The sequence below is a fragment of the Lissotriton helveticus genome, chromosome 5_1, assembly GCF_964261635.1.
Source record: "Lissotriton helveticus chromosome 5_1, aLisHel1.1, whole genome shotgun sequence".
Taxonomy (NCBI): domain Eukaryota; kingdom Metazoa; phylum Chordata; class Amphibia; order Caudata; family Salamandridae; genus Lissotriton; species Lissotriton helveticus.
Genome location: NC_136065.1, coordinates 1,641,931,058 through 1,642,075,236, shown reverse-complemented (window position 1 = coordinate 1,642,075,236; position 144,179 = coordinate 1,641,931,058). Strand labels below are relative to the sequence as shown.

Genomic DNA, 144,179 nt, shown 5'->3' with positions numbered 1-144,179 from the left:
GGGAGAGGCCTCCAGAGACAGCTTTACATCTCTAACCTCATGTTAGCACAACACACACCTTGTTTGTCATGCTCCCCAGCCCCACACGAGCTCACCTGACCGATCTCGCCGCCTCCAGTCTGTGGTCCCAAAGCGATCGCCGAATCGTTCCAGTTTGGACGGGCTACTGGGTGTCTCTTGCCCTTTCTCAATCAGCCTCTGGGCTCAGCACAGGTCCAGGCCCGTCCTCACGGCCCACCCAACACGGTGCAACCGGGCTCGTTTCCTTTTCCGTGGGCCAATCTACCCTCGTGGGCAGTCAAGCAATGCAGGAGCCCCTCCGTATTTCTGGGTCTCCGCTGGCAGTTCTCTTGTTGGAGCCGGCGGCTCTCCCAGTTTACAGCCTCCGCAACAGTGCAGCCGAGGACGCGGGGTGCTGAACGATCCGGTCCCAGAGTGTCCAGAACGGTCCCCGGTCCTGCTGGCGGCGAGAGAGGCTCTGGGGCCTGGTGTAGCGAGGCACGCCGGGGCCTCAAGTTTCGCGGCTGCCCAGGGGGCCCCTGGGTGGTGAGCGAGCCGAATGAAAGGAGAGGCGTGGGGCGGCTGGCGGTCTATACCCGCCCCAACGCTGACTCTGCCGGACTGCCCATATTTGTCATCGGTGGCCCGTGAGAGCTCAGCGGTGCAGGTGGCGGCCGCCGGGGTGATTCTGTCCGCGACGAGGAGACGCAGAGACGCCCAAACAGACAGCGAAAATACATGGAGAGCGGGAGGGGGGCGGGAAACAGACAGGGGGAGACGCAGAGACGCCCACCGAAACAGACAGGGGAAAGAAGGCACAAACGGACAGCGAAAATACACGGAGAGCGGGAGGGGGGCGGGAAACAGACAGGGAGAGACGCCCACCGAAACAGAAGGCACAAACGAACAGCAAAAATACACGGAGGGCGGGAAACAGACAGGGGGAGACGCAGAGACGCCCACCGAAACAGACAGGGGAAAGAAGGCACAAACGAACAGCAAAAATACACGGAGAGCGGGAGGGGGGCGGGAAACAGACAGGGGGAAGAAGGCACGGAGGGAAACAGACACGATCTTACCTTCACTGCGAAGGATCCAAAATGGCGGACACAAGCTTCCGGATTTTTAGGATTTGTGGGCGTGGTTTTGATGTTCTGAGTGACAGACAACGTCACTGTCTAAAGAACATCAAAAATTACGCCCCCAAATCCGAAAAGGACGTGGCTACATCGGAGTGACGGATCTCTCCTCCAATGGCTGGCCTCCGTTTAGGAAGCCAGCCAATGAAGGAGAGACAGGGCAGGGAGGCGGGACCTTCTGCGCTACTAAGAGTCATTAAATCTCTGGCCTAAGACTGCGCAAGCGCAGCCTTTTAGGCCTTCGACCTAACAAGTGCCTCAATGCAAGTCAACATCACTATAACATTCTGTGTGGGCTGCATCACTAGAGTATTGAACAGTCTGAAGAATCTGCATCAGGGGCACTTTGGGGCACATGCATCATTGGTTTTTGCATTCGCAAACGGTGCGAATCGTAAAATTCGGCCGTTTGCGAATGCAAAAACCTTTTTTGGGATGCATCATTTTTTTTCATTTTTCGCAATTTAAGAATTCTCATTTTTTGCGATTTCTTAAATTGCTATAGCATTTAAGAAATCGCAAATGTTGCAATTTCTTAAATGCTATGCATGATTTTTTTTAAATTGTGAATTCGCAATTAGGAAGGGGAAAATTACCATGAAGTAAACCTTCATGGTAATTTGCGAAAAGTTTCAAAAATGCACAAAAGTGCATTTTTGAAACATATATTTTACACACACACATACCCTTGGGACATGTGTGTGAGTAAAATGTACTTACGTGACATTTCAGGGGTGCGGGGGGGGTCCTTTGGACCCCCCCTGCACCCTTGAAATTGCATTCTCATTTTGCGATTCCTTAATTGCAAATTCGCAAAATGAGAATGCCTTCCCATTGATTCCTATGGGCCTCTAGGCCCATAGGAATCAATGTAATGCGATTCTTTAATTGCGATTCGCAATTAAGGAATCGTAAATAAAGAAAATTAAGGAATCGCAAAAACATTTGCAATTTCTTGATGCATAGGATTTTGCAATTCCTAAATTGCGATTCCTTAATTTTCACAATTTAGGAATCGCAAATTCCTACAATGATGCATGTTGGCCTTAGAAACATATTAGATGGTGAAGTAATATATCTCAATGAATGGGCGAGGATAAGGCCAAAGCTGCAGACTTGAGAAACATTTTTTTAGGCCTTGTGCTGCTTGCTTACCTCACCTTGTGAAGGTGACCCTCATCTACTTTTGCAATAATCGCACAGCTCAAGATAATTTATTTCCAATGAAAAAACATGTACACACCTATAACTCTATAGAAACCCTCCTTTGAAGGGCACTGATCTTACACTTATTTTTATCCAAAACAGCTATTTTCCTGATGTGACCACCCCAAATATTCAGTCTAATACATTTCATTTGAAAGAAAAATGTGATCAGCATTCTGATGCCTGAACACACTCATTGCTACTTCGACAGGATGAGTTTTGTATCAAAAACCTCTATCCGCCTCTTACATGACACAAATCATCTGAATAAAGATTTGAGAAAAATTAGCATTGGACCCGGCTTACAACATGATACCAGAGGTTAGAGAACAACAGGTATGCTGTGGCATCACACAGATATTACAGAAAATATTTTCAACCTTACATCATTCAAAGGGCCTTTTGAATGATGTGACAAGGTATGGTCAATTATGTGGCAAGAAAAAAAGGCAAATGATGTGGTATAATGCAAATGTTGCAAACGCATGATCTATTATGTTGTTTCTACGGATGTATGACATTACAACGCATGCTTTTACATCGCATGCTTTTACAAGGTGGTTTTTACAACGCATACCATTACAACGCATAGTGCTTTGGGGCGCTGGATAGTGAATAGTTTAATTTACTATTCCAACTCCAGTCCCCGTGGATAGTAGGGAAGGTGTTGGACAGTAAATTAAACCTATTCCCTATCCTAGAGCGCCCCCCAGCGCAATGCGTTGTAATGGTTTGCGTTGTAAAAGTTGCGTCGTAAAGGCACTGCGTGGTAAAAGTTGCGTTGTAAAGGATGTTTCCCTGTTTCTACACATAACAAACTCACTGGAAAAAGGATTTCACCTGATTAGTACCAGTTTAGCTCCCAAATACAGAAATAAGCAACTAGAAAGTGACCAGTTCATCTTTGCCAAGGGCCTTCCACCATGTGACAACACATTTTGTCATGTTTTAGTAAAGTTTGATCCTAGCTGGAGATAAAATAAAGCATTTTATGTTGTTAAAACCAGCAAATTAGGAAGCAGATAATGGATTATGTGGCAAATCCATATCTATGCAGAAAACACCAAAGCCGCAGAATCTCACAATTTGGGTGGATGGAAAAATAAAAAAAATATATATATAAAAAAAAAATATATATATATATATATATATATATTCTCGCTCCAAGATTCCTGCGGTCCTCCCCGCAAAGAAGACAAGCACTCAGGGTGGCGAGCTCAAAGATTTATTGTAGAGCTCACAGTGTCCAGACGCGTTTCGGCATTCGCCTTTGTCGATGGTAACATGGCGGTGCCGAAACGGCCGTTTTTTATGTTTACTTTTTTCATAGACATTGTTAACGGACAACAAATTAATTCATCATCGCCATCTTGGAACATGCAAGTAATCACATTTCATTCAAAACATGAAGACAGATGAATAAATTGGCATATAATTTACATTTGTACAGTATTTGGTCTCTCAATATATATCGTATTGCTCTTTTATGAGATCAAAACCAAAATCACAATCACAATCTCGCCCACAAATGGGCCCTCCGGAAGTATTCACTTTCGATGTTATCATTATATCGCCCTGAATGGGCATATGACATGTAAACCTCTGTCCAATCCTGTCCCTCAGTGGTCGCACAATGTCCGTAATCAATAGTCTATGTCACAACCATCTCTTCTGAGTTCATTATTCACATCTCCTTTTCACAGCTAACTAGTCTCCCAGATGTACAGCCAATTCCTCATGTGTATTGAGACCTCCCGGGGTCTTAGTTTGGAGGTCGATTATGTACCTCGATTCCAACCTCCTGAGGGTCATAAGCCTGTCCCCACCCCTGGGGTTGATGGGTATATGATCTAAACAGAAATAAGTCAACAGGTCCCTGTCCCCTTTGTGTAGATTCTTAAAGTGTCGTGCCACGGGATACGTCATATCGCCGTTAGCTATCGCCCTGGCATGTTCCAACACCCTAATCTTCGCTTGATGGATGGTACTTCCTACGTACTTCAACCCACACGGGCACTGCAAGCAGTACACCGTATAGGGAGTAGTACAGGTTAGGAATTTGCTTATCATTTTCGGTTTTTCTATCCCTGGTATCTTATAGGTAGCAACTTTCTTGCTTCTTTCACAGGCTTTGCATTTATTGCAGGGATGAAAACCCTTCATCCATCAAGCGAAGATTAGGGTGTTGGAACATGCCTTTATCTGGTGAGCAAGGCGACAGGATCGCCGAAACGCGTCGGAATGCGGCACCCTTGACACTGCATTTATGAAAAAATAAAAAGAAATTCTGCTGCAGAACTTACCGGAGCTGTGTCCGTTTTTCTGCCTGGTAGTGCTGTTTTTTACGGTGCATCCGGGGAGCGTTATACGTATATATATATATATATATATATATATATATATATATATATATATATATATATATATATATATATATATATATAAAAATAATATTTAAAAAAAAAAAAGGAAATACTCACTGTTTTGCAATGTCATATGCTTAACCTAATTACATTAATAATATTAAAAACACTAAATGGAAAAATAACAACTATTATCATCAGCATCAATTACATTGTTGTTGATACTTCCAGTACTTACATATTTACACCACAAAATCGACGATGGGAGATGGTTTCATAACGCAAAGTACAGGGGAAAGTCCCCAAAGTGAGTTCAGTTTCACTGGCATGAATATGGCTTAGTGGGTCCAGCATGTACTTCATAAATCTGTGAAGTTTTGAATATTCTCCTGGCTGTTGTGTGCTAAAATAAAACATACAGTCAGTGTAGTACTCTGCTATGTGGCTGACCGTGCAACTGATGCTGTTGGTCGTGTTTCGCGTTCCTCGTCAGACGCTCAACTTTCTTACTTCCTGGATCGTCGAAACGCTGTACCGCTGTGAATGCGGCAAACACTGCAACATCGCGGAAAGAGCTCCTAAAGTAACACGTGACCCAGCATCCGTAATGAGCCCCAACACGCCGGTGTTCGGCTGGCGGTCGGTGATCGCCGGACGTGAAGGGAGTACGTGCAAGTGCTTGGGTGCCCAAGTGAGTGTAGCCAGCCCCTTAAACTAAAGGAAACCGGGTTGGCGTGAAGAGGCCCAAGGAAAGGGGGGGGGCGTAGGGTGAGCAATTAGGAAAGGGTGGTATAAGCCCCTGGCTCGCGGTAGCAGCCCCCTGGAGTCCACCACTATCAGCATAACTTTAGCAGGGGGCTAAACTGCAATCTAGGCGCTGTTACAGACAGGAGGTTGATAGCATTGAAGCCAATCTGGCGATTGAAATGATTGAAAAGCAAAAGCAAAAGAAAAAGACTTGAGGAAAGAGGTATATTCAGCTCTCCAGTAGGAGTCACGGTCATCCAACCATTGCACAGCGGAGGTAAGCGCTTTTTGAATCCAATGATAGGATTCCTTTGAAATATAAAAAGTACATTTGATTAATTATTTCTATAGAAATACTTACGCCAGGTACTAGTCCGAAAGCCTGTAAAGGATGGTGGAGGCAAAACAGTGGAGTAACACTTTGGTAGGAAGGAAGGGGAGTTCAACACCCCAAACCCAATTTACCTGTTAAACAGAATTTTAAAAAATGAAATGTAATGGGGATGGGGTGGTGAGGAGGTTTTAATTAATATGTATTTTTTAGAATGTTTTATGGACAATTGTCTACATAAACTTGTTTTGAACCTTCAACCAATTTAACTGATAAACAATCATATAAATACACAGGATACGGAAGGGGGTTCTGGAGGATGGCACCAGGAAAGCCAAAATCATGCAAAGCGCAAAAAGACCCCCCCCGCCCCAAATTGATCAATGAGTCTTCAATGGAAAACAGGACTCTAGTAAAGTATGGGAAGCCCTGAGTAAAATGAAAAGAGGTCATCAAAGGGATCTACAAGGAAGAAAACTGTAATTGAGAATACGCAACCGGGAGTGAAAGGGGGGGCGCTAGAGTCAAAATCAATAAAGGATTTTGTGGGAAAGCACTTTAAGAGGATGCCTTACCCAATGAGAACCCCTGACACTAACAAAGAACAGTTAAATGAACATGAGGTTACTGGGTACTGTTCCCCAAATTCAGATGCATCATGTTTTAATCAAATTACCTTACGCCAAATTTAACCCAAATTTGAACTTAGATTGTCTTCATCTCCACAAATCTTCTCTATGATCGGTGACGAAGAACTGGAGCATTAGGGGAATAGCTCAAATGGAACAAGGAGTGAGCAGAGAGATGATTCTGATCCAGCTATAAAGTCTAAGTCTGGGCAGTCTGTAAATCAAGGAACTGATCCCATAGAAGTGTCGGCGGACAAATTTACAGTGGGAATCGATATATCAGTTACACCCTCGGCCTCAATGTTGGACATAATGTTGATGTTGCAAAAAAACTTGTCAGGGTTGTTAGAAGTAACCATCTTAAAAAATAACATACTAAAAAGTCACGAAATTCAATTTCAGAAAATTGTGGGGGAATTTCAAGGAATTAGCGGTCTAAGGCCGTCAGTTGTAGGACGGTTCCCGATACCCCAATTCAGGGTTGTGCTGGGGACTCTGAGCAAGCGAATGAATTGCAGGAGGTTTATATCTCTAGATGCCCGATGTTGATTAGGAAGTGGGGAGATTACACTTGGTATAGGCACTATAACCCACAGAGAAAAATAAGAAGGTCGGTGCAACAACAGGAGAAGGCAAAGGTCTTAAAGAAAGGAATGGGTAAAGATGGTTTACAGTGAGCAACCCCTCAAGAGGGTAGAACACCACCAAGGAGTTGTGGGACAATGGGGGACTTAAAGAACTTATTAAAAGTGGCGAATGTTGAAGTAGAACCATACCTTTAGGATTGGTAGGGAGGATAAAACGGTTAAAATACGTGAAAAACCCCAGGGGCGAAGGAATAATATCAGGAATTTAGCTGAAGGTGGAACATTACCTAAAATAATAGGCAGCAAACGGAATAAGCAGGGAAAAGAGAATTTTGGTACCACAGTATCAGAAACCAGTGGCAATATGTGGGTATACTTTGAACCATCCGAAATAGTGAAGGGGAGGAAAAAAACTAGGAAGATCATACCCCTAAATCAATCCCAGCTTTTATTCTCTTTCTCAAAATGTCCAAGTTTGAGAGAAATTGGGATAAAGGATCAGAGACAGGTAGGCTTCAGCTACAATGACAAAGGGAAAGAAATTACAACGGTCCTACTTTACTCAGGGCCGGTATAGGCAGCTATGGTAAAAGCTGAAAAGGTAGTATTGAAATAAGGGATAAGGTTAATTTCAGAAGTGGAACTGGAGGGAGTAACCAACAAGGTAGTACCTTTCTGAAATGTCATGCAGGGTTAGGGAAAAGGCAGGTAAGGCTGATAGCCGGGGAGTGCGGGGTAATAGAAAACATTAAAATAGCCGTTGAGAACCCAGAGCCTAGTAAACCTTGGGGTAACTGGAGTCTAGAAAATAGTTATCTATGCCCACCCCAGTGGGATCAGAATGAGTTGGATTGTCTCAGCGAAATTGATTAAAAAAATGGGTTGTCACATAGCTTCAAAATTATATCATGGAACATAAATGGGCTAGGCGGTCAGAAAAAATGTGACTGTATAAAACAACTAGCCCAGTGTGTTGAGATCATTTGTTTACAGGAAACTTGGCTACGCGATAATACCCCCGTAATTGAAGGCGTTGCCCACCTTCACAGGCCAGCTAGAAAAAAAAGGTTTGGCCGTCACTCCGGGGGGATTATGACACTCACTTCAACCATGATTGCGAAACAGGTGATGTTATTAAATGTAACATGGAAATGGTTGCTGGTCTGAATGTATCCTTACTGGTTACAGATAGGAAGTGTGAAAACGTAGTACTTGTGAATGTCTACATACAATGGGGTTCCACGAAGAGAATGAGGTGGAAATAGGACATTTCAAGGAAGATATGGATGTATTGTGTGAAAAGAATGGGAATGATTTGATTATTGTAATGGGAGATTTTAATATTAAACCAAAACCAAGAAAACTAGATCCCTGGTTCAAAGAAATATTGTTCTCATATAATATAGTGCCAGGAGACTTCCCCAATTGTAATTCTACTAGACAAGATTTAACACTAGGGAAGTATTTGGGGTTAAATGTGTTGTTTAGTTTAAATGGTAAGTTGGAAACCGATCGCCCAGCCAAACAGACCTATAGGATAGGCATCCAGCACTGCCCCATTGATTCTGTGTTCATTCACACATGGAATTTAGCAACAGTAAAAGGGTTCCGGGTAACCCAAAGAGAAGGTAAAGATCATAATGCCCTTTACTTTGAATTATCTAGGGGGTCAACAAGCCACTGTGAAATAGTACTTCCCCAGCAAATGGAGTATCCTAAAAGCCTGACAACAAGACTAACAGAAGAGTATGTAGAACCAGCATTTGCAATGCAATGGGTCTCGCCTTTGGGACCTTATATGTAGTTAGCTCTGCAGCCCATTAGCCTGGGTGCTGAAACAGCTACTGTTCTTTAACATGGAGGAAAAGTAAGCACCAAACTGCGTGACACGGCAGGTATGGAACACATGGAGAGAAATATTGCCTTTCAGCGGGCAATGGTAAAGTCCAAGCTCTGTTTTTAATATAAAATAAAAGCCTTCGGTGGTCATATCACTGAATATACAATATTTGAAAAAAACAATATTGTCTACGGGTGCTCGTGGAAGACAATTTCTATGGACTGGAATATAGAGAATGCTAAAGTGATTCTGGTATTTTACTGACCTCTGCTGGTTGTTTTCTATCAGGAAAGTTAAATAGATGCAGAAGCCAGCAACATTTTTAAAAAAAGAAAGTCCCTCAGCAGAAAGCAATTCTGGTGTTTTACTGACCTCTGCTGGTCGTTTTCTATCAAGACAGTTAAATAGAGTTAGTTGAACAGAAAAAAAGTCCCAAAGTGGAAGCCGAAAAGTCCTAGGTCTTATCTCCAAAGCCCACAAAGTACATACACATATAAGTATATACTAAAGTGTATAAGTATATACTAAAGTATATACAGGAGGTCTTGAATGCTCAACCTAAAAACTGGCTAGCTTCCAACACAAATGAAATATGGAATTCGCAAGTGATCAAAATGTGGCCTGGTTCGAGGAAGCAATAGAACATGTTGTACAATGCCTCAGAGTGAAGTAAAAAGTAAGAAAGTTTTCCCCATTGACAAGCAATCAACACAAGGAAGACAATCAAGGTGGTTCAATCTGGAATGTGAAAAAGAAAAGGTCAATAAGGAGAGAAGAGAGATGCCTAAGAATAAGGTATGACCAGGGCAGACAGTTAAACCTGATTCAACTGAGAAAGGAATATAAAACGCTACTTAGGAACCAGAGGAGGATCTTTAAAGAGGAATGTTGGGAAAACCTGCTGGAAACAATCAAAGCAAAAAATGTATGAAATGTTTCGAAGCTGGTACAGGAAGCCTCTGGACAAACCCCCGGGGCTTTGAGCTGTGTAGTGGAAGAAGCAGCATGGGAAGAGTACGTAGGCGAACTGTATGGGACAAGTGAAGCATCCGTAGTAAGCAAAAAACGCACTGGGGAGGGGCTGTTGGAGATTTAAAAACGTTCTTTACAGTAGAGAAGGCAAAGGATATTATAATAAAGTTAACATTAACCTGGGCAGCTGGCCCGCGCAAAATACCCGCAAGCATAATAAAGACTCAGTTAAACTGGTGGGCTGAATTCCTATCCAATATGTTTTTAGCATATTAGACTCTGGTCTTATCCCCAAAAATTGGAGGAGGGCAGTAATTAGACCAATACATAAGAAGGGAGATCGGAAATCCCCAAAGGATAACAGATTGATTAATCTGTTGGATGTCAGTGAGAAGGTTTTCACCAAAATAGTCCTGGGTAGATTGAAGGATTGGGTGAAACAGTGGTAGATCGTGCCGGTGGAACAAATAGGCTTTAAGGAGGGACACTCTACGACTGACTACTATTTTGCCCTATGGACGGTGGCGCAATAGTCTATGGAGCAGCGAGGCACGTTGTATTGCTGCTTTGTAGACTTCCTTGCAGCATTCATCTGGTTGATAGGAAATGTCTTTGGGAGAAAAATATAATATCCCAGAATGGCTACTGGCTGTAATACGGGAGTTACATAGTCAGAACTGGGCCCAGATTATTAAGGATAGGACGGAGGCTTTGACACCGAAAATAGTGATTAATAATGGCGTAAGATAGGGCTGTGTATTGGCCCCCCTACTTTTCACCATATTATTAGCAGATCTGCCAACCATCTTGGGGGTAGATAGAAGTTTCTAGTCCAAAAATGAATGGGAAACAACTATCCAGTTTACTGTATGCCGATGATTTAGTATCCTTGACCAGACAGAGATGGGCCTACAGAGGAAGTTAAATGCATTTTGTGAATATTTAGCATTTAACTGTAAATATGGATCAAACCAAAATCCTGTGTTTTGGAAAGAAGGACTAGAGGTTTAATTGGTACCTGGGCCCAACCAGACTGGAAATTGTGAATGAGTATCAATACCTTGGTGTATGGTTTGACAAGTCTCTAAAGTGGTAAATGCAACTGGAGGCCCAGAAAGTCAAAGTCCATATATCAGTGTGGGGGCTGAAAAAATATAACCGGATTTATGGGAATATGTCCCACAGACCACTGATTAACGCCTATAACGCTATGATAGCCCCCCATCTACAATATGGAGCAGAAGTACTCTGCTTAAGTGGAAAAAGCAGCTGGGACATTAAGGAAGGGAAATGCATAAAACCCCTAATGTCATTACCAGACTCATCCATTATCCAGGCGCGGACGCGCTTGAGGAAGGCAGATACTATTTTCCTTCGGTTAGAGGAACGCCTGGGAAAGGGCTCCGGTCTTGCCTGCTAGAAGAATTTCACCAGTCTAGTGGCATACCTGTACTTTGCACATCGTCACGATTCACTTGCTCTGTTTTTAAAAGTCTGCTCTTAAAATCATTTAACATGTTTTAATTTATTATTTGCACTGTCCTACCTGTCCCGAGCTCTCCGGTCCACTTCCAATTGTTTGGTTTGTGTGGAGGGACGCGGGACGAAATCCAGGCTCCAGGAAGTGATTTGCGTCTTCCGGGCCAGACGACCAATCAGCTGCTTGCAGATGTCAGTCCAGACGCTTTAAAAACTGATGCCTATCAAGATGCGCAGCGGACGCATGCAGTGGGCACACCGTTGGCACGCTGAAGGCGTGCTAAAGGCAAGCCCGTCAGCGCCCGTCCATGGCCGACCGGGTCCAGGGGCCAGGGGCCACGACCCCTGCTCGTTTGCCCACCCAGATCAGGAGATACAGCCCCATCTCTTTACTTAACCGAAGAGGAAAAGTACCACCCCATGCCTTTCCATATGTAACCCATTAGAACAAGACTTAATCTGCCCACACTGCGGATTTCAGCCTCTCCCTGACCCCTTAACAAAATACACACAGCGAAGTATGTATCTCCTAAACTGCAGATCTCTCTCCAAACACACTACCGAGATCTCTCTGCTTTTAGATAAACTAAACCCAGATGCCCTGTTTCTAACCGAAACCTGACTCTGAATCAGAACCTGATATTATCCAGGCCCTACCTAGAGGATACCAAATTGTACGCGAAGACCGCTCAACGGGAGGAGGAGGTGACTTACCAATTATTTTCAGAGAATGCTATGGCTGCCGCTGCTCCCCTAATCCAATATCCAATTGCGAAAGTCTCTCCTTCTCCCTTGACTTCTCCCCCACTAGCACCTTGCTCACTGCTCCATCAGGATTCAAGCAAGCCGGGCCGACGATGGCTGAAATGCCAGAAACCAGTCCCCGGAAGCGTGTCTCCTTTCTGGTGAAGAATTGGCTTGGTAGTTTGGTCTGCCCTGTTCCCATGATGCACTGGGCCAGGGACAGACTAATTTGCATATAGCCAGGTTCTGAGCTGGGATGGGGCAGTGAGCTAAATAACGGTGATGGATCAAGCCCTGATCTTTGGACTGGGTAAGAGTGGTCTGCTTAATTCAGACACTCTGTTCATCACCACCCCCTTTCTGAATCGTTTTTGGCCACTATAGGTGTGGCAGGGTATACTCAGACATGAGTCCCTTGCTCACTGCTACATCAGGATGCAAGCAAGCCGGGCCGACGACGGCTGATATGCCAGAAACCGGTCCCCGGAATCTTGTCTCCTTTCTGGTGAAGAATTGGCTTGGTAGTTTGGTCTGCCCTGTTCCCATGATGCACTGGGCCAGGGACAGACTAATTTGCATATAGCCAGGATCTGAGCTGGGATGGGGCAGTGAGCTAAATAACGGTGATGGATCTAGCCCTGATCTTTGGACTGGGTAAGAGTGGTCTGCTTAATTCAGACACTCTGTTCATCACCACCCCCTTTCTGAATCGTTTTTGGCCACTATAGGTGTGGCAGGGTATACTCAGACATGAGTCCCTTGCTCACTGCTCCATCAGGATTCAAGCAAGCCGGGCCGACGACGGCTGAAATGCCAGAAACCGGTCCCCGGAAGCTTGTCTCCTTTCTGGTGAAGAATTGGCTTGGTAGTTTGGTCTGCCCTGTTCCCATGATGCACTGGGACAGGGACAGACTAATTTGCATATAGCCAGGTTCTGAGCTGGGATGGGGCAGTGAGCTAAATAACGGTGATGGATCAAGCCCTGATCTTTGGACTGGGTAAGAGTGGTCTGCTTAATTCAGACACTCTGTTCATCACCACCCCCTTTCTGAATCGTTTTTGGCCACTATAGGTGTGGCAGGGTATACTCAGACATGAGTCCCTTGCTCACTGCTCCATCAGGATTCAAGCAAGCCGGGCCGACGACAGCTGATATGCCAGAAACCGGTCCCCGGAAGCTTGTCTCCTTTCTGGTGAAGAATTGGCTTGGTAGTTTGGTCTGCCCTGTTCCCATGATGCACTGTGCCAGGGACAGACTAATTTGCATATAGCCAGGTTCTGAGCTGGGATGGGGCAGTGAGCTAAATAACGGTGATGGATCAAGCCCTGATCTTTGGACTGGGTAAGAGTGGTCTGCTTAATTCAGACACTCTGTTCATCACCACCCCCTTTCTGAATCGTTTTTGGCCACTATAGGTGTGGCAGGGTATACTCAGACATGAGTCCCTTGCTCACTGCTCCATCAGGATTCAAGTAAGCTGGGCCGACGACGGCTGAAATGCCAGAAACCGGTCCCCGGAAGCTAGTCTCCTTTCTGGTGAAGAATTGGCTTGGTCGTTTGGTCTGCCCTGTTCCCATGATGCACTGGGCCAGGGACAGACTAATTTGCATATAGCCAGGTTCTGAGCTGGGATGGGGCAGTGAGCTAAATAACGGTGATTGATCAAGCCCTGATCTTTGGACTGGGTAAGAGTGGTCTGCTTAATTCAGACACTCTGTTCTTCACCACCCCCTTTCTGAATCGCTTTTGGCCACTATAGGTGTGGCAGGGTATACTCAGACATGAGTCCCTTGCTCACTGCTCCATCAGGATTCAAGCAAGCCGGGCCGACGACGGCTGAAATGCCAGAAACCGGTCCCCGGAAGCTTGTCTCCTTTCTGGTGAAGAATTGGCTTGGTAGTTTGGTCTGCCCTGTTCCCATGATGCACTGGGCCAGGGACAGACTAATTTGCATATAGCCAGGTTCTGAGCTGGGATGGGGCAGTGAGCTAAATAACGATGATGGATCAAGCCCTGATCTTTGGACTGGGTAAGAGTGGTCTGCTTAATTCAGACACTCTGTTCATCACCACCCCCTTTCTGAATCGTTTTTGGCCACTATAGGTGTGGCAGGGTATACTCAGACATGAGTCCCTTGCTCACTGCTCCATCAGGATTCAAGCAAGCCGGGCCGACGACGGCTGAAATGCCAGAAACCGGTCCCCGGAAGCTTGTCTCCTTTCTGGTGAAGAATTGGCTTGGTAGTTTGGTCTGCCCTGTTCCCATGATGCACTGGGCCAGGGACAGACTAATTTGCATATAGCCAGGTTCTGAGCTGGGATGGGGCAGTGAGCTAAATAACGGTGATGGATCAAGCCCTGATCTTTGGACTGGGTAAGAGTGGTCTGCTTAATTCAGACGCTCTGTTCATCACCACCCCCTTTCTGAATCGTTTTTGGCCACTATAGGTGTGGCAGGGTATACTCAGACATGAGTCCCTTGCTCACTGCTCCATCAGGATTCAAGCAAGCCGGGCCGACGACGGCTGAAATGCCAGAAACCGGTCCCCGGAAGCTTGTCTCCTTTCTGGTGAAGAATTGGCTTGGTAGTTTGGTCTGCCCTGTTCCCATGATGCACTGGGCCAGGGACAGACTAATTTGCATATAGCCAGGTTCTGAGCTGGGATGGGGCAGTGAGCTAAATAACGGTGATGGATCAAGCCCTGATCTTTGGACTGGGTAAGAGTGGTCTGCTTAATTCAGACACTCTGTTCATCACCACCCCCTTTCTGAATCGTTCCTCCATAGCCAACCTAGCATGTAGTTCCTCAAATTTCGTACTCCTAGGAGATTTTAATATACACTATGATGACACCTTGGACCATAATGCCCTAGAAATGACCACCAGTCTCGCCGCACTACAATTTCAACAACTAATGCTGAAAGCAACTCACTCTAAGGGTCACCTTCTAGATCCCATTTTCACCAATTGTCCAGATCTCCTAGTGGGAAACCCATCCCCCCTGCCGTGGACGGACCACTTCCTGATCCCTGTCTCCTGGGTTACCCCACATACTCACTGTGCCCCCACTATAGTCACCCGGAGGGAACGCAACTGGTCCAAACTTCCCCAAGCGGAATGGGCATCGACCTTAGAAACCTCCAGAACACCCTGCAACTCTGACCCCACCCTAGCCAATGAAAATTTCAACAGATGGATCTCAAACTCTTTAGATTCTGTTCTCCCCACAAAACACATTGAATCCAAGCACAGTACTAAGACTGCCCCCTGGTACTCCCAGGATTTACGAGAAAAGAAACACCAATGTAAAAAATTGGAGAGGAACTGGCGTTTGGACTACTCACTCCCCAGAAAAACTGCATATAGAGCTGCGATAAAAACCTATACAAATTAAATCAGAATTGCGCAAGCAGCCTTTTTCGAAAAAAATATCAATGCATCTGCATCTAGGCCCAAGGAAATTTATCAAATTGCAAAAACCCTTCTCAAACCCCGAGAAAAACCTCAAAATCCCCTTAACCCATGACCCGGTCACTCCACTACCGCACGGCCCCCGTGTGGCCGGATTCTGCAGCCGCTGCCTGCTTTGCCCTCTTGCTGCCACCTCTCCTTAGGGCGCCTGCTCTCCAGGCTTGCCCTCGCTCTCCAGGCTTGCCCAGGCTTGCCCTCGCTCTCAAGGCTTGCCCAGGCTTGCCCCCGTTCTCCCCGCTCCGCTTTCCCACTCTTTCCAACCCCCCCTCTGCTCCCCGCCGCTGCTCTCCTGTGGCCCCGCCCCTTCTCCTGTCTCCCGCTCCCCATTCGCCACCCCGCTCCCACCTCCCAACAGCTCCTCCCTCCCACGTCGCCATAAATGGCGGGGACCGCGCGTACGCGCAGCGGCCACGCGCAGCGGGCGCGCCAATTGCGCGCCAAAGGCAAGCCCGTCTATGCCTGGACCGCACCCAGCGCCAGAACCCCTAGACCCCACCAGAGCCAGCCAACCCGACTGAGCTACGACGCCGTCACCCTCCACGCACTCAACACCAGCCGACATCCAGCCTGCTACCAAGCCCCCCCGAAACGCACCCGCGGAGCCTTCACCTGCCACGCCTGCTACTTCACCTGCACTCTGTCCTGCACCGCGCCAGCCAAAACAGCCGCCAACAACAACCACCTCAAGTGCATCCTGCTCAACACCCGCTCCATCCACAGGCACGCCGTCGAACTATGGGACCTCCTGGACAAAACGGCACCAGATGTCGCCTTCTTCACGTAAACCTGGATGAACGCCTCCTCAGCCCCCGACATCGCCATTGCCATCCCGGACGGCTACAAGATCATCCAGAGGGACCGCATCAACCAGACCGGAGGAGGCATCACCATCGCCCACAGAAACACTATCCGCATCACGACCAACACCGACGACACCCTCGCCACCGCAGAGCACCTGCACTTCCAGATTCACAACGACCCAAAGAGCACCCTCAGAGGAACCCTCATTTACAGACCCCCGGGACCACGCTCACACTTCAGCGAGGCCATCGCAGACTTCATCAGCCCGCTCGCCCTCGTCTCTCCCGACTACATCCTCCTAGGAGACCTCAACTTCCACCTGGAGAACGACCAGGACAACAACACCACCGCCCTACTAGAAAACCTCGCCAACCTCGGATTCAAGCAACTGGTCAACACCCCCACCCATTACGCCGGCCACACTCTCGACCCCGTCTTCTCCTCCAGCAACCACATCTCCTTCAGCCACACCACCGAGCTCCACTGGACCGACCACAGCTGTGTACACTTCAACTTCAGGAAAACAACGACCCACCACCGCCCTCAACAAACCCCCCGAAGATGCTAGAGCAAGATCACCACCGACCGACTCACCATCTCCTTGAGCCTAAACCCTCCCAACACCACGGACCCCAACGAAGGAGCCTGCAACCTCACACAATGGATCACCGACTGCGCCGACACCCTTGCTCCACTGAAAAACCCTCCCAGCAACCTCAACAGCAAGAAAGCTGCGTGGTTCACCAACGATCTCAAAGACTCCAAGAAATCCTGCCGTGACCTCGAGAAAGCCTGGCGCCACAACCAGTCCACGGATAACATAACAGCCCTCAAGAACGCCACCGGCAAACACCACCAGATGATCCGCACCACCAAAAGGTCATCCTTTAGAGAACGACTGGACAGCAACACCCACAACAGCAAGGAACTCTTCAACGTCGTGAAAGAGCTCTCCAACCCCAACGCCAGCAACAATGAAATCACGCCTTCTCAAGACCTCTGCAACTCTCTGGCCACCTTTTTTCACCGTAAGATCGTCGACATACACGACAGCTTCGGCGCTCAGAACTCGTACCCCACCACCGAACCTACACCCCCCACCACCACCCTGTGCGCCTGGACTCATGTCAGCACGGAAGATACCACCCACACGATGAACACCATCCACTCGGGCTCCCCAGCCGATCCCTGCCCACACCACATCTTCAACAAAGCCGACTCCATCTTCGCACCCAAACTTCAGGACATCATCAACAACTCCTTCATATCTGCCACCTTCCCGAAGAGCTGGAAGCACGCAGAGATCAGCGCCCTCCTGAAGAAACCCACCGCAGACCCCTCAGACCTCAAGAACTTCCGCCCCATCACGCTCCTCCCCTTCCCTGCAAAAGTCATCGAGAAAACCGTCAACAAACAGCTGACAGCCTTCCTGGAGACGAACGGCTCCCTCGACCCATCGCAGTCCGAACCACAGCACCGAGACCGCCCTCATCGCGGCCACCGACGACATCCGGACCCTGCTGGACAACGGAGAAACCGCCGCCCTCATCCTGCTTGACCTTTCGGCGGCGTTCGACTCGGTCTGCCACCGCACCCTGACAACCCGCCTCCGCCACGCCGGGATCCAAGGAAAGGCTCTGGAATGGATCACCTCCTTCCTCTCCGACAGAACCCAAAGAGTCCATCTCCCGTCCTTCCTCGCAGAAGCCACCAAGATTATCTGCGGCGTACCTCAAGGCTTCGCGCTCAGCCCCACCCTCTTCAACGTCTACATGAGCCCCCTCGCAGCCATCGCAAGCAAGTACAACCTCAACATCATCTCCTACGCCGACGATACCTAACTGATTCTCTCCCTCACAAACGACCCCACTTCCGCCAAAGCCAGCTTCCAGGACGGAATGAAAGACATCGCTGACTGGATGAAGCTCAGCCGCCGGAAACTGAACTCAGACAAGACGGAAGTCCTCATCCTCGACCCATCCATCTCCGCCTGGGACGACTCCTGGTGGCCCCCTGCTCTGGGCCCCCCACCGAAGCCCACGGACCACGAACGCAACCTGGGCTTCATCCTTGACTCCTCCCTCACGATGGCCAGGCAAGTTAACGCCGTTACCTCCTCCTGCTTCAACACACTCCTCCTGCTCCGTAAGATCTTCCGCTGGATCCCCACTGGAACAAGGAAAACGGTCACCCAGGCCCTCGTCACCAGCCGTCTGGACTACGGGAACGCCCTCTATGCTGGAACCACCGCCAAACTACAGAAAAGACTCCAGCGCATCCAGAACGCCTCAGCACAACTCGTCTTGGACATCCCCTGACACAGCCACATCTCCGCCCACCTGAGGGACCTGTACTGACTCCCCGTCAGCAAGAGGATCATGTTCAGACTCCTCACCCATGCACACAAGGCTCTCCACGACTTGGGCCCTGAATACCTCAACAACCGCCTCACGTTCTACACGCCAACCCGCCAGCTCCGCTCCGCCAGGCTCGCCCTCGCCACCGTCCCACGGATCCGCAGAACCACCAACGGAGGAAGATCCTTCACCTACCTGGCGGCCATGACCTGGAACTCCCTCCCCACCCACCTACGACTCACCCAGGACCATCTCTCCTTCAGGAAGCAACTCAGGACCTGGCTTTTTGAGCAGTAGCAGCCCCCCCACCCCCCACTACTTGAGACCATAGCGGGTGAGTAGCGCGCTTTACAAATACTCTTGATTGATTGATTGAACCCCGCTGCAATGACCTGGCAGAATTCTTTTACAATAAATACAAACCATCTACACCTCCTTCCCCCACACTCCGATCCCCACGTCATCCATCATACCTCCTGAGCTGGGGCCCCACCCCCCCAGCGACACTCATTAACTTTCCCTCTCTTGACTCCTCCACGCTACAATCCACCATGCTTCAAGTACAATCTTGCTCCTTTAATGACCCAGCACCCCCGCACTCCCTGCTCACAGTTACCACACACATCCTACCCACCATTATGAAATTGCTCAATGCCTCTTTAGCCACCGGCATCGTCACGCTCCCATGGAAACGGGCCATGGTTAGAGCCCTACTCAAAAAAACCAACTTAGATCCTATCAACCCGGGGAACTACGGACCAATCTCTCTACTACCCTGGCTTAGCAAGATCATAGAGAAACATGTCAATAAGACACTGACGGACTCACCATCTGCTCCACCCTTCCCAGACAGGATTCTGACCCATGCATGGAACTAAGACCGCTCTCGTCACCGTGACAGAGGAGGCAAGGAAGATCATGGATCAAGGAGGCACCGCAGCCATCATCCTCCTTGACCTAAGTGCCGCCTTCGACACTGTAAATCATAGCATATTACTGCAACGACTCATCAATCTAGGAGTCTCTTCGAAAGCACTCACATGGTTCGAGTCCTTCCTGTATAAGCAATCCTTTCAAGTCTTTGAGGGCGACAGCACCTCCCCCAGCAAACCTCTCGGCTGTGGTATGCCGCAGGGCTCTTCTTTGAGCCCTACGCTTTTTAATATTTACATGAGCCCCCTTGCTGAGATTTTCCACCCCTTTAGGATAAAAATAGTCACCTACGCTGATGATACTCAGCTAGTGGTGGCCCTGAATCACCCTCACACTAGGCCCAACAAACTCAGGGATTGCTTAGAAGCAGTGTCCTCATGGATGACATCTTCATGTCTCAAACTAAACGGAGACAAGACCGAGCTGATGCTCCTAGGTAACTCCCCCAGGTAACTCCCCCAATCCTACTATTGACCCCCTCTGGCCTACGTGTCTTGGCCCCCCCCCCCCATACCCAAGGATACAATTAAGAGCCTGGGCATTTGGCTGGATAGTCTCTCAGTTTCAACCACCAAGCAGCCAAACTCTCAGCTACCTGCTTTGGCTTAATCAGGCTTATCCGGAAAATCCTCCCCTTAACACCCTTTAAAGCCAACAGATCATGATCCAGGGTCTCATTCGGTCTCCTCTGGACTTTGGCAATGCCCATTAACTAGGGGCCCCCCAGGCCACCTTAAAAAAGCTCCAGGTCATCTAGAACTGTGCGGCACAAACCCTCCTCCTCCTTCGCCTCCCTGTTAAAACCGAACTTAAGAAACTTCATTGGCTCCCGGTCAAGGAAAGAATTGCATTCAAGGGCCTGTGCATCGCTCACCAAGCCTTCTGGAAAATGGGAGCCACCATCAATCATTCTCTGATCACCCCCTACCAACCCAACAGACAGCTTAGATCGGCCTCCTCCTTCCATGTCACAGTACCCAGAATCAAGAGAGCCAGATGTGGGGGCCGTTTGTTCTCCCACAACTCGGCTAAACTCTGGAACGCTCTCCCGCTCCACCTGCGTTCAGAGCACACAACCTTTTGCCCTTCCAAAAAAAGTTAAAAACCATGCTGTTCAACAAATCAGACTAGGTCCCCACCGCTCTTCCACACGCGTTTGTCCGCAGCGCTAAGACGCTTCAGGGTAGCTATCGCGCTATACAAATGTTCTTTTCATTTCATTTCATTTCATTCATTAGAGTTGGGTATGACTTCATGGAATGTACAGATGCAAGTGGCCCTACTAAGATTTTGGAAAAAATTAGGTCCAGGAGAAGCCATGAAAGTGTCACAGTAGTGTAAGAACGAGATTCAAAATAGTGACCGAAAATGAGCCAAAGAGGTCAGAAAGAAATTATATTTTGTCTGTGAAAACCTAAATGTGAGAATTGATCAACAGATGCTACAAATAGAAGTACCAAACAGTGAACCTAGAACTTTAGGGAAGGAAATGTCTAAGATGGACACATGTGTGTCCGAGAAAGAAAGAATCTGTGAAATTTACAAAAAATAGTTAGGTGAAAGAAATCGGGTACCCCTATCTGAGTATATATTACCTAATCAATGGTTTAGAACTGAAGTACTAAAATCGAGAATCAGTATTAATCCTGATATGACTAATGGGAGAATAAAAACAGAAATGATGCAACCTGATGGTAAATTCACATGTAGGTTGGGCACAAAATGCAATAATTTACACATCTTGATGGACTGCTTAAAATTGATAGTTCTGCGGAAACAGTTTTTATGCCCCATTTTTTAAAATATGCTACCGATTTGCGTGTACAAGCTATTGAACTTTTTACAGATATGCCAAACCTTGAAATTGTAATCACTATTGCAAAGTATATGAATGCTGTAAAAAGATTTTGTATGGAAAAGGAAATGACACCGACACTTAGGCACCCATAGAGGTACTCAGATAGCCAATCTCTCACCCATACAGAAACTCATATATCCACTCACACATCCATATAGCCACTTAGACAGTAGTTTGGACCACACTGCCATAGGAAAAGTATTATTGGCTTTCCTATAACGTTGGTGCCGTTTGACGAATATTCATTTTTCCCAAAAAGTGTGCTGGTGATTCTTGTAATGCATGGAAAGTTTTGGGGCATTCCATCAAGCGGGGGATAAGAAAAAGGGGGGTAAAAAAAAAGGTGTGTTTACCATTTTAATTTCTAGAGTAGCTTTGAACATAGCTGCAGCCTGAACAGCTGGTCAGAATTACACAGAATTTGGCAAAAAATTAGATTTTGGTTTGCAGATCATGCTTTCAATTATCTGTTGTAAATCTGTACAGTAGTTGTTGAGAAATTTAAGGAAATCCAAATTTGTACATCTGTACATCTGTGGCCGCAGCTAATTCACTAATAAGAACACGCTTGTGAAAGGAAATTAAGAGCTCTGATTGGCTGGCAACATTTCAATCCGGAAGTGTTGGCACGAGTGAGTGGCTGTGTGGGTGTGTGATTGGTTTTGCAGGTTTGAGAGTGACTGTAAGGGTGTGTAAATGGGTGTGTGAGTGTCTGTGTGGGTGTGTAAGTGGGTGTGTGAGTGCGTGCCTCATCTTGTCACCAAAATAGTCCTGGGTAGATTGAAGGATTGGGTGAAACAGTGGTAGATCGTGCCGGTGGAACAAGGAGGCTTTAAGGAGGGACACTCTACGACTGACTACTGTTTTGCCCTATGGCATATTAGACTCTGGTCTTATCCCCAAAAATTGGAGGAGGGCAGTAATTAGACCAATACATAAGAAGGGAGATCGGAAATCCCCAAAGGATAACAGATTGATTAATCTGTTGGATGTCAGTGAGAAGGTTTTCACCAAAATAGTCCTGGGTAGATTGAAGGATTGGGTGAAACAGTGGTAGATCGTGCCGGTGGAACAAATAGGCTTTAAGGAGGGACACTCTACGACTGACTACTATTTTGCCCTATGGACGGTGGCGCAATAGTCTATGGAGCAGCGAGGCACGTTGTATTGCTGCTTTGTAGACTTCCTTGCAGCATTCATCTGGTTGATAGGAAATGTCTTTGGGAGAAAAATATAATATCCCAGAATGGCTGCTGGCTGTAATACGGGAGTTACATAGTCAGAACTGGGCCCAGATTATTAAGGATAGGACGGAGGCTTTGACACCGAAAATAGTGATTAATAATGGTGTAAGATAGGGCTGTGTATTGGCCCCCCTACTTTTCACCATATTATTAGCAGATCTGCCAACCATCTTGGGGGTAGATAGAAGTTTCTAGTCCAAAAATGAATGGGAAACAACTATCCAGTTTACTGTATGCCGATGATTTAGTATCCTTGACCAGACAGAGATGGGCCTACAGAGGAAGTTAAATGCATTTTGTGAATATTTAGCATTTAACTGTAAATATGGATCAAACCAAAATCCTGTGTTTTGGAAAGAAGGACTAGAGGTTTAATTGGTACCTGGGCCCAACCAGACTGGAAATTGTGAATGAGTATCAATACCTTGGTGTATGGTTTGACAAGTCTCTAAAGTGGTAAATGCAACTGGAGGCCCAGAAAGTCAAAGTCCATATATCAGTGTGGGGGCTGAAAAAATATAACCGGATTTATGGGAATATGTCCCACAGACCACTGATTAAGGCCTATAACGCTATGATAGCCCCCCATCTACAATATGGAGCAGAAGTACTCTGCTTAAGTGGAAAAAACAGCTGGGACATTGAGGAAGGGAAATGCATAAAACCCCTAATGTCATTACCAGACTCATCCATTATCCAGGCGCGGACGCGCTTGAGGAAGGCAGATACTATTTTCCTTCGGTGAGAGGAGCGCCTGGGAAAGGGCTCCAGTCTTGCTTGCTAGAAGAATTTCACCAGTCTAGTGGCATACCTGTACTTTGCACATCGTCACGATTCACTTGCTCTGTTTTTAAAAGTCTGCTCTTAAAATCATTTAACATGTTTTAATTTATTATTTGCACTGTCCTACCTGTCCCGAGCTCTCCGGTCCACTTCCAATTGTTTGGTTTGTGTGGAGGAACGCGGGACGAAATCCAGGCTCCAGGAAGTGATTTGCGTCTTCCGGGCCAGACGACCAATCAGCTGCCTGCAGATGTCAGTCCAGACGCTTTAAAAACTGATGCCTATCAAGATGCGCAGCGGACGCATGCAGTGGGCACACCGTTGGCGCGCTGAAGGCGTGCTAAAGGCAAGCCCGTCAGCGCTCATCCATGTCCGACCGGGTCCAGGGGCCAGGGGCCACGACCCCTGCTCGTTTGCCCACCCAGATCAGGAGATACAGCCCCATCTCTTTACTTAACCGAATAGGAAAAGTACCACCCCATGCCTTTCCATATGTAACCCATTAGAACAAGACTTAATCTGCCCACACTGCGGATTTCAGCCTCTCCCTGACCCCTTAACCAAATACACACAGCGAAGTATGTATCTCCTAAACTGCAGATCTCTCTCCAAACACACTACCAAGATCTCTCTGCTTTTAGATGAACTAAACCCAGATGCCCTGTTTCTAACCGAAACCTGACTCTGAATCAGAACCTGATATTATCCAGGCCCTACCTAGAGGATACCAAATTGTACGCGAAGACCGCTCAACGGGAGGAGGAGGTGACTTACCAATTATTTTCAGAGAATGCTATGGCTGCCGCTGCTCCCCTAATCCAATATCCAACTGCGAAAGTCTCTCCTTCTCACTTGACTTCCCCCCCACTAGCACCTTGCTCACTGCTCCACCAGGATTAAAGCAAGCCGGGCCACCGATGGCTGAAATGCCATAAACCGGTCCCCGGAAGCGTGTCTCCTTTCTGGTGAAGAATTGGCTTGGTAGTTTGGTCTGCCCTGTTCCCATGATGCACTGGGCCAGGGACAGACTAATTTGCATATTGCCAGGTTCTGAGCTGGGATGGGGCAGTGAGCTAAATAACGGTGATGGATCAAGCCCTGATCTTTGGACTGGGTAAGAGTGGTCTGCTTAATTCAGACACTCTGTTCATCACCACCCCCTTTCTGAATCGTTTTTGGCCACTATAGGTGTGGCAGGGTATACTCAGACATGAGTCCCTTGCTCACTGCTCCATCAAGCTTCAAGCAAGCCGGGCCGACGACGGCTGAAATGCCAGAAACCGGTCCCCGGAAGCTTGTCTCCTTTCTGGTGAAGAATTGGCTTGGTAGTTTGGTCTGCCCTGTTCCCATGATGCACTGGGCCAGGGACAGACTAATTTGCATATAGCCAGGTTCTGAGCTGGGATGGGGCAGTGAGCTAAATAACGGTGATGGATCAAGCCCTGATCTTTGGACTGGGTAAGAGTGGTCTGCTTAATTCAGATACTCTGTTCATCACCACCCCCTTTCTGAATCGTTTTTGGCCACTATAGGTGTGGCAGGGTATACTCAGACATGAGTCCCTTGCTCACTGCTCCATCAGGATTCAAGCAAGCCGGGCCGACGACAGCTGATATGCCAGAAACCGGTCCCCGGAAGCTCGTCTCCTTTCTGGTGAAGAATTGGCTTGGTAGTTTGGTCTGCCCTGTTCCCATGATGCACTGGGCCAGGGACAGACTAATTTGCATATAGCCAGGTTCTGAGCTGGGATGGGGCAGTGAGCTAAATAACGGTGATGGATCAAGCCCTGATCTTTGGACTGGGTAAGAGTGGTCTGCTTAATTCAGACACTCTGTTCATCACCAACCCCTTTCTGAATCGTTTTTGGCCACTATAGGTGTGGCAGGGTATACTCAGACATGAGTCTCTTGCTCACTGCTCCATCAGGATTCAAGTAAGCTGGGCCGACGACGGCTGAAATGCCAGAAACCGGTCCCCGGAAGCTTGTCTCCTTTCTGGTGAAGAATTGGCTTGGTCGTTTGGTCTGCCCTGTTCCCATGATGCACTGGGCCAGGGACAGACTAATTTACATATAGCCAGGTTCTGAGTTGGGATGGGGCAGTGAGCTAAATAACGGTGATGGATCAAGCCCTGATCTTTGGACTGGGTAAGAGTGGTCTGCTTAATTCAGACACTCTGTTCATCACCACCCCCTTTCTGAATCGTTTTTGGCCACTATTGGTGTGGCAGGGTATACTCAGACATGAGTCCCTTGCTCACTGCTCCCTCAGGATTCAAGCAAGCCGGGCCGACGACGGCTGAAATGCCAGAAACCGGTCCCCGGAAGTTTGTCTCCTTTCTGGTGAAGAATTGGCTTGGTAGTTTGGTCTGCCCTGTTCCCATGATGCACTGGGCCAGGGCCAGACTAATTTGCATATAGCCAGGTTCTGAGCTGGGATGGGGCAGTGAGCTAAATAACGGTGATGGATCAAGCCCTGATCTTTGGACTGGGTAAGAGTGGTCTGCTTAATTCAGACACTCTGTTCATCACCACCCCCTTTCTGAATCGTTTTTGGCCACTATAGGTGTGGCAGGGTATACTCAGACATGAGTCCCTTGCTCACTGCTCCATCAGGATTCAAGCAAGCCGGGCCGACGACGGCTGAAATGCCAGAAACCGGTCCCCGGAAGCTTGTCTCCTTTCTGGTGAAGAATTGGCTTGGTAGTTTGGTCTGCCCTGTTCCCATGATGCACTGGGCCAGGGACAGACTAATTTGCATATAGCCAGGTTCTGAGCTGGGATGGGGCAGTCAGCTAAATAACGGTGATGGATCAAGCCCTGATCTTTGGACTGGGTAAGAGTGGTCTGCTTAATTCAGACACTCTGTTCATCACCACCCCCTTTCTGAATCGTTCCTCCATAGCCAACCTAGCATGTAGTTCCTCAAATTTCGTACTCCTAGGAGATTTTAATATACACTATGATGACACCTTGGACCATAATGCCCTAGAAATGACCACCAGTCTCGCCGCACTACAATTTCAACAACTAATGCTGAAAGCAACTCACTCTAAGGGTCACCTTCTAGATCCCATTTTCACCAATTGTCCAGATCTCCTAGTGGGAAACCCATCCCCCCGGCCGTGGACGGACCACTTCCTGATCCCTGTCTCCTGGGTTACCCCACATACTCACTGTGCCCCCACTATAGTCACCCGGAGGGAACGCAACTGGTCCAAACTTCCCCAAGCGGAATGGGCATCGACCTTAGAAACCTCCAGAACACCCTGCAACTCTGACCCCACCCTAGCCAATGAAAACTTCAACAGATGGATCTCAAACTCTTTAGATTCTGTTTTCTCCACAAAACACATTGAATCCAAGCACAGTACTAAGACTGCCCCCTGGTACTCCCAGGATTTACGAGAAAAGAAACACCAATGTAAAAAATTGGAGAGGAACTGGCGTTTGGACTACTCACTCTCCAGAAAAACTGCATATAGAGCTGCGATAAAAACCTATACAAATTAAATCAGAATTGCGCAAGCAGCCTTTTTCGAAAAAAATATCAATGCATCTGCATCTAGGCCCAAGGAAATGTATCAAATTGCAAAAACCCTTCTCAAACCCCGAGAAAAACCTCAAAATCCCCTTAACCCTTGACCCGGTCACTCCACTACCGCACGGCCACCGTGTGGCCGGATTCTGCAGCCGCTGCCTGCTTGGCCCTCTTGCTGCCGCCTCTCCTTAGGCCCCTGCTCTCCAGGCTTGCCCTCGCTCTCCAGGCTTGCCCAGGCTTGCCCTCGCTCTCAAGGCTTGCCCAGGCTTGCCCCTGTTCTCCCCGCTCCGCTTTCCCACTCTTTCCAACCCCCCCTCTGCTCCCCGCCGCTGCTCTCCTGTGGCCCCGCCCCTTCTCCTGTCTCCCGCTCCCCATTCGCCACCCCGCTCCCACCTCCCAACAGCTCCTCCCTCCCACTTCGCCATAAATGGCGGGGACCGCGCGTACGCGCAGCGGCCACGCGCAACGGGCGCGCCAATTGCGCGCCAAAGGCAAGCCCGTCTATGCCTGGACCGCACCCAGCGCCAGAACCCCTAGACCCCACCAGAGCCAGCCAACCCGACTGAGCTACGACGCCGTCACCCTCCACGCACTCAACACCGGCCGACATCCAGCCTGCTACCAAGCCCCCCCGAAACGCACCCGCGGAGCCTTCACCTGCCACGCCTGCTACTTCACCTGCACTCTGTCCTGCACCGCGCCAGCCAAAACAGCCGCCAACAACAACCACCTCAAGTGCATCCTGCTCAACACCCGCTCCATCCACAGGCACGCCGTCGAACTATGGGAACTCCTGGACAAAACGGCACCAGATGTCGCCTTCTTCACGTAAACCTGGATGAACGCCTCCTCAGCCCCCGACATCGCCATTGCCATCCTGGACGGCTACAAGATCATCCAGAGGGACCGCATCAACCAGACCGGAGGAGGCATCGCCATCGCCCACAGAAACACTATCCGCATCACGACCAACACCGACGACACCCTCGCCACCGCAGAGCACCTGCACTTCCAGATTCACACCGACCCCAAGAGCACCCTAAGAGGAACCCTCATCTACAGACCCCCGGGACCACGCTCACACTTCAGCGAGGCCATCGCAGACTTCATCAGCCCGCTCGCCCTCGTCTCACCCGACTACATCCTCCTAGGAGACCTCAACTTCCACCTGGAGAACGACCAGGACAACAACACCACCGCCCTACTAGACAACCTTGCCAACCTCGGATTCAAGCAACTGGTCAACACCTCCACCCATTACGCCGGCCACACTCTCGACCCCGTCTTCTCCTCCAGCAACCACATCTCCTTCAGCCACACCACCGAGCTCCACTGGACCGACCACAGCTGTGTACACTTCAACTTCAGGAAAACAACGACCCACCACTGCCCTCAACAAACCCCCCGAAGATGCTGGAGCAAGATCACCACCGACCGACTCACCATCTCCTTGAGCCTAAACCCTCCCAACACCACGGACCCCAACGAAGGAGCCTGCAACCTCACACAATGGATCACCGACTGCGCCGACACCCTTGCTCCACTGAAAAACCCTCCCAGCAACCTCAACAGCAAGAAAGCTGCGTGGTTCACCAACGATCTCAAAGACTCCAAGAAATCCTGCCGTGACCTCGAGAAAGCCTGGCGCCACAACCAGTCAACGGATAACATAACAGCCCTCAAGAACGCCACCGGCAAACACCACCAGCTGATCTGCACCACCAAAAGGTCATCCTTCAGAGAACGACTGGACAACAACACCCACAACAGCAAGGAACTCTTCAACGTCGTGAAAGAGCTCTCCAACCCCAACGCCAGCAACAATGACATCACGCCTGCTCAAGACCTCTGCAACTCTCTGGCCACCTTTTTTCACCGTAAGATCGTCGACATACACGACAGCTTCGGCGCTCAGAACTCGTACCCCACCACCGAACTTACACCCCCACCACCACCCTGTGCGCCTGGACTCATGTCAGCACGGAACATACCACCCACACGATGAACACCATCCACTCGGGCTCCCCAGCCGATCCCTGCCCACACCACATCTTCAACAAAGCCGACTCCATCATCGCACCCAAACTTTAGGACATCATCAACAACTCCTTCCCGAAGAGCTGGAAGCACGCAGAGATCAGCGCCCTCCTGAAGATACCCACCGCAGACCCCTCAGACCTCAAGAACTTCCGCCCCATCACGCTTCTCCCCTTCCCTGCAAAAGTCATCGAGAAAACCGTCAACAAACAGCTGACAGCCTTCCTGGAGACGAACGGCTCCCTCGACCCATCGCAGTCCGGATTCCGAGCGAACCACAGCACCGAGACCGCCCTCATCGCGGCCACCGACGACATCCGGACCCTGCTGGACAACGGAGAAACCGCCGCCCTCATCCTGCTTGACCTTTCGGCGGCGTTCGACTCGGTCTGCCACCGCACCCTGACAACCCGCCTCCGCCACGCCGGGATCCAAGGAAAGGCTCTGGAATGGATCACCTCCTTCCTCTCCGACAGAACCCAAAGAGTCCATCTCCCGTCCTTCCTCGCAGAAGCCACCAAGATTATCTGCGGCGTACCTCAAGGCTCCGCGCTCAGCCCCACCCTCTTCAACGTCTACATGAGCCCCCTTGCAGCCATCGCAAGCAAGCACAACCTCAACATCATCTCCTACGCCGACGATACCTAACTGATTCTCTCCCTCACAAACGACCCCACTTCCGCCAGAGCCAGCTTCCAGGACGGAATGAAAGACATCGCTGACTGGATGAAGCTCAGCCGCCGGAAACTGAACTCAGACAAGACGGAAGTCCTCATCCTCGACCCATCCATCTCCGCCTGGGACGACTCCTGGTGGCCCCCTGCTCTGGGCCCCCCACCGAAGCCCACGGACCACGAACGCAACCTGGGCTTTATCCTTGACTCCTCCCTCACGATGGCCAGGCAATTTAACGCCGTTACCTCCTCCAGCTTCAACACACTCTGCATTCTCCGTAAGATCTTCCGCTGGATCCCCACTGGAACAAGGAAAACGGTCACCCAGGCCCTCGTCACCAGCCGTCTGGACTACGGGAACGCCCTCTATGCTGGAACCACCGCCAAACTACAGAAAAGACTCCAGTGCATCCAGAACGCCTCAGCACAACTCGTCTTGGACATCCCCTGACACAGCCACATCTCCGCCCACCTGAGGGACCTGTACTGACTCCCCGTCAGCAAGAGGATCACGTTCAGACTCCTCACCCATGCACACAAGGCTCTCCACGACTTGGGCCCTGAATACCTCAACAACCGCCTCACGTTCTACACGCCAACCCGCCAGCTCCGCTCCGCCAGCCTCGCCCTCGCCACCGTCCCACGGATCCGCAGAACCACCAACGGAGGAAGATCCTTCACCTACCTGGCGGCCATGACCTGGAACTCCCTCCCCACCCACCTACGACTCACCCAGGACCATCTCTCCTTCAGGAAGCAACTCAAGACCTGGCTTTTTGAGCAGTAGCAGCCCCCCCCCCCCACTACTTGAGACCATAGCGGGTGAGTAGCGCGCTTTACAAATACTCTTGATTGATTGATTGAACCCCGCTGCAATGACCTGGCAGAATTCTTTCACAATAAATACAAACCATCTACACCTCTTTCCCCCACACTCCGATCCCCACGTCATCCATCATACCTCCTGAGCTGGGGCCCCACCCCCCCAGCGACACTCATTAACTTTCCCTCTCTTGACTCCTCCACGATACAATCCACCATGCTTCAAGTACAATCTTGCTCCTTTAATGACCCAGCACCCCCGCACTCCCTGCTCACAGTTACCACACACATCCTACCCACCATTATGAAATTGCTCAATGCCTCTTTAGCCACCAGAATCGTCACGCTCCCATGGAAACGGGCCATGGTTTGAGCCCTACTCAAAAAAACCAACTTAGATCCTAACAACCCAGGGAACTATGGACCAATCTCTCTACTACCCTGGCTTAGCAAGATCATAGAGAAACATGTCAATAAGACACTGACGGACTCACCATCTGCTCCACCCTTCCCAGACAGGATTCTGACCCATGCATGGAACTAAGACCGCTCTCGTCACCGTGACAGAGGAGGCAAGGAAGATCATGGATCAAGGAGGCACCGCAGCCATCATCCTCCTTGACCTAAGTGCCGCCTTCGACACTGTAAATCATAGCATATTACTGCATCAATCTAGGAGTCTCTTCGAAAGCACTCACATGGTTTGAGTCCTTCCTGTATAAGCAATCCTTTCAAGTCTTTGAGGGCGACAGCACCTCCCCCAGCAAACCTCTCGGCTGTGGTATGCCGCAGGGCTCTTCTTTGAGCCCTACGCTTTTTAATATTTACATGAGCCCCCTTGCTGAGATTTTCCGCCCCTTTGGGATAAAAATAGTCACCTACGCTGATGATACTCAGCTAGTGGTGGCCCTGAATCACCCTCACACTAGGCCCAACAAACTCAGGGATTGCTTAGAAGCAGTGTCCTCATGGATGACATCTTCATGTCTCAAACTAAACGGAGACAAGACCGAGCTGATGCTCCTAGGTAACTCCCCCAGGTAATTCCCCCAATCCTACTATTGACCCCCTCTGGCCTACGTGTCTTGGACCCCCCCCCCCCATACCCAAGGATACAATTAAGAGCCTGGGCATTTGGCTGGATAGTCTCTCAGTTTCAACCACCAAGCAGCCAAACTCTCAGCTACCTGCTTTGGCTTAATCAGGCTTATCCGGAAAATCCTCCCCTTACCACCCTTTAAAGCCAACAGATCATGATCCAGGGTCTCATTCGGTCTCCTCTGGACTTTGGCAATGCCCATTAACTAGGGGCCCCCCAGGCCACCTTAAAAAAGCTCCAGGTCATCCAGAACTGTGCGGCACAAACCCTCCTCCTCCTTCGCCTCCCTGTTAAAACCGAACTTAAGAAACTTCATTGGCTCCCGGTCAGGGAAAGAATTGCATTCAAGGGCCTGTGCATCGCTCACCAAGCCTTCTGGAAAATGGGAGCCACCATCAATCATTCTCTGATCACCCCCAACCAACCCAACAGACAGCTTAGATCGGCCTCCTCCTTCCATGTCACAGTACCCAGAATCAAGAGAGCCAGATGTGGGGGCCGTTTGTTCTCCCACAACTCGGCTAAACTCTGGAACGCTCTCCCGCTCCACCTGCGTTCAAAGCACACAACCTTTTGCCCTTCCAAAAAAAGTTAAAAACCATGCTGTTCAACAAATCAGACTAGGTCCCCACCGCTCTTCCACACGCGTTTGTCCGCAGCGCTAAGACGCTTCAGGGTAGCTATCGCGCTATACAAATGTTCTTTTCATTTCATATCATTTTATTCATTAGAGTTGGGTATGACCTCATGGAATGTACAGATGCAAGTGGCCCTACTAAGATTTTGGAAAAAATTAGGTCCAGGAGAAGCCATGAAAGTGTCACAGTAGTGTAAGAACGAGATTCAAAATAGTGACCGAAAATGAGCCAAAGAGGTCAGAAAGAAATTATATTTTGTCTGTGAAAACCTAAATGTGAGAATTGATCAACAGATGCTACAAATAGAAGTACCAAACAGTGAACCTAGAACTTTAGGGAAGGAAATGTCTAAGATGGACACATGTGTGTCCGAGAAAGAAAGAATCTGTGAAATTTACAAAAAATAGTTAGGTGAAAGAAATCGGGTACCCCTATCTGAGTATATATTACCTAATCAATGGTTTAGAACTGAAGTACTAAAATCGAGAATCAGTATTAATCCTGATATGACTAATGGGAGAATAAAAACAGAAATGATGCAACCTGATGGTAAATTCACATGTAGGTTGGGCACAAAATGCAATAATTTACACATCTTGATGGACTGCTTAAAATTGATAGTTCTGCGGAAACAGTTTTTATGCCCCATCTTTTTAAAGGATCACTGAAATAATATCGAGGGACAGAATATCGACCAACAAAAATATCGTTGACAAAATATCGAGAGACAAAATATAGAGTTTCTATCTACAAACAGGTAAGTACAAAAATATCGAGTTAAAAATATCGTTTACAAAAATATAGTTGTAAAAAATATCGACTTTAATAAAAACAATGTTTAATTACATTAATATAAAAAATTAATTACTAAAATATACTTAACAATACTTAAAATAACTTTTAATAATTAAATAATTAATGAACGTAAAAAAATAAAAAGAAATTAATCATATTTCTTAAAACATATATATATATATAGTAACAAAATTTAATTAAATAATAGCCAATATTATTAACGTACAAATACAAAAGAGTAAAAATTACTATTCCCACTCCAGTGGGTGCAACAGTAGGGAAAGCGTTGGATAGCGTAGGGGTTAAAATTACTATTCCCACTCCAAAGAGTGCAACAGTGGATATATGACGTTACAACGCAACTTTTACAACACACTACCATTACAACGTAAGTATTGGTAAGTATATAATAATTTTTATAATTTAAATTATTTAAAATTAATTTAATATAATTTAATTTAATTTCATTTCATTAAATTAAATTAATGTAAATTTAATTTTACTTTATTTTTACACTGTACCCCTGTACCCCAAAAACCCAAAACTGACCCTGAACCCTAAAAAAAAACCTTTACCCAAAACCCCAAAACTGACCCTGAACCCTAAAAATACCCCTTTACCCAAAAACTAAAAACTGACCCTGAACCCTAAAAATACCCCTTTACCCAAAAACTAAAAACTGACCCTGAACCCTAAAAATACCCCTTTACCCAAAAACTAAAAACTGACCCTGAACCCTAAAAATACCCCTTTACCCAAAAACTAAAAACTGACCCTGAACCCTAAAAATACCCCTTTACCCAAAAACCAAAAACTGACCCTGAACCCTAAAAATACCCCTTTAATTTAACATAATTAGCAATTAATCAATTAAATTAATTACCAATTACATTTTAATTAATTAACAAATATTTTTTAATTAACAATTAATTAAATATTACTAATAATTATTAAATTTACATATTTAATTAGTTATAATTAAATTACTTCCCACCCTATTCCCCTATAAACCCACAACCCGCTACAGGAAATAAATTATTTAAATTTACACAATTAGCAATTGATCAATTAAATTAAATTAATTACCAATTACATTTTAAATAATTAACAAATATTATTTAATTACCAATTAATTAAATATTACTACCAATTAATACATTTACATATTTAATTAATTATAATTAAATTACTTCCCACCCTATTCCCCTATAAACCCACAACCCGCTACAGGAAATAAATTATTTTAATTTACATAATTAGCAAAATATCAATTAAATTAAATTAATTACCAATTAAATTTTAAATAATTAACATATATTATTTAATTACCAAATAATTAATTATTACTACCAATTAATAAATTTACATATTTAATTAATTATAATTAAATTACTTCCCACCCTATTCCCCTATAAACCCACAACCCGCTACAGAATAAAATTACACAATAATTTAAAAAAATCATTAATTAAAAATAATTATAAGATAAAATGACACTTTTCACACATATTATAACATAAAAGCACTATAAATAATTAAATATTATTTAAAAAACGATATTTTTTACTATCTAGATTATATACTTGGATATTTTCACTTTCTATATTATTTACAGTCGATATTACTTCACTTACCTTAAAAACGATATTTTGGCTGTCGATATTCTGTCCTGTCGATATTTTGTCCAAACGATATTTAAAACTCGATATTCTGTCCAAACGATATTTTGGAGTCGATATTATGTCTGTGCACCCTTTTTAAAATATGCTACCGATTTGCGTGTACAAGCTATTGAACTTTTTACAGATATGCCAAACCTTGAAATTGTAATCACTATTGCAAAGTATATGAATGCTGTAAAAAGATTTTGTATGGAAAAGGAAATGACACAGACACTTAGGCACCCATACAGGTACTCAGATAGCCAATCTCTCACCCATACAGAAACTCACATATCCACTCACACATCCACATAGCCACTTAGACAGTAGTTTGGACCACACTGCCATAGGAAAAGTATTATTGGCTTTCCTATAACGTTGGTGCCGTTTGACGAATATTCATTTTTCCCAAAAAGTGTGCTGGTGATTCTTGTAATGCATGGAAAGTTTTGGGGCATTCCATCAAGCGGGGGATAAGAAAAAGGGGGGTAAAAAAAAGGTGTGTTTACCATTTTAATTTCTAGAGTAGCTTTGAACATAGCTGCAGCCTGAACAGCCGGTCAGAATTACACAGAATTTGGCAAAAAAGTAGATTTTGGTTTGCAGATCATGCTTTCAATTATCTGTTGTAAATCTGTACAGTAGTTGTTGAGAAATTTAAGGAAATCCAAATTTGTACATCTGTACATCTGTGGCCGCAGCTAATTCACTAATAAGAACACGCTTGTGAAAGGAAATTAGGAGCTCTGATTGGCTGCCAACATTTCAATCCGGAAGTGTTGGCACGAGTGAGTGGCTGTGTGGGTGTGTGATTGGTTTTGCAGGTTTGAGAGTGACTGTAAGGGTGTGTAAATGGGTGTGTGAGTGTCTGTGTGGGTGTGTAAGTGGGTGTGTGAGTGCGTGCCTCATCTTGGAGTTTAATCATTCTGCAGAGGCAATAATATGGCATGTGGTCCTGACAGTGCACCTGAAATGAAGGGAGTTGAGAGATTTTTGCAGTACCGAGGCAACAGCATCAGAAATCCAAGCACACAGATTTTCAGAAGATCCCTGTGGTAGTGTTGATGATATATGAACCCAAAAACAATCATTACATTTGCAGATTAAAGGGAAAAAACTAATAATATAGAATCTCTGTAGGTAGGCAACTACTTAATTCCAAAGAGGAATCTGTTGCTGATAGCACACAGAAATATAAACATTGGCGAATAAGTGTTAAATGAAAGGGACAAAAGTCAAATATACTTGCTAATGGGGCAGGGCCTGGGTGCCCAACATGGTAGACTGGTCTAAGAAGAGCTCTGACCTACTGCTCTTGGGCCATATTATCAAGAACGGCGATAACATTAGCACCGCTTTAGCGGCAGGAACTGCCGCTAAAGCGGCAATAAGGGGCTTGATAATATGCCCTTGTGAATTCCCATAGAAGCCCAGGTTTGATGTGCTTCACACCAGAACCTGGGCTTCTATGGGAATTCACAAGGGCATATTATCAAGCCCCTTATCACCGCTTTAGCGGCAGTTTCCTGATAATGTTATCGCGGCTCTTAGATTCTACTGAACCCTTCCATCCACCGGTCATCTGAAGCTTTGCGCCTGTGCAGTCGATAAACACAACCATTGTGTCTCAAGCTGAACCTCTCCGACAGGTGCTGTCAGGCTGCTCATGTTTCCTGTAAATGGTGGAGGAGTTAGGACTGTGAGGAAGGGAGCGGACAGAAATAGCAGCAGAGAACTGAGGAGAGTACCTGAGCTGAAGTGGACAGAATTGCAGTCTTGGAGGAAAGAGTCACTGAGACTACCATACCACCTTGATGGTGAACTGAGGAATACGGCCAAGCGATACAGAGAGAGTGTGAAATGGACACCGATAGACAATTAGCGATGGCTTCAAACAGAGTGAGTCAGCAGGATGGAGAAGGTACAGGTAACCAGGAAGCACACCATGTCTGGAGCATTGACTCCAACGCCTAAAGAGCACAGGATAGCTGTGGAGAAGCAGAGGATAATCCACATTCTTCCTATAATAGCAGGGCAGGTTTCAGAAGGAAATATGGGACAAAATGAGCACAGAGGGGAAACACAGGCTAGACACTGGGCATTAAATGTGAAACAATGTCCTTGGGAAGAGATGCGGCATACACCTTTCTGGACCATGGTGAAGTGTACCTGTGGTGAGAAAAGCAGGTCAGTGGACATCGGTCACTAAAGAAGAGGGTGTTGGGCCCACAGATATTGACCCAGCCGAAGGCACAGTGGGTATCGCTCGGAGGCTTGCAGGCTTTCTACTGGGGTCTATGACAGAGGACTGGCAGTGTGCAAGGAGATTTCAAGTTTCCCATAATAAATGTGAAGGTTGACTGTTCACGAGAGGGCTAAATACCCTCTCCCTGTATTCAGGAGAGCCTTCAGGGTCAACAAGGACAGTGACAGGATCCACTGTGGTTTTTGAGACTGAAGAAGTAACACAGAGTACCTCGCGAAGCACACCCATGACACTTGGGGCGAGACCCCAATGGTGTCTGAAGCTGAAGAATGACAAGGCTCCGTGGATATTCATTTCCCAGGAGAGTACCTGAGATATGGCTACACCAAGCTCTTTGATGGGACAGCTGGAAAAATCTGATCTGGAAAACATTATGGAAAACTTGAAAGACATCACGGCAAAGGATAAATGGAGCACATATTCTGTCAGACCAAAACAGACATATTCACTAAAGGCGATGATGACCTACCCTGGAATTTCCAGGAGAACCTCAAGCTTCACAAGTGTTAGTGTGAATGAATTCAAACCCTCAACATCCACAGAAGAGATTTTACAAGCTGCTTAGTCCTCACATACCACTCTTAGGACCAAGAAAATGAAAGGTGGCCTAGATATTAGTTTCCTGTGCCAAGCCCTCAGGAATGCAGTAAATTTAGCAGATGAGGCAGATGTGTGTATCTCGAGCCTAACGGGCCTAAAGTCATATATTAAAGGTACCACAGCTGATGAACACAAGAAATAACCTGGAAGAACAAGAAAAGGGTGCACAGTGATGTGAAATAACCTCTGGTTTGTGGGGCTCCAGGAAGGGGTTGAAGTCATGCAGTCAGAAAATTAACTCAGTGAGCTGTGTTGTTCGAGGACTGCCTGGCCGACTCCAGTTTGGTCCTAAACCATTCTGCTGGGACTCCCAGTCCTAGGGTGCAACATGCCCAAAATATTTCACAGCTGCCCTAAGGGGGAGGCAGGACCTTGGCTCATATAGCGCAAGCTCTACCCTCACTGTGCGGGATGTGCACAGCTGTGCCTGGGCAAACCTAGGCCAAGTCTGTGCCCATTTTGCACCCATCAGCTTCAGAAAGAGACCGGCATGGTCACCCACCTTGGTTCTAACTTTGGTAAGGAGAGGAGCTTGTCATGGGGGAGGGCTTATCTGATGGCCTGATTACTTAACTTGGACCTTGATGACTCTGGAAGTGGGATTATCTTTTTTATTTAGTCAGCTCTCTCACCTCTTTTTGCAGTCCTAGCTGTTAATTTAAATCCTTTCATGGCTACACCCTTAGCGGCTACTAGTATCGCGCCCGGTTGGGCTGCTGGTGTGGGGGCTTGTTTTGTACTACTGGAGTCCAGCTGAGAAGGGTTATCTTCCATTTGTGTGTGGAAGCAGGGGTCACAATGGTACCTCGGGTGCTACAAACATGGGGTAAAAGAAAGGGTCTTCGACCTAATTGCCACCCCGCCATCTGCCCTCGTGTTTACACTACAGAGGGATTCCTAAATCTGGCAGTGGGGTTAGTATCTAAAGAAATGGAGCTGGCTGAATGAAGGCTATCTTTGTCCAGGGATAGCCCCTCCATACCCATTCCTTGTTTGCCTGCCTCTAGCAGGGCTCCTCGGTCCTCCCCCACCACTTCATCCCTGGTGGCTAGCCCCAGGCACAAGCGAAAGAAGAGGAGTTGCGGCACAACTCGGAATCATTCCAAGTTTAATGAGTCAGCTCAAACTGACCCCTACCCCATCTATGTAGACGGAGGCCCATCCCCAGTAAGTAGTTACTAACTGAGCTTAATACATTTCTAATTAACAATCGTGACTTCATTCTGGCTACGATCCCCCACTTCATGGCAGGGTGTGGGAGATTCTGACTCCTATAAGTTTAGGGAGGGATCACAAAAGAAGCAGAGCATACCAATGGGACAGCAGAGGTCCGCCAACCTTATCCATCCTGTTACAGATCCCATCATCAGAGGTGAGCCTGGTGTGATGGGTTCCTCTCTGAAAGTTCCTGAGTTGGAGAGCTTGACAGAGGCTTCTGTAGTAGCCCGTCGTCCCTTGTGGTTTTAAGTAAACTGGACAGTTTACTGACCATGCCCCCCTCTATTAATCCTGGTGCTGTGTTCAATCTACTGCTGGAGGCAACCCTATGTTGCAATGCTGGGCAATGTTACTCTCCACCCCACCCTCTTTGGTGATACCTTCATTGAGATGAAAGACAAGCTTGTGCACTGGCTAAGGTTGCATACTCATCGAGGCTGGGGCTGTGAAATCTGTCATTATGGCCCGTAGAGTGAGCTGGGTGGGCTCAGACAGCAAATTATGGGCAGAGGATTATGTGGGGGGTTATTGTAACAATCCTAGGATTGTGGTAGATCTACTGTTAGCTCTACCCTTCTGAAGATATGTGACCCACCCGGTATAATTGCCCTCCCCTTGGGATATTTCTATAGGGCTGAAAGGGTTGGCTGCCTTCCGATGTCTCAGGTTACAGTGGGTGGGGCTCCCCCACTGAGCGCCCGGCTGACACCTAGGCAATCCCCTCTCTGGTGTGCTACAAATAGATTCGATCCTCTGAGTGGTCTGGAGTCTTGCACTTGACGCAGCTCTCATGACTCCCCTTTGTTGCCCCCGGCCCTGCCTACGTCTTCAGCAGCCACTCTACAATCTTCAATAGGTTGAAATCTCCTGTCATGGAATATTGTACAACTTTTCTTCTAGGTTTACTAACCCTAGATGACTACAGTTGGTGAATAGCTATCAAATGATCTGCCTCGAAGCAACTTGGGAGGTCTAGAATATTCATTCGTAGAAGGTTACTCTTCCTACTTTAAACCAGCAGAGCCCTTGGTGGCACGGAGGGCTCTGGGAGACTGATCACGTCTGTTGTAGTTGAGCTGAGTAAATATATCTGTGACCTCTGCTGGGAGGTCCAGATGATGCAGATGTTGTTGTCATTCCCCTCTATTCATTTTAATTATTTCTATGGTGCTTTGGGTGGGGACTTGTTATGGGCACTTGTGTCCACCGGCTTGATTTGGCTCTTAAGACACTGTGGGAGAGGAAAAATGGAAGGGAACTAATCTTGCTCACAGGGGACTTTATTTGTCATCTCTGTGACTTTGTCCTCTCTAAGAAGGGTCTCACGCTTGGCGCTTTCCTGGGCTCACATAATCTGGTATTTGCTCTGGACAAGTTAGTAAATTTTCCCAAATCCACAATTGATCGGACGATCAAGGGGAGGAGTTGTATGTCAATCATTGATTTTATTTTTGTTTCAGCACCTTTAATTTTGCTTACTTTTACTATTAATATTATTTACAGCCCATTTAGTGATCACAATCCCTTGCCCCTATATTTGGATGTGCCTACGGCCCCATGGACCGTGACTTCTTAAGCGCTACCAGTCCGTCTTGCAGTGAACACCTTTTCTCTCCTTGCCTGACCTTAAGATGGCTGCCAGGGGAGACTTCCCAATATGAGAAGCTCTGAACTTGGAGTCTGTCCCTTCATCACCTCTCCTCTCACCATCTTTGTCCCAGTGGGCAGCCGAAGAACATTGCGGAAGGCTCTCCCCAGTAACACCAGGAGCGATGTCTCTCCTGACCTTATTTCCCTCCTCCCCTCCTCCCTACTCCCTACTCCTTTCGAGTCTTGACTTTGTATCACCTCCTGTTCCTCTCTCTATTCTGGTGGGGCCCGAAACACATACATGGCCGCTTCCCGGTGGAGCTGCACTGACAGCTATAGTGGAGATTGGCTCCGGCATACCGCCATAGCCGTCACCTACCCAGCCGGACTTCTGACAACTGTCTCGTTTCTTCCCTGCTGCTGCTTTTGCTCTTTAATTGTTTTCCCGTTGAGACCTAGCTGTTTGGCTGATGCTGGTGGAGCTACCTGATAGCTAAAGAGGAGATGAACTGTGGACTTCCCCCTCGCTCTTCACCTACCCAGCCAAGCTTGGGGCAGACACTCCTTCGTCTCTCCATTCTTTCTAGCTCCTTTCCCCTTTTACTCCACCCCCTTACACCTCTAAACTTCATTTATTTTGTCTTCTACACTCTTGAAATGTGTTTTCTAGTAACTGATGTAATGTGTAACTGAAGAAATTGTATTATTCCTGTTGAAGCTAATGTAAGCGCTCTGATACCTCCGGGTCTAGCCAGCGCTATATAAAACTTTTAAAACAAAATAAATAAAATGGACACTTCAAAAGAAGGTTTTTATTGGGACCTTTTTGCCAGGGTAAAATGCTTAATTGGTCCCAAGTGGACCATCAGTGCCTTAGAGCCTTTATCTTTGCTAAGTGTGCGCAGGAGTTTCCCACTTGCCTGGATATAGATTCTGGAAGAAGGGAGATTATGCAAGCTTTTGATGGTATTGCTCTGGGCATTCTTAGTCTATTCACAATAACTACCCCCAGCAGTGTGGCTTCCAAAATCCAAAGTGGTTTGCAGGATGTAGGAAGGCGTATAAGCAAGCTCTTGATGCCTGCAGGTCCATCCTGTGGGAGACAGCTTGGGGGGAGCTATGTCAGGCGCGTGACAGAGGGGGCAGTTCAATTATTTGGATAGTGGTCGACTGGCATTTTTTGGGGGGGGGTAGGTTTGTATGTCATCAAAGCTCTGAACAGCAATGGCTTGACCACTTTGAAGGTGTCTACAATCGGGGGGCACATGGGGAACGACAATATGGCAGTAGATATTTCAGCCAGTGCTTCTGTGGTTTTTACCCTGGAGTAGGTCACCCAGGGCATCCTGGCACTGTCCCACAATAAGGCAACAGGACCTGGCGGAATTCCTCCATACTTGAGCTGATGTGGAGGTTTGGGGCCAATGTTGATTCAGGTACTGAATGCAGCTGCCCCGTTGCCCTCAAGGTCTACAGCCGTGATCGTGCCAGTCTTTAGGAAGGGGGACAAGGAAAACCCTGAATGCAACCGACCAATCTCATTAATAATAGATGCGGTGGTAAAGGAAATAGGGAATGTTATTCTAAATAGGCTGCGGGAATGAGCAGAGGAAAATAACATTATGAGTGATGCCCAATATGGTTTCAGGTCGGGTAGGTCCACTTCTGATCACTGCCTGAATTTTTATTTTATTATCAATTAACACCTCCCATGCTGATGACGAGCTCAGCTCGTCATTAGCCACGGTGCTCGTATGCTGATGACGAGCTGAGCTCGTCATGGCCATTAGAACGCTCGCAGGCGGGGATAATTCTCCTGCTGTGCTGAATGTTCTAAGGAAATGGGTGTGGCCTTGAGGAGCTCAGCTCGTCATGAGCACACGAGCACTGTGCTGCATTATGAGCTGCGCGCCCCCCAGCACAGCGGGGGAATAACCCCCGCAGCCAAAGGGTTAATACAGAGCTGCCTGGTCCGAATCATTGAATTTAGCTTTCATGGACTTAACGTCCGCGTTTGACAGGGTTAACTGTGCTAAACTCTGGCCTTGCTCTTTAAGATGGGGGATGACCCTGAACCTGTGGGCCTATTATCCAACCTTCACTCAGAAACCTCCGCCTCAGTGCATTGTTCACAGGGCGCTGCTTGCACCCGATCATTTCCCACTAGTAATGGTGTCCATCAAGGATGTGTTCTCGCCTCATTCCTCTTTACTTTATAGGTGACCGGGCTGGCGGCTGCTCTACTCTCAGTGTTGGTGGACTGTCCCAGGGTTGGAGTTAGATCCTTTCCATTCTTATTATACGCTGACCATGCACTTCTTATGGTCTGCACGGCTCGGGGTTTGGCTCTACTGCTTACGGGGTTTTCCTCTTTTATGGGGGACTTGGATCTATTATGTAAATTTTTTGAAGTCCTATGTTATGGTAGTTGGCAAAAAGTCCACTAGTAGCAAGACTTTTAAGGTGGCTAATCACAAGCTGGGTAACGTCTCGGCTTTCCCCATCTCTGTGCGTTCTATTTGATGCTAGAAAGAACTGGAAGCCGTTAATTGAGGCAAAAAGATCTGAGCTCATTAAAATCATGGGTTCAGTTTCTAGTTTTCAGTTTCTTTGTCACTGAGGGTCCTTTTAAAAATCTATCAGGCAAGAATGTGTGTCCCAGTTCCGGTATGGTAGTGAGTGGGGGTGGGCGGAATTTGCGCAATCGCGTTACGCAAATCTCCACAAAACTGTACAAAATCTTAGCGAACACGCAGAAATTCCGCGAACATGCGGAATTGCTTGTTCGCGATGCTTTTTTACTCTTCGCAATATCTTGCGAACACGCATTTGAGAACGTGAACAAGCCAAAAATGTAGCAAAGTCACGGAACGCACAAATTTGGGCAATTTCGCGTTCTCTGCGGACTGCGAAATTACCCAAATTCCGCAAATTTAACGAACGGAGCCGAATTTACCGCCCAGGCTTAGTAGTGAGAGCTGGGGTTCCATAACATGAGTAAGATCCAAAACACAGAGAACCAATTCCTACGTCATGTAGTGTAGGTCCCACATTCAATCCTTGCATTCTCAGTCCAGGTGGAGCTTATCCTTGGCTACGTTTCAGATATAGTGGCCCTCAGCCCCCAAATGTGCTGGATAAGGCTGAGGACTAGGGAGGAATTAAAACTTAACTGATCGATTCTCGCAGACTGTTTGTACCTCAATCGGGCACACAAAAACCCATGGTTAGCCTGTGTGAAGGTTGCATTTTGCCTCTTTGGCTATTCCAATTCTCTGTCCTCTAGAGAATTGTTATGTGTAAAGGGGTTGTTTCTGGATCAAGACCCTATCAGGGGCGGCTCTAGGCTCATGGCGGCACTGGGCAGGGAGCGTAGGTAGGGGGCCCCAGAAGAGGGGGTCCGGGCGGGGAGGAGCTCGGAGGCCAGTGAAGAGGGGGGGGGTCAGGGTGTTTGGAAGTGGAACAGAGCCGGAGGCCGCCAAATCCCTGCCAGGTACCACAACGCAAATATGTGTCCATCCTCAGAGGATTATTATATTAAGGATATATATTGGCGTGGTGGCCCCTGGGGTTTGGTGGCCCTGTGCAGGTGCACAGCTTGCACATGCCTAAAGCCGCCCTTGCCCTTATGGTTAGGGAGCAGCGGTTCAGGGACATATGCTCCTGAAGACCATTCAGGCTATTGATCCATATCTAGCTCCGGTCCACCTTAGGCACAAAAGGTTGCTCCTGGCCAGGTTGCGACAATAAGACTCCACAAGACATTTTTTATTTTGTGATATTTTACAGCTATTTAGTAGGCCTAGGAAGTTGTTTTAAGTCCCCCTGTTGAAGCCCCTGAATTTCTCCTAAGTAAGGCTGACCTTGGTCTACCTCCAGATGTTCCCTAATGAATATGTCATGTTTGCTGTTCTATGCTTCCTACGAGCTGCCCTGTTGTACAGGAGATCATCTCGCAATTCGCTCATGTACGGTCCCGGCTGCTAGACCGCACCTGTTTTATTGATTGTCTATTTTATTGGATACATTTTACCGAGATTATTTTATATTTATGTGGTTTGTACTCTTTTGTAGTTGTTTCTGTCAACCGAATAAAGATTTTATGATGATGATGACTCAGTGAGCTTGTTCCAACAGGAAATCTCCCCTCTGGACTGGAGGGAGGATGAGCATATCATGCACTGACACAGTGACACCACCAGGGGGCCCATATATAACACAGATAGCCAAGATCATAAAAGTATAGAGACAGAGATATAATCCTAGCGATAGCATGCACCTTACATTCAGCTCCAGTTGCATTCAGCCAAATGTCCCCCAGACAAAGCTGACAAAGTTATTTGGTGGCATTAAATGAAAACTGTTTAGGAAGTGACCCGGGCTCCAGAGGATTCTAAAAGGAACAGTGGATGCTGGCCATTGAGCCAAGGGTAGATGAGTATGACAAATTTCACCTTGAGGAGACATCTACGAGTACAAACTAAAATTCTACAAACACAAATGAGGTAAAGCAGGGCAGCTTCATAGAATCACCTTGTGCAGAGGATCACCATGTCAACAAGGATAGGGAATGATCACACACATAGGGGAAATGTGTCTAAAGCATGCAAACTCACTCTCCTGGCTATCAACAGCAAGACTAAACTATAACAAGATGGTGACCAACATCAAATTTCAAAGCCTTTATTTCGCAAAGTGAACATTGTAAATAACACACATTGATCAATGAAGGTGGGACAGGGAGGGATGTGTGGAAGAAGAGAGAAAAGTGGGAAAAATGGATACAACCCCAAACAGCCATGTGAACACTGATCATTTGAAATCAGGTAATGTCAGAGAAGAGACAAGGAAATGACTTCAAATACACTTGATTCCCTTGCACATTGTTTGGTTTTAAAGGATGAGTTTTCTAGAGATACAAGTTCAAACATTTCATATCATATCATAGCCTTCGACACAGTCTGTCATAGCATCCTTATACAACGCCTCAGCAACGTCGGAATACAAGGAAAAGCATTGAACTGGATCATCTCGTTCCTCGCCGGAAGAACCCAGAGAGTCCGCCTCCCCCCTTTCAAATCGGAAGCCACCGAAGTCAACTGCGGCGTACCACAAGGATCATCACTCAGTCCCACCCTCTTCAACGTATACATGAGTCCCCTCGCATCCATCGCGCGCCAACACAACCTCAACATCATCTCCTACGCAACCGACACCCAGCTGATCCTCTCCCTCACCAAAGACCCAAACTCCGCCAAAACCAACCTACAAGATGGGATGAAAGAAGTGGCTGAGTGCATGAAGAACAGCCGTTTAAAACTGAACTCGGACAAAATGGAAGTCCTCATCTTAGGATCATCCCCCTCCGCTTGGGATGACTCATGGTGGCCACAAGCCCTGGGAAATGCACCCAAACCAACGGACCACGCACGTAACCTGGGCTTCATCCTGGACTCCTCCCTCTCGATGACCAGACAAGTCAACGCCGTCTCATCATCATGCTTCAACATCCTACGTATGCTCAAAATAATCTTCAGTTGGATCCCCACCGAAACAAGAAAGACAGTCACCCATGCACTGGTCACAAGCCGACTGGACTACGGAAACACCCTTTACGCCGGAACCACAGCCAAACTACAGAAAAAACTCCAACGCATCCAGAACGCCTCAGCCAGACTCATCCTAGACATCCCCCGCCAAGCTCACATTTCCGGTCACCTGAAAGACCTCCACTGGCTCCCCGTCAACAAAAGAATAACGTTCCGTCTCCTCACCCACGCACACAAAGCCCTTTACGACCTAGGACCCGAATACCTCAACACGCGCCTGACCTTTTACACCCCCACCCGCCAACTACGATTGTCCAATCAAGCCCTCGCCGTGATTCCACATATCCAAAGATCCACCATGGGGGGAAGATCCTTCTCCTACTTAGCGGCCGAGACCTGGAATTCTCTCCCCACCCACCTCTGCCTTACACAGAACCACCTCTCCTTCAGAAAACAACTAAAAACTTGGATATTCGATAAATAACGTACCCCCCTCCCTCAAGCGCCTTGAGACCCTCTGGGTGAGTAGTGTGCTATACAAATTCTAACTTGACTTGACTTGATATCCATCCCTTCTCACCAATTAAACTCACTCCTACAATTTCTTAGAATTGACCTTTTTTCAGGGTTAAGACTATACACCGTCCATAGTTTTATTCTATCTGCATGCCATCGACTTCATCATCATCATCAAATCTTAATCCAGATAACTATTTATCCATAAAATAAATTTTAAAAAACATGCCATAAAAGACTTCACATAGATACATTTTAATAAAGTTATCTAATAAGCAAAATAGTTTATACAGTTATACAATCAAAATCTTAATCCAATTTACATCCTTTATTAAGCTGCACATAAATATATGACCTAAAGTCCTAAAAAGCCATTAACATCCTTTTCATGAATATCTATTTCTTAAAAACAGTTAAACCAGATATATCCTCCACAAGTCATGGTACTGTAAGCTCTAATCTTCATATTTCATACCATCCAATTCGGTTAGTTGTTTTCTTCTAGCAATAACATGTTTACTATACATTGAAACAGTATTATGGACTAGTTCATTCTCGAGTTTACATAGGCACTTAAGTGCATCCTGGTACAAGGGGAGCTTCTGGGGTTGAAAAAGTGGGCGTAACAGACTACTTCTTATATCTCTGAATAGTCCTCAAAATAACATGAAATGGACAGTAGATAATTTTGTCGGCCATCACAAGGGCATTTTGGCAACTCAGGTGGCTCTCTTAGGGCAGGCCACTAACTGATATGATACTCCCGATTGCATACGTGTCAAAAAGAATCTCTGCTGGGTATTTTTCACTAAAGATATATACTTATGTAGACCCGGCTGAGGCTGAATAGGCATATAGCTTGTCACAGAAGATTTACCATTCGCACTATTCTCCCTCATGCCCCTCCTATGGTAATTTAACCTCATCACTGTGGCGCGAATTCCGCTGCAGTGCTGACATTCCGATCCGGGCGTGTTCATGATGGCTCCCGGCCGTCATCAGCACACGCCCACCGTGACTTATGACGGCTGGGAGCCGTCATGAGCATCGAAGAGGTTGAAAACAATGTTAACCCCCTCTTACTAAACTGCAGGATGCTTGCTAGATTGGCGATAGTTACTCCCTCAAAAGGCTCGGTAAGCCATCTACTCACGTAGCTTAACCAAGGGATCTTATAGTACTGGTTGAGATTTAAACAATCAAGTATGACATCTTTTTTAAATTTCGAGCCTGGCTTGCTCCATATATTGTACCAGCGAGTAATAGAACTCTGATTAATCAAATCTTTTATGAATAACATATCCAACTCTTTATGAACTATATTGGATGAAACACTGTGGGGTACAGCCAATATCTTACATAAAAATGATTTTCCAGAGACTGGGGGGCAGAACTTTCTGCCATGTCCCATACTACAGACCCATATTTAGCAGCAGGGATACATTTGCGCCTATATAGTTTAGTCAGATCTCTTATTTGCTTATATCCTATTTTTCTATAGACTCCATAGTTCTAGCTGCTTTAGCTTTTGCATTTCTAATGTATAGGCCCCATGTGTGAAAACTGAATGACAAGGTTTTATTTTGCTTTAGCCTCAGATTTCGAGCAGAACACATACTTGTTATTTCAGAAAAAAATTACTAACATGAATCTAGTTTTACATATTTCTAGACTTGAACCAGTTCATAGTTACAACGACTTGCGTTGGGGGGTGCTGGATAGTGAATAGTTTAATTTACTATTCCAACTCCAGTCCCCGTGGATAGTAGGGAAGGTGTTGGATAGTAAATTAAACTATTACCTATCCTAGAGCGCCCCCCAGCACAATTCGTTGTAATGACTTGCGTTGAAAAACCTGTGTTGTAAAGGCACTGCGTGGTAAAAGTTGCTTCGTAAAGGATGTTTCCCATGGAAGCTGGGTCTTCCAACCCATCATTCAATCTATGGTATTTAAAAGGCTTTGTAAAATCACAGATGACTAACAAGTTGATGCATTATGGAGCTTATTCATTTTGGTTATATTGCTCTCCGCTCCGCATCCCACAATTGTGTTGTTTTCCTCCCCGCTGGGTTCTCTAGGAGTTCTTGCTTTAGTATTTCTTTCTTCTTGCCTGGAGTATTGTAATTTTCCTCTGGTCTCTTCTCCTTTTGTCACAGAGTCCAAAGATGATGGCTGCAACATTTCCCTCTGGTTAAGGCCAGCCAATCACAGCGTGTGATTTAGCTACATAGAGTTTGAACCCTCATTTCTCAAAACCTGCAGAATGCATTTACACCAAATCATAAAAGGCATGCTTTCTGGACTAAGATCTAGTATCTAAGTTTGTCCCCATTATGGATTGCCCAAAACATTCAATGCATAAATTATGTAAAAAGAGCCCATTTTGGAAAGATTTGTGAACATTTGTCAAAAGTCTATAACGCTATTAGAAAAATAAAAAAGGCATTTCCAATGGAAATGGTGTCCTAACTATTACAACCCAGTGATACATGTCACTGGGTTGTTATAGTTAGGATTCTGTTTTAACCACCTCTCTGATGGGGTGGGCAAGGGCCTGGGTGGGTGGCACATATATTCTTTTGGCAGAGGTGCTGTGCCCTCCCTCTCCAAGCCTGTAAGAGACTCTGGGGACTCCATCCCACAGGGCAGATGTTTTAAAGAAAGGGAGCGGGTGCATGGGCCCACTACAAGAGCCTAACAAGGCACCAGTGACCCTAACCCGCTGGGCTAACATCTTTATACAGGAGCGGGGGAGAGGGGCTGCCCTGCAGAGCCCCGGAGAGGCTCAGGAAGGAGAACTCAGAGACATGCTTCCTTTATTTTTTAATAAAAAAACAATATATTTCTGATTATTAACGTTCACATTTTTCAACCACAAAAAATAAAAACTATATAAAATATGTCATAGACAAAGACGGTGCTCTGAAGGGGGTTGGCTGAACGCAGGGTGTTGGATGAAGAACCTGGCTGCAGACATTTGGCCATGTGCTGCATGGGGTTGGCTTTATGTAAAGGAATAAAAAAGTACTTTATGCAAAAAAAATACTTGAAATGCACTGAAAAAAAGTTTAAAGTGTTGTTATAGTTAGTTGACCATGTCAGTTAAAATATGCCATTTTAAATGTGTAAAACCAATTAAATTCACCAGCTATAGTTATCTCAAGTAACTATAACTCGTACTATAACTCGTTCGTGCCATGCACTGCTGATTACACAACATATTACATCACTCATAATAATATTAATCCACATCTGTAAAGCGCGAACCATCACCCGTTAGGTTCTCCAGGTGCTGGGGGCCGTCGGGAAGATTAAGAAAACTATTGCCCAGAGTCACATGGTGCTGGGCTAATCTTCCGCTGGCGATCGAGCCGTGATCCCCAGATTCCAGCATCAGTCGCCCTGGCCGCGGCGCCAAACCTCTCCCTTCTCCCACGAATGACATCTTCCATGACATCATTAATAATATCACTGCAACATTTGCATTTAACTTATTGATGAGAAAGCTGTGCATTGTGGAGGAGCGAGTCACAGTGGAGGGCTCCCAGAGCCAGGTCTTATCTGCGCTTTCTCAGCTTGGAAGACCTTAATAGTAGCAAACTGCAACCTTTTCTAATCAAAACAGCATGTTGGAAACAACGTTGTCATCCAGCCAAGGTATGCCTGCTGAGGCCGTCTGCCAAACTCATATGGGCACGTTGGCACGAAGATGGATTTATTCAGGTTTAACAAGGGAGGGGTTTCCTCGTAAGTGTCTTACATCATTTAATTTTTCATTTAATGAATGCCATTCAAAATATTGTAAATATTTTCAATAAGCTTATTCACCTGTTACAACCATTATGTTAATTTTTATGGAATCATCTTCACATATAGTCTGCTCTGGATCAGGCATTCATTTTAAATCAAGCATTTTTACATAATTAGCGCCTGATTCACAAAAGTAAACTTGCACTTTTGAGAAAGTTTGGTTACGGTTAAGGTTGTTTGCTATTCACAAAGGTATTTTACAATTAGTTTATTTACTAGTGCAGAGCCTCTGCAGATAAAAAGATAGTTCTGTCCCTTCAATTTAAATTGGGAGACTCCACACATGTAAAGATTCAACTCGTAAGAAATCTTTGTGGATAGTAAAAAAACATAAGCAAAAGTGCAAGTTACTTTTGAGACCCAGGCACTTAGGGCTAGATGTAGGTAGCCAAATACCGGTCGGTAACAGCCGAATATACCGAATTTCGCCCGTTACTGACCGGAATTGGCTGTTTGAGATGTAGGAGGCAAAATTGTACCCGTTCGGACATACGAGTCGGTATTTTACCGTCTCGGAATTTACCGAATTCTTATTTACCGAATTCTTATTTTCTGAATCGGTAAATAAGAAATGGTAATAAATGACCATTGAGATGTAGCAAACCTCAAAAATGCCGAATTTCATGAAATTCGGTATTTAAAATACCGAATCGGTAAAAATGGGATTTCCCGATTCGGTAAATACCTAACCGGAAAATACCGATTCGGTAATTCCCATTCATTCCTATGGGCCTGTAGGCTCATAGTGTTGATTGGGTATTACCGAATCGGTATTTTCCGATTCGGTATTTACCGAATCGGTATTTTCCGATTCGGTATTTACCGAATCGGTATTTTCCGATTCGGTATTTACCAAATTGGTAAATACCGAATCGGGAAATCCGATTTTTACCGATTCGGTATTTTTTACCGAAAAATTACCTACATCCCATTTTCCGATTCTGAGATACCGGTATAATTCGGTATTTTAGCGTCAGTAAAATGGGATTACCTACATCTGGCCCTTAGTGGGATTTCTTGTGTATGGAGAGAAGAGATCACACTAATAAATATGATCCTGAGTCTCACAGGACTAATCATTCCTGAATACAAGTTCTACTTATTCTGATGCATTGAACTACTTATCAACCCACTGTTATTTGCATGCTCTGGCTGCAGGTTCCGCAGGTCCCACTAAATGGAAGCCTGTATCAGATAATTGCCAGCAGATTCTTGTTAGTCATTGTATGTGCTTATTGTATGTTAAAACCCAATTTTATCCAGGCTGCCTCAGTGTGTACATAAAACTACCTAACTAAGAGGCTGCAAGAATTCACGCGCTGTCAGTGTTTTGACAATATATTAAGTCAAAAATATTGTGTTGACTAAATATTGTGTCAAGAATATTGAGGATAGATATATTGTGAAGGTAAGTTTCTATGGGTAAGCAACGTTTGACTATACTTAACTCCACCTATATGTACCATGACAATATATATATACATTTTCAAAGTAAACAGATGGTATGTTATGTTAAAGGCGGATTTATAGAGCGCACAGCTACTCAAGGAGTGTCCCGGCGCTGAGACAAAGGAAAGATGCAGAGTCACATTCAGTGAGAGAGAAACGAGGGCCCTAAAAGTGGAGTGATCAGGCTGCTTGTTGGAACAGCCAGGTTTTCAGTTTCTTTCTGAAATCCAGAATATTTGTTGTTTGCATAAGCGGTCGGTAGAGGGAGCCTATTCCAGGACCTGGTCACCAAAACCTGATGTCATGTATTCCTACAGGTTCTGTATCGATCCCCCTATTCCTGACCCTGTTCTGGTTAATAATTAACTAGCAGCCATCCCACGCTACAAAAAAACGTTATCTGATTAAGCCACACCACGGCACAGGAACGCGTTATCTGATTAGGTCATAACGCTTGCCATCTAATTAGGCAAGCACTATTCCTCCAGCCCCTGATAAGGCATACGGAGTTCTCAAAACAAATCAAACCTATGACAACCTGGGAAAATCCCTGCGGCCATTGTTTTGATTTCACCGAGAACTTCAGCATAAGAATGTGCGAACGAGCCCGTTCATATGACATCCTTATTGACGTATCCATGTCCATCCTTACGTCAATCTCGGCACCTTACAGGTATAAATATTACCGACATTGCCTTAAGCAAACACACGCGGTGGTGACGAGATCGGAGCAGCGAGACTTGCCGAAGAGGCCAGCACACAGCGAAGCCCACTGGCGCTGCCCCGCCTTCCTGACGCGCTGAGAACGAGACGCTGCTTTTCTCCTGCCGAGAAATCCAGCTCCGGCGCTTCCAAGCAGCCCTCGCAGGCAGCTGGAATATCAAGACCAGAGACGAGAGATACCAGCCCTCAACCATTCTAGATCTCAGGTACAGAACTGAATAACCCCTTGCAGAGAATTCTTGAGTCAGTCACTTGGCAAAACAAACTTAACTTAAACTGCTACTTATCTACTCCTGCCCACGTATTAGGCTTAGGTCAGGTACACTGGGGTAGGCGTGGTTAGAAGCACCAGTTGAGTACGATTAGTCAAATGTATATATGTATGTATCTATTTTATCAGTTTTAAATATCATATGGCTTAGAAACCATATCAATGCTTCTGCAGTATTATTTTATACTTCTGCTTTTATTGTATGCACTTTACTTAACCATAAGTATCGCAATAATATCGATTCATTTCTCTTGTACGAGAAAAGAGACTGATCAATAAATAACATCTTTTATTGAACACGCCCGTCTCTTCCTTTTCTCTACAATCTGGCGAAACTAAGAATGCACTGAACTGACTGAGTAAAATAAGTTGTCTTTTGTTTTCACACGACTCTAGAGATACACTCTTGATTAGGGGAGAGCAAAGTTGTCATGTTCTATGGTTGTCAGAAACTAAATCCCTTCTTGTCTATCCATGGAGGTTAAACTCCTCCTTGCCTATTCGAGAAAGTTTCTAGTGAACTCTGAGCTGGCTGGCAAACCCAAAACTTTAAGTCTAATATCGTCAGTAGAAGACCTAGTTAACCTCTGTCCTAGGTCTATACTATTGAAGGTATTATTCCAATGCGCAGAGCCTATTGGGATAATAGGAACTACACTACATGGCGCCCAACGTTTGGATAGGCGATAAAACTAACGCAAGACATTAGAGTAACTCAGTCGTGCTTTTTCACACAGAACCCCTTTTTTCCCATAATACTCCAAAGACGTCTGGAGTGGGTGAAAGGTCATATCCGCCAAACCTCGCAGGAGGAGACTCCTATGTATGGTTCTTGGTTTAGTCAACGTTGAAGGATACACTGTTCCAAAAAATTGTGCATCTAATCTTTGTTTCCATAGAAACCTGATCTGCAAATAAATAAAATAATCTTCTTGACAATAGTATGTCAGAAACTGAAGAAGAAAGGGAGACAGCTAGAATAGCAACTGAACTCCTAGCAGCTGACAATACTCTGCTGCAAAATGACCCGGATATAATACTCATCCCGGTCAACATAAGAAAATCTATAACCATAAAACTTATAGAAAATGGACTGACACCAAGAGGTGGTACAGTCATATTCGTAATTGAGGCACACGAATATCGGCAGACAGAGGTATTCTATTCATGGATAAACTTTCCAGCAGCAAACGCTGTAACAAAGGACTTCCGCTATTACAAAATAGAGGAACCTCCTAATGAGTACACTCCTTTCGAGGAGGTGGAAATACCACTCAAATTCTAAGAGCACCTGCTCTTGTTTCATGGCGCCCTAAAACATAATAATCACATCACCAGGCTCGGTCCACTAGGTAGACCAGGAGCAACGTGGCCGGTCCTAGCCGGATACACACCACATCCAGACATTGAAGAAATGCCTGCAGCAGAGCTTTTTATACAGCTAAAACAACTAATCAAAATACATAGACAATTAGTCCAATATGTAATGCGGACTTCAACAGTCCAACCAGCAGTTAAAATTCCACAGCTGAACCCTCATCAGGGTAACACAAATAAAATTACACCACAGAACATACAGTCCTGTCTGGGTAAAGTACCTGCAAAACGGGAACAAATACCCTTCTGGCTAGCACAAAAAATCACTCAAATAGAGGCGCTGTTTCCAGACACCACCCCGGTAGAAAAACACAGGATTCTGACTATCTGTCTTCCAATGGGAATCGCACCACATGTGGAAGACTGTGACACTTGGGGTACAGTCTTTGCTTCCATATACACAAAAACACATGGTGTACCATCCATGTCAGTAATACCAGATGTGCTAAAACAAATTCAAGATGAATACGGTCCAGAACCCGCTTTAACTCTCGGTATGAAATTACTGAAGGACTTCAAGCAGGTCTCGGCTATATTATTAGCCAACATAAAGGGAGAAGCAGCAAACGTGGCGATCCGCCAAAGGTTAAAAGAGACAGATATAGCAGACCAACCAACTGAAATTGCCAGAATCATAGAGAAATCCTATGAAGAACTAGGAAGAGATAGTCTGGGTGGAATACCGGTAAAACCTCAACTGATTGAAAGTCCTGAAAAGATATTTATTAAAAATAATTTAAACACTCAAAAAAAGAGCTGGGATGGAAACAAACAATCCAATCCTAAAGAAAAAAGATTCCAGTCCAGAGGAAGGTCTCCTCGGCGGAGAGAAAGATCTCCGAACCAAGGACGCAGGTCTCCCCAAAGTGAGCCCTCTGGGAAAAAATACAACCTTAGAAATAGGGATAATATAAAGAAACCTGATAGATATCAAGATATTGATACACGTCCCTCTCAATCTTTTCAGACTTCCTCGCAGAAATCGGAAAGAAGAGGACGATCAGAACACAGGGAAGAGCACGTCAAGTCCAAAGACAAGGAAACTGCTCATCCAAATAAAAAGTTACAATTTCCAAAAAAGAAGGTAGCCAGTATTAAAGTAATCAAAGATGCCGAGAATACTGAGAACACAGCTGAAAAACGGAGAATGGGCTCAGACAATGCTAGACAGCGCAGCAGAAGTGAGCATAGCTCGCAAAGTCCTTATGAATCATCTGGAGACAGTGGACACGAATGAATATATTCAAGTGGAAACTGCAGACACCAGAGTTAGCAAACCTCATAAAATATATGAAATTACATTGCATATAGAGGGGGATAAGACTAGAAAAATAAGGGGACTATTTTGGGATAATCTGTCCAAGGGCTATGACATCCTTCTAGCTGAACGAGGCTGGCCACCAGAGTTTGTCAGGGAGTGTCCTCATGGCGAAGAAATAATTATGCCTGCCTTCTCAAATCACATTCCAATTCATAAAAAATATACACTTGCTAGAAAGTGGGCAGTAGCTCAAGCTCCTGCTTTATATAAAAATCATGTAGGATGGGATGAAGACTCTCCTCCCCACAAAATCCAGTTAAAATCACAACCTACTGCACAGAGGCAGTACCCAATTAAGCAAGAAGCTAAAAAACAGGTAAAAGAGATCCTAGATCAACTTGAATACCAGGGGGTGATTGAAACTTGCACCTCACAAATGAACAATCCTTTGTTTCCTGTCTCCAAACCAGACAACTCATATCGTCTAGTTTTGGATTACAGACACCTTAACTCATGTTGCAAAACTTTTGCAGTGCAAAACTCGCATAGTGCTGCACTAATGAATAACATAGTGCGCAAAAAGTACAAAACAACATTAGACATCTCTAATGGGTTCTTTTGTCAAAATATAGCACCAGAGAGCAGATATTTGACTGCGTTCTCGGTAAATGGCTCGCAAAAAAGCTTCTGCCGTTTACCCCAGGGGCACAAGAACAGCCCGGGATTATTCTCAAAGAGAGTAACAGAATTACTACAAACATACGATGACGAGGCATTATCATATGTCGACGACATTTACCTAACAGATGATGACTTGGATACTCACTTGAAGAGAGTGAACACCATAATACTTGGGTTCGCAGCAGAGGGTTACAAATTCAACTTTAAAAAATCAAGAATTGCCCATCTAACAGTCCTGTTTTTAGGATATGAATTATCAAGTGAAGGCAAAAGCCTGGCTGACAATTTCCTAGATTAACATATGTTTGGGACCCCCTCTATTTTTACTTAATCGGTCAGGGAAAGAGGGGAAATAGCTAGAGCAAAAAATATACAAGATTCCCTCGCGACCTCTATAGTTAGAAGTGATAACTACTTCTATCTTTCTACAATTATTATTTCACACAGGGTGGCAACAACTCATTTTCATTCATGTTTTTTATTTTAGATTATCTGAGTGCAAAGTCACATCATTTTTTTTCCTTTTTTTATCAAATACATTTTCAATAATTCATTTCAATGAAACACAAAGTGATCTATTTACAACATTAAAAATTATTGTAGCAATCCGTGCAGAAAAACATATAAACATAAACGATGTCAGCAATTTCACCACATTCAAACTCTCTCATTCATACTCCATTCGCTCCTTATTCTGCGTCTGAGGGATCGCAGATTTAAGACGCGATGTGACTACGCAAGGTCGACGCGTTTCGGCGGTGTGAAACCACCTTCCTCAGGACCTTCTGGCAGAATAGACAAATATTCATAGACAAAAACCACTGCACGGTGTAATATCTGTAACAATAAAAAATATGTATGTTTGCATCAAAAACCTTAAGACTTTGTTCTGAATAATACATTGATGCATATAGGTGCTACTACTAACATCGCCCTGTGTTATCAAAACATGTTTACATTTCTTCTATGATTCTAATAGATTGTATCTGGCAGAGATTGCAGCAAATGCAGGTAAAACAGTCCACATCCTAGACATCAGTGACTATATATTTACAAAACATAGAAGGAAAGGGTTTTTTAAGAAAAAGTAAAGGAAAGAAAGAAGAGGAATACGCTAGATTTCTGATTAAGACCTCTACTTCAGGGGTTTATAAGTAAAGTCTGTGCTTAGTTCTCACCAACATAATGAGAAGTAACTCAAAATTCTATGAAAGAACTTTATTTAGGGAGTTTATAAGTCATGTCCATGCTTGGTTCTATAAGGCATGGTGAAAAATCAAACATCCTACAAGTCATATACAGTATAGCAGTAATCATAGATTCTTACCCTCAAAACACTCTGTTTGGGAGTAAACTAATTCGATTAACCACTCAAAGACCGGGGGACGTAGGGTTCTTTGTGTAATCCTATAATGAGTCAGACAAAACACTATACGTCAAGGCCTAGTTTTGTTTTAGGATTGCGTAAAACTGCCATGTGGCAAGATAGTTCTTACTTACCACGCATTAAAACCAACTATTCTTTAACAGATGGTCAGCATTAAGATGTCTCTTTATATTGGTTCCTTTTCTTTGGACACGGTGGTATGTTCTGAAAGAGACCAACAGTATTCTAAGAACCCTTGTCTACTAGAGAAAAGGAAACTCTCCTGGTTATTCCATTGAATAATGCTCCTACTAACCTTTTTTTTAAAAATAACAATGTACTTTTATCACCAAGGGGAGTATCTTCTATTTACTCTTTATATTGGAATATTCCCTTTTGTGTGTTGTCAGCCTTTTCATTTGCCTAGTAAATGAGACCAATACAAAACGCATAATCAGAGGTTGTTGTCAATTTTTTCACATCAATTAATAACAACAAGTGTCGCTATTTTTTCAGATTTTAAAGCACTTAGTTGTTTTGTATTAACTTTGTAGCGCTGCTAGATATAAAAGCGCCCAGTGTCAGTGGTCAGTTAATTATCGGCCAACAAACCTATTCATAAGTGAAATCGCTCGCTCAGTTTATCAAAAACCTCCCCATTCATAAGATCAGTTGCTCAGTATCATCCTGTTGGTCCACCCGACACGGGAGCGTTTAAACTATGCTATTTTTGCTTACTTTGCCAGACACGGATCGGGGCTATGTCCCTGATCTCTACTTGCTGATTGTCTGTAAGAAAATAACACCAAGTCTCACTATTTTTCCAGCTTTTTAAACAGATGTTTACTTAATATTAACTCAAAAGCACTGTTGGATACCAAAAAGACGCACAATGTCTTAGGCCAATTATTCACCGATTGCAAACCTTCCCCCATTAACGATATCCGGTGCTTCGTGTCACCGTGTCACCTTACGGGTCTATCCGACAAAGAAGCGTTTACACTGTGCTCTTCGTTCTAATTTAGCTAAACACTAATCCCTCGCTTCTACTTACTGCATCTTCCTTAGGCTTCGCCGCGTTCACGATTCCACCGGCATCTCCGCGTTGGCGTGGGTCGGACATTACTCACATTGCGTCTTGTATTAAATACCCTTCGTTTGGCGCCAAAACAACGCGATCACATGATCGCCGATTTAGTCGCCATTATTAAGTGGTTTTTGTATGTGATAGTATTTTAATATTATCAACATATAGTGTTCAGATTTTACTAGAACGTGGCAGGAACGTGTTATTTTTATTCCATAAACCGGGATATTAAGTGAAGGAAAAAAAGGGGTGTATATTGATTATACCCGTTTTTTACCGTTCTGTGTAGTATTGAAGTCACGTGGTTGCGATATTGGCAGCCATTACTAAGTGAGGTTTTTTCTTTTTTGATGTTATGTTATCCTTATAGTTCGTATAGTGACTTAAAGTGAAGTTTTGCTTGGTGTTTGTGATAATAAGCTATTTTATTTTGTTTTAAGCATGTATTGGGAAATAAAATTAAGTTCCAAATGTACAGATTTCCGTCTGTTTGTACTCTACAGATGTACTTTTTATTTTCCATTCTTAGTTCCCATTGATGCGTGCCAGATACTGCTCGTTCTCACTTTATAGAATGTTTGCTTATTAGCCAAGTTTTTCTCGGATTCATTATCTAAAGGGTTAGTCCCAATACCGTTCTGTTAAAAAGAGTAAGTGCAGACGCCATTATTAAATGGTACCTCTCTATAATTAACGCCATTAAGATATATAACTAGTGATTAGAGAAAGGTGATGGTCATAATAATGACCCCGGGAAGCAGCCTGCTAGGATTTTAATATCATTACCACAGTTTCAATGTTGGCATTGGTTATAAATAAAAACGGTTTCTTGTGAATATCAATTATTTATACTGTTAACAAGAACAGAGATTTTACAGACTAATATTCTTGTCAATTATTCTCATTACTATGGACAATATTATTGATACTAGTTGTATATAAAGTATCAAATTTGGTTCTTAATAATCTATTTTCCCTCTTTAGATCTTTCTTTACTGTGACATCAAGGTGATGTATGGTATATGCCTATTATGCCTTCTTGTTTGAGTTTAATCTACTCATTCTGTCACGTACCACGATATATTCTCGTTGGGACCTCTTTTTACACTGTCAAAGAAAAAAATCCAATAGCATTCTCGTTTTTTCCGGGTTCTCTCTGGTTTTTCCCCTTTCCTGCATTGGATTCTTTCTAAAATGCACCATTTTAATTCTGTTTCTATATGGTTAAGATCGATACAGTGTTGGGTCAGAGGTGCTGTCAATTTTTTGGTTCTGATTGACGATTTGTGTTCACTGAAACGTTGTCTAAATTCTCGTCCTGTCTCGCCTATGTATGCAAGACCACATGGACAGACGATATAGTAGACAATGTTCTTACTACGACAGTTAGTGAATGACCGTAACGCAATGGTCATGTTGTTATGTTGGAGATTATTCCCTACAATCGCGGAGTCACATGCGTGGCAATTGCCACATCTGTGATTCCCACGAATGGTGTCCCCATTCGTTAGGGTAGTCTGTTTTTCAAGTGAGTCATTCTTAGGTCTGGTGTGGACCAGCCGGTCCCTGAGATTCTGATTGCGTCTGTATGTTACCAGAGGTTTCTCTAAAGAGGTTTCATGATCAACTTCAAGAATACGCCAATTTTTATTAATTATATTCTTGATTTTATAGTTGAGTGTTGAGTGGTTTATGACACAGACGATCCTCTCCTGGGTTTTGTTTCTTTTGTTTCTGAGTAAGGCGTCTCTGTCATAAAATCTCGCCCTCTTGAACGCTTGACGGACCAACCGATGGGGATAACCTCTATCGATTAGTCGTTTTCGTAGGGATATGCTATGTTTGTCATAATCTGCAAGAGATGTACAATTACGTCTCGTACGAAGGAATTCCCCGAAGGGGATAGAATCCTTCTGGCAGTGAGGGTGAAAACTCTCAAACTGCAAAATGGTGTTCTTCGCAGTGGGCTTGCGATAAAGACTCACTTTCAGCTCGCCATCCTTACCTTCGATGACGATGTCTAAATATTCAACTCTTTTGTCGCTGTAGTTGGAAGTGAATTTAAGATTTTTATCACTGGCATTCAACCACAGAATGTATTCTTCTAGTTGTGTTGTATTTCCGTGCCAGATAAAAAAAATATCGTCAATAAAACGGGAAATAACCGAAGAAGCCTTCTCTAGCGGCTACATATGTGATAAGGAACTTCAATTTTTAAATAAGGTTTGTCCCATCACCCCAGCTATGTACGGTCTTCCCAAGACGCACAAAAATGAGACTGATCCACCATTACGCCCCGTCATATCTACTATTGGATCAAACACCGAACCATTATCTAAATATGTAGATACTTTCTTATGTCCTCTAACACAGACGTATGAGTCATTCGTAAAAGATACAGGGGATATGATCAATAAAATAGAAGGTTTGGCCTTCAACCCTGTGACGGATGTCCTGGTAACGCTTGACATTGAGGCGTTGTACACCAACATTCCTCAATGTCAAGCGTTACAAGCCGTTACAGCTTTGCTACAGAGACATCCTAACAACAGACCAGATGAATTCATAGTCCAGTGTCTGGAAATTGTGCTTCTAAATAACTTTTTTGAGTTCGAGGGAACCCTGTTCAAGCAGATAAAGGGCACGAGCATGGGCGCTTCATGTGCTCCAAGCGTGGCCAACACTTATATGGGTGAATGGGAAAGGAAGAACATCTATAATACGGATGCCCCCTTTTTTGAGAACGTCTCCCATTGGAGGCGTTTTATTGACGATATTTTTTTTATCTGGCACGGAAATACAACACAACTAGAAGAATACATTCTGTGGTTGAATGCCAGTGATAAAAATCTTAAATTCACTTCCAACTACAGCGACAAAAGAGTTGAATATTTAGACATCGTCATCGAAGGTAAGGATGGCGAGCTGAAAGTGAGTCTTTATCGCAAGCCCACTGCGAAGAACACCATTTTGCAGTTTGAGAGTTTTCACCCTCACTGCCAGAAGGATTCTATCCCCTTCGGGGAATTCCTTCGTACGAGACGTAATTGTACATCTCTTGCAGATTATGACAAACATAGCATATCCCTACGAAAACGACTAATCGATAGAGGTTATCCCCATCGGTTGGTCCGTCAAGCGTTCAAGAGGGCGAGATTTTATGACAGAGACGCCTTACTCAGAAACAAAAGAAACAAAACCCAGGAGAGGATCGTCTGTGTCATAAACCACTCAACACTCAACTATAAAATCAAGAATATAATTAATAAAAATTGGCGTATTCTTGAAGTTGATCATGAAACCTCTTTAGAGAAACCTCTGGTAACATACAGACGCAATCAGAATCTCAGGGACCGGCTGGTCCACACCAGACCTAAGAATGACTCACTTGAAAAACAGACTACCCTAACGAATGGGGACACCATTCGTGGGAATCACAGATGTGGCAATTGCCACGCATGTGACTCCGCGATTGTAGGGAATAATCTCCAACATAACAACATGACCATTGCGTTACGGTCATTCACTAACTGTCGTAGTAAGAACATTGTCTACTATATCGTCTGTCCATGTGGTCTTGCATACATAGGCGAGACAGGACGAGAATTTAGACAACGTTTCAGTGAACACAAATCGTCAATCAGAACCAAAAAATTGACAGCACCTCTGACCCAACACTGTATCGATCTTAACCATATAGAAACAGAATTAAAATGGTGCATTTTAGAAAGAATCCAATGCAGGAAAGGGGAAAAACCAGAGAGAACCCGGAAAAAACGAGAATGCTATTGGATTTTTTTCTTTGACAGTGTAAAAAGAGGTCTCAACGAGAATATATCGTGGTACGTGACAGAATGAGTAGATTAAACTCAAACAAGAAGGCATAATAGGCATATACCATACATCACCTTGATGTCACAGTAAAGAAAGATCTAAAGAGGGAAAATAGATTATTAAGAACCAAATTTGATACTTTATATACAACTAGTATCAATAATATTGTCCATAGTAATGAGAATAATTGACAAGAATATTAGTCTGTAAAATCTCTGTTCTTGTTAACAGTATAAATAATTGATATTCACAAGAAACCGTTTTTATTTATAACCAATGCCAACATTGAAACTGTGGTAATGATATTAAAATCCTAGCAGGCTGCTTCCCGGGGTCATTATTATGACCATCACCTTTCTCTAATCACTAGTTATATATCTTAATGGCGTTAATTATAGAGAGGTACCATTTAATAATGGCGTCTGCACTTACTCTTTTTAACAGAACGGTATTGGGACTAACCCTTTAGATAATGAATCCGAGAAAAACTTGGCTAATAAGCAAACATTCTATAAAGTGAGAACGAGCAGTATCTGGCACGCATCAATGGGAACTAAGAATGGAAAATAAAAAGTACATCTGTAGAGTACAAACAGACGGAAATCTGTACATTTGGAACTTAATTTTATTTCCCAATACATGCTTAAAACAAAATAAAATAGCTTATTATCACAAACACCAAGCAAAACTTCACTTTAAGTCACTATACGAACTATAAGGATAACATAACATCAAAAAAGAAAAAACCCCACTTAGTAATGGCTGCCAATATCGCAACCACGTGACTTCAATACTACACAGAACGGTAAAAAACGGGTATAATCAATATACACCCCTTTTTTTCCTTCACTTAATATCCCGGTTTATGGAATAAAAATAACACGTTCCTGCCACGTTCTAGTAAAATCTGAACACTATATGTTGATAATATTAAAATACTATCACATACAAAAACCACTTAATAATGGCGACTAAATCGGCGATCATGTGATCGCGTTGTTTTGGCGCCAAACGAAGGGTATTTAATACAAGACGCAATGTGAGTAATGTCCGACCCACGCCAACGCGGAGATGCCGGTGGAATCGTGAACGCGGCGAAGCCTAAGGAAGATGCAGTAAGTAGAAGCGAGGGATTAGTGTTTAGCTAAATTAGAACGAAGAGCACAGTGTAAACGCTTCTTTGTCGGATAGACCCGTAAGGTGACACGGTGACACGAAGCACCGGATATCGTTAATGGGGGAAGGTTTGCAATCGGTGAATAATTGGCCTAAGACATTGTGCGTCTTTTTGGTATCCAACAGTGCTTTTGAGTTAATATTAAGTAAACATCTGTTTAAAAAGCTGGAAAAATAGTGAGACTTGGTGTTATTTTCTTACAGACAATCAGCAAGTAGAGATCAGGGACATAGCCCCGATCCGTGTCTGGCAAAGTAAGCAAAAATAGCATAGTTTAAACGCTCCCGTGTCGGGTGGACCAACAGGATGATACTGAGCAACTGATCTTATGAATGGGGAGGTTTTTGATAAACTGAGCGAGCGATTTCACTTATGAATAGGTTTGTTGGCCGATAATTAACTGACCACTGACACTGGGCGCTTTTATATCTAGCAGCGCTACAAAGTTAATACAAAACAACTAAGTGCTTTAAAATCTGAAAAAATAGCGACACTTGTTGTTATTAATTGATGTGAAAAAATTGACAACAACCTCTGATTATGCGTTTTGTATTGGTCTCATTTACTAGGCAAATGAAAAGGCTGACAACACACAAAAGGGAATATTCCAATATAAAGAGTAAATAGAAGATACTCCCCTTGGTGATAAAAGTACATTGTTATTTTTAAAAAAAAGGTTAGTAGGAGCATTATTCAATGGAATAACCAGGAGAGTTTCCTTTTCTCTAGTAGACAAGGGTTCTTAGAATACTCTTGGTCTCTTTCAGAACATACCACCGTGTCCAAAGAAAAGGAACCAATATAAAGAGACATCTTAATGCTGACCATCTGTTAAAGAATAGTTGGTTTTAATGCGTGGTAAGTAAGAACTATCTTGCCACATGGCAGTTTTACGCAATCCTAAAACAAAACTAGGCCTTGACGTATAGTGTTTTGTCTGACTCATTATAGGATTACACAAAGAACCCTACGTCCCCCGGTCTTTGAGTGGTTAATCGAATTAGTTTACTCCCAAACAGAGTGTTTTGAGGGTAAGAATCTATGATTACTGCTATACTGTATATGACTTGTAGGATGTTTGATTTTTCACCATGCCTTATAGAACCAAGCATGGACATGACTTATAAACTCCCTAAATAAAGTTCTTTCATAGAATTTTGAGTTACTTCTCATTATGTTGGTGAGAACTAAGCACAGACTTTACTTATAAACCCCTGAAGTAGAGGTCTTAATCAGAAATCTAGCGTATTCCTCTTCTTTCTTTCCTTTACTTTTTCTTAAAAAACCCTTTCCTTCTATGTTTTGTAAATATATAGTCACTGATGTCTAGGATGTGGACTGTTTTACCTGCATTTGCTGCAATCTCTGCCAGATACAATTTATTAGAATCATAGAAGAAATGTAAACATGTTTTGATAACACAGGGCGATGTTAGTAGTAGCACCTATATGCATCAATGTATTATTCAGAACAAAGTCTTAAGGTTTTTGATGCAAACATACATATTTTTTATTGTTACAGATATTACACCGTGCAGTGGTTTTTGTCTATGAATATTTGTCTATTCTGCCAGAAGGTCCTGAGGAAGGTGGTTTCACACCGCCGAAACGCGTCGACCTTGCGTAGTCACATCGCGTCTTAAATCTGCGATCCCTCAGACGCAGAATAAGGAGCGAATGGAGTATGAATGAGAGAGTTTGAATGTGGTGAAATTGCTGACATCGTTTATGTTTATATGTTTTTCTGCACGGATTGCTACAATAATTTTTAATGTTGTAAATAGATCACTTTGTGTTTCATTGAAATGAATTATTGAAAATGTATTTGATAAAAAAAGGAAAAAAAATGATGTGACTTTGCACTCAGATAATCTAAAATAAAAAACATGAATGAAAATGAGTTGTTGCCACCCTGTGTGAAATAATAATTGTAGAAAGATAGAAGTAGTTATCACTTCTAACTATAGAGGTCGCGAGGGAATCTTGTATATTTTTTGACAATTTCCTAGAGAAATGTGCGGTACTCCAAGCTCCTAGAACACAAAAAAACTTACAATCAATTCTAGGCTTCCTAAATTTCGGAAGAACATACATTGCAAATTACGCAGAAAGGATCAAACCCCTTTATGATCTAATAAAACCAGATTTTAAAAGAATCAATTGGACTCAAAAACACACAGAAATTTTGAGATCTTTACAAACAGACATGTTAATTAAAACAAAATTAGAAACACGTGACAACACACGCAATCTTGTGATTCGAGTCATCCCAGGAAGATGCGGATTCACATACCTGACCTCTAATGAGGGAGAAAAGGTACCAATTGCATACAATTCACACTTGTACACCGAAGCTGAAAAGAAGTTCAGTATTAAAGACAACATTGTTCATGCAGTTCAAACTGCTATAGCAAGAGAAAAAGACACCACTGACGGTAGACGTATCACAGTCAGAACAGCGGAGTCAGCCTTTGAGGCATTAACAACCCCATGTAATTTACCAACAACAACGTTGAATCCAGAATGGATACAATGGGTGAATTCAATTACAACGGACAAAGTAAAATACTACTTTGATCCAGAATTAAAGGAATTAAAATATCTAGAATATGAAATGACATACCCTCTGCCAATCGACATTCTGCCTTTACGACAGTACGCCTGTGTAATACATACAGACGGGCATGCTCAACCCTCAGTTTGGGGAGAGCTGGCTTACAAGGCCACATGCGAAATTGTAAAAGAAGTGTGGCGCGGAGGTAAATTAAGACCTCTACTTACAAAAACACACTCAGTGGAAAATAATTCAGAACAACAAACTGAAATAATAGCGTTAAAAATGGCGCTAGATAATGCCGATCACGAATTCCCGACACTTATTGTGTGCGATTCGTATTACTGCATCAAATCATACAATAACGATTTACAGAAATGGATTCAAAACGGTTACAAAGATGACACAGGTGCAACAATAAAGCAAAAAGTGCTTTGGGAACAAGTAGTTCTATTACAGAAAGAACTACCAAAAACTCACGTGATACACTCACTGAGTCATCAGCGTGATGGCGTTCACGTTGCAGGGAATTCATTGGCTGAGAAAGCCACAACGGCAGCAACTGAATCGGCTTCCGTAGTCAAGAAAAAGCATACAGTAAAACACATTGACGGTGAAACTTTGCTGGCGGTAAAAACGTCATCAAAAGGCGACTGCTCAGCACTACCGATCAATTATCCACTCAATTATACATACATAATCGATGCAAACTCAGTCCCTTTTGCTCGAATCCCTGGAGTGGGGGATAGAGTGATTCCAAACACGGACAGGAGAGGCTTGTTAATAGCAGACGCACATATGGGTGAGGGTCTCAGACACCTCAAACTAAAAGATTCTCTGGAAGAATTACAATCAGTGTACTGGTGGCCAGGTATGAGCCTGCATCATCACATCTTTGTAAAGAACTGCCCAGACTGCAATAGAGATCGCAGTGGCGAAAGAAACGGTATATTAGCATGCCGTTTCACTCCAGAATTGATCAACAATAAAAATTAATGCGTCCAATTAACATATAAAGACTAGTTTCCACTTGTGATGTAGACCCCAGCACTCGGCTGACGTCTGGACTGTTATAAAAAGATTTGCGAGTCTATAATGGCATATACGCTAGAAGCATGCTACGTTTGGCTGAATGTTTTTTCTTCTTGCCCTAAAGCGTATGAAAAACATGGCCAAATGAGCATAGCATAGCGGGACTCTTCTCACTTCCTACCTGAGGGAACGGGATGGTGTAAAGAAAAAACCAAAGGCATAAAGCAATCTATAACAGCAAAGGTATTAGGTTCGGGAGCTGGGTGGGTCAAACATCTAATAAGTGTCCAACGTAGTCTAAATAACCTGCCAAGAAATTCTCTGAGGGGATTCAGTCCGTACGAATTATTGTTTGGAACTAGAATGATGGTTTTAGATCTTGACAGTCAGACTTCAGTGGTTAAAGAAAAAAGCTTTGATATCAAAGATCGTTTGGCTATTTTGCAGGACTTAAACGAAACAAGGAAAGACCTGAGCAACATAAAGTTGAAACAACAGCCAACGACCACTGAAGAAAAACCACCTGTCCCAGCAAGACCTGTCTGGATTCCAAAAGTCGGGGATCTAGTCAGAGAAAAGATCGCGGTAAAGAAGGAATTTGGGCCTTCTTACAGAAAAGCAGCTCCTGTCTTGTCTATCAACGGGACAAGATCAGTAGTACTACCGCCCCTTGCTGGTAAAAAGGAGAACAGAGTTGTATCAATCGACCTGATAAAACCACAATCATGTGGCCGATAACAAACAGTAGGCCAAGTGGACTCCCGATAAGTAGTAGAACACCAAGATTTGCTACAAACACAGAGGTTCAATCTAAGAGGCTACTCACATTTGAAATGCCAACAGAACAACAACAAGGACTATGCAACAATGCTATGGAACTTAAACCTCTAAAAACCCAAATAAAAACATTTAGCAGAGACACACCAATCTACAATGAAGTAACAAATGACTATGCTGCTGCAACACAACACAATAATAAAGCAAACAGCAATCCTGAAACAATAGGAACAATAGACAGAACGGCATCTGGTTACTTCATCAACTTCAATGATTCATCTGAAGATCTGAGTGAATCAAAGGAACAAACATCAACAAAAACCTTTAAAGACAAAGCTAAGGAACTTTTTCAACATCTGAAAGAAACCTATCTGATTTCTCCGTGGATTGAATTCTGGGTGGCCTTAGGTGCACTTATCCTCATACTTTGGCTCATCATGGTACTATGTTTGGGACACTTCATTGAGGGAAAATATGCTAAAATGGACACAGCAAGCCAGAAAATCAACTTGGTCCTCAAACCACACACGTCTTCACACGTCGAGAAAAGAGAACTTTCTTCAGTCAACTTCACAGCCAATCCTATACCCGGTGGGGTAGCATGGGACAATACTGATTATGAAATCTATGGCCCGGTTGAAATCCTGAAGTATCCACATCAAATCAAGATCTCATTGAGTGACTTTGTAAAACCAAGCTCAGTTGCTGATGATTGGGACGTTGAAAGCATTAATAATATGATGTCTGACCTAGTGATGTCTGCTAAATTTACAAAACATGATTATTTGCAGGGTTCGTCTAATTATGATAAAATGTTCTGCTATAATCACTGTAGTAATCATTATCTGCATAAATCTGCACAACCTAGAAATGTTTTAAATTATAATCAATGGGAACACTGTGCAACCCCTCCAAAAGGTAGCTCAAGAACTTTTTATGACAAATATTCATATTTTTCAGGGTTCAACACAAGTAATGCAGAAACATTTTATTTCAAATTATCAAATAAGACAGGTACAAAGACCATGCTTACAAACACTAAATTGATATATTCAGACTCATTTTTTGAGCAAATGAGTACATTTGGTTTTGATTACTGGGACAAAAATGTTGAAGTAAAAAGTGTTTGGGGTACAAAGGAATGGCAAGTACAAGGTATAGAATCATTGTTTAGAGCCTGCATGATCCCAGAACAAATTATATTTTTGAATGACACTGTTCAACAAACTACCTGTCTTGGTCTTGCCAAAATCAAAGACTTAAACAAACCGTCTATTCCAAAGCCATCAATGAACGGTAATATATCTCTAGATGAGGAGATAGACGTAAACCATATATTAAGCCAAAACAGAACACATCCTGATTGGAAACAGTGGTTGATCTGGCCCACAGATACTAATAACTGTCAAGACAGATTCCTGAACAAAATCCAGGGGTTCAAATTGACAAGGCCAGACCCTAGATATTCCCAAAGACAACACCCAGGGATAATTACCACGTACAGTGTGGGCAAGCTCTGCCTTCAATGGCTACAAACATCCACACTGGCAGAAATTAAGCAACACCTGACTTTACTTACTGATGGTGCTGACTTGCGTGATTTCATTATGGGACCGTGCAAACAGCGTCAAAAACGCTTCATAGCAGCCTCTGTATATGCAGCTTATAACGAAGCCTGGAAAATAACTCAAATTGAAACGTCAGAGAGAATACGGGAAATTGACCGTATTAATTTGGAAAAATCACTTTCTGTAGTGGACAATGGGTTAATGACTCTGTCCTCCAGAATATACTCTTTGGACAGCATTGTGTCTTCAGCAATCGACATAATATCGCAAGACTTACTGTTGTTACAACACGGTCAGTCCCAATTGCGTTCTATTGTGCAACTTGGCTGGACGTTACAAAATCTGCGTTCAGGCTATGTGCCTTGGCGTTTAATCAACACAACGTCACTATTTAATATCTTTAACCTCACCGATAAACAAATCAGTATGGCACAGAAGGGTGCTGATTATACAATCCTGAGCATTGAGAAACTCGAGAGATTACCATTGACAATGTCAGAACGACCTGTCAGTGAATGGATAATACATGGAATAATTAATATTCCAATATCTACTTTCAGGTTTCAATACTGCCAAAAATATATACAGGCTGGCATGTACGAAAAATTGGGTAAAGGGTACATTAAGTCAACATGGAACTTGCCCTATTCACATGCTTGTGTCAGTAATAATGGCCGGAAAGTGTTTCTTAGTGGCAATAATTGTGCCATGTCACTAAGCGGTACACTTCTGTGTAATGGTATTAGTTTACACGGAGCCTGTGAAGGGTCCTTGAATAACCTTTCATGTCACCAGCTAGGCACACCTGCAACACAAATAGAACCATTCTTTAGGAGACTATCGAACGGGAGTTACATTATAATTGTAGACCGCAGATGTTGTAGCTTGGTGCCCGGAATACCTTATCTCATAAGTACGACTGCGAAGGTCATGTGCTGTGAACGAGTATTGTTCCCCAGCGCAATGCCAGACAGGGAGGCAAGGTTATGGCCGAATTTGAAAATTGCTTCCATTCGAGTTGATACTTTAAGCAGAATGAAAACAGTGCTCCTTCAGACGCCGACCAGGCTCACGTCATCAAAAGAAACGTATGATCTCCAAGTTGCAAGGACAACGGCAGAGATTCATTCATTGTTATCAACTAATTCCCCCATACATTTAGCAGAAATCCTGAACGGAATCTTAAATATTTCTGATACCAGTGGAGTCTCAAATGTATTTAAGACAGTGTTTTCGGGGGCTTTAACACCATTTAAAGCCATTCTGGGTATTTTTCCGGACTTTGTCCATTCCATCTTTGGTGGACTTCCTCTCCTTTTGGGACTAGTGGCAGGAATCCTATTTTTGATTCTGTTATTTCGCTATGGCAAACCGTGTCACAGACAAAACACCTGCGACAAGGGAAGAAACAATCCTAGCCATTGGATACCGGGACCGGATATCTAAAATCCTTGGACTGTCCCGGCTTAGAGACCTGAACATGACTTGGTTTCTTTCATTTAGACCAATGTGGCAAAGCTGTGTTTTACCTGTATTAAGGTGCTTGCTATGCGGAGAAGAATGCGTGTTGGACACCTGTCTGACGCTACAATCGGATGCGCCAATGGATGCAGAAACCTTGTTGGGTCCGGTCACGGCTCATGCATTGTGCTGTCCCCAGCGGCTACCAATCCTGATGACGGCATTCGTGGAGACTTCACCACTACGATTGAGGGGTAGTGAGGTTCAAGATGAAAGCAGCATCGATCAGGTACGACCTTCTGTCAGCTATGCTGATCGAAACATCAATGAAGGCAATCATGCTCATGAATGCATGGTAACATCTTTTTCCGAGTTAGTGGAACTTTCAAAGGAAGCTGTTGACAGCTTTTTCGACAGTCTAAATAATATGATGTTCTCACCAAAGCAGAAATAATGACTTTTGAGCAAGCTAGCACACGGCGTTCCCATCACCCTGAATTTGGCCTTCAACTTTAATGATAAAGTAACATGAACAATTTTTCTCTCCAGCATGGACAGCAGATTTTTTCACAATCCCCAAAATATTTTTTTGCAATTTTTCGGGACACTTATCTTCTGCTTAAAGTAGAAACTATTCTTAGAGAACTGAATTTCTATTGTAGGAACTTTAGAGACATCAGCTGCCCTCTGACATGTTCATGGATATTTTATTTTGTGATGAAATGGTCTCGCATTTTTTTTCTTCTGTATTAAGAGCCATTTCATGTGTTATTTTCACATTTTATTAATAATAATGTATGAATATGCGTGATTAATTTAGCATTTCTCTACTGCTTGAGTGCATATGGTGCATATGATTATTTTTTTCTCGTATATTACATACTTTCGAAATGCATATAAATGTATTTTGGGGTGGTACGGTATACACATACACTACTTTATATTTACTATGCCTAGATCTTGTAAATATGGACATAGTCTGCGTGGAGTGGGTGTCATGTATTCCTACAGGTTCTGTATCGATCCCCCTATTCCTGACCCTGTTCTGGTTAATAATTAACTAGCAGCCATCCCACGGTACAAAAAACCGTTATCTGATTAAGCCACACCACGGCACAGGAACGCGTTATCTGATTAGGTCATAACGCTTGCCATCTAATTAGGCAAGCACTATTCCTCCAGCCCCTGATAAGGCATACGGAGTTCTCAAAACAAATCAAACCTATGACAACCTGGGAAAATCCCTGCGGCCATTGTTTTGCGAAGCCCACTGGCGCTGCCCCGCCTTCCTGACGCACTGAGAACGAGACGCTGCTTTTCTCCTGCCGAGAAATCCAGCTCCGGCGCTTCCAAGCAGCCCTCGCAGGCAGCTGGAATATCAAGACCAGAGACGAGAGATACCAGCCCTCAACCATTCTAGATCTCAGGTACAGAACTGAATAACCCCTTGCAGAGAATTCTTGAGTCAGTCACTTGGCAAAACAAACTTAACTTAAACTGCTACTTATCTACTCCCGCCCACGTATTAGGCTTAGGTCAGGTACACTGGGGTAGGCGTGGTTAGAAGCACCAGTTGAGTACGATTAGTCAAATGTATATATGTATGTATCTATTTTATCAGTTTTAAATATCATATGGCTTAGAAACCATATCAATGCTTCTGCAGTATTATTTTATACTTCTGCTTTTATTGTATGCACTTTACTTAACCATAAGTATCGCAATAATATCGATTCATTTCTCTTGTACGAGAAAAGAGACTGATCAATAAATAACATCTTTTATTGAACACGCCCGTCTCTTCCTTTTCTCTACAATCTGGTGAAACTAAGAATGCACTGAACTGACTGAGTAAAATAAGTTGTCTTTTGTTTTCACACGACTCTAGAGATACACTCTTGATTAGGGGAGAGCAAAGTTGTCATGTTCTATGGTTGTCAGAAACTAAATCCCTTCTTGTCTATCCAGGGAGGTTAAACTCCTCCTTGCCTATTCGAGAAAGTTTCTAGTGAACTCTGAGCTAGCTGGCAAACCCAAAACTTTAAGTCTAATATCGTCAGTAGAAGACCTAGTTAACCTCTGTCCTAGGTCTATACTATTGAAGGTATTATTCCAATGCGCAGAGCCTATTGGGATAATAGGAACTACACTACACTGAAAGGAGCGACCCCTGCAGCTGACTTTTGCACATTTAGGAGGTACCACCAGATGTTGAAAAGCAGACCTAAGAGGTATGCCCTGGGTGTAGAATGAGATTCTTTTACGCGTGTAGAGTGCCCCCATGCCATGCAGGGCTTTGAAGGCCAGAACCAGAGCTTTGAAGGGTTATTCCGCAGCGGACTGGCAGCCAGTGCAGTGCCTTCAGATGATGAGAGATCCGCTCTCTAGGCCCAAGGCTGAGGACTGCCCTTGCTGCCGAGTTCTGCAAAACTTGCAATCTGTTGAGCAGAAACTCCGGGAGGCCCAAATAAAGGCTGTTGGCATAATCCAGCCTAAAAGTGATAAGAGCCTGTACAACTGTCTTCCTATTAGAAATAGGTAGCAGGAACAGAAACCTGCGAAGTATCTTCAGGAGGCCAAAACAGGTGCCTACGACTGACTGTACTTGTGACTTCATGGATAATGTCTCATCCAGCTTTACTCCTAAGTTCTTTACCGTCTTGACTGGAGTTTGAGGAGGGGACATATCAGGGGGCCACCATTGTTTCCAGGCGTCCAGGGCGGGTGTCGAAGAAGATGATTTCAGACTTCTCAGTTGCATTTGAGATGGTTCAATTGGAACCAATCGAAAACGACTTTCAGGCATTTATTAATTTTCTTCCAATTGAACACCTCATCCTTTTTGCTCGTGAACAGCAGCTGGGTGTCGTCGGAGTATGATATAATTACAACCTCGCCTGCTTCCAACAGTGTGGCCAGAGGGGCCATATACAGATCAAAGAGCACAGGGCTCAAAATGGATCCCTGAGGCACACCCACATTAAGAGGAGGCAGACCCGCTGAGAAAGGGGGTGACCACACCTCTTGCTGTCTTGCCTCCAAAAAGGAGGACACCCACTTCAACACCGTGCCCCCATACCCACACTCCTGCAATCTCCGTAGTAGGTGATCATGGGGCACGGTGTCGAAGGCCGCTGAGAGATGTGTCCCTCTGGGCCGGTCACACCACCACGCACCGCGCACACTCCCCGTGGGTGTGCCCAGGCTGCCCCGTTCCCGCCGCTGCCCGCAGCTGTGCCCCTGACCACTAGGCGTGGTCTCAGCCTCTGTAGCGCAGCGCCGCTTCCTGCTATCTACTCGACTTTCTCCCCTGTTGCACGTTGTTTCCTGCCACTGTTATTTCGTTTTGTTTCCTCTGTGTTGGTGCTGTTTCCCCTGCTGCCCTTCTGTGCCCAGCCTTTTTTTCTTTATTTGTTTGCATCTTTGTTTAGTCCGCCGTTTTTCCCGCTGTGCCCCCCTCCGCGTTTCCCGCCACCTCCCCGCTCCCCGCCGCTGATCCCCTGCGGCCCCGCCCCCTTCCACCTGGACCCTTCCCATTCGCCGCCCCGCTCCCGCCTCCCAGCTGCCCCTCCCTCCCACTGGACCTTATAGGGAGGAGTGCACGCAGTGGTGATCAGTGACCTCAGTCCCTCTGGGCCGGTCACACCACCACGCACAGCGCACACTCCCCGTGGGTGTGCCCAGGCTGCCCCGTTCCCGCCGCTGCCCGCAGCTGTGCCCCTGACCACTAGGCGTGGTCTCAGCCTCTGTAGCGCAGCGCCGCTTCCTGCTATCTGCTCGAATTTCTCCCCTGTTGCACGTTGTTTCCTGCAACTGTTATTTCGTTTTGTTTCCTCTGTGTTGGTGCTGTTTCCCCTGCTGCCCTTCTGTGCCCAGCCTTTTTCTCTTTATTTGTTTGCATCTTTGTTTAGTCCGCCGTTTTTCCCGCTGTGCCCCCCGCCGCGTTTCCCGCCACCTCCCCGCTCCCCGCCGCTGATCCCCTGCAGCCCCGCCTCCTTCCACCTGGACCCTTCCCACTCGCCACCCCGCTCCCGCCTCCCAGCTGCCCCTCCCTCGCTCCACCCCCCCACTCTCCTCATATGGCAGAGTGGCAAACGCGCAGCGTTGACGCGCAGCGGGCGCGCCGATTGAGCGCCGAAGGTGCGCCAAAGGTAAGCCCGTCTGCGCCCGTCCGCGCCTGGCCCGCGCCCAGCGCCAGGACCCCTGGCCCCCACCGACGGAGGCCGACCCGACAGACCTACGACGCCACCGACCTCAACGCACTCAACACCGGCCGAACCCCGGGCTGCTACCGATCCACACCGAGACGCTCCCACGGACCCTTCAGCTGCCACTCCTGCAAGTTCACCTGCAACTGGACCCACGCCACACCTGCACCCACCAAGCCGAACTCCAGCAGCACCCACCTGAAGTGCATCCTGCTCAACACCCGCTCCGTCCACAAACACACCATCGAGCTCTGGAACCTGCTCGACACCACAGCCCCAGACGTCGCCTTCCTCACGGAAACCTGGATGAATGCCTCCTCAGCGCCCGACATCGCCATCGCCGTCCCGGACGGCTACAAGATCATCCGGAGGGACCGCGTCAACCAGACCGGAGGAGGCATCGCCATCATCCACAGGGACACCATCCGCATCACGACCAACACCGTCGATACCCTCGCACCCGCCGAACACCTGCACTTCCAGATCCACGTCAACCCCAAGACCACCCTCAGAGGCACCCTTATCTACAGACCCCCGGGACCACGCACACAATTCAGCGAAGACATCGCCGACTTCATCAGCACACACGCCCTCCCCTCCGCCGACTACATCCTCCTCGGGGACCTCAACTTCCACCTGGAGAACAACAACGACCGCAACACCACCACCCTGCTGGACAACCTCGCCAACCTCGGACTCAAGCAACTGGTGACCACCCCCACCCACTGCGCCGGACACACACTCGACCCGGTCTTCTCCTCCAGCAAGGACATCACCTTCAGCCACGCCACGGGACTCCACTGGACGGACCACCGCTGCGTCCACTTCAGCTACAGAAAGAACACGATCCACCACCACCAGCAACAGGCTCCCCGAAGAAGCTGGAAAAAGATCACTGCAGACCAGCTCGCTACTTCCCTGAGCCAGCACCCTCCCACCTGCTCAGCGAACCCTAGCCAGGCCGCCAACAACCTCACGAAATGGATCAGCGACTGGGCAGACGACCTCGCCCCTCTGAAGACCCCGCCGAGCAGACCCGGCAGCAAGAAAGCCCCATGGTTTAATGACGAACTCAAGAGCTCCAAGAAGAACTGCAGAGCACTCGAGAAAACCTGGCGCAGAAACCCAACACCGGACAACATGACTGCCCTCAAGCTCGCCACCCGAAAACACCACCAACTGATCCACACCACCAAGAAAACTGCATTCAAGGAACGACTGGACAACAACGCACACAACAGCAAGGAACTCTTCAACATCGTTAAAGAGCTCTCCAACCCCAACGCCGGAAACAACGGCATCACCCCTTCGCAAGACCTCTGCAACTCCCTCGCCTCCTACTTCCACAACAAGATCGCGGACATACACAACAGCTTCAGCACTCACCCGACGCACGCCACGACCGAACCACCGCCCCCCACATCCACCCTCCGCGCCTGGACCCCGATCAGCACCGAAGACACCGTCCGCACGATGAACTCCATCCACTCCGGATTGCCGACAGACCCCTGCCCTCACCACGTCTTCAACAAGGCCGACGCTGTCATCGCACCCCACCTGCGGGACATCATCAATACCTCCTTCAACACCCCCACCTTCCCGGAGAGCTGGAAGCACGCCGAGCTCAGCGCTCTACTTAAGAAACCATCAGCCGACCCCACCGACCTCAAAAACTACAGCCCCATCTCGCTGCTCCCGTTTCCGGCAAAAGTCATCGAGAAGACCGTCAACAAGCAACTGGCCACCTTCCTCGAGATGAACGGTTCCCTCGACCTCTCGCAGTCTGGCTTCCGGGCCAACCACAGCACCGAGACCGCCCTGATCGCAGCCACCGATGACATCCGAGCCCTGCTCGACAACGGAGAAACAGCGGCCCTCATCCTCCTGGACCTCTCCGCAGCCTTCGACACTGTCTGCCACTGTACCCTAGTGCAACGCCTGAGCAACGTCGGAATCCGGGAGAAGGCACTGGAGTGGATCATCTCCTTCCTCGCCGGAAGGACACAGAGAGTCCGCCTCCCCCCGTTCAGATCGGAGGCCACCGAAGTCATCTGCGGCGTTCCCCAAGGCTCCTCGCTCAGCCCAATACTCTTCAACGTCTACATGAGCCCCCTCGCAGCCATCGCACGCCAGCACAACCTCAACATCATCTCCTACGCCGACGACACCCAGCTGATCCTCTCCCTCACCAACGACCCCGCCACCGCCAGAGCCAGCCTCCACGAAGGGATGACAGACGTAGCCAAGTGGATGACGAACAGCCGCCTGAAACTGAACTCGGACAAGACGGAAGTTCTCATCCTGGGATCATCACCCTCCGCCTGGGACAACTCTTGGTGGCCCCCCGCCCTGGGCAGCGCACCCAAACCCACAGACCACGCACGCAACCTGGGCTTCATCCTGGACTCCACCCTCTCCATGACCAGACAAGTCAACGCCGTCTCCTCGTCATGCTTCAACATCCTGCGCATGCTACGTAAGATCTTCCGTTGGATCCCCACCGAGACCAGGAAGACAGTCACCCAGGCCCTCGTCACCAGCCGCCTGGACTACGGCAACTCCCTCTGCGCCGGAACCACCGCCAAACTCCAGAAAAGACTCCAGCGGATCCAGAACACCTCAGCACGACTCATCCTGGACATCCCCTGCCGCAGCCACATCTCCGGACACCTGAGAGACCTGCACTGGCTCCCGGTCAACAAGAGAATCACCTTCCGGCTCCTCACCCACGCACACAAAGCCCTACACAACCAAGGCCCAGGATACCTCAACAGCCGCCTCAACTTCTACGCTCCCAAATGCCAGCTTCGGTCGACCAGCCACGCCCTCGCCGCCGTCCCCCGCATCCGAAGAGCCACCACAGGAGGAAGGTCCTTCTCCTACCTGGCAGCCAAGACTTGGAACTCCCTCCCGACCCACGTCCGCCTGACCCAAGACCACCTCGCCTTCAGGAAGCAGCTCAAGACCTGGCTGTTCGAGCAGTAAGCGGACCCCCTCCCCCCAGCGCCTTGAGACCCTCCGGGTGAGTAGTGCGCTATATAAATGCTTTGATTGATTGATTGATTGATTGATGTGGTGTTAAGAATAATAAATCTATACTTACCTATTTGCACTCACTTTCTTGATATTTTGGATCTCGATATGTCTGACATATTGAGTCCTCGCAATATTTTTAGCTTTGCTATTCTATCAGCCAACCTCCTCTTTCTAATTTCTGTACGAGGAGAAAAGTCCCCTAGAGAAGTTAGGTGTGTTTCTCTTCTCCCTTATTGCAGGATTCTGCTCAGGAACACAGATATTCTTGGGATCACAGAACATCAGCCGGTAGAGACCGAGTCACCATACCACCTTAGTATTTATGAGAAAGTGTCTGAATATCTATAGCGCCTTACTTGCCCGCCTAACTTTTCCAGAGAAACAAGTGTGATGACACCGCAGAATGAAACACTCTTGCCCCTCTAATGAATCGCAGTACCAGGACGGAAAACAACCTTTACAACGCAACTTTTACAACGCACTACCATTACAACGAAACTTTTACAACGCGACATCCATTACATCGCATGCCATTACAATGGAACTATTACAACGCATGACACTACAATGCATACCACTACAATGCATGTCATTACAACGCAGTCATTTCAACACATACCATTACAGCGCATACCATTACCATCCAACACTTACCCTACTGTTGCACCCCCTGGAGTTAGAATAGTAATTTTTCCCCCTATACTATCCAACACTTACCCTACTGCTGCACCCCCTGGAGTTAGAATAGTAATTTTCCCCCTATACTATCCAACACTTACCCTACTGTTGCACCCCCTGGAGTTAGAATAGTCATTTTTACCCCTACACTATCCAACACTTACCCTACTGTTGCACCCCCTGGAGTTAGAATAGTAATTTTCCCCCTATACTATCCAACACTTACCCTACTGTTGCACCCCCAGGAGTTAGAATAGTTATTTTTACCCCTACACTATCCAATACTTACCATACATGCAATGTAATGTTATGCGTTGTAATGGTATGCGTTGTGAAGGTAGTATGCGTTGTAATGGAATGTCTTGTAAAGGTAGTTTAAAAAAAATTGTTGTAATGGAATGCGTTGTAATGGATGTTGCGTTGTAAAAAATGCGTTGCAAAGGTATGCGTTGTAAAAGTATGCATTGTAACGTCATTCAACTACCAGGACACACCTTTCTCTCACTTGTACTTGTCCACAAAAGGATAAACAAAAGACACAAAGGAAGTTTATAATATTTATTTAAACTACTGTGCTCTAAGATGCAGTATTTGTTCCACAATTTGACAACAAAAGCACACCATAATTATGATCAGCATGGTTAACAAATCATATATCATAAAAAGTCCTGTCATATTATAAAAAAAGATTTGCTTAACCCACCCCTTTTCTATTGAAGCTAAATGATTATATATTTTAGACCTCTGGGATTTAGCGGCGGACCCTGTACCAGGGCATTCACAGTTACATCTCAGCTGACGCAGCTCTCTGGCTTCAGGATCTTCACTCAGTGTGTGTTTTTATCAGAACCCATGTCCTCGGTTATATGACAAGACATGTGTGCTCACAAACAGCAGCTGCGTGCTCTTGTTATGTCTAAGTGCTAACCTCTGTCCATAGGGAATAACAAGGGGCATTATTGTTTGATCTGGTCTAGTGTGTTGAGACTTAGGGCCAGAGGTAGGTCGTGCCATAAGGGCATGTATGTTTGCCATATGGCACTGTCATGAAGTGCAAAAAATTGCTTTTTTCAGGGTTTTCGATATTTACCACCAACTTGTAGTTGGTGGTAAATAACGAATCCTGAAATGGGAAAAGCACTGATTTCAGTACTCCCATATTTACCGAATCAGTATTTTAAGAATTCGGTAATTTACCGATTCCTTAAATTACCGATTCGGTAAAGTACCAAATCCTTCATTTTGGCCTCCTACATCAGAAAAGCATAATACCGGTCGGTTATGGCCGAAATTCGGTAATTTCATCTGTTACCGACCGGTATTAGGCTTCCTACATCTGGCCCTTAAATCCCAGGAAAAGAATAGAACACGAAAACATATGTAGGTTCTGGGTGAAAATTTTATGTTTGCACAAAAGCAAGTGTGTTATGTAGTAATGGGTGCAAAGGAAAGGTGGCCTACAATGTGTACAACTAAGCTAACATAGGGACTGTTCCCATGAGGCACAGGGTCAGACTGATTTGCATATCGTCATGTCTCAACTGGGGTGGCGGAGTGGGCTAAAGAACGGTGATGGATTAAACCTGGATCTGTTGACTGGGTGTGAGTGTTTGATTGGTTCAGATGCTCGGTCCATCACCACCCCCTTTTGTACCGCTGTATAAATTCCCAGCATAAGAACTGAATAATAAAACATGTACAGACTTTTTCTAAAATAAATGTATAGCACATAAACAAGCCTATTCAAGCAAAGGCAGCATAGTACCTTTTAGAAATACACAGGAGGGGTATTCATAGTATCAGCTGTAGGAGGTATTCAATGTATCAGAGAGGGTCAGCTTTGCAAAAGTTGAATTCAGTTCTGGGGCCTGTGAGGAAGAAACAAAAGAGAGCATGAAGACGCTTCTCAGCCTAGGTTTGGGGTTTGTCAAGAGCTTAGAACAACATTATAGGTTGCATATGTTCTTTAGCAATTAATAATCCATATTGTGATAGGAGGACACAACTACCGTTTAAACACCATGTGCCTGCAATGTTTTAAATGCATTTTATTAAGTCCTTAACTTTGTGTCCTTGTAGGCTGAGTGGAAGCAAGGGGAAGTATAGACGATAGAGACACGTTCCATGTCTTCAAACTCTACATGACCAGAGTGTGGTTTAAGCACTCCTGTAATTAGACTGCTTGTTCTCCAGGCAAAAGTCTTCTTTCCCTGGAGTTTGAGGGGACTCTGTAACCTGAATGTTCTCAATGATTTAAAAATGTTTGTGCTACATCTGCTATCTGCTCATTTTTATTTTGTCAGGTTTTAATGGGATCTCATGCTGAATAAAAGTCCTGAAGCGGTCTACATGCCCCCCCATTATAGGTTATGGACCTTAGATGGGTATTAAGTATGGGCGAATTTTGCGAATTCGCAGTACACGAATTTGTGCGAGAGCATACTCGCGGTCGACAAAATCCACGAACTTTTGCGAGATTATGGATTTTTTTTTTTGCGTGTTCGCTGGATTTTTTCAGCGCGGCTACCATGAAGTTACCCATGCGGTCGTACATGGGCGTGGCCATCTTATTTTCAGTGTTCGCGTTGCGTATTTCCGTTTCCGGGCACTAGTTGCATGCTCGCATTGTGCATTTCCTACTTGCTGGGCGCGATTGCGTGTCCATGCCATGACGTACTCGAGGTCGAAAAGTCTTGCGCGATCATGCAGCAAGATCGAAAGTGGCTCAGCGCACGCAAACTGGGAGGAAAACAACTCGGCGAACTCAGAATCACGGTAAGTCAACGCCACGCGCGCAAGTTTATATTTTTGAAGCACGACCAAGCAAAGAAAATCTCCCAACTCACGAATTGTGAATTCTTTGACAATTTTGCCCAATTTGCGGACCACCAAATTGCCAAAAATTCGCAAATTCCGCGAGCGGAATGGATTTTTTAGCCCATGCTTAATGGGTATAATAATTATAACAAAACCTGTGCCCACCAGGATCCTTAGTAGGTGATCGCTCCTCCGCTACATTTTCCAACACAGTCGATGAGAGGTAAAACCCTCTCAATGTCACTAAATTCCCGGTTTTCCTCTTGGGAAGCAGCCTGAAGCAGTTGCATTTTCCTGCTTCCATCAGCTACTGCTCTTGTATGCAGTTATCCTGTTCTTGTCCCCCGGCAGTGTAACCTTACTCTGAGTCTTGTCCGTCGTAGGTCCGAGTCCACTACCCCCCACACTGCCCCTCCCCCGCACCACCTCACCACCCCGCAGAACTCCCTGGGCGAGCCGCCACAAGGTGCATCCCTTGAGAAGGGTCGTTAGGGAGTTGCAAGGAATGTAGCGATGGACTTGCAATCCATTATACAAGACGTGAAGAGTAAACTCACTGACTAACTATTGATATACAGCATCGGACAACGTGAGGGGCCTCTTGGTGTTGTCATCTTCACTACCTTCATCATTTAATTAAATCTGGATTTCCTTCTCTTCTTCTCATTTTCAATTTCCTTGCTCTGTATTGTAAATTTACAGAACAAAAGTGTACTTGGTGAGACAGGGAACTGGAGCAGGAACACTGTTTGATGGCATGACCTCGGAGCTAAGTTGCCGGGGTTCAAATCCCAGCTAGCAGTTCACCAATTTTTGAGATCCTGGGAAAATGAAGGGACCTCGATGTACATTGGTTTCATTCTCTCCGAAAACTGGTGATACCGAAGGTGATTCAGGTTGAGCCACTTAGGGCAAAAATACCAGTCACATCTTTTTAAGTAAAAATGAGCAGGGCTCCTTTCAGGAAAAAGGGCAGAGGTCGACCATCCTTTACAAAATATTTCTAGAAAACGGGACCAGATCATACATTTTACAGCAGAGGGCTTGATTTGGATATCCCGTCAAACGAAATAAAAATTCTGCTATATCCTATGTGATTTATATTTCGGTGGACCGGATATCCACCACCGTTGTGACAGAGTAACCCGTTCACCAGCATCTAAGTCAGACCCCTAGTTTTTCAATAAAATTAGCTAGTAATGCATAGATTTTTGAGATTATTCTGATAGGGAAGACATTGAACATTTAGATACTTGAGTATCTGCCATGATACCCTAAAGCATTACTTTTTAGCATCAGCAAATCATTTATGTGTACATGAAGCACTTGGATGTATAATTTTTTCAGGCCGTGGGAACCGACAATGTCTACGAGGGGGTTCATGTAGGTGTTGAACTAGGTGGTTCTGAGGGATGATCCTTGGGGTATGTCGCTTACAATTTTCTTGGGTTCATATATAAAGGGAGGCAGCCAGACGCTCTGTGTGCATTCTGTAAGGAATGAGGCAATCTGCTTTGGGGCCTTTTGCTGTATGCCGATGTTGTTGAGTCTGTTGAGGAGGTGTGGTCGGATATGGTGTTGAACGCAGCCGAGAGGTTAAGGAGGATTAAACCTACAGTCTCCCCATTGTTGAGAAGGGTTCTGATGTCATCTGTGGTAGCATTCAGCATAGTCTCTGAAATGTGGTTGGATCGAATCCCAATTGGGAGGCGTCAAGCAGGTAGTTTTGTTCCTGATATCCGGTGAGCTCTTGGTTGACGGCCTTTTCGAGTACGTTGTCATGGTAATGGAGAAAGGAGATTATTCGATAATATTTGAGTTTGCTGGGGTCAAAGCAGGATTTCTTTAGGAGGGGTCTGACCTCTGCGTGTTTCCAGCTGCCAGTGAAGGCTGCTGTGGTGATGGAAGTGTTGATGATGCTGGTGAGTTCCTTGCTGATTTGATTGGTTCTGAGGTTCAAAACCCAGCTGCAACAGGGGTCAGTGGGTGCCCCAGAGTGGATGGACGCCATGATGGCCATGGTGGTCTGTGTGGTCAGTGGAGGCCATGTGGTGATTGTTTGGCTGGCGTGTGCTGGTTGGCCGAGACTGTTGATGTTGAGCACAGTGGTTTGGGCGTCAAAGTTGTTAGTGGCGATCTTGCTGTGGTAGTCCGAGAGGTTGTATGAGAGTTCTTGAGAGGGGTGGATTGTGTTCTATGTGGCTGCTGGGTTAGAGAATTTCTTAATTATTTTTTATAGTTATTTCATAATGTAGGCTGCTGTATCGATGCAGGCTGTGATGGCTGATCTCTTGGCTTCCTTGATGCTCAGGTCGTAATTGCTGAGGGCTGCTTTGTGAGCGGCTCTGGCTGAGGGGTTTCTGGAAGAGTGTCATCATTTCTCGAGTCAGTAGCAGTTAGGCTTGGTGGTTCTGACCTCAGGGGTGTAACAGTCGGCTTGTTTTGAGATTTTGGTGTTTTTTGCTGGTTTTGTCGGGTGACACTTTTGATGCATTTGGTGAGCCATGCAGAGAAGTTCTGGGTGGCCTGTTCTAGATCTGATGAGGCATTGGGTTGGCTAGTACAGAGGGCCTATGTCCACTGTGTCTCTTTTACCTTGCGCCAGCTGCGGTGGGAGCTGTGATGCTTGCTGATGGTGTGCTGAGCACCAGAGCTGATATGAACGATGGCATGGTCAGACCAGGTGAGTTCTGTGATGTGGCTGAATTTGACTCTGTCTCTGGAGGTGGAGATAGAATTGAGTGTGTGCCCAGCTTTGTGCTTGAGTTCAGTGACCAGTCGGGTGAGGCCAATGTTGTTCAGGTTCTCCAGTAGGGTGCTAGAGTTAGAGTTGTTGGGCTAATCGATGTAGAAATTGAGGTCGCTGAGTAGGACACAGTGGTAGGAGTCAATGGCTAGGGGGGCGATGAGGTTGGAGATTGTATTGCAGAAATCTGGTCAAGGTCCCGGGTGTCTGTATACGAGGGTGCCTCTTATCGTTGTCTTGGCATTGGTCTGTAGTTGGAAGTTGAGGTAATCGATGGGAGGTGTGTGGTCTCACTTTGGTGGCGATTAATCGGATGGTTTCCTTGAAGATAATGGCAATGCCTCCACTGTGTTTGCTAGTGCAATTGCAGTGTATCATCTTGTAGCTGTCGGGGTTTCAGGAGATTGCTGTGGCCTGTTTGCAGAGGGATGCATTGGAGAATGTTCAGGTTGTATGTGGACTTTAGGGGAGGTGTGGTGTGGGATCTTGTGTAGATTGGTGATCTTGTATTGCATGAGAAACACCAATGGCGGCAGGTGAAGGGTCCTTTGGTTGCTTGTGGGGAAACGGTACAGCAGTTGTTGTTTCGGTGTGTGAGGTCTAGGTTCAGGAACTCCTCTGCAGTGTAGTGGAGGATGACGGGAGGGCCAAGTCTCGTGGTGCTGGGCATGATCCAGTTGAGGACAGGTACCGGCAGACATGCATTTTGCCTGCTGCACAGCTGCACTGCAGCCTCCATTAAGTAGGTCCTGAGTGGAGGGTCCCGTTCTGGGTGGCAGAAGAAGGGAAATGGCAGAAGGGGTAAGATGGTGGGAAGAATTAAGAAATGAGCAGAAAAGGCAAAACAGAGCAGAAAAAGGCAAACTAGAGTGCAGAAAAACAGAGCACAGAAAAACAAACAGAAACAGCCGAAACAGAGCAGTAAAGGGCAAAACAGAGAGCAGAAAAACAGAGCACAGAAAACAAGCAAAAAAAGTCAAAATGGAGCAGAAAAAGCCAAAACAGAGAGCAGAAAAACAGAGGGCAGAAAAACGAGCAAAAAAACTAAATAGAAGGCAAGAAACGAGCAGAGGAGGTTCAAGCAGAGGGCAAGCGGAGGGTAGCAGGTCTACAAGGCAGTAGTGGACTGCCGACGAGCTGGACGGGAGTACTGTTGCAGGGGGAGCAGGCATGACGACCTGCTCTTTATTTTATTATTTAAAACATAATTTAATATAACTTAAATAACTATTTCTAAGCAAAATATACCTAAACTACACAAACATAAGAAATTCAAAAGTTTTGGTTGCAAGTTAAAGTTAATTTGCACCCTGCCCAAACAGTACCATACATCACAGACCTCTGTATACAGTGTTGTGAACTCGCTAGCCAAACTACAGTCTTCTAATGAAAGCCACCAGTGCCCACATTGTAATATTCTTATAAGCACACTGCCCACCGGGGTGCCCATCAGGGAGTTCTGTCCTCGGTGTGAGGTTGGTGCTGAGCCTTACTCAGTGCTGAGCCACTGAAGGGCGAACCAGTACCTTACAGTCTCCCGGCCCGTTCTAGGCCCCTCCGTGGATACATTATGAGGCAGGTTGCAGTGTCCTTATTCTTGGAGGCTGCTGCTGCTTTGTCTCCCGCTTCTCACTCAGTTATAGCCACAGATGTAAAGATGAACGTTAGAGTCATAGGCTGCCCCCTAAGTGAAGTCTTCATGACATACATACAGAATTTTGGGCCATATGTTTCAAAGTGTCATTTTGCGATTCTAAAATTGCGATTTTTTGCGAATCGCTATTTGAGAATCGCAAAATGCTATGTATGTAGGATTTGCAATAAATGTTACAAATCCTACATATTCCTTAATTGCAAATCTCAAATTGCGATTCGCAATTAAGGAATACCTCCCCATTCATTCCTATGGGCCTAGAGGCCCATAGGAATGAATGGGAAGACATTCTCAAATTGCGATTAGCAATTTGCGAATCTTAAATTGAGAATGCAATTTCAAGGGTGCAGGGGTGTCCAAAGGACACCCTGTTGCACCCCTGAAATAAGCATGGGTGTACATGTGGCGCACATACATGCCCTACGGGCATGTATGTGCTTCACATAGCACTTTGAAAAATGCAAAAAAGTGCATTTTTCAAAGAAATCGCAAATTACCACCAACTTGAAGTTGGTGGTAATTTGCGATTCCTTAAGGCGAAATTGCACTTTTTTGGTGCTTCTTACACTGCACTTAAGGAATCGCAAAATTTGCGATTCCTTAATTGCAATCGCAAAATAAGGAATCGCAAATTTTGCTACATACATACCATTTAGCAAAAATGCGTTCGCAAACACCGAAATTCGGCGAATTTCGGCATTTGCGAATGCATTTGTGCTTGGTACATATGGCCCATAGCCAGAGGACGGGGATAGCCATTCTGCTCAGTCTGTAAACTGTATCCCCAAATCCAGTATCCCAAAGCCCACACCTGATAGGACAGAGAATGTTATATATCAGGTCTCAGCAGTTATACGGCCTTTTCTGGTACAGCTCAGCCCTCTCCTCTTCACATAACACAGCTCAGCAACTTGCCTTGCTGCGCTGCCTCAACTGTCAGTAAATCTAAGCTAGAATGTTTTACTGGAAGGGTAGGCTTCCTGTATAGGTCTTACACAAATGAGCATGCACACATCTGTGCACCATGGTGCAAAGGTTGTGCGTTACACTAGGCAGCATTTAAGAGCTTCAGTGCAGAGGAGTATAACTGTAGTAGGCCAGTTTAAATTAATACTTTGGTTGGTCTGTTGTGCTGTGCTAAAAATAATACATCAACCTCCCCCAAAGTGTTTTATCACCTCAGTCATTCTTTCCATTCGTGTGACACTGACCCTTTTTATTGCTTTTCTAAGCGGCTGAAGATAGTACAGATATGGCAGTGAGGAGAAGAATGTGACGCTTCCCATTGCTTACCTTTGCAGGTGGTCGTATGTTGCCTGATCATCATGCTTTAATGCCTGCAAACCAAAGAGATAGTATTAAGACGCCTTCAGAAGATACAAACCTGGATTGTATTGAGATGAGCAGTCTTACTCTGACTTTTGTTCTGCGGTATTTATTTTGTTTGTTTCCTCCATTCTATTTGCTCTATCGTTTCTTTTATAATATGTTATTGTTATGTTATGTTGTTGTATATTTGAAGTACATGAAAGGAGGCTTGTATTTCACACGGCACTGAATATGAGTGATTTCAGTAAGTGGATGAACAGTGGAATGGAATCTCCTACGCTCCTTGATCATAGGCTTCTACGAGCATCAGGACAAAGTGAGGACAGACCCTCTGTGTGAATACGGCCCTCTACCTGGTTTATAAAGCCGTTCATTGAGCTCATCTCAAACTGATGACTAGATAACCCTTCTTGTCTGAGTAGGAGTCTACGCTATTATTAGGGGTGGGCGGAATTCACGTAATCGCGTTATTCAAATCTTCGCGAAACGGTAAAAAATCTCCGCGACCACGCAGAAATTCCCCGCACATGCGGAATTGCTTGTTCGCGATGCTTTTTTACTGTTCACAATCACTGTTTGCATGCTCGGGGAGAAATATCTCGTGAACACGCATTTGAGAACGCGAGCAAGCAAAACATTTCACAAAGTTGTGGAACGCACAAATTTGGTTAATTTCGCGTTCTCCGCGGAACGCAAAAGTACCCAAATTCCGCGAACGGAACGGAATTTACCGCCCAGGCCTAGCTATTATACCCTACAATGAAGATCCATCTGTTAGTTGGGATACCTCTCAATGAAGGTGTCTCCTTGTGGAACGTCTCGCCTCTGAACAAGAATGAGGTATGGTCCACAGTCTACTTCCCTACAGCAGAGGTCCAAATGTAAGGCAGAATTGCTTTTAGTGAAGACAGACATCTTGTGGAACACCTCACCTCTAAGTATACAACTGGTGCTGTCAACACTCTACTCCCCTACAGAGGAAACCCAGCTGTAAGGCCGGATGCTTCTCAGGGAAGGTTGTCATCTTGTGGAACATCTAACCTTTGAGCACACACGTGGTGCCATGTCTTTGCTAGTTTCTAAAGATCTTAAATCACGTCTGGTAATATTTAGCTCTGCCTGTAAACAGTCCCTCTTTTTATTCCTACAGGCCAGTAATATTTAGCTCTTCCTGTAAACTGTCCCTCTTTTTATTCCTACAGCACCAAAAAGCCTTTGGATAGTTAAGTAAAATACATTGTTGCTACATGCGCAACCTTGCCCACCAGGAAATTACATTTGCTAAAACTCTTCTACAATCTATAAGGGAGAGTATCTTATCATGTCAGTTCACGAGATTCTGTTTTGTAAGCTTAGATATCCATGACAGAGTAATCCAGAACCAAGGCCTTACTAACCACCCACTGCATTGTGATTTCCTTACAGAGGTGACCTAATTCAGGAGGTGTCAAGCAATAACATTTATCTAAGCAATCAGAAACACCATTCTGTGCTGAGAGACACTGTACATTTGTCTTACCATGTAAGGGTGGTCTGCATCAGGGGACTGCGCCTGGGGAAAAAAAGAGAAGAAGTGGTCACCAGATGACTAGATGAAGAGAGAACAGCCATACCACACCTCTGGTCACCAGGTGACTAGATGAAGAGAGAGCAGCCATACCCTTCTCTGGTCACCAGATGACTAGATGAAGAGAGAACAGCCATACCCCACCCCTGGTCACCAGGTGACTAGATGAAGAGAGAACAGCCATACCCCACCCCTGGTCACCAGGTGACTAGATGAAGAGAGAGCAGCCAAACCCCACCTCTGGTCACTAGGTGACTAGATGAAGAGAGAACAGCCATACCCCACCTCTGGTCACCAGGTGACCAGAAGAAGAGAGAGCAGCCATACCCCACCTCTGGTCACCAGGTGACTAGATAAAGAGAGAGCAGCCATACCCCACCTCTGGTCACCAGGTGACTAGATGAAGAGAGAACAGCCATACCCCACCCCTGGTCCCCAGGTGACTAGATGATTAGAGAGCAGCCATACCCCACCCCTGGTCCCCAGGTGACTAGATGAAGAGAGAACAGCCATACCCCACCCCTGGTCACCAGGTGACTAGATGAAGAGAGAACAGCCATACCCCACCCCTGGTCACCAGGTGACTAGATGAAGAGAGAGCAGCCATACCCCACCCTTGGTCCCCAGGTGACTAGATGAAGAGAGAACAGCCATACCCCACCTCCGGTCACTAGGTGACTAGATGAAGAGAGAACAGCCATACCCCACCTCTGGTCACCAGGTGACCAGAAGAAGAGAGAGCAGCCATACCATACCTCTGGTCACCAGATGACTAGATATAAAGGGAGAGCAGCCATACCACACCTCTGTCACCAGATGACTAGATGAAGAGAGAGCAGCCATACCCCACCTCTGGTCACCAGATGACTAGATATAAAGGGAGAGCAGCCATACCACACCTCTGGTCACCAGGTGACTAGATGAAGAGAGAGTAGCCATACCCCACCTCTGGTCACCAGGTGACTAGATATAAAGGGAGAGCAGCCAGACCACACCTCTGGTCACCAGGTGACTAGATATAAAGGGAGAGCAGCCATACCCGGCCTCTGTCACCAGATGACTAGATGAAGAGAGAGCAGCCATACCCCACCTCTGGTCACCAGATGACTAGATAGAAAGGGAGAGCAGCCATACCCCACCTCTGGTCACCAGATGACTAGATGAAGAGAGAGCAGCCATACCCCACCTTTGGTCACCAGGTGACTAGATATAAAGGGAGAGCAGCCATACCCCACCTCTGGTCACCAGATGACTAGATGAAGAGAGAAAAGCCATACCCCACCGCTGGTCACCAGATGACTAGATATAAAGGGAGAGCAGCCATACCACACCTCTGTCACCAGATGACTAGATGAAGAGAGAGCAGCCATACCCCACCCTTGGTCACCAGGTGACTAGATAATAAGGGAGAGCAGCCATACCAGACCTCTGTCACCAGATGACCAGATGAAGAGAAAGCAGCCATACCACACCTCTGGTCACCAGATGACTAGATATAGAGAGAGAGCAGCCATACCCTACCTCTGGTCACCAGATAACTAGATGAAGAGACAGCAGCCATACCCCACCCCTGGTCACTAGACGACTAGATATAAAGGGAGAGCAGCCATACCACATCTCTGTCACCAGATGACTAGATGAAGAGAGAGCAGCCATACCCCACCCCTGGTCACCAGATGACTAGATGAAGAGAGAGCAGCCATACCCCACCTCTGGTCACCAGATAACTAGATGAAGAGAGAGCAGCCATACCCCACCTCTGGTCACCAGGTGACTATATATGAAGGGAGAGCAGCCATAACCCACCTCTGGTCACCAGGTGCCTAGATATAAAGGGAGAGCAGCCATACCCCACCTCTGGTCACCAGTTGACTAGATGAAGAGAGAGCAGCCATACCCCACCTCTGGTCACCAGGTGACCAGATGAAGAGAGAGCAGCCATACCCCACCTCTGGTCATCAGATGACTAGATATAAAGGGAGAGCAGCCATACCCCACCTCTGGTCCCCAGGTGACTAGATGAAGAGAGAACAGCCATACCCCACTTCTGGTCACCAGGTCACCAGATGAAGAGAGTGCAGCCATACCTCACCTCTGGTCACCAGATTACTAGATATAAAGGGAGAGCAGCCACACCCCACCTCTGGTCACCAGGTGACTAGATGAAGACCGAACAGCCATACCCCACCTCTGGTCACCAGGTGACTAGATATAAAGGGAGAGCAGCCATATCCCACCTCTGGTCAGCAGGTGACTAGATGAAGAGAGAGCAGCCATACTGAACCTCTGGTCACCAGGTGACTAGATATGAAAGGATAGCAGCCATACCCCACCTCTGGTCACCAGATGACTAGATATAAAGGGAGAGCAGCCATACCACACCTCTGATCAGCAGATGACTAGATGAAGAGAAAGCAGCCATACCACACCTCTGGTCACCAGATGACTAGATATAGAGAGAGAGCAGCCATACCCTACCACTGGTCACCAGATAACTAGATGAAGAGACAGCAGCCATACCCCACCCCTGGTCACTAGATGACTAGATATAAAGGGAGAGCAGCCATACCACATCTCTGTCACCAGATGACTAGATGAAGAGAGAGCAGCTATACCCCACCCCTGGTCACCAGATGACTAGATGAAGAGAGAGCAGCCAGACCACACCTCTGGTCACCAGGTGACTAGATATAAAGGGAGAACAGCCATACCCGGCCTCTGTCACCAGATGACTAGATGAAGAGAGAGCAGCCATACCGCACCTCTGGTCACCAGATGACTAGATATAAAGGGAGAGCAGCCATACCACACCTCTGTCCATCAGGTGACTAGATGAAGAGAGAGTAGCCATACCCTACCTCTGGTCACCAGATGACTAGATATAAAGGGAGAGCAGCCATACCACACCTCTGGTCACCAGGTGACTAGATTAAGAGAGAGTAGCCATACCCCACCTCAGGTCACCAGGTGACTAGATATAAAGGGAGAGCAGCCAGACCACACCTCTGGTCACCAGGTGACAAGATATAAAGGGAGAGCAGCCATACCCGGCCTCTGTCACCAGATGACTAGATGAAGAGAGAGCAGCCATACCCCACCTCTGGTCACCAGATGACTAGATGAAGAGAGAGCAGCCATACCCCACCTCTGGTCACCAGGTGACAAGATATAAAGGGAGAGCAGCCATACCCAACCTCTGGTCACCAGATGACTAGATGAAGAGAGAGCAGCCATACCCCACCTCTGGTCACCAGATGACTAGATGAAGAGAGAAAAGCCATACCCCACCACTGGTCACCAGATGACTAGATATAAAGGGAGAGCAGCCATACCACACCTCTGTCACCAGATGACTAGATGAAGAGAGAGCAACCAAACCCCACCCTTGGTCACCAGGTGACTAGATAATAAGGGAGAGCAGCCATACCACACCTCTGTCACCAGATGACCAGATGAAGAGAAAGCAGCCATACCACACCTCTGGTCACCAGATGACTAGATATAGAAAGAGAGCAGCCATACGCTACCTCTGGTCACCAGATAACTAGATGAAGAGACAGCAGCCATACCCCACCCCTGGTCACTAGATGACTAGATATAAAGGGAGAGCAGCCATACCACATCTCTGTCACCAGATGACTAGAGGAAGAGAGAGCAGCCATACCCCACCCCTGGTCACCAGATGACTAGATGAAGAGAGAGCAGCCATACCCAACCTCTGGTCACCAGATAACTAGATGAAGAGAGAGCAGCCATACCCCACCTCTGGCCACCAGGTGACCATATATAAAGGGAGAGCAGCCATACCCCACCTCTGGTCACCAGGTGACTAGATATAAAGGGAGAGCAGCCATAAGAGAGAGCAGCCATACCCCACCTCTGGTCATCAGATGACTAGACATGAGTCCCTTGCTCACTGCACCATCAGGATTCAAGCAAGCCGGGCCGAAGACGGCTGCAATGCCAGAAACCGGTCCCCGGAAGCTTGTTTCCTTTCCAGTGAAGAATTGGCTTGGTAGTTTGGTCTGCCCTGTTCCCATGATCCATCGGGCCAGGGACAGACTAATTTGCATATAGCCAGGTTCTAAACTGGGATGGTGCAGTGAGCTAAAAAACGGTGATGGATCAAGCCCTGATCTGTTGACTGGGTAGGAGTGTTCTGATTAACTCAGATACTCTGTCCATCACCACCCCCTTTTTGAAATTATTTTGGCCACCATGAGTGTGGAAGTGTATGCTCAGACATGAGTCCCTTGCTCACTGCACCATCAGGATTCAAGCAAGCCGGGCCGAAGACGGCTGTAATGCCAGAAACCGGTCCCCGGAAGCTTGTTTCCTTTCCAGTGATGAATTGGCTTGGTAGTTTGGTCTGCCCTGTTCCCATGATCCACTGGGCCAGGGACAGACTAATTTGCATATAGCCAGGTTCTAAACTGGGATGGTGCAGTGAGCTAAAAAACGGTGATGGATCAATCCCTGATCTGTTGACTGGGTAGGAGTGTTCTGATTAACTCAGATACTCTGTCCATCACCACCCTCTTTTTGAAATTATTTTGGCCACCATGACTGTGGAAGTGTATGCTCAGACATGAGTCCCTTGCTCACTGCACCATCAGGATTCAAGCAAACCGGGCCGAAGACGGCTGTAATGCCAGAAACCGGTCCCCGGAAGCTTGTTTCCTTTCCAGTGAAGAATTGGCTTGGTAGTTTGGTCTGCCCTGTTCCCATGATCCACTGGGCCAGGGACAGACTAATTTGCATATAGCCAGGTTCTAAACTGGGATGGTGCAGTGAGCTAAAAAACGGTGATGGATCAAGCCCTGATCTGTTGACTGGGTAGGAGTGTTCTGATTAACTCAGATACTCTGTCCATCACCACCCCCTTTTTGAAATTATTTTGGCCACCATGAGTGTGGAAGGGTATGCTCAGACATGAGTCCCTTGCTCACTGCACCATCAGGATTCAAGCAAGCCGGGCCGAAGACGGCTGTAATGCCAGAAACCGGTCCCCGGAAGCTTGTTTCCTTTCCAGTGAAGAATTGGCTTGGTAGTTTGGTCTGCCCTGTTCCCATGATCCACTGGGCCAGGGACAGACTAATTTGCATATAGCCAGGTTCTAAACTGGGATGGTGCAGTGAGCTAAAAAACGGTGATGGATCAAGCCCTGATCTGTTGACTGGGTAGGAGTGTTCTGATTAACTCAGATACTCTGTCCATCACCACCCCCTTTTTGAAATTATTTTGGCCACCATGAGTGTGGAAGGGTATGCTCAGACATGAGTCCCTTGCTCACTGCACCATCAGGATTCAAGCAAGCCGGGCCGAAGACGGCTGTAATGCCAGAAACCGGTCCCCGGAAGCTTGTTTCCTTTCCAGTGAAGAATTGGCTTGGTAGTTTGGTCTGCCCTGTTCCCATGATCCACTGGGCCAGGGACAGACTAATTTGCATATAGCCAGGTTCTAAACTGGGATGGTGCAGTGAGCTAAAAAACGGTGATGGATCAAGCCCTGATCTGTTGACTGGGTAGGAGTGTTCTGATTAACTCAGATACTCTGTCCATCACCACCCCCTTTTTGAAATTATTTTGGCCACCATGAGTGTGGAAGGGTATGCTCAGACATGAGTCCCTTGCTCACTGCACCATCAGGATTCAAGCAAGCCGGGCCGAAGACGGCTGTAATGCCAGAAACCGGTCCCCGGAAGCTTGTTTCCTTTCCAGTGAAGAATTGGCTTGGTAGTTTGGTCTGCCCTGTTCCCATGATCCACTGGGCCAGGGACAGACTAATTTGCATATAGCCAGGTTCTAAACTGGGATGGTGCAGTGAGCTAAAAAACGGTGATGGATCAAGCCCTGATCTGTTGACTGGGTAGGAGTGTTCTGATTAACTCAGATACTCTGTCCATCACCACCCCCTTTTTGAAATTATTTTGGCCACCATGAGTGTGGAAGGGTATGCTCAGACATGAGTCCCTTGCTCACTGCACCATCAGGATTCAAGCAAGCCGGGCCGAAGACGGCTGTAATGCCAGAAACCGGTCCCCGGAAGCTTGTTTCCTTTCCAGTGAAGAATTGGCTTGGTAGTTTGGTCTGCCCTGTTCCCATGATCCACTGGGCCAGGGACAGACTAATTTGCATATAGCCAGGTTCTAAACTGGGATGGTGCTGTGAGCTAAAAAACGGTGATGGATCAAGCCCTGATCTGTTGACTGGGTAGGAGTGTTCTGATTAACTCAGATACTCTGTCCATCACCACCCCCTTTTTGAAATTATTTTGGCCACCATGAGTGTGGAAGGGTATGCTCAGACATGAGTCCCTTGCTCACTGCACCATCAGGATTCAAGCAAGCCGGGCCGAAGACGGCTGTAATGCCAGAAACCGGTCCCCGGAAGCTTGTTTCCTTTCCAGTGAAGAATTGGCTTGGTAGTTTGGTCTGCCCTGTTCCCATGATCCACTGGGCCAGGGACAGACTAATTTGCATATAGCCAGGTTCTAAACTGGGATGGTGCAGTGAGCTAAAAAACGGTGATGGATCAAGCCCTGATCTGTTGACTGGGTAGGAGTGTTCTGATTAACTCAGATACTCTGTCCATCACCACCCCCTTTTTGAAATTATTTTGGCCACCATGAGTGTGGAAGGGTATGCTCAGACATGAGTCCCTTGCTCACTGCACCATCAGGATTCAAGCAAGCCGGGCCGAAGACGGCTGTAATGCCAGAAACCGGTCCCCGGAAGCTTGTTTCCTTTCCAGTGAAGAATTGGCTTGGTAGTTTGGTCTGCCCTGTTCCCATGATCCACTGGGCCAGGGACAGACTAATTTGCATATAGCCAGGTTCTAAACTGGGATGGTGCAGTGAGCTAAAAAACGGTGATGGATCAAGCCCTGATCTGTTGACTGGGTAGGAGTGTTCTGATTAACTCAGATACTCTGTCCATCACCACCCCCTTTTTGAAATTATTTTGGCCACCATGAGTGTGGAAGGGTATGCTCAGACATGAGTCCCTTGCTCACTGCACCATCAGGATTCAAGCAAGCCGGGCCGAAGACGGCTGTAATGCCAGAAACCGGTCCCCGGAAGCTTGTTTCCTTTCCAGTGAAGAATTGGCTTGGTAGTTTGGTCTGCCCTGTTCCCATGATCCACTGGGCCAGGGACAGACTAATTTGCATATAGCCAGGTTCTAAACTGGGATGGTGCAGTGAGCTAAAAAACGGTGATGGATCAAGCCCTGATCTGTTGACTGGGTAGGAGTGTTCTGATTAACTCAGATACTCTGTCCATCACCACCCCCTTTTTGAAATTATTTTGGCCACCATGAGTGTGGAAGGGTATGCTCAGACATGAGTCCCTTGCTCACTGCACCATCAGGATTCAAGCAAGCCGGGCCGAAGACGGCTGTAATGCCAGAAACCGGTCCCCGGAAGCTTGTTTCCTTTCCAGTGAAGAATTGGCTTGGTAGTTTGGTCTGCCCTGTTCCCATGATCCACTGGGCCAGGGACAGACTAATTTGCATATAGCCAGGTTCTAAACTGGGATGGTGCTGTGAGCTAAAAAACGGTGATGGATCAAGCCCTGATCTGTTGACTGGGTAGGAGTGTTCTGATTAACTCAGATACTCTGTCCATCACCACCCCCTTTTTGAAATTATTTTGGCCACCATGAGTGTGGAAGGGTATGCTCAGACATGAGTCCCTTGCTCACTGCACCATCAGGATTCAAGCAAGCCGGGCCGAAGACGGCTGTAATGCCAGAAACCGGTCCCCGGAAGCTTGTTTCCTTTCCAGTGAAGAATTGGCTTGGTAGTTTGGTCTGCCCTGTTCCCATGATCCACTGGGCCAGGGACAGACTAATTTGCATATAGCCAGGTTCTAAACTGGGATGGTGCAGTGAGCTAAAAAACGGTGATGGATCAAGCCCTGATCTGTTGACTGGGTAGGAGTGTTCTGATTAACTCAGATACTCTGTCCATCACCACCCCCTTTTTGAAATTATTTTGGCCACCATGAGTGTGGAAGGGTATGCTCAGACATGAGTCCCTTGCTCACTGCACCATCAGGATTCAAGCAAGCCGGGCCGAAGACGGCTGTAATGCCAGAAACCGGTCCCCGGAAGCTTGTTTCCTTTCCAGTGAAGAATTGGCTTGGTAGTTTGGTCTGCCCTGTTCCCATGATCCACTGGGCCAGGGACAGACTAATTTGCATATAGCCAGGTTCTAAACTGGGATGGTGCAGTGAGCTAAAAAACGGTGATGGATCAAGCCCTGATCTGTTGACTGGGTAGGAGTGTTCTGATTAACTCAGATACTCTGTCCATCACCACCCCCTTTTTGAAATTATTTTGGCCACCATGAGTGTGGAAGGGTATGCTCAGACATGAGTCCCTTGCTCACTGCACCATCAGGATTCAAGCAAGCCGGGCCGAAGACGGCTGTAATGCCAGAAACCGGTCCCCGGAAGCTTGTTTCCTTTCCAGTGAAGAATTGGCTTGGTAGTTTGGTCTGCCCTGTTCCCATGATCCACTGGGCCAGGGACAGACTAATTTGCATATAGCCAGGTTCTAAACTGGGATGGTGCAGTGAGCTAAAAAACGGTGATGGATCAAGCCCTGATCTGTTGACTGGGTAGGAGTGTTCTGATTAACTCAGATACTCTGTCCATCACCACCCCCTTTTTGAAATTATTTTGGCCACCATGAGTGTGGAAGGGTATGCTCAGACATGAGTCCCTTGCTCACTGCACCATCAGGATTCAAGCAAGCCGGGCCGAAGACGGCTGTAATGCCAGAAACCGGTCCCCGGAAGCTTGTTTCCTTTCCAGTGAAGAATTGGCTTGGTAGTTTGGTCTGCCCTGTTCCCATGATCCACTGGGCCAGGGACAGACTAATTTGCATATAGCCAGGTTCTAAACTGGGATGGTGCTGTGAGCTAAAAAACGGTGATGGATCAAGCCCTGATCTGTTGACTGGGTAGGAGTGTTCTGATTAACTCAGATACTCTGTCCATCACCATCCCCTTTTTGAAATTATTTTGGCCACCATGAGTGTGGAAGGGTATGCTCAGACATGAGTCCCTTGCTCACTGCACCATCAGGATTCAAGCAAGCCGGGCCGAAGACGGCTGTAATGCCAGAAACCGGTCCCCGGAAGCTTGTTTCCTTTCCAGTGAAGAATTGGCTTGGTAGTTTGGTCTGCCCTGTTCCCATGATCCACTGGGCCAGGGACAGACTAATTTGCATATAGCCAGGTTCTAAACTGGGATGGTGCAGTGAGCTAAAAAACGGTGATGGATCAAGCCCTGATCTGTTGACTGGGTAGGAGTGTTCTGATTAACTCAGATACTCTGTCCATCACCACCCCCTTTTTGAAATTATTTTGGCCACCATGAGTGTGGAAGGGTATGCTCAGACATGAGTCCCTTGCTCACTGCACCATCAGGATTCAAGCAAGCCGGGCCGAAGACGGCTGTAATGCCAGAAACCGGTCCCCGGAAGCTTGTTTCCTTTCCAGTGAAGAATTGGCTTGGTAGTTTGGTCTGCCCTGTTCCCATGATCCACTGGGCCAGGGACAGACTAATTTGCATATAGCCAGGTTCTAAACTGGGATGGTGCAGTGAGCTAAAAAACGGTGATGGATCAAGCCCTGATCTGTTGACTGGGTAGGAGTGTTCTGATTAACTCAGATACTCTGTCCATCACCACCCCCTTTTTGAAATTATTTTGGCCACCATGAGTGTGGAAGGGTATGCTCAGACATGAGTCCCTTGCTCACTGCACCATCAGGATTCAAGCAAGCCGGGCCGAAGACGGCTGTAATGCCAGAAACCGGTCCCCGGAAGCTTGTTTCCTTTCCAGTGAAGAATTGGCTTGGTAGTTTGGTCTGCCCTGTTCCCATGATCCACTGGGCCAGGGACAGACTAATTTGCATATAGCCAGGTTCTAAACTGGGATGGTGCAGTGAGCTAAAAAACGGTGATGGATCAAGCCCTGATCTGTTGACTGGGTAGGAGTGTTCTGATTAACTCAGATACTCTGTCCATCACCACCCCCTTTTTGAAATTATTTTGGCCACCATGAGTGTGGAAGGGTATGCTCAGACATGAGTCCCTTGCTCACTGCACCATCAGGATTCAAGCAAGCCGGGCCGAAGACGGCTGTAATGCCAGAAACCGGTCCCCGGAAGCTTGTTTCCTTTCCAGTGAAGAATTGGCTTGGTAGTTTGGTCTGCCCTGTTCCCATGATCCACTGGGCCAGGGACAGACTAATTTGCATATAGCCAGGTTCTAAACTGGGATGGTGCAGTGAGCTAAAAAACGGTGATGGATCAAGCCCTGATCTGTTGACTGGGTAGGAGTGTTCTGATTAACTCAGATACTCTGTCCATCACCACCCCCTTTTTGAAATTATTTTGGCCACCATGAGTGTGGAAGGGTATGCTCAGACATGAGTCCCTTTCTCACTGCCCCATCAGGATTCAAGCAAGCCGGGCCGAAGACGGCTGTAATGCCAGAAACCGGTCCCCGGAAGCTTGTTTCCTTTCCAGTGAAGAATTGGCTTGGTAGTTTGGTCTGCCCTGTTCCCATGATCCACTGGGCCAGGGACAGACTAATTTGCATATAGCCAGGTTCTAAACTGGGATGGTGCTGTGAGCTAAAAAACGGTGATGGATTGTTATATAGCTCCTATATATCCTTATATCGTGTTAAGTTAGCATAGGTACATTTGAGATTTAAACGCCATTTTTTCCTTTCTTGCAACTTCTGCACACGACCCTTAATTGTTGACTTAGCTTTCAACCTAGTTGTTTGCCGTGGTGTATGTGAGAATAATATGTTATTGCTCTGATATCAGTTTTGTTTAATAAACCATGTCTGCACGGTGAGTGCTGAAGTTTCAGGAGCAACACGATATGGAATTGTTATGAGGTCTGATCTCCACGCCTTCATAGTCATAACACAAGTGCAGCCTTTGCCAACTTGGGCTTGAGGCGGGATTGATATTGCTTTGCACGAGAATTGTTAACACACTTGATGCGGTGCACATGCAGAAAGAGCTGGTGTATGCTGATGTGATTCCTTCATGCTAGGACACTAAGGTATGGGCCCGCCCTAAAACAACCCAAAGAGACCTTCTTAGCTAATAATATAATATATGTGTTAGGGAGGGTGAGATATAAGTGTTGTTAACTCTTATTCATTACAGCATGTTAACATGCTGTCACCATTCGCTTTTTATGTCTTAGTAACTATGCTGATAATTTTGCTACTGATAATAAGTATACTTGTATTATCTAAGATACTGCGCCTGAGAAGACGGCATTAGTAAATAAACATTTCAAATGCACATGTGTCCTCTTTACTCCATGTTCTGGTTTGTAATGATAATATAACGAAAGAGTGTTCATGAGTCCCACGTACCCTGAGGTACTGTAAGTTCATGTTCTGGTTTGTCTAAACATTGGAAGTTTGATATGTCCAATGAGACACTGTAGCTAGCTCGGTAAGGGGTGAGTTGGTTGCTAAGGTAAGTTTTGGGACACCCTAATTTGCCGAGGTTCCACTCCTCTGTGCACAGTTCTGTGTGAGTACAGAAACCCTGCAACATGGCGCCCAACGGTTTCGGTGGTCTTATATCATGACACTCGAGTAGTTTATCGTTCATGCCTTAACCCCTTCACATCCGTTTCCGGAAAACGGGGTGTCGGTGAAACCTACCTATTTTTTGAAATAGGTCTTTATTCAAGCTTGATTCTTTCTTAAACGGTTTCTTTGAATTACTACCCAGTTGTGCTACAAAGTATTCTTTGTGTGTTCTTGTTTCCGGTGTTGTCATGGCGGCGGTGGCTATTGCACCGCACAATTGGCAGAGCTTCGTGCTCTATTACTAGCGTTAGAGTACGCAGATCCAAGTGTTACTACTCTAATTGTAAGTGATTCTTACTACTGTGTCCAGTCTTACAATGAAAACTTGTTCTTTTGGATTCAAAATGATTTTCATGATTCCAAGGGTAGCACAATAAAACATAAAATGATCTGGGTTCGAGTGGCAGAGCTTAAGGCTATGTTGCCACTCGTTTATGTGATTCATACTCTCGGTCATCAGCGCGTAGGAGTTCACGCTGTTGGCAACTCGCTTGCTGATGAAGCAGCGAAATCAGCAGTATCTACATACTTAGTTGCAGCAGTTACTAGGTCTAAAACCAAGATTGATAGCGACATCTTGGCAGCGATTGCTGCCTCTGAGAAGGGAAGTAAACATCCTGCGGGATTCCCTTCGAAGTATAAATACCACTTAAGTCCCGAAAAGGTTCCTTTTGTGACAATTCCTGATGTTGGGGAACGGCTGATTCCCAACTCGGATCGCAGAGCAGACTTGATTACAGCGGCTCATGAAGGTGTGGCGTCTGCGCATGCGGGCGTCTCGGCCACTGTAACTCAATTACAACTACGTTTCTGGTGGCGGGGACTGTACAAACAGACGCGTGATTATGTCCTTCTTTGTGACATATGCCAGCAGATTAAACCTTCAACTGCTACGCGTCCGCCACAGACTCAGTTGTACATTTCTAATAAACCGCTAGGTTGTGTTTATTTAGATCACTGCGGTCCTTTTTCATCTGATACTGCATATAAGTACATCTTAGTAGCAGTTGACTCATGCACACGCTTTGTGTGGGTATGGCCACATCGCAGCGCTGATTCACGGACTGTCATTAGAGATTTGCGTATCTTTATAGGGATTTTTGCCTGTGGTACCTTCCATTCGGATCAGGGTCCGGCTTTCGCCTCTAAGGCGTATAAGGATGCCATGACTTCGATGGGGGTTCAAGTCAAGTTTTCATCACCCTACAGACCTGAGGGTAATAGTGTAGTTGAACGAATGAACCGTGATTTAAAGCAATCTTTGACAGCCCGAGTTATAGGCACTGGCAGAAACTGGCTGGCTCACCTCTATGGCGTGCAGCGTGCTCTTAATAATCTCCCTAGAAGGTCTCTGGGTGGGCGGACCCCATACGAAATGCTCTTTGGCATCAAGATGTACGTCCCTGACCTTGACGGTCTAGACTCTGTGGTTCGCGCCACTTCCTTTGACGCAGATGAACATTGCAATGTTTTACAGAATCTACAAAAGACCAGAGACAGTCTTGCAAAGGAACATTTGCCCTCCACATCGGATGATGCGTTGCAGATCCCGGTAGTTGGCTGGCTACCCCAAGTTGGAGAACTGGTTCGAGAGAAGATCGACAACAAGAAAGAGGTGGCCTTGAGCTCGGCCCGTGAAACCTTCGTGCTTCACATTGCTAACACGCGTACGGAGGTTCAGGCTCTTTTAAATACTGATTTGCCTTTGCATTTCGGAGCCATGGTTCGTTCTATCTTTAACGCATCCTCCACAACGGGCCTAGCACATTTTTTTAAAGTTGTTAGCGGTGGACTCGTGACTTCCTTTGAGAAGATTTTTGGAGTCATCCCTGCCTTCTTCCATTCTATTTTTTCATCCTTATTTGGAGGGTTCCCGTTTTTACTTGCATTAGCGGCTGGCGCTTTGGTGGTTTTCTGCCTTTTTAAATATGGATGCCCTTCCTGTGCAAGACCACGCTCAACTGCTACTGACGCGGTTTCGCAACCGCATGCTTGATTATTATGGCACACTGCCGTTGGCGACTCTAAGCACGGCGTTTGGATTATCTTTTCGGTTCTCCTATTTCACCTGTGTCCAGCCTGTATTTCGCTGCCTGACCTGTGATTTCCTTTGGGCCATTGATTTGTGTCTCTGCGGACCGATATCTTCTGACGTCGATTTTGATCAACTGATGAGTCCTATCATTGCTCACGAGTTGGTTTGTTCTGACGAAAGGATTATGGCCTTGGCGGTGGCACATGGACTAATGGGTCCCTGGGATGTGTTGTCGGCAGCGCAAAATTTCTTGGAACGAAGTTTTCTTGAAAACCCACCGAGTTGTCCTCTGATGGTTATAGAGGATCCGGTGCTGGGAGATCACGTATGTTCCTTTCATCTTTTAAATTGGATGGCTGAACTGTTTTCGGATGAGGACAGTGACTTCCTCCTGGAGGCTGTTGCAGCTTACTTTTCATATACAGTCTTATCATAAACACTGCCTCGAATTGACATGCTGATTAATAGCATTTCCTTGCTTTTATTGACTTTTGGTCAAGACATGTTATTTTTTGCTTGCCTATTGGCTTGAGCCACATTATACTTGTGGGCTATTTTGTAACATTAGTTTTTATAATTGAATTTTTATTCTTGCTCGTTTATTGTTGGATTCTGCTCTCATGTGATGGCACTTCTGTTATCTTATTTAGTCCGTTCTCGGATCATGGGGGGGTGTTATATAGCTCCTATATATCCTTATATCGTGTTAAGTTAGCATAGGTACATTTGAGATTTAAACGCCATTTTTTCCTTTCTTGCAACTTCTGCACACGACCCTTAATTGTTGACTTAGCTTTCAACCTAGTTGTTTGCCGTGGTGTATGTGAGAATAATATGTTATTGCTCTGATATCAGTTTTGTTTAATAAACCATGTCTGCACGGTGAGTGCTGAAGTTTCAGGAGCAACACGATATGGAATTGTTATGAGGTCTGATCTCCACGCCTTCATAGTCATAACACAAGTGCAGCCTTTGCCAACTTGGGCTTGAGGCGGGATTGATATTGCTTTGCACGAGAATTGTTAACACACTTGATGCGGTGCACATGCAGAAAGAGCTGGTGTATGCTGATGTGATTCCTTCATGCTAGGACACTAAGGTATGGGCCCGCCCTAAAACAACCCAAAGAGACCTTCTTAGCTAATAATATAATATATGTGTTAGGGAGGGTGAGATATAAGTGTTGTTAACTCTTATTCATTACAGCATGTTAACATGCTGTCACCATTCGCTTTTTATGTCTTAGTAACTATGCTGATAATTTTGCTACTGATAATAAGTATACTTGTATTATCTAAGATACTGCGCCTGAGAAGACGGCATTAGTAAATAAACATTTCAAATGCACATGTGTCCTCTTTACTCCATGTTCTGGTTTGTAATGATAATATAACGAAAGAGTGTTCATGAGTCCCACGTACCCTGAGGTACTGTAAGTTCATGTTCTGGTTTGTCTAAACATTGGAAGTTTGATATGTCCAATGAGACACTGTAGCTAGCTCGGTAAGGGGTGAGTTGGTTGCTAAGGTAAGTTTTGGGACACCCTAATTTGCCGAGGTTCCACTCCTCTGTGCACAGTTCTGTGTGAGTACAGAAACCCTGCAACAGGATCAAGCCCTGATCTGTTGACTGGGTAGGAGTGTTCTGATTAACTCAGATACTCTGTCCATCACCACCCCCTTTTTGAAATTATTTTGGCCACCATGAGTGTGGAAGGGTATGCTCAGACATGAGTCCCTTGCTCACTGCACCATCAGGATTCAAGCAAGCCGGGCCGAAGACGGCTGTAATGCCAGAAACCGGTCCCCGGAAGCTTGTTTCCTTTCCAGTGAAGAATTGGCTTGGTAGTTTGGTCTGCCCTGTTCCCATGATCCACTGGGCCAGGGACAGACTAATTTGCATATAGCCAGGTTCTAAACTGGGATGGTGCAGTGAGCTAAAAAACGGTGATGGATCAAGCCCTGATCTGTTGACTGGGTAGGAGTGTTCTGATTAACTCAGATACTCTGTCCATCACCACCCCCTTTTTGAAATTATTTTGGCCACCATGAGTGTGGAAGGGTATGCTCAGACATGAGTCCCTTGCTCACTGCACCATCAGGATTCAAGCAAGCCGGGCCGAAGACGGCTGTAATGCCAGAAACCGGTCCCCGGAAGCTTGTTTCCTTTCCAGTGAAGAATTGGCTTGGTAGTTTGGTCTGCCCTGTTCCCATGATCCACTGGGCCAGGGACAGACTAATTTGCATATAGCCAGGTTCTAAACTGGGATGGTGCAGTGAGCTAAAAAACGGTGATGGATCAAGCCCTGATCTGTTGACTGGGTAGGAGTGTTCTGATTAACTCAGATACTCTGTCCATCACCACCCCCTTTTTGAAATTATTTTGGCCACCATGAGTGTGGAAGGGTATGCTCAGACATGAGTCCCTTGCTCACTGCACCATCAGGATTCAAGCAAGCCGGGCCGAAGACGGCTGTAATGCCAGAAACCGGTCCCCGGAAGCTTGTTTCCTTTCCAGTGAAGAATTGGCTTGGTAGTTTGGTCTGCCCTGTTCCCATGATCCACTGGGCCAGGGACAGACTAATTTGCATATAGCCAGGTTCTAAACTGGGATGGTGCAGTGAGCTAAAAAACGGTGATGGATCAAGCCCTGATCTGTTGACTGGGTAGGAGTGTTCTGATTAACTCAGATACTCTGTCCATCACCACCCCCTTTTTGAAATTAGATATAAAGGGAGAGCAGCCATACCACACCTCTGGTCCCCAGGTGACTAGATGAAGAGAGAACAGCCATACCCCACTTCTGGTCACCAGGTCACCAGATGAAGAGAGTGCAGCCATACCTCACCTCTGGTCACCAGATTCCTAGATATAAAGGGAGAGCAGCCATACCCCACCTCTGGTCACCAGGTGACTAGATGAAGACCGAACAGCAATACCCCACCTCTGGTCACCAGGTGACTAGATATAAAGGGAGAGCAGCCATATCCCACCTCTGGTCACCAGGTGACTAGATGAAAAGAGAGCAGCCATACCGCACCTCTGGTCACCAGGTGACTAGATATGAAAGGATAGCAGCCATACCCCACCTCTGGTCACCAGACGACTAGATATAAAGGGAGAGCAGCCATACCACACCTCTGGTCACCAGATGACTAGATGAAGAGAAAGCAGCCATACCACACCTCTGGTCACCAGATGACTAGATATATAGAGAGAGAGCAGCCATACCCTACCACTGGTCACCAGATAACTAGATGAAGAGACAGCAGCCATACCCCACCTCTGGTCACCAGATGACTTGTTATAAAGCGAGAGCAGCCATACCCCACCTCTGGTCACCAGGTGACTATATATAAAGGGAGATCAGCCATACCCCACCTCTGGTCACCAGGTGACTAGATATAAAGGGAGAGCAGCCATACCACTCCTCTGTCACCGGATGACTAGATGAAGAGAGAGCAGCCATACCCCACCTCTGGTCACCAGTTGACCATATGAAGAGAGAGCAGTCATGCCCCACCTCTGGTCACCAGGTGACCAGATGAAGAGAGAGCAGCCATACCCCACCTCTAGTCACCAGATGACTAGATATAAAGGGAGAACAGCCATACCCCACCTCCGGTCCCCAGGTGACTAGATGAAGAGAGAACAGCCATACCCCACCTCTGGTCACCAGGTCACTAGATGAAGAGAGTGCAGCCATACCCCACCTCTGGTCACCAGATTACTAGATATAAAGGGAGAGCAGCCATACCCCACCTCTGGTCACCGGGTGACCAGATGAAGAGAGAGCAGCCATACCCCACCTCTGGTTCCCAGGTGACTAGATGGAGAGAGAACAGCCATACCCCACCTCTGGTCACCAGGTGACTAGATGAAGAGCGAACAGCCATACCCACCTCTGGTCACCAGGTGACCAGATGAAGAGAGAGCAGCCATGCCCCACCTCTGGTCACCAGGTGACCAGATGAAGAGAGAGCAGCCATACCCCACCTCTGGTCACCAGTTGACTATATGAAGAGAGAGCAGCCATGCCCCACCTCTGGTCACCAGGTGACCAGATGAAGAGAGAGCAGCCATACCCCACCTCTGGTCCCCAGGTGACTAGATGAAGAGAGAACAGCCATACCCCACCCCTGGTCACCAGGTGACTAGATGAAGAGCGAACAGCCATACCCACCTCTGGTCACCAGGTGACCAGATGAAGAGAGAGCAGTCATACCCCACCTCTGGTCACAAGGTGACTAGATGAAGAGAGAGCAGCCATACCCCACCTCTGGTCACCAGGTAACTAGATGAAAAGAGAGCAGCCATACCCCACCTCTGGTCACCAGGTGACTAGATGAAGAGAGAACAGCCATACACCACCTCTGGTCACCAGGTGACTAGATAAAGAGAGAGCAGCCATACCCCACCTCTGGTCACCAGGTGACTAGATGAAGAGAGAACAACCATACCCCACCTCTGGTCACCAGGTGACTAGATGAAGAGAGAGCAGCCATACCCCACGTCTGGTCACCAGGTGACCAGATGAAGAGAGAGCAGCCACACTCCACCTCTGGTCACCAGGTGACTAGATGAAGGGCGAACAGCCATACCCACCTCTGGTCACCAGGTGACCAGATGAAGAGAGAGCAGCCATGCCCCACCTCTGGTCACCAGGTGACCAGATGAAGAGAGAGCAGCCATACCCCACCTCTGGTCACCAGTTGACTATATGAAGAGAGAGCAGCCATGCCCCACCTCTGGTCACCAGGTGACCAGATGAAGAGAGAGCAGCCATACCCCACCTCTGGTCCCCAGGTGACTAGATGAAGAGAGAACAGCCATACCCCACCCCTGGTCACCAGGTGACTAGATGAAGAGCGAACAGCCATACCCACCTCTGGTCACCAGGTGACCAGATGAAGAGAGAGCAGTCATACCCCACCTCTGGTCACAAGGTGACTAGATGAAGAGAGAGCAGCCATACCCCACCTCTGGTCACCAGGTAACTAGATGAAAAGAGAGCAGCCATACCCCACCTCTGGTCACCAGGTGACTAGATGAAGAGAGAACAGCCATACACCACCTCTGGTCACCAGGTGACTAGATAAAGAGAGAGCAGCCATACCCCACCTCTGGTCACCAGGTGACTAGATGAAGAGAGAACAACCATACCCCACCTCTGGTCACCAGGTGACTAGATGAAGAGAGAGCAGCCATACCCCACGTCAGGTCACCAGGTGACCAGATGAAGAGAGAGCAGCCACACTCCACCTCTGGTCACCAGGTGACTAGATGAAGGGCGAACAGCCATACCCACCTCTGGTCACCAGGTGACCAGATGAAGAGAGAGCAGCCATGCCCCACCTCTGGTCACCAGGTGACCAGATGAAGAGAGAGCAGCCATACCCCACCTCTGGTCACCAGTTGACTATATGAAGAGAGAGCAGCCATGCCCCACCTCTGGTCACCAGGTGACCAGATGAAGAGAGAGCAGCCATACCCCACCTCTGGTCCCCAGGTGACTAGATGAAGAGAGAACAGCCATACCCCACCTCTGGTCACCAGGTGACTAGATGAAGAGCGAACAGCCATACCCACCTCTGGTCACCAGGTGACCAGATGAAGAGAGAGCAGTCATACCCCACCTCTGGTCACAAGGTGACTAGATGAAGAGAGAGCAGCCATACCCCACCTCTGGTCACCAGGTAACTAGATGAAAAGAGAGCAGCCATATCCCACCTCTGGTCACCAGGTGACTAGATGAAGAGAGAACAACCATACACCACCTCTGGTCACCAGGTGACCAGATGAAGAGAGAGCAGCCATACCCCACCTCTGGTCACCCGGTGACTAGATGAAGAGAGAGCAGCCATACCCCACCTCTGGTCACCAGGTGACTAGATGAAGAGAGAGCAGCCATACCCCACCTCTGGTCACCAGGTGACTAGATGAAGAGAGAGCAGCCATACCCCACCTCTGGTCACCAGGTGACTAGATGAAGAGAGAACAGCCATACCCCACCTCTGGTCACCAGGTGACTAGATGAAGAGAGAGCAGCCATACCCCACGTCTGGTCACCAGGTGACTAGATGAAGAGAGAACAGCCATACCCCACCTCTGGTCACCAGGTGACCAGGTGAAGAGAAAGCAGCCATACCCCACCTCTGGTCACCCGGTGACTAGATGAAGAGAGTACAGCCATACCCCACCTCTGGTCACCAGGTGACTAGATGAAGAAAGAGCAGCCATACCCCACCTCTGGTCACCAGGTGACTAGATGAAGAGAGAACAGCCATACCCCACCCTGGTCACTAGATGACTAGATATAAAGGGAGAGCAGCCATACCACATCTCTGTCACCAGATGACTAGATGAAGGGAGAGCAGCCATACCCCACCCCTGGTCACCAGATGACTAGATGAAGAGAGAGCAGCCATACCCCACCTCTGGTCACCAGATGACTTGATATAAATCGAGAGCAGCCATTCCCCACCTCTGGTCACCAGGTGACTAGATATAAAGGGAGAGCAGCCATACCACACCTCTGTCACCGGATGACTAGATGACGAGAGAGCAGCTATACCCCACCTCTGGTCACCAGTTGACTATATGAAGAGAGAGCAGCCTTGCCCCACCTCTGGTCAACAGGTGACCAGATGAAGAGAGAGCAGCCATACCCCACCTCTGGTCACCAGATGACTAGATATAAGGGGAGAGCAGCCGTACCCCACCTCTGGTCCCCAGGTGACTAGATGAAGAGAGAACAGCCATACCCCACCTCTGGTCACCAGGTCACTAGATGAAGAGAGTGCAGCCATACCCCACCTCTGGTCACTAGATTACTAGATATAAAGGGAGAACAGCCATACCCCACCTCTGGTCACCAGGTGACTAGATGAAGAGCCAACAGCCATACCCACCTCTGGTCTCCAGGTGACCAGATGAAGAGAGAGCAGTCATACCCCACCTCTGGTCACAAGGTGACTAGTTGAAGAGAGAGCAGCCATACCCCACCTCTGGTCACCAGGTAACTAGATGAAAAGAGAGCTGCCATACCCCACCTCTGGTCACCAGGTGACTAGATGGAGAGAGAACAGCCATACCCCACCTCTGGTCACCAGGTGACCAGATGAAGAGAGAGCAGCCATATCCCACCTCTGGTCACCCGGTGACTAGATGAAGAGAGTGCAGCCATACCCCACCTCTGGTCACCAGGTGACTAGATGAAGAAAGAGCAGCCATACCCCACCTCTGGTCACCAGGTGACTAGATTAAGAGAGAACAGCCATACCCCACCTCTGGTCACCAGGTGACTAGATGAAGAGAGAACAGCCATACCCCACCCCTGGTCACTAGATGACTAGATATAAAGGGAGAGCAGCCATACCACATCTCTGTCACCAGATGACTAGATGAAGAGAGAGCAGCCATACCCCACCTTTGGTCACCAGATGACTAGATGAAGAGAGAGCAGCCATACCCCACCTCTGGTCACCAGATGACTTGATATAAAACGAGAGCAGCCATTCCCCACCTCTGGTCACCAGGTGACTATATATAAAGGGAGATCAGCCATACCCCACCTCTGGTCACCAGGTGACTAGATATAAAGGGAGAGCAGCCATACCACACCTCTGTCACCGGATGACTAGATGAAGAGAGAGCAGCTATACCCCACCTCTGGTCACCAGTTGACTATATGAAGAGAGAGCAGCCATGCCCCACCTCTGGTCAACAGGTGACCAGATGAAGAGAGAGCAGCCATACCCCACCTCTGGTCACCAGATGACTAGATATAAGGGGAGAGCACCCATACCCCACCTCTGGTCCCCAGGTGACTAGATGAAGAGAGAACAGCCATACCCCACCTCTGGTCACCAGGTCACTAGATGAAGAGAGTGCAGCCATACCCCACCTCTGGTCACCAGATTACTAGATATTTATTTGCAATCTTATACCGCGCTGGGAATCGACTCCAGAAGGAGTATCTCCGGGCCCTTGGCATCATTTTAAGCAAAGCAGGTTCTTTCATGTGTCCTATTTCCTAATATAGATAACCTAATATTGGAAGAGAAAAGTTTTTTAGTTTCTTCCTAAACGGAAGGTGTTCCCTGCATTGTCTGATTTCTCTGGGAAGATTATTCCATAGCTTAGGGCCGGCAACAGATAGGGCCCTGCCCCCTTGCCTTGACTTCTTAATCCTTGGGACACATAGGAGTTCTTGATCTCCTGATCTAAGCGATCGAGAGGGAACATATACACCACATTTTTTAGTCAGGTAGTCAGGGCCTTTCCCTATAAGGCACTTATGGATAATACAGCACGTCTTGAAAATTACCCTCTGTTTCACTGGAAGCCAGTGAAGTTTGGCCAACAGGGGTTTAGATGGAGTGCGTGCAGGGGCATTAAGGACAAGGCGTGCCGCGGTGTTTTGCACAACCTGCAACCTGGAAATGACCCCCTCGTTGGCAGCTAGCAACAATCCGTTGCAGTAGTCTAGTCTGCTCAATACGAGCACCTGTACCAAAGTTCTTCTGGTGGTATCAGGGAGCAGGGGGAACACTCTTCGGAGAAGCCCAATCACATGGAAACAGGAGACAACCACTTGGTTTCCATGTTGTTTCAAGGATAGCTCCTGGTCCAGTTTTACTCCGAGATTTTTCACGCACTGTTTGGGCTCAGGGACTGGGCCCAGATCTTGCGGCCACCAGTCGGGAGTCCACAGGCGTTTAGCTTCCCCGAAGAGCATCACCTCCGTTTTGGAGACGTTGCACTGTAAGAAGTTTGAGGCCATCCACTGGGCCACTTCTTTCATGCCCCGGGCAAAGGAGTTTTGCACTTCAGATGTCAAAGTTTTGAACGGAAAGAGGAGTTGGGTATCGTCCGCGTACAATACTGGGACGAAACCGTGGGATCTCATGATGTTAGCCAGGGGGGCCACATAGATGTTAAATAACGTAGGGCTCAGACAAGAGCCCTGTGGCACCCCCTTAGAGATGTCCACCTCCTCCGACCGAAACGTACCCAAGATGACACTTTTGGTACGTTTTGTGAGAAAACTCCTTAGCCAGGCCAGCACCTTACCCTCCAGCCCGATGTCTAATAATCTGAAGGTCATGATGTCATGTGACACCGTGTCGAACGCCGCTGACAAATCTAAAAGCACCAGGATAGCGGAAAAACCCTTATCCTGTAGCATATGCAGATCGTCAGCGACGGACAACAAGGCGGTCTCGGTGCTGTGCCTTGGCCTAAACCCAGACTGGGAGGGATCCAGCCCTCCTGCACTTTCGATAAAACCTGACAAGTGCCGATTGACTAACTTCTCCGTCAACTTCCCCAAGAATGGGAGGAGTGAGATTGGTCTCAGGTTTGTCAATTCAGTCCATGGGATGGTGTTATTTTTCCTCAATGGTCTCACCAGTGCACGCTTCCAGTCTGAGGGAACTTCCCCTGTGCTCAGGGACATATTGATTACATGTTGAATTCCTGGACCCAGATCATTAGCCAATAATGGCATAATGCGTGCCGGGATGATGTCTGAGGGGCACCCGCTCTTTGTCTGACTAATTAAAGTGATTACCTCCTCCGTTGTTATGGGAGGGAATTCTACCAACTTTTTCGGGCAGTTCGTTTGTGCTCCAGTGGATAAGTGAGCCATATTGTCCATTGCAGTCATATTGTTGCTGTTTTCCTTGGAGGCTAGTATTTTATCATATATACCCTCGATCTTTCTGGTGAAAAACTGAGAGATGTTATCACAGAGTTCCTGGGATGCTATCTCCACGGTCTCACAGGCAGCAGGTTTGGTGAAGGTTTGAAGAACTTGATATAAGACCCTTGCATTATTTCCTGCTGCTGATAGTTGGGCTGCTATATGTTGTTTACGTGCAGCCCGGATGGCTTTGTGATAGGTGTTTTGAGCGATCTTATACTTCTCCCCATCCTCTGCCTTGTGAGTTGCCCTCCAGCGTTTTTCTAACTTTCGTGTGGTTAGTTTTAGCAATCTCAAGTTCTCTGTGAACCATAATTCTTGTTTAGAAGCAGCTCGAAGTTTGAAAGTTCTCAAAGGTATAACCTCCTTTATGGCCACTGTCACTGCTTCCTCAAGCTTACATAGTGCAGTGGTGACATTGCCCATACATTCATCACGACTGGGTTCAATATATATAAAGGGAGAGCAGCCATACCCCACCTCTGGTCACCAGGTGACTAGATGAAGAGCGAACAGCCATACCCACCTCTGGTCACCAGGTGACCAGATGAAGAGAGAGCAGTCATACCCCACCTCTGGTCACAAGGTGACTAGATGAAGAGAGAGCAGCCATACCCCACCTCTGGTCACCAGGTAACTGGATGAAAAAAGAGCAGCCATACCCCACCTCTGGTCACCAGGTGACTAGATGAAGAGAGAACAGCCATACCCCACCTCTGGTCACCAGGTGACCAGATGAAGAGAGAGCAGCCATACCCCACCTCTGGTCACCCGGTGACTAGATGAAGAGAGTGCAGCCATACCCCACCTCTGGTCACCAGGTGACTATATGAAGAGAGAACAGCCATACCCCACCTCTGGTCACCAGGTGACCATTTGAAGAGAGAGCAGCCATACCCCACCTCTGGTCACCTGGTGACTAGATGAAGAGAGAGCAGCCATACCCCACCTCTGGTCACCAGGTGACCAGATGAAGAGAGAGCAGCCATACCCCACCTCTGGTCACCCAGTGACTAGATGAAGAGAGAGCAGCCATACCCCACCTCTGGTCACCAGGTGACTAGATGAAGAGAGAGCAGCCATACCCCATCTCTGGTCACCGGGTGACTGGATGAAGACAGAACAGCCATACCCCACCTCTGGTCACCAGGTGACTAGATGAAGAGAGAACAGCCATACCCCACCTCTGGTCACCAGGTGACCAGATGAAGAGAGAGCAGCCATACCCCACCTCTGGTCACCCGGTGACTAGATGAAGAGAGTGCAGCCATACCCCACCTCTGGTCACCAGGTGACTATATGAAGAGAGAACAGCCATACCCCACCTCTGGTCACCAGGTGACCATTTGAAGAGAGAGCAGCCATACCCCACCTCTGGTCACCTGGTGACTAGATGAAGAGAGAGCAGCCATACCCCACCTCTGGTCACCAGGTGACCAGATGAAGAGAGAGCAGCCATACCCCACCTCTGGTCACCCAGTGACTAGATGAAGAGAGAGCAGCCATACCCCACCTCTGGTCACCAGGTGACTAGATGAAGAGAGAGCAGCCATACCCCATCTCTGGTCACCGGGTGACTGGATGAAGACAGAACAGCCATACCCCACCTCTGGTCACCAGGTGACCAGATGAAGAGAGAGCAGCCATACCCCACCTCTGGTCACCAGGTAACTAGATGAAGAGAGAGCAGCCATACCCCACCTCTGGTCACCAGGTAACTAGATGAAGAGAGAGCAGCCATACCCCACGTCTGGTCACCAGGTGACCAGATGAAGAGAGAGCAGCCATAATCCACCTCTGATCACCAGGTGACTAGATGAAGAGCGAGCAGCCATACCCCACCTCTGGTAACCAGGTGACTAGATGAAGAGAGAACAGCGCTACCCCACCTCTGGTCACCAGGTGACCAGATGAAGAGAGAGCAGCCATACCCCACCTCTGGTCACCAGATTACTAGATATAAAGGGAGAGCAGCCATACCCCACCTCTGGTCACCAGGTGACTAGATGAAGAGAGAGCAGCCATACCCCACGTCTGGTCACCAGGTGACCAGATGAAGAGAGAGCAGCCATAATCCACCTCTGATCACCAGGTGACTAGATGAAGAGCGAGCAGCCATACCCCACCTCTGGTAACCAGGTGACTAGATGAAGAGAGAACAGCGCTACCCCACCTCTGGTCACCAGGTGACCAGATGAAGAGAGAGCAGCCATACCCCACCTCTGGTCACCAGATTACTAGATATAAAGGGAGAGCAGCCATACCCCACCTCTGGTCACCAGGTGACTAGATGAAGAGAGAACAGCCATACCCCGAAGAGAGAGCAGCCATACCCCACCTCTGGTCACCCGGTGACTAGATGAAGAGAGAGCAGCCATACCCCACCTCTGGTCACCAGGTGACTATATGAAGAGAGAGCACCATACCCCACCTCTGGTCACCAGGTGACTAGATGAAGAGAGAACAGCCATATCCCACCTCTGGTCACCAGGTGAGCAGATAAAGAGAGAGCAGCCATACTCCACCTTTGGTCACCAGGTGACTAGATGAAGAGAGAGCAGCCATACCCCACCTCTGGTCACCATGTTACTAGATGAAAAAAGAGCAGCCATACCTCACCTCTGGTCACCAGGTGACTAGATGAAGAGAGAGCAGCCATACCCCACCTCTGGTCACCAGGTGACTAGATGAAGAGAGAACAGCCATACCCCACCTCTGGTCACCAGGTGACCAGATGAAGAGAGATCAGTCATACCCTACATCTGGTCACCTGGCTGGCACGAGAGGTGGGCATAGAGTAGAAACTCATCCTGGTTTTAGTTAAAGACCCATAAAAATTTCTTTTTTGTTCCCTCCAGACTCACCCTGCATGTGTGAGATGATTCCTACACAATCAGGGATACTGTTGACTCAAAAATAACCAAGTTGCATTTTTAGCAGCAGGTGGAATTAATGTGCTTTACAGATTAAAGACAGAATTACCAAAGTCCAGACTTCCCAATTCATAAAGGAAACAGTGTTCTTGTAAATCTAACTGTGAAAGTTGAATTAACACTAGAAGGTGAGGGAATATACTGGAAATGTGTAGACAATATCTAGGGTCCTATTGTCCGGGGCTAGTATCACACATACACACTTCAGCTAACTTTGGACATCGAACAGCATCTCTCACTGAACAATATTCATTATGGAACATATTTCCTATTATGAATATAATTCCCTTTCTAAATCTGAACACGATTGACAGACCCCCAACAAAGCCTTATGCTGGCAAGATGCTTCAACTCAACAGCAACGCCCTCGAACCAGGTCAACATACATCGCACGGTCAAATGCACAACATTAAATCGCAGAAATGTACCTTCCTATCAAAGTGCTCTTCCAGACAAGCAACAGAACTCAGACCATCCAACACAATGAACTCAACTAACTCAACAAAATGGTAGAGCCATTGGAACACCTGTCTATAGAGGAAGCACTCTACAAATATCTTTAACAGAGAGAAGCTCATTATAAGTTCAAATTAGCAAACACAATCCATAAAGTAGATGTTTAACAATACTATATGCAACCACATACATTACATCCACTTGATTCAAATTCAAAAACTCTACAAACACTTGCCAAAGTTATGAAAGCACAATAGTGCTAACCTACTACTAATAATAACTTGTTTATATTTAGCCTTTCCGGATAGATCAATCTCTCACCGTGAAAGATCAGATGCTGTCCACTGTAGGCTCATGCTTCCGCGTAATGAGTATGCTGAGCAGAGCATTTCCTTTATTACCACTCAAAGCATGGAAAACATTAGTCCAGGCGTTGGTCATCAGCTGTCTGGATTAAGGTAATGCGCCCTTGGCATCAGCAAACGAGTCTTGCTATCTAAACTTCAGGTGGTGCAGAACACTGCCGCCGGTCTCTTCTGCAATCTCTCCTCTAGAGCAGTTCCACCCCCTCCTATATGCTTTACATTGGCTACCAGTGAAAAACAGAATTATCTTTAAGTTTTGCTGCTTAACTCACAAAGCACTATTTCGTAAAGGGACTACAGATCTATATTTAAAGCTTACTCATTGCGCCCCCTCAAGACTTTTAAGATCTTGCAACAAAGCTTTGCTCACAGTTCCTAAGGTCAGAAAGTCGTGGTCAGGGGGCAGGTCATTCATTCAGAATTTACAAGGATCATCTCCCATTCAGGTAATTACTAAAGAACAACCGATTCTAACTGGGCTAGTTTCTGCTTGGTTCCTAGCATTCCTGCTGAGATACCCCTCCCTCCGTGATTTGTGCACATAATAAACTATAATACCGTAACATAACAACATTACTTAGTTTATTGGTACTCTAATGAGACAGATGGATGGTTTTGAATGGTCCAGGAAAACATTAATATGGTGTTGGCTGTTCCAGTGAGACAGATGGAATGATGGTGACTGTTCTAGTAAGACAGATGGATGGTGTTGGCTGCTCCAATGAGACAGATGGATGGGGTTGAATGGTCCAGTAAAACAGAAGGATTGTGTTGGCTGTTCCAGTGAGATAGATGGTTGGTGCTAGCTGTTCTAGTGAAACAGATGGTTGGTGTTGGCTGCTCCATTGAGGCAGATGGATGGTGCTGGCATTTCCAGTGAGGCAGATGGATGGTGGTGGCTGTTCCAGTAAGACAGTTGAGTGGTGCAGCCCGTTCCAGTTAGACCGATGGTTGGTATTGGTTGGTCCATTAGGGCAGATGGATGGTTCCGGCTGTTCCAGTAACCGAGATGGTTGGTGTTTGCTGCTCCAGTAAAACAGGTGGATGGTGTTGGTTGTTCCAGTAACACAGATGGATGCTGTTGGTTGGTCCATTGAGTTAGATGGATGGTGTTCGTTGTTCTAGTAAGACAGTTGAATGGTGCAGGCTGATCCAGTTAAACCGATGGTTGGTCCATTAGGACAGATGGATGGTTCTGGCTGTTCCAGTGAAACCGATGGTTGGTTTTGTTTGGTTCAGTGAGACAGATGGATGGTGTTGGCTGCTCCAATGAGACAGATTGATGGTGGTGGCTGCTCCAGTAAGACAGTTGCATGGTGCAGGCTGTTCCAGTTAACCGATGGTTGGTCCATTAGGACAGATGGATGGTTCTGGCTGTTCCAGTGAGACCGATGGTTGGTTTTGTTTGGTTCAGTGAGACAGATAGATGGTGGTGGCTGCTCCAGTAGGATAGCTGGATGAGGCTGACTGTTCCAGTGAGACCTATGGTTGATGTTGGCTGCTCCGGTAAGGCAGATGGATGGTGTTGGTTGTTCCAGTGAGACCGATGGTTGGTGTTTGCTGTTCCGGTAAGACAGATGGATGGTGTTGGTTGCACCAGTGATACAGATGGATGGTGTTGACTGCTCCAGTAAGACAGATGAATGGTGTTGGCTGTCCCAGTAAGACAGATGGATGACGTTGGTTGGTCCATTAAGACAGATGGATGGTTTCGTCTGCTCCAGTAAGACAGATGGATGGTGGTAGCTGTTTAAGAAAGACAGATGGATGGTGTTGGTTGCTCCGGTAAAACAGATGGATGGTCGTGGCTGCCCCAGTAAGAGAGATAGATGATGCTGGCTTTGCTAGTAACCCAGATGGATGGTGTTGGGTAATCCAGTAAGACAGATGGATGGTGTTGGCTGCTCCAATGAGACAGGTGGATGGTGTTGGCTGCTTCAGTGAGACAGATGGATGATGTTGGCTATTCCAGTAAGACAGATGAATGGTGTTGGCTGTTCCAGTAAGACAGATAGATGGTATTGAATGTTCCAATTAGACAGATGCATGGTGTTAAATGTTCCAGTAAAACAGAAGGATGGTGTTGGCTGCTCCTATGAGACAGATGGATGCTGTTGGTTGTTCCAGTAAGACAGATGGATGGTGGTGGCTATTCCAGTGAGACAGATGGATGGTGTTGGCTGCTCCAATGAGACAGATGGATGCTGTTGGCTGTTCCAATAAGAAAGTTGGATGTTGTTGGTTGCTCCAGTAAGACAGATGGACGGTGCTGGCTGTTACAGTGAGACAGATGGATGCTTTTCATTGGTCCAGTAAGACAGATGGATGGTGCAATCTGCTACAGTGAGACAGATGGATGCTGGTGGTTTTTCCAGTAAGACAGATAGATAGTGTTGGTTGCTCCAGTAAGACAGATAGATGGTTATGACTGCTCCAGTAAGACAGATGGATGGTGCTGGCTGTTACAGTGAGACAGATGATGGAGAGACAGACTATCTCCTCTCCTCAACTATACTCTGATACATCTTGGTTTAAGCCTCTGTTGGCTTCTCCAATTGACAAATCTGTGTTTACAGATAGACTGCCTGATTGGTTAAGCTAAACCACAACAGGTTAAGGGATCTTTAAATAGTTTCTTTACTTTTGTGACCTACCCGATGTGATTCATATTATATGCACGGGCTCCCCAACACAGTGTAATGTGTTGCATCAGATTCACATATTCAGTTGACGTGGTCATGAACCAAAGTAAGCTAAAGTGAGGTGAAGAAAACCCCCTGATAAGCAACGTGCAATAATTGCCCTAGTCAGTCAATTGCTCGTTCAGTTTCTCTTGCCCAGTCTGGTAGGACAGTAGACTTCAATGCGCTATTAAGACTGGTGCAATACAATGTTTAGAAATGGAATAGTTCTGGAGTCTGTGTATATTCCCTCTTATCTGAGGGTTGTCATAAATTCCAAACTTTTAGCCGGCTTTAACATGGATGGTGTTGGATGCACAGACACAATGGAGGTGTCATAATTGAGCAGCTTGCCATGTGCATTATTTTTACAGTCTTTCACCAAAGATAGTCACAACCGAAAGTTGGCAAGTTATTCCAGCCATTTATTTACTTTTTGCTATAGCTATAGCTACCAGGAACTTTATATTGGATGGTTCCTACTTGTGTAATGCACTGTGATGTGACAAGGATTTGTAAAGTGCAAACTAATCACACATGAGAGTATCCAGGGGTGAGTAGGTGCCGGCATCCTAGAGAATTAGTACCAAAGCCAGGTCTTCAGTTTCTTGCAGAACTCATAAGTGTGGGGGCTGCTCTGATGTCCTGGCAGGGGGAGTTCCACCTCTTTGCTGCCAGCTAGGAAAAGGAGCGGCCTCCTGTCCTGCCTCTGAGAATCTCAGGGGTGTGTGTGAGTGTGAGAAAAGCCAAGCAGAGGTTCAGGGTCCATTGGCGGAAATGTAGTCAGCAGTTGAGGTAGGCAGGGTCTATCTTGTGCAGTGCCTTGTAGGGAAGCCAGTAGAGTTCTCAGAGGTGTGATGTGATGTGGTTGCTGCAGGGAAGGTTAAATGCCTGTCTTGCAGCTGCACTTTGTATGGTTTGGAGCTTGTTTGTGAGGTGGGTAGAGATGCCGACATTGAGGGCATTCACTGTAGTCCAATCTCCTTGCGACCAGGCTCTGGTGTCCAATGGCAACCACTTGAAGATCTTTCTGAGCATGTGCAGGATGTTAATAAAGGAGAAGGTGACATTGTTGATTGAGAGTCTCATGGTGAGTTCGGTGTCCAGAATTATGCCCAGGTTTCTTGCCCAGTCGGTGGGTGGGGTGGGATCCAGCTAAGAGGGCCACCAGGTAGAACTCAAGGGAGAATTATTGGATCCAAAGTTCAGGACTTCTGTTTTCTCGGCGTTCATGATGGAAGGGGCAGCTTTGACACGTACTAGCTGACTAAACTCAGTTGGTACGTTGCAAAGCTGCCCTTCCGTCGTACATCTTTTGAAGTTGTTTTTGTAGTTGTCAAAATCATCTGTGAGGGACAGGATGAGTTGAGTGTCATCAGAATAAGAGAGAATGCAGGGCCCGATTCACAGAAGTAATCTGAGACAAAATCCTAAACTTACTAATTTTGGTATTCACAGAAGGCATTTAGTAGTAGCAAAGTTAGGATTTTGTCTTAAGTCTGTTGTAAGTCTGTCTTAAGTCTGTCCTAAGTTTGTCTTAAGTCTGTCCTAAGTTTGTCTTAAGTCTGTCTTAAATCAAACTTAAGACAAATTCCTAACTTTACTACTACTAAATGCCTTCTGTGAACACCAAAAGTAGTAAATTTAGGATTTTGTCTCAGATTAGTTCTGTGAATGGGCCCGCAGATTCCGTGGGAGCAGATGAATTTCGCTAGGGGAGTCAGGTAAATGTTGAAGATGGTGCGGCTGTGGGATGAGCCTTGTGGTACTCACATGTTTCTGGGGCCGATTCACAGAACTAACTTCAGACAAAATCCTAAACTTACTACTTTTGGTATTCACAGAAGTTAGGATTTTGTCTTAAGTTTGCCTTAAGACAAACTTAAGACAGACTTAAGACAAACTTAAGACACACTTAAGACAGACTTAAGACAGACTTAAGACAAACTTAAGACAAACTTAAGACAGACTTAAGACAGACTTAAGACAAAATCCTAACTTCTGTGAATACCAAAAGTAGTAAGTTTAGGATTTTGTCTTAAATTAGTTCTGTGAATCGGGCCCGATGTTTTTAGGATCAGGAGTGAAGAGAGGCAGTCTGATCTGTTGTGTTCTTCTAGACGGAAAGGAGGACAAAAATTGAAGGGCTGAACTTTGAATTCCTGAGTGGTGAAGTCTGATGATGAGTGCATGGTGGGAGTCCGAATCGAAGGTGGTGAAGAGATCGAGAAGAATAGGGGCTGCAGACGGTTCTTGGTCCATAATTGTGCGAATATCATTTGTTGCTGCAATGAGGGCCGTCCGTTGCTATGGTTGCAGAGGAAGCCTAATTGTGATTGGTCCAGGAGTTTGTGCTGTTTTATGTAGTGGGAGAGCAAGAAGTTGATTGCTTTTTCCTTTATTTTGGCTGGAAAGTGAAGCAGTGAGATGGGTCGGGAGTTGCCTTTGGCTTCTGGGTCCACAAATGGTTTTTTGAGGAGGGTGGTGACATCTGTTTGTTTATAGGTATCCAGGAATGTGGTTTGAGTATTGGATGAGTTGATGTTGGTCTGGAATGCAGAGCGTTTTGTGAGACCTCTAAGGTTGAACATCTAGCAGGAGCACATGCCGGAGATTAATCTGTGTGGGCACCAGAGTGAGTTGATGTCCTAATTGGTCTGACTTCCTCAGTGGTCATTGGGGTCCAATTGGTGAGTGGAGGGGCTCTTGTGGTGAGGGACAGTGATGGAGGGTGGATCTTTGGGGGTGACTGAGGATCAAAAGTCCAGTAGATGTTGGCTTTCTTGTAATGAACATTCCTAACAACAGTTCAGGAAGCACAAATAAATCGCAAATTTAGAAAGAACCAATACCTTTCTTATTCTCAATAATATAGAATTAAGAAAAGGAATAGGAAAAAGAAAAGAGGGAAGCCAAAAGGGGGGGGGGGGAGGAGAGGGGAGTACAAGAATTTTTTTTAGAAAAATATAAATCAAAATACTATCAATCATCAAATTTGAAAAAAAATTCACAAAATTTATTATAAAATGATACGCTCAATAAATATTTGCTGGTTTATAGAAATGCAAACCATATATACAAAACCAAACGAGTGGCAAACAGAATTTGTGTTCTAAAAGAAGGGATACAACATATACAGTGATTATGTGCCCTCTAAAATTCATCAGCCACATAAGGATTTCTTGTAATGCCTTGTGATTCACACCACATACTTCAGGCTTTGTGTATATAACTTTTTAATGGCTTTCTACTTTTGAACCTCTCCTGATAAAGACCAGATTCAAGCCTACAAACTGGTAGTAGAAATGTCAACATCTTTTATTGAATGGACTTGCAATCTATGGATTGACACAAATTGGGTGGAATTTAGCCATATTAATCTATGTGAGAAGAACACAAGTTGTAGAGGTGGGCATCATCCATTACAAGTGTGTCTTAGCTACTTTAAACTTCTATCATGAGGACTGAGCCTGCACTTAGTGCAATAGTAGTTGAGCACTTTGATTGCATATGTTATATTCACTACTCTTTATTGGGAAATTACAGTGTAATCTACCAGACAGCTGTAGGGACATCAATTTCATTCAATGGAATACATTGTGTGACAGAATAGTGGACTTACACACCTTCAACACACTTGCATCACTGATTACATCATCCAGTGAATGTGAATATTTGATATACATTTACAATACTTGAAGTTATTTAGTGAACTGCATCCTGACCAACTTTTCTATAGCCTCTGTACTGCTAATGATCGTAAGCTTTTGCAACATACATTGCCTTATAAAGAGTAATGGGTGTCTGAAGAGAGTGAACTCTGCACGCACGAATGGTTGTGCGGAGGGCGAAGATTGCACTCAGCAGGAACCTGACAACTCCTGTCTGGTTGATTGCCCACTAGAGGTCAGATACTCATGAAGGGCTCACTACAGGCGAAGGTTTGTGGTCTAGGGGCTTTTTCTCTTCATGGGACTTGGGTGTCTGGGTGGTGTGGATACTAAGGGCCATATGTATCAACAATCCGTTTTGCGATTTCTAAATAGCGATTTTTAAGGAATCGCTATTTAGAAATCGCAAAATGGTATGTATGTAGAAATCTGCTTCTTTTTAGCGATTTCTTAAAATTCCTTAATTGCGATTAGCAAATTGCTAATCGCAATTAAGGAATAATTTCCCATTCATTTCTATGGGCCAGGAGGCCCATAGAAATGAAGGGGAAATGTGCGATTAGCAATTAGCTAATCGCAAATTGAGAATATTTTCAAGGGTGCAGGGGTGTCCAAAGGACACCCTGCTGCACCCCTGAAAATGACATGTGTGCGTATATGGCGCACATACATGCCCTAAGGGCATGTATGAGCGTCACATGGCACCTTTTGTTTTTAAAAAAAATGCTTTTTTAAAGGAATTCGCAACTTACCACCAACTTGAACTTGGTGGTAATTTGCGATTCCTTAGGGACAATTAGCAATATTTTTTTGCATCATACATTGCATTTAAGGAATCGCAAATGTTACGATTCCTTAAATGCAATCGCAAAATAAGGAATCGCAAATTGTGCGATTCCTTATTTTGAACCACATTTGTTTAATACATACCATATTGAGCGTACGCATTCACTCCATCTTCATCCTGTGTACCAACCCTCATTTAGGGCCATATGTATCATTGAAATTCGCATTCGCAAAGCTTTGCGAATGCGAATTTCAATGATACATATGGCCCTAAATGAGGGTTGGTACACAGGATGAAGATGGAGTGAATGCGTGGTTGGTTTATCACAAGAGGTCGACTACTAGCGAAGGGATCTGTACAGGGTTAAAGGCTGTGTGTAGTAGGGGCTTGTCAATATAATGGTGAATGCATATCTGAAGGGGGTGGGACTTTTTGAACAGCTGTGCAGAGGGCAAAGGCTGTGCATAGTAGGGGCCTGGCTCGTCAATCGGACTTGGTCGTCTGAAGAGAGAGGGCTTTCTGTGAATAGGTGTGCATAGAGCAAAGACTGCGTGTAGTAGGGTCCTGGCCACATAATGGTGCTTGGGTGTCTGGCGACAGAGATGGCTCTCTGTGAAGAAATGTGCATGGGGCAAATGCTGTGCATAGTAGGGGCTTGGCCACATAACTGGGCGTGGTAACCTGGAGGGAGAGGGGTCTCTGTGAAGAAGTGTGTACAGGGCAAAGACTATGCGTTAGGGGCCTGGCCACTTAATAGGGCTTGGTCATATCAAAACTGTGCTTAGTAGGAGCTGGGCCACCTCATATGTAGCTTGGATGTCTGGAGGGATGGACTTTACATGAAGAGTTGTGCACAGGGTGAGGGCAGTGCGTAGTAGGGGTTTGTCCACCTAATGGGGCTTTGGTCTCTAGTAGAGGGAGTGGAGTCTCCAGGATCAGTTGTATACAGGGTAAAGGCTGTGTGTAGTGTGTGCTTGTTCATGGAAGGGGCAATTAGATTTATTTTAGAGCTGTCGCCCTAGGCGGTAAATTCCGTTTCGTTTGCGGAATTTGGGTAATTTGGGTAATTTCGCGTTCCGCGGAAAACGTGAAATTGCCCAAAAGCCTGCGTTCCGCAACTTCGCGAAATCTTTTCCTTATTCGCGTTCTCAAAATGCGTGTTCGCAAGATATTTTTTCCCGAGCACGCAAACCGCGATTGCGAACAGTAAAAAAGCATCGCGAAAACGCAATTCCACATGTTCAAGGAATTTCTGCGTGTTCGCAGAGATTTTTTACCATTTCGCGAAGATTTGCGTAACGCAATTACGCAAATTCCGCCCACCCCTAGTTAGCTGAGGCAATCTATGATGTCAATAATGATGCCATTGAACATGTGAAGACTGATATATTATGTGAGGTCATAAGCGGTGCATGGCGAGGCGAGCACAAGCTATAGTTAGCTCGTTGAACTGTAAATGAAGAATTTCAGTGTTTTTTTCTGGTCATGACTGACATTGTTGCCTAATTATACCGTCACTATAACCTTGATTTTTTTCAGTGAATGTCTAATTTTTTTTAACAGTAAGTTAATATCTTGTTACCAAACCTTACTATAACATCACTTTGACCTGTGTTTTTAGTGAATATTTGAGTTTTTTAATATCAATTATTACCATGTCTAACTATAATGTCTTTTTCAAATTCAATTTTGTGGATTTCAAAAAAAGAAAATAATATAAATTAAAATCTAATTTTCAAAGTTGGAAAAGTTAGACATAATGCAAATTTCACCTTTAGATTTTGCTGAAAAGTTTGAGCAGTATGTTTTAATGGTATAACTTAATGTTTGTTGTATGCTGTATTTGTATTCATTTTTCTTTTCGCTTTCAATGTCCCTGTGGCACTCCTGCAGGACCCTTACAACCCAACCAAAGAATGGTCTCCCCCAGTGAGAGGACACTATCCATGTGGGTACTGCACACATGTGCCCTCACTGAGACTACCAAAAAGAATGTATTTTCTAATTCATTCGAATGGGTGCAGAAAAAACATACCAACTGCAATACAACAACTGTAAATACACACCCGTACATGCCAATGTAACCTACGATTCATAGGTATGACCACCAGGATAGTTAATATACGAAACATGGAGCACCGCAGTAACATCCGTTGTCACAAACATAACAACAAGTTGTGTACACACTTTGAACAGAAGAAACATACACCAGACAGCCTAATATTGACCATAATTGAGGCGCAAGCCCCAGATGAGTAAACAAGTCCTCTTCAGGAGAGAGCAAGACTATATTTTCTGCTTCTCCACTGATAGACAGGGTCTGAATGAGGATATCCGCTGGAGCGAACTGAGTAGATAGCACGCTCTTATACTGTGGGTTCCTTATTTCAAATAAGTGCCACATAGTTACACCTATGTTCCACTGTGGCTAGTAATTCTATGCAATTGCCAATCCCACTTGGAGTTTTGCTAGGTTAATTTACATGTGCTATGCCACCACAACCAGTAACATACCTCCTCGTATGTGGCATTGACACTTCCGTCATGCTTTTTACATGTTTACAGGGAATAGAACACACCTACCATGCCAGCCTAGTAACTTGCTTTATTAATGTGATGACAATTCTCCAGCCTGCACGCTTTAGAAAAATAAAAACCTACAATCGGGGTTTCGCCAGGACTGCACCAAGAATATGGAACTCCCTCCCTCCCGACATCAGAAGAATCCCCTCCCTGGCACGCTTCAAAAAAGAGGCTAAATCCTTCCTCATGGGTAAATTCCTTGACTAAACCCACTCCACAGCCAACTGAGAGACTATTGCCTTATCCTGCGACCTCGCCAAATCAAGAAACCTGGGGCCTACCCTCTATGATTATAATGCTTCCTTGTATTCACCCACCCCCCTGGTACCCTGCACCCCCTCCCCTAATGTACAGTACTCGTGTGATATCCTGCCTATTTTATGACTCTTGACTCTGTAAAATGCCCTGATGTATAGTTTTTCCTATCCCCCAATATACAGTACTCGTGTGATATCCTATCTAATGCACAGTACCCTTTGACACCCTGCTTACCTTATGACCCCTCGACTCTGTAAGCTCTCTGATGTACAGGTCTCCTGTGATAACCTGCCTTTTGTATTACTCCATGAATCTGTAAAGCACTCTGATACCCTCACGGGTCAAGTTCGCGCTTTATAAATTCTTAAAATAAATAATAAATAAAATAAAATATCCATCTAACCGGGTGCCAGTAGCACTCGTGCTGTCATCCCCCTTTGGTGCGCACACCACACTATTCCAACATGGTTCCAGTGTTTCAGATGTTTCTAATTATGTATACCATTATATTTTTGTTTTAGGTTGTTCTACCACAAGGTACTGCCATATTAGGGTGTTTGGTTTACATTGAATACTATTAAGGAAACCAACCACTGTGTGGATAGTCATTATTTAACGTTTGCTCCTGAAGAATTGCCGCTTGATCATTCTGTTATCCTATACAAGAAACATGTTGACCTGTACACCGTAGCCACCGCAAAAAATTACCTCAGAGGTGAGCCACCATACATTTTAATTGGGACCAGTGGACTCGCAGCTCAAAATACATTTTGAGTCCCACTGTGTCTCATTTTAGAATCCACTTCACAGCTTCCTCATACCTTCTACACACACCTACACCACGAGACCTCATACTCACACCGCAACTAATGGCTTTGGAAATAAAAGATCTCCAACAAAGAGCCCTCAAAAGGTGCCTGCCAGGCACTGCAGTGCCGGCCTGATGGGGAGCATGCCCTATGATGAAGCATGACACCCAGCCGGGTGTGTGACGGCACTAATTCCTAAAGTGGGAGACACCCCGTGGTGGATAATGAAATAAACACTCCGCTGGGTCTATTTCTCTACAAAAATAATCTACTGGATCATACACATTATGGCTTTGGAATAGGGCACAGTACGGAGACTGCCTTGATAAAATCAACAGAAGAAATTAGGAAAGCCCTGGACCAAGGAGGTGAGGCTGGACCTATCCGTGACCTTCGACACGGTCCATCATAACCTTCTGATGGACTGTCTGTCTGAGATTAGAGTCGAAGGAAAGGTGTGGAGGTTGCTAAAAGCGTTTCTAACGGACAAGAAACAAACGGTGTCCAAGGAAAATTCTACTCAAACCCGTTTTTGCTGCCACGTGTAGTTCCAAAAGGATCGTCCCTTTGCCCGAACCTTTTTAATGTGTATGTGATTCCCTTGGCCCATTTGATCAGATCATATGGTTTTAGTCTCACGTCATATGCAGATGACACACAAATTGTAGTATCACTATTACCAGGGCAAGAAGTAGGCATGAGCAAGAAATACCAAGAGTGTATGGGAGCAGTCAAAATCTTGGATGGGGCAAAATTGCTAAAATTAAACTTGGGCAAAACCGAGGTCCTCATGTTCGGAAACAAGGCTAATTTCTGTACCCCGGACTGGTGGGCAGTAGATCTGGGCGTCCTCCCTAAACCCACGAAGAAGTTAAACAATCTAGGTATAATGGTGGATAACAGACTAAACTTTGAGGACCAGATAAACGTTACAACCTCGGCCACCTTTCATTCCCTTAAACTGCTAAAAAAAGGTCAAACCTTCCCTGCCACAAGACAGTTTACAAACAGTCGTCTCATCCTTTATCTTAACCCGGCTGGACTACTGCAATGGGGTCTATTTAAACATCCTAGAGTGACATCTAAACAGATTGCAGATCCTGCAAAATGCAACAGCAAGGCTGGAGACAGGTACCCCCAAATTCGTATTGGTAGCCAAAGAAATTAAAAGACTACACTGACTGCCCATTAGGAAAAGGGTGCAATTTAAGCCACTTCGTATTGTCTTTAAGGCTCTACGCGGTCAGGGTCCTGATTTTTTGACTCTCCAGTTTTAATGGTACACTCCCAAACAAACCCTAAGTTCACTAGGAGCCAAACTTGTGAGCGTACCACCCACAAAGAAAGCCTCGTTGGAGGGGGAGAAGTTTCATTACAGGTGCGGCCAAAGCATTGAATGCCCTCCCCGGGAGTTTGAGAAACTCCACTAACCTCCTCGCTTTCAGGAAACAACTCAAAACCTGCCCTTTTTACTTGTAATTCCCTCCGGCTACATTTTTCCGTGCCACCCTGTTCTCAGTATAGTCGAGCTAATAGTGCCTTGACATGTCCATGAAGACTTCTGTACAAGGAGAAGAGTGTGTGTAGTATGATCTGATCGACCTAATGGTGCTTGGGTGTCTGGAGGGAGCGGACTGTCATGAAGGCTTCAGTAGGAGGTAAAGAGTGTGCGTAGTATGATCTTATCCAACTAATGGTGCTTGAGTGTCTGTAGGAAGTGGGCTGTCCATGAAGACCTCTGCACAAGGAGAAGGGTGTGCGTAGTATGACCTTATCCACCTAATGGTGCTTGAGTGTCTAGAGGGAGTGGACTGTCCATGAAGACTTCTGTGCAAGGAGAAGAGTGTGCATAGAAGGATCTTATCCACGTAATGGTGCTTGAGTGTCTGGAGGGAGTGGACTGTCATGAAGGCTTCTGTATGAGATAAAGAGTGTGCGTAGTATGATCTTATCCAACTAATGGTGCTTGAGTGTCTGTAGGAAGTGGGCTGTCCATGAAGACCTCTGCACAAGGAGAAGGGTGTGCGTAGTATGACCTTATCCACCTAATGGTGCTTGAGTGTCTAGAGGGAGTGGACTGTCCATGAAGACTTCTGTGCAAGGAGAAGAGTGTGCATAGAAGGATCTTATCCACGTAATGGTGCTTGAGTGTCTATAGGGAGTGGCCTGTCCATGAAGACTTCTGTACAAGGAAAAGAGTGTGCGTGGTATGATCTTATCCTCCTAATGGTGCTTGAGTGTCTGGAGGGAGTGGACTGTCCATGAAGATTTCTGTACAAGGACAAGAGTGTGCGTAGTATGATCTTATCCACCTGATTTTTCTTGGGTGTCTGGAGGGAGTGGATTGTCCATGAAAACTTCTGTCCAAAGGGAAGAGTGTGCGAAGTATGATATTATCCACCTAATGGTGCTTGAGTGTCTCGAGGGAGTGGACGGTTCATGAAGACTTCTGTACAAGAAGAAGAGAGTGTGTAGTATGCTAATATCCACCTAATGGCGCTTGGGTGTCTGGAGGGAGTGGACTGTCCATGAAGACTTCCGTAGGAGGTGAAGAGTGTTCATAGTATGATCTTATCCATCAAATTGTGCTTGATTGTCTGGAGGGAGTGAACTGTCCATGAAGACTTCTGTACAAGGAGAAGAGTGTGCGTAGTATGATCTTATCCACCTAATGGGCTTGGGTGTGAGATGGACAGGCCTCTCAAAGAGGAACTGGGTAGAGAATGAAGGCTGTGTGTAGTAGCCTCTTGGTCACTTAATAGTGCTAGGGCCTCTCCAAGGAGAGTGGGCTCTCGGTAAAATGTTCTGTACAAGGCAAAGAAAGTGTGTAGTAGTGACTTGGGTGTCCAAAGGTATTTATTTTACACAGGAGGCCTAACTGGCTCCCACTGCAGTTCCTCAGGAGACGAAACCAAAGACTTTTTTTAATTGATCCCATGTTGGGTTTTTCTGAGACTGTCTACCACTCCCACAAGACAAGAGGTCGGGGTGCTCCTTCCCTGCCCTGTTATGTACTATTTACTCTAAAAAATTCAGGGCAACGGGAAATGTACTTGTGTCTGTAATGGCAGCTGCAACATTTCCCTCAGTGTTGCAGCCACATATTCAGATTGCTCGGTAGTGTAGGATCTGCGTAGAAGGTGGACAGGAAAAAAGGTCTCTAGGTCATTAGCGCACTCTAGTTTTTTTTATTGCTATACCGCAGAAAAGACGCAAACCAACTCAATACCGTGCCACCAATACTGCTCTTGCTGAGTCTTTGCAGTAATCTAGTGTGGGGCACGATATCGAGGGCTGCTGAGAGGTCCAGTAAAACCAGAACCTCATTACCTCCTCTGTCCAATGTAGCCTTAATTGTCTCCGCAACTTCCAGCAACGCAGTCTCAGTGCTAATATTAGCTCTGAAACCTGACTGGCTAGAGTGCAACAAGCCATTAGTCTCTACATAATTCGTTAAGACTCCATTAACAAATATTTCCACAACCTTGGAAAAAAAAGGCAAAAGTGAGATGGGCCTATAATTACTGGCGGCCTCGGGGTCTGCCGTGGGTTTCTTTAATAGCGGGAGAATTTTGGCGTGTTTCCACGTTTGAGGCATGGATCCTTCCTGCAGAGCGGTGTTCAAAATAGGGTTTACTATAGGGTTGATCACTTCCACTATAGAGGACAAGACTTTTGCTGGGCAGGGATCAGTGGGGGCGCCGGATTTCAGTGATTTTTTCATAAGCACCAGAGATTGCTCTGAGGTGATCACAGGGAATTTGTAAGAAACTTACTGGGCAGTGGTGTAGCTAGGGGAGGGCGGGTGGGGACGGGACCACCCCAGGCGGCACCATTTTTGAGGCGGCACTGGAGACCCGTTGCGGCTGCCTTTATAATTTATTTGGGAATGAACAACACAGTGTCCCCAATTAATTTATAAAGGCGGCCGCGGCAGCAACGGGCCTCCAGTGCCGTGGCCATCCGCGGCCCAGTTTAAAAGTGCAAAGCCGCGCTGCACTCCACTCCTTCTGACCAGCTTTGGTAACAGCTGAGTAGCACAGTGCACACAACACAAACACGGGACTTCGTGTTTAGCAATTTAATTGAAAGCACTGCAGGCGGCGGCGGTGCTTTCAATTAAATTTCCAAAAACTAAGTCCCGTTGTTGGCCCCCTTGTCCCAGCCTCAGAGTCCAGGGCCGTCAATCTTGTAGCATGCGTGGCGTGTGCGAGCGGTACCAATGATGGCCCTGTAGTCATATTTTGGCCAGCCCTCACGATTAGAACGTAGCAATGACGCGTTACGCGCTTCACCACTACGCTCTTGTGAGGAGTCAATTCTGGCCTGGGGCAGTGCTTTATGCTTGCAGGCAGCTTTGGGCGTTTTGCTGGCTGGCTCTCTGGACATCACTCAATATAGAAGAGGCATGGTAACAGAAAACTACGCATATTATATTGTGGTATACAAATATTATAACATAAATGTAGGCAACCAAAATATCGACATGGTATGTACATAACGTTTTAATGTAGGTTTACTATACATGATTCTCCATATATTAGAGATCTTTAAGCTGGGGATGGAGGGTTTTAGTTGAGTGTTAAGAGTGGAGGTGTGAGTCCTTCTATAATGGGTATTCAGTAATTGTTTTATCACTCATGTCCTAACACGAAGTAAGTGTCAAAGGAGGTGGGGGCTCCAACACCTCATTCCCTCATTCCGAGAAAGAATCACAATGTTAACAGCACCTAGGAGGACAGGATTTATAACTGAATCTTGGTAAACCCATATTTGACTGCAAATATAAGACTGATAACTGAGCAAAGATGCAGTGTTCAAATTGTTAAAATACTCACAGCTGCCATGCTGCCCCATTTCTTGTGGTACAAAAGGGGGTGGTAATGGACGAAGCATCCGAACCAATCAAACACTCACACCCAGTCACAGATCTGGGTTGAATCCATCACCGTTCTTTAGCCCACTCTGCCACCCCAGTTCAGATGTGGCAGATCTTTTGACCAGTCCTGGTATTATGGTCAACAATACATTGCATTTTGGGTCTTATAGTTCCATATTTAACATTGTGAGCGTAGACTTACATATTCTAGCATGCAAAGTGCTTAAGGCTAAAAAATTCACACTTTATTCAAGTATCAGTCACAAAAATGACGACAGCTTCCACATTCCACTTCAATATTTCCAATTAAATCCAGACTAATCAAAACATCAGACAGCCGACGCGTTTCGTCCGATGACGGACATCATCAGGGCTTCCAATAACTTATCACAGATACAGTTCTCTTTTCCAGTGTATATCAAACCGAATAGCAACAATACTCGAAATCTATATCATCAATTTGGTTCATGAAAGGACCTCAACTTCCCTTCCTTCCTTCAGCGAGTCTTATTATGTCTCCACTGAAACTATCAAAAAGTTCCAATCCGACGTTAACATCCCTCAAAGTAACTCAAATCTTATTCATGGTTTCTGCATCTGATCCCAACAAATTCAACTCTTCCCAATAGGTTCTGAATCCTTTCTCTTAATGTCTTTACGGCGGGAAGTCTTGATTATGAAATGGTTAAATATAACTCTAAACAACATATTGCCAGATCAACAGTTGAGACTTCTAGATTGGATGAATCATCATGCAGTCTGTGTGCTCTCTTTTGTACTGCCAGTCACCGGTGTATACAATTGTTTAACCTTTGACCGTGTCATGTATGTGCATGTAGCTTGCATGATCGAGGTAACTATTAGCGCCAATACTACATGTCTCTTGGACATCTTTCAAGTGCTCACCGTCCTTTTTCCCCAGCACCCCTCCCCCCCTCGAGGGGCGGCAATCTGAGGGATAGACCCGGGTGCCACAAGCTCTAGCTACGCCTCTGGTACTGGGGCGGGGACAAACATCTAACTGAAGTCCCCTGACATCCTCCAGGTCCAATGACTGCACTGCAAAGGAGTCCCGGATAACTTTAATTTTTTTATAGAAGAAGAGCCATACGGTCAGTCCATTCGCTTGTAGGAACAAACGGTTGGCTGATTATCGGAGGTGAGGAGAAGCATTTTACTATATTGTACTGGGTTTTACTTTTATTAGCTGCCAAATCAATTTTTGTAGACAAAAAAAGTTTCTTTTCCTCACGTACTTTCTTGTAATGATTTTTCAAAGCATGTTTATAAGTCAGTTTATCAGAGGAACTACAATTTCTCCTCCACTCTCTTTCAAGATGTTTACAGTCCCTTTTACTATCTCTTAAATGTCAAATGTCAAAGGTTCTTATATAGCGCCTTATCACCGCAAGGTCTCAAGGCGCTTGCTTTGGGAACCCGTCCTGCCTTTTTCCCTCTGAGATAACCCGTACTGGGCATCCCCACGGTGAAAGCCAGGCATCCCGCCGTTGGGGGGGCGGGCAGTAGTGGAGATTAAGCAAGCTATTGCCCAGAGTTGCAGAGTGTGAACCCATGATTCGAGTAGGCACCGAAGCGAAAATTATGGAGTCCGTGGACATTTGGGCTCAAGACCCTGCCTCTTCGGGAATTGAACCCTGGTCCCGGGTCTGACCTCTGCTTCAGGGTCTGCCTCCTCTAACCAGTGAGCCAACCTTCTCCACTAAGGCTTCAGAGAACCAAGGGGCCGAAACACGGATGATTTAGCGAACCTCACTGAAGGGTGAGGGCTAGTTCCAAGGCCTGTTGGTTTAACCAGCCTTCTAAGGCCTGCACATCAAGTTCCAGGGTACCACTTAAGGGAATCGGATGATACCGCATAGCACACTGAATGGCCGCAGGTGTCATCAGATGGAATGGCCTGAAACTGTGACTGGCCCTGGCTGTGTCCGAAAGTTGGGGCCTTGCATACTCTCTAGGAATTTCAAACTCGATCAGATGGTGGTCTGACCAAGTTAGGGCGAGTGGGGCATCCATGTAATACTGGTTTGAAGAAAAGACTTGATCCAGTATGTGCCCTTTGTCATGGGTGGGAAGACCGACATACGGAGTCAGGTTGAAAATATCACAGGATTCATACAGTCTCCTGGAATCCGGGTCGAATAACTTGTCTATGTGAAGAATGAAATCACCAAGGACCATACAATGGCTGTATTTAGCTGCAATAGGAGAGATAATATGGTTGACGGATTCCAAAAAGTTCTTTGCCAGTGCGGGAGGGCAGTAGATTACTACTCCAGCCATAGATTGCTGGGCTGAGAATGTCAGGAGAAAATCCAGACTCTCAGGCCCCTCTATTTCTGTATTTACTAAGGGAATACAGGAAAATAATTTCTTATATACTATAGCTAACCCGCCGCCTCTCACCGTGGAGCAGTACTTCCTCAAAATCTGATAGACCTGGGGGATCGCATTAGCAATAGTAGGATTGGACGCATCCATTAGCTAGGTTTTCGTGAGAAACAAAAAAGTTAGGGGAGGAGTCGGCTAAAAAATCATAAATTTCAAATTCATGTTTTTTTAAGGAGCGAACATTCAGTAAAGAGTCCCTCAGGGAGTTACATGAAGCGTCTGCTCTAATGTTAGGGGCAGTCGTGTCCATTTTAACTTTGCGCTCTCTGAGAGAAGGGCAGACTGTCCAGTTACAGTCTTTGCACCTCAGGGAAAGATTGTTCCCCAACATATCTAAGTGAGGTCTGCAAACAGAGCGCTGGTCAAAGTCTAGAAGGCAGTCCCTGCCATATGTGATTACCTTGGACGGCTCCAGAACAGACCCGGCAGCATCCCCGGCCCCCTCCGGGACGCTGACGGGCGCAGATGGGCTTACCTTAGGCGCATCCGCTGCGTGCTCGCACAGCGTCCTGTTTTGAAGGGGCCAGCGTTGAACTACTAGACCACACCGCCGTGAGTGAAATGGTGGATTGCGTTCGAAGAGCGTAAAATATATCAGGGTTCGATTCCCCCTCACTCAGCCAAAATTCCCAAATAAAAATTCCCAGCTCATCAAGTGTTAAAACAACATTAAAAGGATAAAAACAATTTCAATAAAGTGCAGCGTGATCAATTAGCAGCAAGTAAAGTGAGAGGCAGGCAAGGCTCGAGTTACGGGGTCGGCGCGCTCGTGTTTTGAAGGGGCCAGCGTTGAACCACTAGACTGTGCCTTCTACTAAGAAGATGTACCAGGCAGATCACAAAGTGCACATAATGTAAATAGGTCAGTGGGTTGATGCTTTTGTCAGAAAGATCCATTTGTTACTTGCAGTTAATAAGTTAAAATACTAACATAGAACATTGAGCTATTAACTGTCATGTAAAAGCTGCATGCAAACTGCAAGGTATAAATTAGAGCGTTATGGTTTTTTCCCCAGTCTTTGATTATCCAAATGTTGCAAAAAAGGGATCACTTGGGTAGAAATCAATTCTGATTATTAAAAAGATCCCCCAACCATGGTATTACATTTTAAATTCTGACTTTATGTTTCTCCAGACCAATCACTATTAAACTATGCTGCCTACTAGAATGTTTGTTATGTGTCTCCTACACCTTGTAGTCCTTTGTAAGTTTTCTATATAGTGTTTACACATGTATGATTGATTGTCTCTGTGTAATATGTGTGATGTAAAGTGCTCTGACACCCTACACTGGTATTAGTGGTGCTGTACATTTTCTGATACTTTATTATTTTGACATTTTTACACTTGCTAACAGTCTCTGCAAAGATTTTTCCTCATTAGAATCAGTAGAACATACAACTGAACAGGGCGAAATGTGACCAGTCAAACTTTGCAAAGGGCCCTCCACTTCACAGCAGCACAAGTCACATTTTTTTAGTAAATTTTGGGCCGTTTCAGCTATAATCAATGTATTAGTTAATATCGGCAAATTATGCAGCGGATGATGTATTATGTGACAAATATGACAGAACTATAATTATGTGGAAAAAATGTATGAACGAGAATATTTTGCTATTCATGCTTGAACTGCTCTTGTGGAAAATGGGAGGAGAAGTGCTGATGACAGAGAAGCCATGGCTGAGAGACAAATGGCTTGAAATTCCACTTTTGAGGATATTTGGGAGATTCTGTGATTGGAAATATATTGATCTTTGTGAATGTATTTTAATGTCAATAACTCATATTAAACCTTAAATAAACATGTGTATCCATTGGTTACATTAAATAGCGTAATAAGCTGTAACCGGTTAGTGAAATAGGAAACAAATATTAACCCCTTTGCAGCGGGGGTAATTCCCCCGCTGTGCTGGGGGAGGAGGAGGCCGCACAGCGCCCCGGTGCTCGTGAGGAGCTCAGCCCGTCGCGCAGCACTGTGGCCGTGTGCTCATGATGAGCAGAGCTCGTCACGGACACACCCGTTTGTGTGGAACGCTCAGCACAGCGGGGGAATTAGCCCCGCATGCGAGCGTTGCGGCCATTATGACAAGCTCAGCTTGTCATGAGTACCCATGTGGTTAAAAATTTGAATATTTTGCTGTTTCTGCTATACCTCTGACTGCGCTCACTGACCCAATCCACAGGTTATTCCCCACCCTCTGATTATCGGCCCACAATTCCCCTTACTTTTTTTCTCCCACTTCGACCACTGCTGCAGCCTGTGCTTGGCTACATGTCTGTTATATGTACATACATCTTTATGGTAGAATAGGTGTTACTCTTTGAGGTTTGTGAATGATCTCTTGGTTTCAGGAGGTACAAATGTATTTATAGATTTATTATCATGCACTTACTGCAGTCTGTGCTTGGTTACACGCCTGTTATCTGTACATACCTGTCTATGGTAATAATATGTGTTACTGTTTGCAGTTTGGGAGTAGGCTCTTGGTTACAGCCTGTACATATGTATTTATAGATTTATTATAATGCACTCACTGCAGGCTGTGCTCGGGTTCCTTTCTCCGCATTCCCATAGTTTACCTCAGGTTCATAGATGACTCTACGGCTGCCACCACGGGTTGCACCTGAAATAAGAGAACACGTTATATCGCACCTGCTTTTTTACTGCTTTATACCTTGAAATGGGACTTTGAATAGACTCTTACCATTTGCTTTCTTTGCGCGTCTCTCATAGAAGAGAACCACACCAAGGACAGCGACAACAGCACCGAGGAGCATCCCTGAAGCCACAGCCAGGGTGACCCACCAGCTACTACAGGAGGCATCTGAACCAGGAGCAGCCCCTGAAGAAGAAAGACAACCTGTCAGTGACAGGCTCCTCCAGCTCTTGTCAGATGCGGTTAAACGTAGAAAAAAAGGAATAACAAAAGGAGTAGAGAGAAAAAGGTCTAAGAGATTCTTTAAACACACCAGTATTTTGGATTAAAGTTTCTGAGCTGGTTATCGTCACTCCTCAACAGCAGTACATAATTTGTCAAATTGTGATGGTTGAAATGGTTTTAGGATTTGCATTATTATGGAAAATGTTTCTGAATTATGAATTTAATAATGGATCCAATCTGGTAATAATAACCTCACATGAACACACTTGAAACTAGTTTAATATAATGTATAGCAGTGTGTTTATTAATGTACTTTTGTTGCCACATTCTGATGAAATGTCCATTTTATTCAATATGGATGTTGTTTTCTACTCACTCCTGTTACTTGCCCCCTCCCAACCCGTTCTATATGTGTATCTTTCCCTATGCAGCTTTGCACATGAAGACTAAATGATGTCATTGTAAATTTCCTAAATATGCATGAATTGTGAATTAAAAAAATTCTAACGTTGCAAGTGACCAAGGTCCTCCCACTGAAGTTCCATTACTGGGCTCTTCGGCTGGTGCATAGTCCATTGTCCCTTACTGGGCTCATCGCTCTTCCGCTGGTACATAGTCCATTGTCCATTACTGGGCTTAGCTCTCTTCCACTGGTGCATAGTTCATTGTCCAGTACTGTGCTTAGCTCTCTTCCACTGGTGCACAGTCCATTGTCCATTACTGGGCTTAGCTCTCTTCCGTTGTTGCATAGTCCATTGTCCAGTACTGGGCTTAGTGGTCTTCCACTGGTGCAAAGTCCATTGTCCATTACTAGGCTTAGTGGTCGTCCACTGGTGCATAGTCCATTGTTCATTACTAAGCTTAACTCTCTTCCACTGGTGCATAGTCCATTGTTCATTACTTGCCATAGTGATCTTCCACTGCTACATAGTTCATTGTCCATTACTGGGCTTAGCATTCTTCCACTGGTGCATAGTCCATTGTCCATTACTGGGCTTAGCTCTCTTCCGCTGGTACATAGTCCATTGGCCATTACTGGGCTTAGCATTCTTCTACTGGTGCATAGTCCATTGTCCATTACTGGGCTTCGCGCATTTCCACTGGTACATAGTCGATTGTCCATTATTGGGCTTAGTGCTCTTTTGCTGGTCCATAGTCCATTGTCCATTACTGGGCTCATCGCTCTTCCACTGGTGCATGGTCCATTGTCCATTACTGGGCTCATTGCTCTTCCGCTAGTGCATAGTCCATTGTCCATTACTGGGCTCATTGCTCTTCCGCTAGTGCATAGTCCATTGTCCATTACTGGGCTCATTGCTCTTCCGCTGGTGCATAGTCCATTGTCCATTACTGGACTCAGCGCTCTTCCACTGGTGCACAGTCCATTGTCCATTACTGTGCTCATCGCTCTTCCACTCATGCATAGTCCATTGTTCATTACTGGGTTTAGTACTCTTCCACTGGTCCATTGTCTGTTACTGGGCTTAGCGCTCTTCCACTGGTGCCCAGTCCATTATTCATTACTGGGCTTATCGCTCATCCACTGGTGCATAGTGCATTGTCCATTACTGGGCTTAGCTCTCTTCCACTGGTGCACAGTCCATTGTCCAATTACTGGGCGAAGCGCTCTTTCGCTGGTGCATAGTCGATTGTCCATTATTGGGCTTAGTGCTCTTCCGCTGGTGCATAGTTCATTGTTCATTAGTGGGCTCAGGGCTCTTCTACTGGTAGATAGTCCATGCCCATTACTGGGTTTAGGGCTACTAATGCGTGGCACTTTAAATTAACAAACCCCAGTCAAATGATACAACAACAACAGTTCTGTAGTTCGGACCTTGGGGATAAGCAAACAGTACCTTAATTCACAGTTCTTAGTCCTCGGCGGGCGGCCGGTGAGAGTGTAGTCAGAGAGGGGCAGTGACATAATTGTCAGGGGGATGGCCAAGCCCAGTCTCTTCCGGGCTCTGACGCCCGGGCATGCCCGCACGCGTCCCACACTGCGGGGGAGCTGCTCGGTCTTCAAAGGGCCTCCTGACCCAGTTGAGCATTGTTGGAGGCAGGCAGAAGAGCTGCAGAGTGCACTGGGACCAGTAGTCCTGGTCCCCTGTTGAAACAGCGGTGGTGTGGCAATAAGGGAGAGGGAGCAGGTACCTTAGGAGCAGTGGTAGTAGAAGTTTTCTTGGCCTTCGGACATCCCTTGTCCAATGGGTCTTTACTTTACATAAACAACACCATGGTTTCTTTTTGAAATGTTGGGACTCACAGCCAAATGCAGGTTTTGGGGCCCTTCTGAAGATTCCTTTTTATCTTTACACTTGTCCCCACCTTTATTCTGTGGTTTAGAAGAATCTTGCTTCTTCTGGTCACCTCCATTACCATGGCTTTTCCGCTTGACCCTGGTGCGGACCCATTTGTCTGCCTTCTTTACCGGTTCTTGGGAAGAGGTCAGATCAGAGTCCACCAGGTACTGTTGCAGTAGTTGGTCCTGACAGGTATTAGGGATATACTCCCTCATTATCAAATTTTACAAATCCTTCATAGTCCTTTACCTTGCTTCCATGAAGCTAGCCTTCCAAATCCTTAACCCCTTGAACGCTCATGACGAGGAGCCACGGTGCTCATGTGCTCACGACGAGCTGAGCTCATCATGACCGTTGGAACGCTCGCATGCTGGGCTAATTCCCCTGCTGTGCGAACGTATGCTCGTCATGAGCACCGGGGCACTGTGCGTGCCTTCCCTTCCCCCAGCACAGCGGGGAATGAGCCCCGCATGCAAGGGGTTAATAGCACTGTCTACAAAGTCTACCCAGTCCTGGATGTGTGCTTCTGGGTTTCTCTGAACGTAGTCCTATACTGTTCAGTGGTTAATCCAAACTCATCTATGAGAGCACTCTTCAGTACTGAGTAATTGTCAGCATCCTCTTCTCTAACAGTGAGGAGCTTATCTCTACCTTTGTTAGTAAAGGAGAGCCACAAGATAACTTTCCACTGCTCTTGAGGGACCCTCTGAACTTTGCAGTCCATCTCCAAAGCAGTGATTCATTTATGGATATAATCCCTCTCCTGGTAAGGAGGAACTATCCTGCTTTGGTTCTTATTGTCAAAAGAACTTTCTCTGAATCTAGGGACACTGTAGCTGCCGCCATGAGACCTATTTGCCATCTGCACTAGTTACCTATTCCCTGAGGAGTCAGAGGGTAGCAGGTTGGGCTCATTTGATTCCACCTGCCCATACTCTGAATTGAGGTCACTAGGGAAACCAATGGTGCTCCCTCTTTAAGAGTATCTCCACCCACATGATTGTGTTAATCTGCTCCTCCTGGATTTTCGTCATCCTGGCGCAGCAGTTCAAAGAGCAGCTTAATGGTGGAATTGCAACCTGTCTTTATCTTCCTAAGGCTACAAGTAATCTTACTTTTATGGATTAAATGAAAAAGAACCACACTATGTATTTATAAAAATAGGTATTTCTTATAAGACACTCACTGCCACATACAAACCTCTCCAACCCGGAGAATTACACAATGCACACAATACTTTGCAAATAAAACAGGTAAGTAGCACAAATACACAGTGGTCGCAGGGGGAGACCAATCCATACACTAAAATAGTGGGATGCGAACCACGACTCAGGTCAAGACTATACCCAGAAGATGTAGAAGTGCTGGGGACCAAAGAACCACCCAAGGTAAGTAACCAGGAACCCCACTGTGGCTGTGTGCAGTGTGGGAACATGACTGCATGCTCAATTCAAGTAAATGGGTAAGTCGTGGTTGCAATTTTAAAGAAGAAGGACTCTTCCCAGCGGTCCATGAACAATCCCAATGGAAGACCAAATGTTGAGGAGCCACCAAACCAATGGACACCCTAGGTACCAGGACACCTACATCAGGGAAGCTGGGTACATAGATGCGAAGTGGCGTCGAAACCGCTGTCAAACTCAATAGAGGACTTCGGGAAGATGCCGCTGGAAAAGAAGGGGAAAGTGTCCGGTGGAACCCAAATGTGGATTCATGATGAGAAGTACCTGCAAGCAGAGGAGACAGAGTTCATGACGCTCAGAAATGACCAGGAGGCATGGCTGACAAAGGCCCACCGATATTGGGTGTTGCAGGAGAGTTGACAGTGACCTTGCAACTGCAGATGTGTGGACCAGGCAATGCTATGGAAGACCAGGAGCTGTTCACAAGCTGACCCACATCAGATGTCGAGAGTTGAGGGGTCGGTGTCCGTCTGGAACACCAACAAGCCTTGGCAACTGCAAACAACTTGGCAAGCAAAAAAAAGGTGTAGTGTCGGGTTCAGCAAGGTCCAAGAGACTCACAACAAGCAGGGGAGTCAGAGTAGGCCCGAGCAATCAGGGGATCCCACTGGAGTCAAAGAAGACCCTCAAGAGGACCCACAGGACGGAGGCACTGGAGTCGCAAGAAGACCTCGAGCAGTTTGACAAAGACGCAAGTCCACAGTGCAAGAGATGTGTGAAGAGGAATATCTTGGTCACAGGAGATGATTGAGGTTGAGGCTACTTGGAGCCCAAAGATCTCTGAGGAAGAGAGCCAATAAGCATTTGCAATGACAAGTTAACGTGGTGCAAATTGGTTCAGTTCCTGCGGTTCTAACGAGGGATACTGGCCTCAAACTCAGTGAGAAGACAGTGCAGGCCTTGATGGGGTTGAAGAACCACGACCTGTGTTGCTGAGCCTTTCTGAGCCAGTGGGAGCCCAGGATCAGCAGACTAGTCAGATTTGATGCGGTGCCTGCAGATGCAGGGAAGTGACTCCATCACTTCAAGGAAGATTCCTTCAGGTGTCTTGGATGTCGACAGGCCTTGGGAGGAACCTGTTTGAAGCACAGACACAGACTTTGCAGCAGACGAGCAGGACTATGAGACCAGGAGCAGCATTAGTCTTCCCTGTTGCAGTCTTGGTGCCCAGAGCAAAGTCCAGAGAGGTCCAGAGTGCCCAGACGGTCAAAGCAGAAGTAGTGTCAGATCTGGATCTTGTCTCACAACAAATCTAGGGTCGCACCCACAGGTAAACCCTTAAGTACCCTAAGGAAAGGGCTGGGACGATTCAATTGTCCCTCCCAGAGGAGGGGCTGGACAGTGGGGAGGGTACTCCCATGTCCTTCGTCCAGTTTCACGCCAGAGTGGGAGTCAATGGCTCTCAGACCTGGTTTGAACTGGACTATGCAAGGAGGGCACCAAGTGTGCTCTTCAAGCAGTCTCAGAGGTGCTGGTATGCATCTCCACCCTACACCCCAACACACAAAATCCCATCTGGGAGGTGGTCACACCTCCATGTGACAGGATATCTATTGTTCTGCCTTCCCCTGCTCAAGCTTGGCTCAGCATCAGAAGGGCAGAAACATGTCTCTGGTTGCTGTCTGATTCTGGAAGACTGGTACCGGGATCACTGAGGGCCTCACGGAGGTGCCTGAAATCATAAACATCTAACATGTTTGATAGCAAACATGACAGGGTTCATTACAGCCGGTTTAAAGATGGTAATTGCGTAATGACGCTTCGGCCCTTTATATATCATAATGGCTGATGCACTTACACCGCGGGGAAAATGGACTACGAAATTTGCACCCTCACACTTAGAACTGAGCACCCTGCCTAAAGGATTAAAAGGACTGCTTTAGGGGTGACTTATAGGTTTTAAGTGCAGTGACCTTAGATATAGAGAAACCTATATCTGCTGTTAGTGGTGCTAGCACCAGCTTGCACAGGCTGCAATGGCAGGCCTGTAGTCACAGTTTGAGTGGTGTCTCATGGGGTACCTATGCCCTGCATACCTCAGTACAATATGCTAGGGTCTTATAAGGATACACCAGTGACCAATTCGGGGTGCACCTAAGTACTGTGATGCCATAAACCGGTCCCCGGAAGCTTGTTTCCTTCCCAGTATAAGAATTGGCTTGGTAGTTTGGTTTGCCCTGTTCCCATCATGCACTGGGACAGGAACAGACTAATTTGCATATAGCCAGGTTCTGAGCTGGGATGGTGCAGTGAGCTAAAAAACGGTGATGGATTAAAACCATGATCTATTGACTTGGTAAGAGTATTCTGCATCATTCAGAAACTCTGTCCATCACCACCCCCCTTTTCCAAAATCGGTTTTATCCACACTATGTGTGGGAGGGTATACTCAGACGTGAGTCCCTTGCTCATTGCACCATCAGGATTCAAGCAAGCCGGGCCGAAGAAGGCTGTGATGCCAGAAACCGGTCCCCGGAAGCTTGTTTCCTTCCCAGTATAAGAATTGGCTTGGTAGTTTGGTTAGCCCTGTTCCCATCATGCACTGGGACAGGAACAGACTTATTTGCATATAGCCAGGTTCTGAGCTGGGATGGTGCAGTGAGCTAAAAAACGGTGATGGATTAAAACCATGATCTATTGACTTGGTAAGAGTATTCTGCATCATTCAGAAACTCTGTCCATCACCACCCCCCTTATCCAAAATCGGTTTTATCCACACTATGTGTGGGAGGGTATACTCAGACGTGAGTCCCTTGCTCATTGCACCATCAGGATTCAAGCAAGCCGGGCCGAAGAAGGCTGTGATGCCAGAAACCGGTCCCCGGAAGCTTGTTTCCTTCCCAGTATAAGAATTGGCTTGGTAGTTTGGTTTGCCCTGTTCCCATCATGCACTGGGACAGGAACAGACTAATTTGCATATAGCCAGGTTCTGAGCTGGGATGGTGCAGTGAGCTAAAAAACGGTGATGGATTAAAACCATGATCTATTGACTTGGTAAGAGTATTCTGCATCATTCAGAAACTCTGTCCATCACCACCCCCCTTTTCCAAAATCGGTTTTATCCACACTATGTGTGGGAGGGTATACTCAGACGTGAGTCCCTTGCTCATTGCACCATCAGGATTCAAGCAAGCCGGGCTGAAGAAGGCTGTGATGCCAGAAACCGCTCCCCGGAAGCTTGTTTCCTTCCCAGTATAAGAATTGGCTTGGTAGTTTGGTTTGCCCTGTTCCCATCATGCACTGGGACGGGAACAGACTAATTTGCATATAGCCAGGTTCTGAGCTGGGATGGTGCAGTGAGCTAAAAAACGGTGATGGATTAAAACCATGATCTATTGACTTGGTAAGAGTATTCTGCATCATTCAGAAACTCTGT

General features: G+C 46.0%; 1 long non-coding RNA gene across 1 annotated transcript; it reads right to left on the bottom strand.

Moving 5' to 3' along the window:
- Window positions 1–79,759: 79,759 nt before the first annotated feature.
- On the bottom strand, window positions 79,760–136,761 carry LOC144753748 (uncharacterized). Its single transcript, XR_013594507.1, has 4 exons — window positions 136,694–136,761; window positions 88,905–88,937; window positions 87,350–87,393; window positions 79,760–80,707 (listed from the first exon to the last, which is right to left on the bottom strand). It is a non-coding gene; the product is annotated as an uncharacterized LOC144753748 (long non-coding RNA).
- Between the last annotated feature and the right edge of the window lie 7,418 nt (window positions 136,762–144,179).